At 38.4% G+C, this 144,179-nt stretch overlaps 1 pseudogene; it reads left to right on the plus strand.

Annotated features, from left to right (window-relative positions):
- The first annotated feature begins 16,060 nt into the window (after nt 1-16,060).
- LOC122755144 lies at nt 16,061-80,570 on the plus strand (annotated as a pseudogene).
- Nucleotides 80,571-144,179: the final 63,609 nt, after the last annotated feature.

Consider the following 144,179-nt stretch of genomic DNA (forward strand, 5'->3'; position numbering starts at 1 on the left):
ATTGGTCTACCTGAAAACCATCATCAAGGAAATAGCTTAGACACCATCTTCCAAGATATTCTCAGGGAAAATTGCCCTGAAATTCTAGAAGAAGCAGCTAAAATAGAAATTGAAAGAATCCACCTATCACCTCCAGAAAGAGATCCCAAAAGGAAAACTCCTAGGAATATTATAGCCAAATTCCAGAGCTCTCAGGTCAAGGAGAAAATATTGCAAGCTACCAAAAAGAAATAATTCAAGTACTGTGGAGCCCCAGTCAGAATAGCACAAGATCTAGCAGCTTCTACATTAAAGGGCCAGAGGGCATGGAATATGATATTCCAAAGGGCAAAGGAAATGGGATAACAACCAAGAATCACCTACCCAGTGAAACTCAGCATAATCTTTCAGTGGAAAAAATGGGACTTTAATGAAAAAGAAGACTTTCAGATATTTGTGATGAAAAGACCTGAACTGAATGGCAAATTTGACTTTCAAATACAAGACCCTAGAGAACCATAAAAAATTGGAGCTGGGGGACATACCTGGGGTCATACAGTGAGTGACTGTCTTGTGTCTGAGGCCAGGTTTTGGCTGGGATCCCCCTGGGTCCAGGGGTGATGTTTTTTCCACTGTGTCACTTAGCTAGGTGATGACATCTTTAGGGTTAAATTGAGGGGTGAAGGGAATTCATTGGGGGAGGGGGAAGGGCAGAAATGAAATCCTACATGAAAGTAACAGCAAAAGGCTTATGGAGGGGGGAAAAGATGGGAGAGGATCAGGGCAGTAAATGAATTTTACACTCATCAGAAAAGGCTCAAAGACCTTAAACTCATCAGAGCTGCCTCAAAGAGGGACTAACAGACACACCCAACTGGGTGGAGTAATCTATTTACTCTGGGCAGTAAATGAGCCTAACACTCATCAGAATTGGCTCAAAGACCTCAATCTCATTAGAATTGGCTCAAGGAGGGAATAATGTACACACTCAATTGGGTGGAGTAATCTCTCTAACCCTGCAGGAAAATAGGAGGGGAAGGGGATAAAGAGAGAGGGGCAAAAGAAGGAAGGGCAGAGTGGGGGAGGGGACAGACAGAAGCAAATCCCTTTTGAAGAGTGATAGGATGAAAGAAGATAGATAATAGAATAAATATCATGGGGAAGGGAATAGGATGGAAGGGAAACAGTTAACAATAGTAATCATGAAATAGAGAAAATGGGGAAAAATTGTACAAAAATATTTATAGCAGCTCTTGGTGGAGGATAAGATTTGAGAATCAAAGGAATGTCCATCAGTTGAGGAATGATGGAAAAAACTGTGTTATATGATTGTAGTGGAATGGTCTTATGCTACAGGAAATGACAAACAGGATGATCCCTGAAAAACCTGGAAAGACTAATGAACATTGATGTATGGTGAAGTGAGCAGAGCTGGGAGGACATTGTGCATAGTGACAGCAGTATTGCTCAATGAGCAATTATGAATGACTTAACTACTCTCAGCAGTGCAATGATCCAAGACAATCCCAAGTACCTAATGAGGAAGCTTACTATGCACTCCTATAGAAAGAACTGATAAAAAGAACACTTGTGGATTGTACATATATAACCTGATTGCAATCTTGTGGAGGGGGGAAGAAAGGGAGGGAGGGAGGGAGAAAAATTTTTTTTTAATTTTAAATAAATAAATAAGCACTGTCCTCAAGGAAAAAAAAAGAAAACCCAAACATTATAATAAAATGCTATGTCTTACTCCATGAAATAGCACCAAAGAAGGAAAATAATAGCAACATATGGACCAGACAAAGTGTATGTAGTATGTAGTGATACAATTTTTGAAGGTATCAAGAAATTCTCCAAAGATCTGAAGGTAGGGTAAAATATCAAACCATTTTTAGAAATCATGATGCTGTTAGATGATAAATTAAGAATTACAAAAGACCTTATAGGTCAAATTTCCTTATTTCATCGATTAGAAATGGAGACATAGAGAAATCAAATTATTTGCCCAAATTGGAATCATACAGAATTCCAATTCAGTTGCTCTGACACCAAATCCAGTTCTATTTCTACTTGATTCTACCGACTCTCTTGTTGGAAAAAAAGGCAATGGAGAGGACATGAAATAATTAACCAATTCATATTCTACTTTTCCGTTTCCATGAAATATTTATGAAAATGATTCATACTTTTTTATTATTTATTTAAAATATTCTTTTCTTTTTAGATTTTTGAGTTTTAAATTCTCTCCCTCCCTTCTAGCCATCCCCAACCTGCTGAGAAGGCAAGCAAAATTATATCAATTAATTATATATATGAAACCACACAAAATATATTCCCATATTAGCCATATCACAAAGAAACCATATAGTTAAGAAATATGAGAAAAACTTGCCATAAAATTTTTTTATATTACTTCATTGTCTATGGGACCTTTTAGTAAAATGTAGTTTCCCTGATCATCTCTTTCAGTTAGTTTTATGTTTGGTTTTCCTGTGTCTGTGATCATGATTGCTACTCCTGCCTTTAAAAAACAAAACAAAAACCAAAAACCAAAAAAACCCAACTTCAGTTGAAGCATAATAGATTCTGTTCTAGTACTTTATTTTAATAATGTGTGTGTGTTTCTGTTTCAAGTGAGTTTCCTGTAAACAACATATTGTTGGATATTGGTTTCTAATCCATTCTGTTATTCATTTCCATTTTATGGATGAGCTCATTCCCTTCACAGTTATGGTTAATGTGTATTTCCCTCCATCCTATTCTGTTTATCCTTCTCTCTTTTATCCTGTCCCTCCTGAAAAGTATGTTTTGCTTCTGACCACTGTCTCCCTTAATTCACTGTCCCTTTTGTCATCCCCATCCCATAGCTCTTATCCCATTCCCCTTTTTATTTCCCTTTTGGTTAAGATAGACTTCTATACCCAACTGAGTGTGTATGTATATTCTTCACTCTTTCAACCAATTCCAATGAGTGAGGTTCAAGGATTGCCCACCAGTGCCCCACCTCATTTTACTTTCCACTTCCTTGTGCACCTTTTTTATGTGATAAATTTTCCCATTATACATTTCCCTTCTCCTTTCTCCCAATGCATCCCTCTATCTTACCCCTCCATTTTTTTGAGATCATCCTAACTTAATTGACTCACAGTCCTTCCCTCCGTCTATGAAGACACCTTCTAACAGCCCTTATAATCATGAATCTGAGAATTACATGTATTATTTTCCCATATAGGAATGTAAACAATTTCACTCAACTGAGTCCCTTATGGTTACTCTTTCATATTTATGCTTCTCTTGTGTCTTGTGTTTGAATATCAAATTTCTATTCAATTCTGGTCTTTTGATGAGGAATGCTTAGAAATCTGCTATTTCATTAAATGTCCATTTTTCTTCTGAAAGATTATGCTCAATTTTCTGGGTAGGTTATTCTTGGTTATAATCATAGCTCCTTTCCCTTTTGTAATATCATATTCTAAGCCTTCTACTCCTTTAATGAGGAAGCTTATAAATCTTGTGTGATCTGACTTTGTCTCCATGATATTTGAAGTGCTTCTTTTTGCTGCTTGCAACATTTTCTCCTTGACCTGGGAGCTCTGGAATTTGGCTATAATTTTCCTGGGAGTTTTCAGGAGGTGATTGGTTGATGCTTTCAATTTTCATGTTACTCTTTAGATCTCAGATATTGGGGTAGTTTTCCTTTATAATTACTTACAATATGTCTAAGCTCCTTCTTTATCATGACTTTCAGGTTTTCCAATAATTCTTAAATTATCTCTCCTTAAACTATATTCTAGGTCAGTTGTTTTTACAATGAGATATTTCACATTTTCTTCTTTTTTTCTTCTTTTAACTTCATTTTATTGTTTCTTGATGTCTCATGGAAGCATTAGCTTCCACTTGCCCAATTCTAATTTTTGAGTTCTTTTCTTCAGTGAATTTTTGTATCTCTTTTACTATTAGATCAATTCTATTTTTAAGGTATGTTTTTATGCCTCTTTTACCAAGCTGTTAATTATTTTTTCATAATTTTCTTGCATCACTCTTATTTCTTTTTCCCAATTTTTCCTCTACCACTCATCTCTTTCTTTGCCTCTTCTAGGAATTTTTGTTGGGTTTGGGTCCAAATAGCAATTTTCTTTGAAACTTTTTAGCTTTTTTCATGTTGTTGTCTTCCTCTGAGTTTATGTTTTGGTCTTTCCTGCCATTGCAGTAGCTTTTTATGGTCAAGTTCTTTTTTGTTTATTTACTCATTTTCCCAGCCTATTTCCTGACTTTAAAACTATGTTAAAGTTGGGCTCTGATCACCTGAGGGTGAGGAGATACTGTTGTCAAGCTTCAAGTTTTTTGTGCTGTGCTGCTGTTTTCAGAGCTAGTTCTGGAATTTTGCAAGTTTTCAGTGCTTCCAAGGTGGTATTATTCTGGCAGAAGTATGGTCACTGCTTCCTGTTCTGTACTCTGGTCTTTTACCCAGGAAGGGCCCCTTCTCCCCTGCAGCTGAAAGCACTAGCTCTCCTCTTGGCCTTCAAGTGCTTCAACCACAAGTGCTGGTGCTCCTAATAGTCCTAGACTGTGACCAAGTCCCCTACCCTCCTGAAGCCACAAGTACTTTCCTCTCTACCTTGGAACAGTGACCATGGCTCCTGCTCCCTTGTTACTGTTAAAGGCTAAAATTCTAGCTATATGGTCTAAAATATCTAATGAGTGGTCGCCAATAAATTATAAGCTTTAGCAAGAGTTAGACTTTTAAGCATTTATTAAGGAGAATAAGAATTTGGTAAAGAGAGAAGGAAAGGCCTACATTCATCTATTAAAGGGAGAGCACATTTCTAGCTCCCTTCTCTGCCAGAGTCCACAGGAAAGAGAGTGAGTCAGAGCACCAGGCTCCCCCTTCTTCCTCCCACAAGCAAACGTTACTTCCTGACGCCAAAGAAAAGACGCATGGTCTTACCCTCAAAGACCTTCAACTCTTGGTGGAGCTTTTCTACAGTAAGTCTTTAGCAGGTGGTGTCATTCCAATCGTTACATTACTATTCACAAGCACTTGTCTCCACCCTGGAACTGTGACCCAGAACCATTTGTGGGCAATAAAATTATCAATCACTGTCAGCAAAGGGTCCCCTGTAATCTTTTTCTGACCAGTTATCCAACTGCCTTACCCTTCTTCACATGAGAGCTCCTGAAGCTGTTGCTATCACAGCTGCCTCAAGGATCACTGCTGGTACTCTGTCCGAGCTCAGGTTGGCCCCACCCTGGTGTCACAGACCTCCCTTGGTGACATCCTAAGTTATCTTAGGCTGAAAAAAAGTCTTACTCTGACCTTTTGTTGGCTCTTTCACTCCAAAATTTAATTTGAGGAGTTATTTTAAAGTTATTTGGAGGGGAATGTTGGGAGAGTTCAACTGGGTTATTCTCTGTACTCTGCCATCTTGGCTCTGCCTCTTGATCCACACATTTATTGAAAGTGTCCTCAATAGGGGCAGCTAGGTGGCACAGTGGATAAAGCACCGGCCCTGGATTCAGGAGGACCTGAGTTCAAATCCAACCTCAGAAACTTGACATTTACTAGTTGTGTGACCCTGGGCAAGTCACTTAACCCTTATTACCCTGTGTGCACTCACACACACACACACACACACACACACACACACACACACACAAGGTATCCTCAACAAAAGCAAAAAGAAACTAGCAGATTTTTGCAAATTATTTTATAGCAGACTGCATCTTTACCATCATATTTTTAATGGAATGGTGCAATGAATACAATGTTCCATTGTGCTAATTGAGTATTTAAAAAGTTTGATTTATTCAAGAAAAACACCACCTTAAAGTTTATCTTCCAACAAGGGGCTTCCATGCATGGGATTGAAATTCCATGAAATATTAAACAAGAGAGAAAACATTGTTTAACTCTGGTTATTAATATCAAACAAGATATAAAACAAGGAGACATATGATTACCCAAAGGTGTTTGCTACCAACATTAAAGAGATAAAATGCATCCTTCAAATGTAAGAGGGATTTTGAAGCCTTTCAGATCCTTCTGGTTGCTGATGACATTGTGCTGATTTCATTAGCTTCCTATAGACTCCCTAAATGAGATCTATGACTATTCAAAAGAGATCTCACACAGAGTAAGCCAACTGGATAAAAAATGCTTTTCAATTTCATAATTATAGCAGCTGAGATAGGTGGTACAGTGGATAGAGCACCAGGCCTGGAATCAGGAAGCCCTGAATTCAAATCTAGCCTTAGACATTTACTATTTAAGCCAGGACAAATCACTTAACATCTGTATTAAATAAATCTGGAAAGGAAGGTAGAATTAGCTTATGGAAAGCCTTAAATGACAGGCTAAAGAATTTATAATTTCCCTCAGAGAAAATAGTTGCTATTGATCATGCATTAAAGTTCTTCATATGGAGGTACTTCAGGATGGTTAGAGGGCTAGATCTTAAGACAATGTCATAAATGTTTTTTTTTTTAAGTATAAAGTTCCAAACAAATGTCAAGGTATTAGAAATCATCAAATCTGAAATCCTAGATTTGAAGCAAGGGACATGGTCTGACTTGTTTCTTAGGAAGATTATTTGGCAATAATGAGAAAGATGGATTGAAATGCCAGTGGTTGGAAGCAGGGTGCTATATAGTAGTCTAGGGCAAAGTAATTAGAGTGTGAAGTAGGGTGGTAGCTCAGTGAGTGGAATGATGGGGAGGCAGAATCCACAAGATTTGCCATCTTATTGGATATGGGGGTTGATGAAGAGAGAAGGGTCAAGGATAACTCTAACAACATGAACTTGACTAACTGGAGGTTGTGACCTCAACAGAAAAAGAGGTTAGTCAACACTGTTTTGAGGGCAAGGCAACAATGGGAGTGTTATCTATGAATCTGTTGAAATACCAAAGCAATTGTCATTGATCATGCAGTAAAGTTCTTCATATGGAGGTACTTCAGGATGGTCAGAGGTCTAGATCTTAAGACAATGTCATAAATGTGTGTGTGTTTTTAAAGTATAAAGTTCCAGACAAATGCCAGGGTATTAGAGATCATCAAATCTGAAATCCTAGATTTGAATGCACCACTGCTAGCCACATATTATCCATGTGACCTGGGCACAAGTCATTTAACCTTTATTTTCTTTACCTGTAAAATGAGGCAGTTGGACAAAATGATCTTTGAGATCCCTCTCAGTTCTAACCTTGGGACCCTATCAGAGGCCAGTTCAGAGGTCTGAACTGGGGATCAGATAACCTAGGTTTCGAATTCTGGCTCTGTGGTGTGTTGCTTCAGTGGCCTTAGTCAAGTTACCCAGCCTTTCTGAGACTCAGTTTCCTTAGCTGTAAAATGAGAGGTTTAGACTTGTTTTTTAAGATCCCATTCATTTCAGTCATTTCTAACTCTTTTGCTGCAAAGCCACAAACTATCTCAAAAAAACCCCCAAACCCCAAAACAAAAAACAAACCACAGTTAATGTTTCTCCCTTCATAAAATAGCTAAATATGATTTCTGGCTTTTTACCTTCCAGGATGGGCATCACTCTTGCTCTATCAACCCTATGGTGTCGGGAACTCCTGCAGCTAGGATTTGAAGTTCTACTGCTTCTACCTCCTATACCCTGACAGTGCCCAGTGTTGTGTCCTCTGCCAGAAAATAAGCACTTAGACCTACTCCCATTCTCTTCCCCTCAGAGCTGAGGGATCTCCAGGGTAAAATTGGATTGGAGAATTCCAGTTTGGTCTTTTGAACTACAGGCTCCCGTCTCCACTGATGACCTCATTCTGGTAAACTGTTTGTTTTGCAGTCTTCAACAACCAGTGGAGGAATTATGATGTTAGAACAGGGTAAAGGATTAACAAACAACGGCAAAAACCCCTCAGCTCCACAGCCAACCATTCTGTGCACAGAAGAAATTGTACTGATCTTCCTTATAAATAAGAAGGGCTTGCAATGCAGAGTTCTTTTTCGGTATTTGCAGGGAGGTGGAGGCCAGCGGGGTTGGGGGGGTGTGGGGGGGGAGTTGCTTATTGATGCTGCATCTGTTTTGTCAGTGCGTCAGCTAATGGAGAAAGTTAATTGTGTTGGTTGTAAGGCCACCTGTCACACACATGCCTCATTTCCATACTAATGGTCCAACAGTGGCAGGCAGTGTACTCTTCTGCAGTAACAGCTCCTGCCTCTTTGGAAACCTGGGCCAAATGTGCCTATGCGGCAACTGTAGGCCTCTTATGTGAATGCCTCCAGTATTGTGGCAACCAAGGCTTGTATTAACCCCCTGCTGACAGCCCCTAACAGTATCAGAAGCGAGGCACCATGGGTGTTGCTCGTGGCCTGGGATTTCACATGGGGAGATGCTGCTAAGAAACCCAGGCCTGTGGATTCAGATTCTATCTCGGAGTTGAATATCATCTACCTTTGAATTCTTCTTCTTCTAACTCACCTACCTTTTCTCTGGACAAAAGCTCCTACAGGCCAAGTCGTGGCATGGGACAGGTTCCATTTATAACTTCTTTATATTCTGGCTTCTTAGCTACATTATTTGTGATGCCTTTCGGTTATCATTTTCACTCTGTTATACCGCTCCCTTTGACTTTTTGCATTACTGCGAATGCCCAGTAATATTGGCAGGCACTGACCTCATTTGCAAAGGAGAGGACCATTTTTCAAGCTCTCTGCTGAAAGATTACCTGTGAGGCACTGGTCACAGACCATAAATTACCAAAGGGAACATTGACTCTTGGCACCAAAAAGAACACTCCAGGTCACATCCAGGAGAACTTATATTTTTTTATTATAGTTTTACTCCAAAGCATAGATAAGGAATCAGTGCCTTTGGAGAGAGAGAGAGAGGAGTTGATGAATATTTTAGCATGGAAAATGATTAGATGCAATTTGAATGAGAGAGGTGGCTTTCGTGAGTCAGGCCAATAAAATCATGAGCCATTTTTCCACTGCAAAGGATGCTTCTTAACCCAGAGGATGCAGAAAATGCAGAGTCCAGTTTCTTTGGGACCCTTTTACTGTAGTTTACTGTGACCGGACACGTCCCTCATAAAGGGATTTGATGCCATACTGCCAAATGTTGCAGGGAGTTCTTCTTTGTGAGGGAGAGAACACATGGCTTGGAATGTGGAGGTTCTCAGTGGCCACTTTTACCTGAGTTGATCACTATTTTAAATGATGTTAGCCTTGTGGTATGAGTGGAAAGAGGGCTGAACTGGGGGTCAGATAACCTAGGTCTGAATTCTGGCTCTGTGGTGTGGTGCTTGAATGACCTTAGTCAAGTTACCCAACCTTTCTGAGACTCAATTTTCTTATCTGTAAAATGAGAGGATTGGACTTTTTTTTTTTTAAGATCCCTTTGTTATTCATTCATTTCAGTCACTTCTAATTCTGTGACCACTTTTGGGGTTTTCTTGGCAAAGCTATTGAAGTAATTTGCCATTTCCTTCTCTAGCTCATTTTATAGATGAGGAAAATTAGGCAAACATGGTTAAGTGACTTGCCCAGGGTCACAGAGCTAGCATGTGTCTGACATTAGATTTGAACTCAGGAAGATTCATCTTCTTGACTCCAGGCCCAGCCCTCCATCCTTTCCATCCCTAGTTCTATATCTAAGAGGCATTTGTCTCTATGGTGTGCATTTGAGAGCTAGCTTATTTCCTAGCCAAATCATCTTAAAATTTCAGAGTTGGGGGTACTTCTGGAAGGAGTGTATTTTGGGTATGCAGGACAGCCTACTTGTATAAATGCAAGGCCACCTCAGCAAGATGAGATCAGGGAATAAAGATCAGGAGAAGGGGAGAAGAGTTCAATAAGGTTAGGGAAGTAGCTTGGGGCAATTTAGTAGAAGACAACTGTCAGGCTAGATGGCAGCTAGGGGGCACCATAGTGCACAGAATGTAGGGCCTGGAGTCAGAATCCATCTTCTGGAGTTCAAATCTGACCTCAGCGGTGTGACCCTGGGCAAGTCACTTAACCCTGTTTGCTTCAGTTTCCATCATCTATAAAATGAGCTAAGAGAAAGAAATGGCAAATCATTCCAGTAACTTTACTAAGAAAACTCCAAAAAGGAGTCACAAAGAGTCAGACGCAATTGAACAACAGCAACAGAGAGCTTTTACTTTATCCTAAAGAAATCTTGAACATGTCTTTGGAAGATAGTTTTATCAGTTTTGCAAAGGCTGGCTTAGAGAAACAGAGAGACTAGAAGACCATTTATGAAAAAGGTTCTTAACCTGAGTGGAGTCCATGGGGAGATTTCAGGAGGTTCATGAATTTAAATGGGAAAAAACCCCACATTTTAATTTTCACAAACTTCTAACTAAAAGTTAGCATTTCCTTCAATTCCAATTAAAAAAAAATCTTATTCTGAGGAGGGGTTCATATATTTCACCAGACTACCCGAAGGGTCCATGGTATAGAAAACTTTAAGAACTACTAAATCACAGCTATGAAGGAAGAGCTTCTGAATAGCAAACTGATTGAGGAGAGGGAGTCTCTGTCTTTGTCTCTGTCTCTCTCGCCTTGTACACAGTAGGTGCTTAATGCTTGTTTGGTGAAATGAATTGCTGAAGGAGGGAAGGGAGAGAGTAAGGGAGGAAGGAAGGAAGGAAGGAAGGAAGGAAGGAAGGAAGGAAGGAAGGAAGGAAGGAAGGAAGGAAGGAAGGAAGGAAGGAAAGAAGGAAGGAAGGAAGGAAGGAAGGAAGGAAGGAAGGAAGGAAGGAAGGAATCAAGCACTTATTAGGCATCTATTGTGCCAAGCACTGTGCTAAGTACTTTACAAATATTATTTCATTTGATCCTCACAACAGCCCCTGAAGAAAGGTGATATTATTATTCCCATTTTACAGTGGAGGTAGCTGAGACTGAGATTTGTCCAGGGTGCCACAGCTAGTAAGTGTCTGGGAGCCAATTTGAGCTCAGGTCTTCCTGACTCCTGGCTCAGCACTCTATCCACTAGGCCATCTAGCTGTCTCTAGATCCCAGGAGAGTTGTTACATGAGGATTCCCAATTTTAAAAAGACTTGGAATGAAATTTTAAAACACAATATTAAAGATACAGCAACAAGTAGTGGAAAGAATCAGAAAGTTTGTTTGTGAGTTTTGCTACATCATTTACTAGTTCCGTGAAAGTACGTAATAAGAAAAACTGCTTTACGTTTTCCACAGATCTGTCTTAGGGATCAGATTAAGCAATATATGTGGAAAGCACCCTCAAAAATGATAAACTATAAATAGAAGACATTGTTATCATCACTATTATATGTCAATAGTTTGAAATATTTGTGATCTCACTGATGTATTTCTCTCAATGATAGTGTTCAAACACACATATGTGTGAATATAAACATAAACACACATATATATATGTGTGTGTATAGATAGATATTAATATTTTATAACTTCACAGTCCCCAGGTTAATAATGCCTTATAAAAGGGTCTTTATTGTTTTGCATAGAATCCCCATGGATGATTTAAGGGAGAATAAGTACAGGCATTATAGGCTGAAGAGGCATATATGACCTGTGAACACTATCATTGAGAGAAATACTCACATCAATGAGATCATAAATATATACACACATATTTATATCTATACCTATATCCATATAATCTCTATATAGATATATACACCTGTATTTCAATATACCCCTTCTGTATCACTGCCTTATCATGGTAGAGGGCTTGCATAGCTCAATGAAACTATGAGCTGTGTGGTTCAGCATCACCCAAGATGGATGGGTCCTAGTTCAGAGTTCTGACAAAAGGTGATCCACGCAAGAAGGAAATGGTAAACCACTATAGTATCTTTGCTAAGAAAACATGGACAGTATTAAACCAATAAAAGATATGATATTGGAAGATGAGCCCCCCCAAGGGTCAGAAGGGCCTTGTATATGATACGATCAGGTCACAAAGAGTCGGACATGATTCGATGACTGGACAATTTCAATATAATTGGTTTTCTGTGTTATTCTAGGAATTTTATTTTATGCATTTAAAAGTATTATTCTGAAAAAGGGTCCATAGTTTTTACCAGACCACCAAACAGCTCCAGGACACAAAAATGTCAAGAATACTTCTCTCCAACTCTTGACAACACCAATGTTGCTCACAGGCTATCTGTCATTTCCATTTATTCTCATAAATGAGTGGCCCATCTCTTTTTCTAACCACAAATCTCTTTGATATATTTTACAACACTTCTTTGCATAATTTCTTGTTAATAACATGCAATAATCAATTTACATACATTTCCATTGTTCTTTGGGTGTGGCAATGTCAATTTAGCCGAGAGCAAAAACAGGTACACAAGACCAAGTAGAGAGCAAGAGGTGCATGCTCTAGGTGCCATAATTTCATTGATGTTGAGGAATCAATTCTGAAGGTATTTGAAGGAAGAGAAGAAAACAAGTACATAGAAAAACTCTTAGACTTCATTATTAGAAAAAAAAAAGTGGTGCCTGAGTGAACAACAATAACTATCCACTCATGTCTATCTGGCTTAGTTGTATTTGTATCTCCTGTAAGGGTCTAAAATTCTAGCTGAACTATCTAAAATCTAATGAGTGGTCGCCAATAAATTATAAGCTTTAGCAAGAGTATTTAAATGTTTAAGTATTTATTAAAGAGCATTAGGATCAGAGCAAAAGGTAAAAAATCTAATTATTTCTAAGAGACCCTATTATCGGACCCACCATGACGAGGTCAGGAACCAAAAAGAGACAGAACCCCTCTGCCAGCGTCTGCTTCCTACTTTGTGTCCTCCCAGAAATGGGAGGCTCTTCATATTGATTGCCCAGTAGCCTTGATAGACAGTACCCACAAGCAAATGTCACTTCCTGACGCTAAGGACCTTGACCACATGGTTTGCCCTCAGAGGCCTTCTCCTCATGGTGGAGCTTTGCTACAGTAAGTCTCCAACAGGTGGCGTCATGCCAATCATTACACTCCCAGTGCTATAAGCTCATGCTAAATGCTCTCTCAGTCTCTGTCTCTCTCTGAGTGTATCTCTCTGTGTTACTCATTCTCTCTATCTCTGTCTCTCACCCAGAGGGTAAAGAATGGTTGGCCTAAGCTGGATACAACTCATTACAAAAGAGGAATTATAATGGCAAATCAATGTAAAAGATGTTATCAAAGAAATGTGATTGAAAAGGATGATAGGCTGGTCACATGACAAGAAGGGGGAATAATCAATTGATAGAGTAAAGCCTCTATGGTGCACTTATGGGAGGACATGAACCAGAATGGCAGAGAATGGGCAGGCAGGCATGGACTGCAATTCAAATTTTGAAAGAGAGTATCCACATTGACCACATTGCAGATCCATTGGAGTAGGCTTGGATGAAAAGACAAATTTCCTGTTTTTTTAAGCCTGTAGATGCCAGAATGCAGGGAGGGATAGGACAATAGATTATAGTCAGTGTACAAAAATATCTCAACAGGTTAGAATGATGTGCTGATTCTACACTGTAAATCCTCCAGTTGGGTTAAACAATATTCTACACATGTCCAAGACGGGAGAGACATGGCTAGCTTAATAAGGCAGTTTGTGCTCAGTTATGGATGCTACATTTTGAAAAGGTATTAACAAACTAATCACATTCAGAGGAAAGTGGCTAGCATAATGAGAGGATGACAAGTCATTCCTTGATCAATTGAAGGAATAAACATTGTTTACTCTGGATAAAAGTTTGGAGATATTTATAGTACTGATATGTATAAGAGATTAGATTTGTTCTTATGGGCCTCAGAGGTAAGAAGTAGAAGCAGTGGGTGGAAGAGGCAGAGAAGCAGATTTTGGCTCGGTATAAGGAAAAACTTCCTAACAATTTGAATAGTCCAAAAGAGTAGTAGGATGCCTCAGGAGGTAGTGAGTTCTCCATCACTGCAAATTTTCACAAGAAGAGTCTAGATAATTATTTTTGGAGGATGTTACAGAAAGGATTACTGTTCAATACAGACCAAATCAGATGACCTCTTAGTTCTATCCCATCTCAGAGTTTCTGTGATTCTTTAAAGTATAATCCATCTGCTATAATAAACCATGCATTTGCTAAATACCCTATGCTATGAATTCATATTAAATAGAGCCCACAACAAATAAGTTTTGGCTGACTGGCCACCGAAGCATTTGTTTGGTGATATGTAACTCTCACCCTAATCTTTTCCTGTGAAATCATAGTATAACATCAGCACCAGTTAAGAAGGACAGCAGCTTTTCTAGAATTTATGACCTGTTCTGAAATGCATTTTCATTTTGGAGTCCTTAGTTTGGCCCTAGTTTTGATGCAATTTCATTTGTATCACATGGAAACAGGACATTCTGACTTTTCAGTTCTTTGATTGGTCCAATCTGAAGCCCAAAGAGATAAAAATCAAAATCATCAAGCAAATGGAAAAAAGTAATCAGTGCCCCTAAATAAAAGGGCATACCATAAGGAAAGCTGAAAAGTGAAAATTGAAAAACTACTCATTGATTTCATTGGAAACTTTTCAAATCTCCATAAACATGAAAGTAAATTAGTTGAACTAAAGTGAATTAACTGTAAACTATGGAAATGAGATACCTACCTTTGGTCATTGTCAACAATTCCAACTTTTCCATTAAGCAAGGAAAGTCATTTAAATGAGGTAGAGATTTTTATAAAACCCCAATGTTAAAAAAAAAGCTAAAGGCTCAATGTAGTCACAAAGACCTGGAACCAAAGTGAGTCACCATTGATTGTCAAATAGGTAAACAGATTTTGGTTTAGGAATGCAATGGAATATTTTTATATCATAAGAATTGATGAATATGAAAAATTCACAGAAAATTGGGAAAGTTTATATGACTATCTTTTCAGGGAGTTTCATGTAAACAGAGAGAAGTCTGCAGGGCCTAACTCTGTAGTTGTGGTAGTGGTGGTGGTGGTGGTGGTAAGGAGGGGAAACTTCTGGGAGATGTAGTCCTAGAGAGATAACATTTTTCTTCTCACCCTGGGAGGGAATAAGACTGTCACTTTCTCCATGCTAGGCACTTCTATAGGAAGACAAACAGGCCATACATGGTGGTGGTGGTGGGGTCGTCTTTTGAATTGATCATTGCAGCATTGTCAAAGGAGGGACAGTGGCAACTCCATCAATGACCATAGCAAATGTTCTGGATTCAACAGAATGAGGAAAACATATTGAGGGAACTGGAGTAGGACTCTAGAGACTGGGAAAGCTGAACACTGAGGTGCCCCAGCTGCCTGGGATGGCTTGTCCGGGCCCTGGGTGCTATAGTTGCTACTGTTTTCAGGAGCCAGACTGTGATAGTGAGTTCCTGACTTTCCATTTGGGAGAACTGCTAAGAAGAGTGTGAAGTCCCTTCCCCTTCCCTTCCTCTCTGCTTGGTTTGGGCAGAAGCTAATTCTGTTTTCTTTTGTATTCTGTTTTGTAAAGTCACTTTTCTAATTTCTATTTAGCTAATCTGAATTTATTTTATCAGGTCAATAAGTCCAATCAATCTAATGGCTTTCCACAATAATAACTAACCTTTCTACATTGCATTAAGATTTGCAGAGTACTCCACATATATTATCTCATTTCATCCTCACAACAACCTGTAAGGCAAATGTTATTATCACCTCTATTTTTTTTGTAGGGCAATGTGGGTTAAGTGACTTGCCCGGGGTCACACAGCTAGTTAAATGTCAAGTGTCTGAAGCCAGATTTGAACTCAGGTACTCCTGAATCCAGGGCTGGTGCTTTATCCACTGTGCCACCTAGCAGCCCACTGTCACCTCCATTTTGCAGATGAATAAACTGAGAATGAAAGAGGTTAAGTGATTTGTTCAGGATTACACAACTAATAATTGACTGGGGCAGAGTTCAAATTCAGTTCTTCACTATACCACCCAGCTGCCATTGAAAGAAATGGTATTTGGGTGTTGATCTACAGAGATACATAAGGGATGAACCCCCTTATCCAAAAATGCCATGATTTCTCCTGGTTGAGGGGTTGAGCCATACTGAGACAGTTTTATGGATTTTCTTTGTAGACGTGCCAAAGTCAAATAGAGAGTGATTGCTGCTGACTGCACAAGATGCTGCTGAGCACCAAAACCAGAGAAGACTTTATGGTGAAGGTCTTGCATTTGCCCTTTTCCTGTTCAACAGATGAGATCCAAGGCCACTTCTTAGAACAAAAAATTCAAAATGGGGTAAAGAACATTTGTTTCAGCTATATACCAGAGCAGGTAAAGGAAATAAAGAAACATTTGTTATACTTGAGTGAGAAGATGAAGTCCATTTAGCGCTGAAAAAAGAGAGAGAACCGATTGGACAGATGTTGAAGCATTTAAGTCAGACCATGTTGAAATGATTTGGGTGTTGAAGGATACTGATTCAAATTATCTTGACACTGCTGGTCTCCGTCTTTGTGAGATTTTGAGGATTCTTATTTGACTATAGCAAGGAAGAAATTCTTCTTTCTTTTTCAAAGTTGGAAATTGTGCCCAATGGGATGACATTGCCAGTGGACTTCCAGAGGAGGAGTATGGAGGAAATCTTTGTGCAACCTGCTTCACAGGAAACAGCTGAGAAGGCTCTAAAGAAATACAAGTGGAAAACAGAGTTCAACTTCACTGAAATCTTCGAGAGCAGCCAGGTAGAAGTTCATACTTGTGATCCTCACTGAAATCTAGTAGTTACACAGTATCCAGCTCTTTAAGAGAGACCCACAGCTGGCAGAGGCTATAACAACATCGGTAGAGGAGCTGGATTAGAAAGAATGAAGTATTGGGGCAGCTAGGTGGTGCAGTGGATAGAGCACTGGACCTGGAGTCAGGAGGACCTGAGTTCAAATCAGGCTTCCGACAGTTGACACTTACTAGCTGTGTGACCCTGGGCAAGTCACTTAACCCCAATTGCCTCACCAGAAAACAAAAATAAAAGAGAGAGAGAGAGAGAGAAAGGAAGGAAGGAAGGAAGGAAGGAAGGAAGGAGGGAAAGAAAGAAAGAAAGAAAGAAAGAAAGAAAGAAAGAAAGAAAGAAAGAAAGAAAGAAAGAAAGAAAGAAAGAAAGAAAGAAAGGAGGTATGGCACTTATGGTGGAGAATATGGAAGCTATGATGAGTACAATGGATATAGTGATAGATATGACTTTGGGTGGGATAGATTTGAAAGAGGAATCACTGATCATGTGGATAGCAATATCAGATCTGCTTCCCAGAGTACAAGGGAAGTAACTTGCAAAGTTACTGAAATCTATCTATCTATCTATCTATCTATCTATCTATCTATCTATCTATCTATCTATCTATCTATCTTTCATTCTTTCTATCTACCTATCATCTATCTCTGTCTACCTACCTATCTTCCTCTATCTATTTATTTTTTTTCTTATTCAACTTGGTGCAAGTAAACATTGAAACTGGACCCAATAACAGAGTGATTGTATAAGAAGATATCAGATTTTCTATTAGTGAAGATGCTGCAGCAGCAATGTTAAAAGACAAAGTGAACATGTAACACAAATATATAGAACTCTTCCTGAATTCTACAGCTAAAACAAGCATTTATTGTCCTGTAAGGCAAGCCAGGTGTCTCACTTTGGGCTGAGAGTTCCAGAAGCTGCTGTTGCTGCTGCCCCAGTTGCCTCCATGACTCACCACTGGTGCACCTACCATGCTCTGGTCCTGCACTCACCCTGGTGTTACAGGCCTTTTAAGTTCTCTCCCTCTGAGCTTTTGTTTGCCTTGTCACTCCAAAATTTGGTTTGAGGAGTTATTTTAAAGTTGTTTGGAGGAGAGTTTTAGGAGAGTTCATCTGGGTCTTCTCATAAACTCCATCATCTTGGCTCTCTAATTGTCAGTTTTGAGGACTGAAGGTCAAGCCTATTTGTAGCCTTCTGGCATAGAGGGAGTGGACTATGGGTGCTGAATGTGGCATATTATTCCTAGACATGGGCAATGTGATGATTTATTTGTTGAACTGTACTGTTTTGTTATCTGTTATTTATTATCTATCCAAGGAAAATTCTATTGGGAATTGAGGGGGATCCTGGTGGTAAGAAATATTTGAGAAATGATTATAATATTTAAAATAAAGAGAAGCAGCAATACAATATTTCCAGAGATCAAGACAGAAAAACAGAGAGAGAGAGAGAGAGAGAGAGAGAGAGAGAGAGAGAGAGAGAGAGAGAGAGAGGTAGAGCTTAAACAAATGGAAGCTTATAATTTGGTTTTTTAGACAGATCAGCAAAATTTCTCAACCCATGAATGCATCAGACTCTTATCATAACACATCCTTAATGAAGCTGTGATGAGTGCTCAAAAGGAACCATTTTCTAAGTAGACAGTGGGGTGTGTTCGGGGACACACATTTCACTGAAGGTGACTATAGGCCAACATTCTTCTAACAACGTCAATACAATTTGGTGACTGCTTCCCCATTTATTTTCCAAGACAGTAATTGCAGACCTGTCCTGTTCTGCTTTCATGGTACTTGTTACCTTTTTTGATCAGAGCCAGCAAGAAGCCTCACCAAGTAATATCTTTCAGGGTTCTGTTGTCTTGAGTATGATCCTCAATTCCTGTCATATCTGGAGCAAATAAATACATGGGGTTGCCTAGGTTGCAAAGGACAATGGTTACTAATCAAATTAACATGAAAGGTTTGGTTTCTTTTACAAGGATATAAATCTATTTGTAATACCCTTTAGTGAAACAATGTATAGAGTAGAAAATACTGATTGCTATGCCTCAAATATTCAGATTTTCTAGGGAGAATATTGTATTGTTTGGTAGTAAGGTGCTTCTTTTAAAATTTTATTTATTTAATTTTTTTGTTTGTTTTTTGTTTTTTAGTAGGGTGCTTCTTAAAACCTAAATGAGTCACTGCTAGATAGAATTTTCAGTCATGACTATGTTTGATGTGTTGTTTTTTTATTCAGACCTATGATTTATTGGTGTAGAGAAATCCCAGTGAGGAAATTCTCCTCCCAATGCAAATCATCCATTTCTCTTGAGATTTACCTGAAGCACTAAGAGGGAAAGTGACTTGCCCAGGGTCACACAACTAGTAAGTGTCAGAGGCTGTATTTGAACATAGGTTTTGACTCCAGATTCAATTCTCTATGCACTGTGCCACCTCCTGCTTCCTATGTCTATAGATCATTTAAGGAAATACACTGTTAAAGTTTTGATTGTGTGTTATATTTCTGGACTTTGTAAAAGGCCCATCTTTTTTTTAAGTATTCAGTTCTCTAGTAATACATTTTCTGCTGCTGATTCTGTATCATTTATTCATAAAATGCAGTCACCTCTTTATGCCTCTCTTTCTCTGTATCTCCCCATTGTACTTTGGATGACCCAGAACATTTGGTTTTTCTGAGACTGGGATATTCTAGGCTTCAAAGTCAGGCAATAGCCCTTCATAAATATTTTAAGTATTAGATATTTTATCAATGTAGGGAACTCACAGCATGGGCATTCCTTCCACCAAGTGAGAGTGCCACTCAACTGTAACTTTAAAGATAAGTCCTAGGGAGTAGCCTAGGAGACATACACGTTAAATGACTTACCTAGGGTCACATAGCTAGAAAGTATCAGAGGTAGGATTTAAACACAGGTCTTACTGAATCTAAGCCTGGCACTCATAGACTTAAAGAATTTTAGAGTTGGAGAGGACTCACCCCCCACCTGTCACCTGGAAGTATCTCTTAAGGTACCAAGGAAATGGGTAGAAGGCACCTCAAGGATATGTTGCAGCCAGCTCAACCTGGAGGAGAGCTGAGTGTTAAATTTTCAGTGTATTTCCTTTGGAAATTGGCAAATGCTATGAATCAGGGACTTGACAACCCAGAGAACAGGACCAGACCCTAAGAATTCCTCTAATGTAATTTGTTTCTTCTATCCTAGCATACAGTCCTCCAAATTTTCTGATTTGTCTGTTCTATAATGGCCAATCCAGGCCCATTATGGAGCATCTGGGCCCCCGGATGGGTGATGTCCCTGACCCCTCTAGCTGGGACGCAAGGCCTTTTACTCAGGTCACCAGGGCGAGGGAAACCTTTTTAACTCTGATGCAGAAGTCATCCTGATCTTTGGGGATCCTTCCAAATTCAAGGGTTTGATTGTATGTTTTTAAATACACAGAAGGCAGACAGTCCTTAAGAAAAGAGCCAGATTCAGAATGATCATCTGTCTTCTTGTCTGATGTCCCTAACCTCTTGTCTCTTTGGGCCCTAAATGTTTCATTTACATGAATATCCTACACTGGGAAGTGTGGGAGGAAGGAAGAGATATTTTTTGTTTGTTCATTTGTTTATTTTTAACATCTCCCATCATTGTGGAGCCCATATAATGGGAACTCTTGGGGCTTTACTGACCATAACAGTTGGTCAGACAGCTGTACTACCACATGCTGTTTGGGGTCAAAGACATGTCTCAAAATATCAATGAGCTTAGGGAATGAGGAAACAGTATACCCACCATATTGTTATACAACTCCAAAGTTTGGCCAGTAAAGAAAATGACTGGAGTGCTAAAAGATCAATACTAGTGGCCTTCTACCCTATACCATCCTGGACCTGTCACCTTAGTAGAACAAGTGGACAATGCCCCCAGCAAAATGGTAAGTGGAAACCTTCTTTATTTCTAGCGATAAAGAACATTAGAATCAGTTCACTTTCACTTCAGCTAGCAAGGAGAGATAATTCTGTCCTATGGCTTCGTCATATTTCCATGTTTCTACTATGCCTCTTGAGAGGCTACATAGATAGTATCCCACCAAAAAGACTTTTGGAAGAGATGGTGGGTCTGGTATTCAGATTCCTAGTGGTTGGTCTGCCAGTGGTGGGAAAGTACAGAAGTACTTCTGGTCAGTTACAACTTTGAGCAGCCTTTGGAAAGGACCTATCTGTTATATTTCCAACTTCATAAAGTCATCCTCTTCCAACTAGTCTAGCTGCTCCAACAAAAGAATCCCAATGTTTAAAAGACCTCTTTGGCTTTTGGAGTCAGCAAGTTCCTCATTTTGTTACAAAGCTTCTCAGATCTTTAATGGACAAAAGCTAGTTGACACAATGGATAGGGCACTGAGCCTATAGTCAGGAAGACCTGAGTTGAAATCTGGTCTCAGATGCCTACTAGCTTTGTAACTCTAGGTAAGACACTTAAGTTTGCTTCAGTTTCCTCAGTTGTAAAATGGGAATAATAATAGTAGTTATACACAGGATTATTGTGTGATGATGAGATAATATTTGTAAAGAGCTTAACAGTGCCTAGCACATAGTAGGCTCATAACAATCCTCCTTCTATTGATGGAATCACATCTGTTGTAGTAGACACTGCCCTTGTCTCTGTCACATAACACTCTTTGTTCCAATAAGCTAAAGATTACTGGTCTCGAGGGGATAGACAAGATAATGGCAAAGGATCAGGGAAACTTCAATTCCATTCTTGGAACAATAACTGAGAGTATAGGTAATTGATCAATCAATGAAACAACAGGCATTTATTAACCACCTATTACCTGCTGGACACTAAGCTATGTTCTGGGGATACAAATAAAAAAAAAGAAAATGATTTTTGCATCCTAATCTTTCTTCATTTATGCTTTGTTAATTCCAAAACAAGATCTCCAGGCCCTTCCATTTTTACTGCTACTGTATGACATTTGGCAATTTGGCTCCATTGTCCTTATCTGCAAAATGAGAGATTTGTACTAGGTAACCTTTGAGACTTCTTCTAGTGCTAAAGCTATTCTCCTATAACACAATGACTAGGTGATCTCCAAAGAGGTAGGTGGTACAGCGGATAGAGTGCTGGGCCTGGTGTCAGAAGACCTAAGTTCCAATCTGGCCTCAGAAATGTACTAGCTGTGTGACCTTGGGCAATTCATTTGATCTCTTTTAGTCTTAGTTTTCCTCAACTGTAAAATGGGGATAATAATCACATTTACCTTTCAGGGTTGTTATGAAGATCAAATGAGATAACATTTGAAAGACGTTTGGCATAGTAACTGGCATAAAGTAAGCACTATAAAAATGCTTGTTCCTTTCTCTCCCTTCCAAGCCAAAATTCTATGACCCTATCAATCAAATGGCTAAAATGTCAAGCTCATATCATTGAATAAAATCCATCAAAGCATCAAGTTCAGCATTTGTGGACAGGTCAGGATTGGTCATAAATTAAGAGTGAAAAGGGTGAATGAGCTAGAGGTAAAAGAGTGATGAATCAAAATTGGTTATAATGAGAGAAGGCATTTAGCTATGCTTTGCTGTTCAGTTCATTTAAATCTTTCTGGAAATAGTATTTCAATGTGATATTAATATAGAAGTAGAGGCAATTCATATGTGTTAAATATTTATATCATCATTTTTTTAAATTATGTTTTATAGAAAAATCTGTAATTGGGGACTGATCTATGTTTTTATTTTAATTGTGCTCCATGTCATTAACTCCCCACAGCCACTGATTTGCAGAGTCCTATAACCTCTAATAGGCCAACTAGAGAGAATCAGAAAGTATTAGAAGAGAGTGTTGTCCACTCACCAACCTTTTGATGCAGTCATGACTGCCCAACCCTTAGGTAGATTTTGCCCCTATGACCTCAAGAAGTTCATAGCACAGACTAATGCACAAACAAGGGCACACTCAACATGGAATGGGGGTTGAGCAGTGCCCACAAACAGAAGATGAAGAGAAATTCACTCAGGTAACCACACTCCCCGCATGCTCTGTCACCAAAAGGTCTCACCTGGCTTCCACAAACCCAGCACTACTACCACAGTACAATGAGCCTACCAAATAGCAACCCCAAGCTTGGCTTTCCCTTCTTTTATCTAATCACAACTGACAGTGTCAGAATTTGAGAAGCTCTTAGTGATTGCTATCTTTAGTATCTTTGTTAGGGGTACTGGCAACAACTGAAGTCTTCTCCACAAACTTCCTGAATGTGGTAACACATGTCTCAAGAATATGGAGACCCAGAGATTCCCTGCTTTAAATTGGCATCACCCTGCCCCTGGTGACTGCTATGGAGTTACATGTATAGTGCCTAGGATGAGTTAACTCATCAGTAGAATAATTCAATGATCAGGACTATCACAGGATTCCTTCAACCACTGAACCAACATGCCTTGGACTGCTTGGACAAAAGCTGCACTGATAGGCTAACAGAGTTATCTGCTTTCAGGCAAAAGTCTTTCATGGAGAATGGCTGCTCTACAGATCAAGTGTTATATAGCCTGCTGATATAGTTCTTACAGGGGGCAATGAATAATTACAGTTTTATGTGGCTAGAAGAGTAACTCATTTATGCCAGAAGTGACTGAAAAAGTTGGTGTCACCTCTAATCTGCTTCTTCATTTCCTGTCTTTGGAGCCAAAAATAACATTTTACAGGTATCCACTTTCCTGCAGATGCTTAACCCTTAGGTCTTGTCACTGTTCTTTGTCAACTGGGCAAAGGAGGCATGGTACAAGTGACTGGAGTGCTAACATGGCTAAATGCTTGCCTAGAGGCACCTTAGATTTTTCTCCCACGTGCCCATCCTTCTCCCTTCATGCCCCCCTCCCCCATACCCTACATCTCTGGACCATTTTCCCAGGCTCCATGAGAAACAAAGAGTGGATGATTTTTTTTTCTGTGTATCTTCCCAGCTCCAGTATGCATCTTTTTGGGGGCACCCCCTGAAGGCAAACTGACATCTGCATTCCATACACTATAGAACCAACACACAATGCTTTAAAGCCTCTCAGAAAACCTACAGGACAGTTAATATGATTTAAGCCTATATTTAAATTTTATGAGACTCATTTTCAAGGCTAATAACCCAGTTTACTGTGCACAATATCAAATGCAAATTTTATTACTGACTTGGTAAAAACCAAGACGATAGTCATTAGCATATCTCCCTGCATCACCCTTTTTAGCCAAAAGGTGCACCAGGAGTAACAGTGGGGGTTTTTATATGTGTTGTAAATTACAGTTACTATCTCATTAGATAAACACATTTAAAATCAGGTTATCATTCACTTATATATCAGAAAGTTGTTTGTTCAATTGCAGCTAGTCTCATATTCCAACATATGGTGCATGAAATTCTTAGACTAATAAAATTTCAAGGTACAGGGAGCTGGTGTCTTGGAAAAAACTGTTTCTGCTCAACGAATGGCTCGATATAATCTGTAATTGCTTTGAAACAATTACGCAGCAGGCTGTTTTGTACTTAATAGTATTTACATCCTTGGTTTTATTAGCAACAAAATGTGAGTGGAACTTGTGAAAGAGAAATTAATTTTTCCACTAAAAGATGTAAACTTTTAAATGAAGGATCCAGCAGATTGAGGAAATGGAAAATGTGGTGTTAGAATCCCAGTTTCTTCCTATACTTTGGGATCTTTAGGATTGCTCAGTAATGGAGTCTGTATTCATTCAGTTTGCAATGTTTTGAAAATGAAGAACCACACTTGTTGTCCTAACTTGTTCTTATGAACAAGATACCTAGAATCCCAGATTATCAGAGTTGGAAGACACCAAAGAAGCCATCTATCAAATGACATCTGAAGAAGATACTTAGAATTGTTGCCTTTCTCCATTTTTAGTCTAGGTATTATGAACTGTAAGGGTCAGGGGACTAATAACTAATACTTAGGACTTTTTCCCCCATTAGACAGAATTGGGGAAAGACACATATGATAGCAAGACTCAACTCCACTCCCTTCAGCCCTGGGATGATATAGAAGAGCAACTCTTTTGATAGGGTACGGAAAAGAGAGTAGGCATAATCCCAAAGTCAGGCTAAATGAGTTATCAGAGTCCCTGCAGAATACCAACATCCAAAGGGTTGAGATAAACCAATGAACTGGTTGCTCATCAAAGAATTCAGAACCAAGGCAATTTGCCAGAGATTAAAGGGTTTGGGGGGGGGGTTGTGTTTTTTTTAAAGGAAAGTGCAAGGCACTCTGGTACAAGCTATTTCCCCAAAACTTAAATCTTTTAATCATGAAGGCCCACAAATGCCCCACTCTTAGTGTGGTTATCTTACACAAAACTAGCCAATTCTCTCCATGCCTCTTCCAGACTAAAACCCCTGCCTAATCATGGGGCTGTATACAATCCACATTAACAAAACAAAATTTGAGCAGGTGGATAATTCTTAAGATCATATAGTCAGAGCTCTAAAGAAACTTAAAAAAAAACCCAACAGATGTGATTTCATTGGTTTGGGGAATTCCCAGGTCAGGAAACTGCTTCTACCAAAGCTAGTCAGCATCTTCTCTCTAACTTACAGTTTTAGAGAGTTACCTAGTTGCACAAAGAGTTACCTAACAGCCTTAGAATGATATAGAAGAGCAACCCTTATTTGAAAATGAGGAGGTAGGGCCCAGAGAAGAGAGCAGGACAATCCACTCAGTGGAAGGGGTGAAGTTGACTTGTTCAAGGTCATACAGTCAACATGTGTTAAGGGCAAAATGTCTATAAACCAGTATAGAGTGAAGTGAGCATAACCCAGAGAATAATGTATATAATAACAACAGCATTATAAAGAAAAACAACTTTGAAAGATTTTAAAACTCTGATAAATGCAATGGCCAACCACAATAACATGGGATAAATGATGAAGCATTCTAACTACCTCCTGACAGAGAGTTGATGAACTCAAGGTGCAAAATGAGCCACAGATTTTTGGATATGGGTAATATGAAAATTTGTTTTTTCTTGACTATTCATATTTGTTGGTTTGGGGTTTGTCTTTTTTTTTAATTTAGAGGTGGGGTGGAAAGGAGGGGAGGACTAGCAATAAGTGTGCCAAAAAGAAAAGAAAGGAGAGTCATTGATATATTTTTTTTATCCTACAAAAGAGAATAAAAGGAAGGCCTGAAGGAAACATAGACAAGCAGGATAGCTTTGAAAGTCATGTGTTTATTATGTATTTAAAAGAAAAAGTAAGCTATCTGTAATATGAATTAATGGTTTCATGTACAATCTTCTTTTTAATTTTTTGCTTTGTATATGGAAATGCTCATTTTACTTCCTATCTGCTAATTAAAAAAACACAACAGAGACAGAAGACATTCTACCAAATTCCTTTTATGATGCAAATAAGTTCCTTATACAAAACCAGGAAGAAAAGAGAATGGGAACTATAGGCCATTTTCACTAATGATTATTGTTTCAAAAAATTTAATTCCTTGCAAGAAGATTAAAACAATACACTCAAAATTCAATTTATTATGGTCAAGTCAGACTTACATGAGGGGAGTTGGAGGATGAAGTATGGTTCAACATTAGGAAAACAATGAGCATGGTTAATCATATAAACAACATAAAAACCAAAAATAACATGCTATGGTTTTTTATAACTTAGAGATAAAATACTCATTTATTCTTTTGAAGCAAAATTAAGTAGCTTTGGCATGAACCTTTTTATTTGTGATCACAAACACATCTCTAAAATGAAAGACCAGTATTATTTAAATGGAAAAACTCTGAGAGCTTTCCCAATACATGCAAGAGGTAAAACAAGAACAATTCTTTTTCCACAATTCTAGAAATGTTTCCTATAGCAAAAAGACAATGGAATGAAATCGATGCTGTAAAACATTACTAAAGAATAAATGAAACTTTATTACCCCCATTTTCAGACAACCTGGTGAGACATCAGACTACTTAGAAAATACCAGGGAATCAATTTAAAAAACAATTAAGATTATTAATACCTTTAGTAAAGTAGCTATATTAATAAAAACAAATCCAGAAAATTGTCAGAATTTCCATAGAGTATTAAAAAAGAAAGCAATAAGACCCAATAATAAAAGAAATTTCATTTAAAATTGCTCCAAAAATATATAAAACATCTGAGACTTAAACTTCCAAGAGCTACAAAGGATTAATATCAACATAACTACAAAAAGGGGTGTGTGTGTGTGTGTGTGTGTGTGAAAATATGGGAAGGCAAATAAGAGAGATTCAGTGCTCATAATTGGGCCAGGACAATGCTACCCAAATTAATTTATAGTTTTAATGCTATACTAGTCAATTACCATGGGGACACTTTATAGAATTAGAGAAACTAATGACAAAACAAATTTGGAAGAATAAAAGGGCTATTTCAAGGGTAATATTAAGAGAACATTAGCAATGATAGGAGCATGGCATTGTCAGATAGACTATACTATAAAACAGGAATCATCAAAATTATTTGGTATTAGATTGAAAATGGAAAAAGGATATAAGTGAAATAGATTAAATAAGAATCAAAAGCAATAGAAAACAATGGCCCAGTGTTTGATAAACCTAAGAACAAAGAATGAACTAGAACACAGAAAGACCCAAGAATTGACAAGAACTGTTGTCAATACTAGAAGGAAATTTGACAGAAGATTTTGACCAGTTTAATATGCCATAATGAAGAATAAGCTCCAAATGGTTAAATGACCTGAATATAAAAGGCTCTATCATAAAAAATAGAAAACAAATGTAATTACCTTTCATAATGGTAGCTAGAGGGAAAGTTCCAGACCAGAGATAGAGGCAGTCATAAAAGATAAAATAGATAATTGTGAATATGTAAAATTAAGGAATGCTTTTGTACAAACAAAATCAGTGCACATAGAATAAGAGAAACAGTTAAATTGGGAAATTATTTCCATTATTACTAATAAAAGCCTGGTTTGTAAGATGTAAAGAAAATTGACATAACTATAAGGACTAAAGTAATTTCCCAATATTTGAGTGGCCAAAGGGCACTGTAAATGATCATTTAACATATGGAAACATATTCCAAGTCGTTAATCATAAGAGAAATACAAATGAATACAACTTGCAATTTTCACCAGAATATTGGCAAAAATGATCCCCCAAATGGAAATATCAGTGTTGGAGGGGCAGTTGGGAAGATGCGCACACTAATATACTATTGGTGAAATGGCAGATTGGTCTAACTCTTCTGAAAAACAATCTGTAATAATAAGAGAAAAATCACTAAATTGTGTATAATCTTTGGGCCACTGATTTTTATCCTGGAGTACATACCCAAAGAAAGTCAAAGTAATAGATGGCAGGGTAGTATCCTCAGTAGAAATAGAGAAGTTCAGAAGAGGAGTTGGTTTTAGGGAAAAACTCATGAATTTTATTTTTTACACTACTAGACATCCAGTTTGAATTGTCCAATTCAGACTTGCAAATGGCAATCATAAGAGCATAGATTTAGAGCTGAAAGGAACCTTAGAGCTATTGAGACTAATACCCACGATGCCCGGAGGTGGGATGCATCCAAAATGATTTGCTACTGAGTATGAAAAGCTGCCCATTCAATAGCTTTGAAAAGAGAGATAAACTTCCACTACCTTACTTCCTTCCTGTTTGTTAAATATGTTGGAACTCTATAAGCTCCTTTTTAGACTTCCAGCAAGGGATAAGGTAGAGGAGTTGTACTCCCTGCTCATCCTTTTCCTCCACTTCCCAGAAACTGTGCTAGCTGTTCACATGTGTCAGGGGAGCTTCTACTAAGTGATCTGGAGACTGGATGCCCATTTTCAGGTTGCTTCTTTTGATTTGTGTTTCATTCTGTAAGTACAGATAACCAAAAAGTGAACCTGATGTTAAGATTTTACTGTTTGGTTGGCAAACTCATGAGCTGGAGAGACCTGGTTCCAATTTGGGGGTAACCAGCAGGAAGAAGTCTCCAAACAATTTCTCATAGGAAGCTACCAGTGTTTGGGCAGAGATGGAGACCTTAATGAGTTGATCAGATGGTTTGGTGATTGTTCAAACAGTGTGATGATACTGAAATGACAATTTTGCAATTCCATAAATTTTGTTTCCTATTTTAATGTTTTAAGCATTAACCTCCCAGGAGAGCATAAGAGAAGGGGCAGGTTATATGTAATGCTTTAAGTACTTTTCAATGTATGCCTACACGTCTTTTGCATTTTAAAGATTTCTTTTGTGATTGAGGAAATAAATGCCTGTCCTATATTCCATCTATTTCATATATTGCATTTCCTTTTACAAAGGAACATATTAATCCCTTTTGGGGAGACACTAGATGTGAGCCAAACCCAAGCTTTAAGAGATTTTCCTAGAGGCACCTGGGGAGGGGTCCCAAGGACCCAGAACATGTGAGAAGAGCCTGACTCTTCTTTTTGGGGGTCAGCTTCCCCAGGGCATAAATAAAGTCTGTGAGTCCAGAACTAGGGCCCTTTAATAGAAGAGGATACCCCAGATCCCTGGGCCATAGGCTTTTGAACATTTAACCATTTGCCAAGTCTTGCTAATTTTTACATCCACAGCCTCTCCTACATCTGTCCCTTTCTCTATACTCACACAGCTCTCATCACCTTTCACCTAGACTATTGTAATAGCCTCCTAATTAGTCTCCATGCTCCAAGTTTCTTCCTTCTCTAATCCATTTTCCACACAGCTGCCAAATTGGTATTCCTAAACCACAGGTCTCACCATGCCAATCCCCGTTTAAAGAGTTCCAGTGGCACCCTCTTGCTGCTAGGATGAAATACAATTCCTCTGTTTGGTTTTGAAAGCCCTTCCCAATCTAACTCCAGCCTCCCTTTCCAGGTTAACTGCACACTATTCCCCTTCCCACACTTTACATTTTAGCCAAATTGGCCTGATTGCTCTTCTCCATTCTTAGGATTCCATCTCCCATCTCTTTATTTTGCACAGGCTGTCCCCCCATTCCTGGAATGCACTTTTTCTTTTATTTCTACCTTTGTAGAATTTCTAAATTCTATCAAAGCTCAGGTCCAGTGTTATTTCCCATAGGATGAGGCATTGTGGAGGAACTACAATTGCTGTCAGAGGTCCTTGGTTTAAATGCTGACTTTGGTCAAGTCATAACTTTCTGGGCCTCTATGGAATTAGGGGGTTGGGCTAAATGACCTTTAGGGTCTCTCCCAACTCTAAATCATTGGCCCTTAATCCCTTCAGTTGCTGGTGCCTTTCTCCTGGAAATTACTTTGGACAGATTTTATATTTCATCATCTCTGTGCATGTTATATTACCTGGAAAAAAATGAAAGCTCTTTTAGGGCAGGAACTGTTTGATTTTTAAGTTTGCATTGTCAGCTCTAAGCACAGTGCCTTGCATAGAATAGACCCTTCATAAATATTTGCTGAACAGAGGAATGAATAAAATCATCTACTTTTGAACCACTACAGGGTGGGCCAAAAGTTATGAAGGGGTTTCAATATTGAATAACTCCTTTATTTTTTGTTTTTAATTCATAATACCACAGCATCATATACAGTATATATATGAAATTAATTTATATTATGTGTGAAAAATCTAACCTTGTAAATGACAAAAAATAAAGAAAAAATAATTTTCAAAAAGTTATTAAAACATAGTGACTTTTGGTCCACCCTGTAGAAAGGTTTTAAAAAAAAATATATATATATATATATATATTAAGCAGAAACAGACTCCCTTATAATTTCCATCAATCAGTGGCTTTCTGGGTCCAAACAAAATAGGATTTCTATTTGTCAACATCCTATTTCTCAACCCTTCAAAGATTTGACTATCTCCCAACAAAATTATCTTTTCTCCAGAAAAAAAAAACAAAACAAAAAACCTGTTAATTTCCTTTAACTTTTCCATATATAATGTAATTTCCAATCCCCTTTTGATTTTGGTTCCCTATAAACATACTCCAATTTACTAGCTTATCTCCAAAAATGTGATGCCACAAATGGAACACAAGAGTATTCCAGATGTGACCTCCCAAGATAGAGAACTATCATCTCCCTCATTCAGGATTAGTATACTTCTTTTAATGAAACTTGAGATTTAATTAGTTTTCTTTGTTTTTTTGGGGTGGTGGCAATGAGGGTTAAGTGACTTGCCCAAGGTCACACAGCTAGTAAATGTCAAGTGTCTGAGGCTGGATTTGAACTCAAGTCCTCCTGAATCTAGGACCAGTGCTTTATCCACTGTGCCACCTAGCTGTTCCCAATTTCATTAGTTTTGAGGTTGGTTGCATAACATAATAATAGAATTTTATTGTCATTATTATTAATGCAATTTAAGATTACATTAGGGTTCATCATTGTTGTTGCATCACCCCCACTTGTTCCAGAATGTCCTAAAATTCCTGTTAGGTATCAATCAAGAAACATTTATAAAGTACCTACTATATGCCAGACACCCCACTAAGCAGGAGACAAAAGGGAGTTCCTGATCTCAACAAGCTTACAGTTTAACGGAGGAGACAACAAATATAGACCAAACAAGTTAAACAGAAGATGAATAGGAAATAACAACAGGAAGGTACTAGAATTTAGAGGGGTCATGGAAAGTTTCCTGTAGAAAATGGAATTTTAATATGTTTGTGAACTTGTTATTGCCATATCTGATGATAGTCACAAATCATCCCATATGCAGTAGGCCACTTGACTGGATAATTTACCACTTTCCTATTCTGTCAATGACAAGCAATTACAATCTTTACAATTCAGTCCTACGGATCTGCCCATTATCCAGATAAGAATTTAAATGGACAAAAAAGAAAGGAGAGATACTGTGGTACCATGAATGCTAAATCTGTAATATATCCCAAATACCCCTCTGCACCCCTACACCTCTGATCCATTAGGCACAACGGAAGAGGAATGAATAAGGAAAGGGCTCCATCTTTTGGGTTGGCCCTACCCATAAAGCTTTGAAAGACAGGTTCAAGAACCAAAGAGCAGGGAAAGCCAGGATGGGCCCATCATGGGCAAAACAGGTAGAGGGGTAACCAGCATATGATCTTTGCGGAAGGGAAACAAAGGTGAGGTAGGACTCCATAGGCAAGGAGAGAGTTGGCTTCCAGTCTTAGTCATTTTTTTATGATGGAACCATAATAGGGAAGTTGTACCTCTAGGCAAGAGCAGGCTATTGAGGTGAGCATCTAAGCAGGGAGATTTGAAGGCAGGACCAGAGCAGAACAGTGAGCAGGGAAGAAGAGTGGCCTAAGGAGGAATCTTCCTAAGGAGGAATGCCGATTGCTGTTGGTTGTGCTTGAGGAGGAACTGGAGCTCAACAAGTTTAATCCAATCACTAGTTCTCTCAAACAAGGAAACATTGAACCACCTGGAGATTGTGATTAGATCAGCTTCAATGAATCATAGTGGGAGTATCCAATGGGAAGACTGACTATAAGCACCTAAACTCCTGGGTTTGGGGCATGTCTATAGATTTGTTAAGGGCTGCCTAGGTTTAGAAGGAACCTTTGACAAGTAAGCTACAAAGTAGTTCTTCTGTTTTTGTTTTTGTTTTTTGTTTTGGGGTTGTTGGTTTTTTGCAGGGCAATGGAGGTTAAGTGACTTGCCCAGGATCACACAGCTAGTAAGTGTCAAGTGTCTGAGGCTGGATTTGAACTCAGGTCCTCCTGAATCCAGGGACGGTGCTTTATCCACTGCACCACACCTAGCTGCGCCACCTAGCTGCACCCCCCACAAGTAGTTCTTCTAATATATATTGACTTGTTCCTCTTCGCTAGCTTCTTCAGTAGAAATCAAGCCATGTTTCTGTGGTTGACTCCATTATATGCTTTTATGTAATCAGGGTATATTAAAAGGAAATGAAGCATTAAGATGAAGAAGATGGAGTTTTCCTAGTGGATGGGAGTTTTAATTAAGAGTTTAATTGGATAAAAGCCATCTACACCATATCCTGAGTCTAAAGAAAGAACCACTTCCATCCGTAAGAGACTTTGACCTAGACAATATAGGTTAGCTGTTTCCTTATAACCATAGAAAAATTAGCATTTTTATAAGCACCTTCTAGTGTTGCATGTATCCGGGTATGGTGGGAATGTATAAATAGTATCTGGTTCTTATTGTAAGCAGACTTATGCTAATAGTCAGCAGTACTTCTTGATGGGTTAAACGTTTATTATAGAAAACATGTCACTTGGACTCATAAAGGCATACAATTTTAGAACAGGAGAAGACTTTCAAGGTCACCCAGTCAAACTCTATTTTCATACAACTGAAGAAACTGAAAACCCAAAAGGCTAATTGCTAAAACACAAACACACACACACACAATGTCAATGAACCAGTTTGTGGTAAAGATAGCACCAGAAGCCAGGTCTCTTCAGATTAGTTCAGTGCCCTTCCTAGGATTCTAAAATAAAATCCTAGAATTTAGTGCTGAAAGGAAGACTTTTGAGATCATTTTTACTGATAAGGAAATAGGCCCAGGGACATTTAGTGACTTGTCAGAGTTCACACAAATCACAGTCATAATTGCTATTTATTTTAAAGAGAGCTTTAAAGTTTGCAAAGTGTTTTAGATAATGTGTCATTTGAGTCTCACAACAACCTGGTGAGGTAGGTGCTGTAGGTATGATCATTGTTATTTCCCAGGCAAGAAACTGAGGCATAGAGATGTTAACTGACTTTCTTAGAGTCTCCCCAGTTTGTAAGGCTCAGGGGTGGGATTTGAACTCTGGTCTTCATCACTGAAAATCCAGTTCCCTTTCCCTCCATCTCTTTCTCCTTTTTCTGTGTCAGTAACTTGTTTTTAACAGATTAGTTTAGTTATTTTCATTGCACAATATATTTTTTCCTCATTTTATTCTTTCTTCTAATTTTCTATTAATTTTGATCTTTAATTTGCCAATTCAGTGATCTAACACACAGCTGATTTGGAAGTAACTCCCACACTAGTAAAAAGGAATTTCCTTTCTGTTAAAATATAACTGATATCCTTGGGGGGCAGGGAGGATGTAATTTAGTGTTTGCTATATTCATCACCTTCTGATTCTTTTGAAAAAGTATTAAAGATTTACAGGCACGAGGCATTTGTGTAGGCTTCAAAGTTTTGGTCTCCCCTATTATTTTCAGGAGTGTACTGGAGTGAGCTCTAAATGGCAGTCAATTGTTAAAATTTCAGTGTGGGCAGAAAATGCTACAAATCATGACTTGATTTATTGTTTTGCTGATTGTCTAGTCTTAAGAAAGTGTTAATGATGTGCCTTTTACTTAAAAATGCATCATGGGGGCAGCTAGATGGCTCAGTGGATAGAGCACCGGCCCCGGAGTCAGGAGTACCTGAGTTCAAATCCAGCCTCAGACACTTAACACTTACTAGCTGTGTGACCCTGGGCAAGTCACTTAACCCCAATTGCCTCACTAAAAAAAAAATGCATCATGAATACACTTCTCTTGAGGGGGTTGTTAAACATTTACCTTCACACCCTAGCTTATTTTCCCACATTTCCCCCACTCTCCTCACCTATGCATTGAAGTATCAAAATTTGTGTTGATTTAAGTTAGAGGGTCTTCCTGAGTTTTTTAAAATAGAATTTCTCTACCTCTTCATAATCTGTAAAAGATATTGCTGTATAAATTGCAATTATTGCAACTTATTATGGTCTTTTTGAAAATATTTATCATGAGTCGTCATTTATTAAGCATTTACTATGTGCTACATCTTACGAAGAGCTGAAGATACAGATACAAGAAGAGTGAAAGGAAGTATCTGCCCACAGGTGGCTTTCATTTCAAAGGTTACAATATTTATATATCTATGTCTAATCTATCTGTATCTCGATATTTATATCTATCCACATAGACATAGTTTGATAACAGTTGATATATCTATTTCTACCTCTATACATCTATCTATATCTATAGATAGGTAACTTTCTATAAATGTCTTTATCTACATCTCTATCTACATCTATCTCTCTATGTATATATCTATCAACATTTATCTATGGCTATATATCTGCCTCTATCTCTCTCTAAATATATCCATTTATATCTAACTATATCTCTATATATTATCTCTATAGACATATCTATTTACATCCCTATTTACATATCTATCTATATTTATTTTTTAACAGTTTGAAGAGAGTTTTATTATATTTGAGTAAGTGTGACTTCTTGTGTCTAAACATATGTTAATAAAATGTGAATATATTTCCCCAAATACAGAAAAGGATGATCTGGTTTTTGTGCTCCAAATGAACATTTTTCTGGCAACGAGGAAAGGTTGTGAGCTTCTTTTCGCAGCTGTGAGCTGTTTAGAATAGCAAAAGCCTATCTTTTTTTGAGATGTTACAGCTTTAAAGCCTGGGAACGTGAATTCTTTTAGGCAAAATGGATTTAGAGAAAAAAGTGAAGCACATTCAAATGATGCACCAAAAACATGGAATTTATAGAATGCAAAAATACTTATGGTGGTTATAATTTAAGATAGTGGCAACTAATATGCTATGTTAACAATTTCCAAAAGTTACAAAAACATATTTATAAAACATCATCTCAGATGATCATGGGTGTTTAAAATAATTTACTCTAATTCAGAATCTACATCTCTCTCTCTCTCTCCATGTATCTATCTGTTTCTATATCTATACAGATGGATATCGGTAGATGTCTATCTGTATCTATATATTTAGATCTATCTGTCTCTATATCTATATATAGATATCTATATTATCAATTGAACTATATCTACATCTATATGTATATATCTGTCTCTATATCTCTCTATATAAATATCTATCCATATCTATATCTCTCTATATCTACATATCTATTATTTTTATCTCTATTTATCTATACTATATGTAGATATTTGTCTCTATCTAAATCTATACATCGATACCTATCTCTATATTTTGCTATTATTTCTATCTGTCTCTACATCTCTACATAGATACCTATGTATCCATTATCTATCTACATCTATTCATCTACATCTTATACATATGTATATATATATATATTAAAAATATAGCTCTCTCTTGCTCTCTTGCTCTCTTGCTCTCTTTCTCTCTCTCTCTCTCTCTCTCCCTCCCTCTCTCCCTCCCTCCCATTTACCCATCTATCTATAAAAGAGCAGTGGGGAGGACCAGAAAGCAAAGCATGTCAGGTCTCGGTTTTTCCTCAAAATGGTGTTTCTGGGAAAAACTCTAACCAATGAGAGAAGGAGGCCACTGGGGATTGAGGCTAGGAAAGACATAGTGGCCACCCATTGTGGTGGGAGCCTAGGGTCCTCCTGATGGTGCCGCATGTACAAAAAGGCTCCTGGTGAGAATGGTGGGAAAGTCGTACCATGAAATGACTAAATGTTTGATGAAATACTATTTCTTGTGATAAATGGGTACACAATAAAACCAACTCTCTTGTTTGCCTTTCCAAGGGGAAACTTTGAGCTATCCTTCCATTTAGATACAATTTCCTTTTGCTCTCTGGTCAGTCAGTTAACAAGCATTTATTATCCAGTCCAATCCCCATGGTGATACTTCTAACAATTTCCAGAGCTGGGATATGAGCCTTAGTCTCCTGGGTCCACATTGAGGTCTCTTTCCATAACATCATACTTCCATCCAAAAAAAGCATGGGACTTTCTAATTCCACAAATTGTATATATTCCTTAATATGTGTGTATATTTATCTTTTTGTATGTGTACATATATATGTATATAATATATGTGTGTATATACATTTATTTAAACCTTTTCTTTAAATAAATATTAAACTTATCATTCAATATCACTTTCTCTTTTAGCATCAGCTGACCCTTGGTTTTGATTAAGGCTCTTAATGATCTAAAAATATTAGTCACTTGGTTTTGTTTCTCTTTATAACAGTCAGAGTAACTTGGGTCTTAGGAGAATCTTCAATACATAAAGGAACAGATAACAATAACAAGTAAGTATTTATATAATACTTTAAGGTTTACAAAGTGCTTTAAATTTCATCTCATTCAATCCATATAGCAATCCTGTGAAATAGGTTCTATTATTGCCATTTTGAAGATGAAAAAGATGAGGTGCTCATAATCACACACCTAGGAAGTGTTGAAGGAAAGATTCAAACTCAGCCCAGGCATAATCTTGGCTACTGGGAGACACTGAGGCTGGTGGATCATTTGAGTTTGGTAGTTATGAGCTTCATTAGTGCTAAAGTCAATTGAGCATTGTTGGCACCTATATGGCAAACCCAAGGAGATGGTGGCCACCAAGTACCAAAGGAAGGGCAAACTTGTCCAGGTTGGAAACTGAGTCAATCAGCAGCAGTGGAGTCACCTCTGAGTGGCTGCTGTACTACAAGCCCAGGGAAGATGGGGAGAGCCAGTTTCTCTGTCTCTGTCTCTCTCTGTCTCTCTCTGTCTCTCTCTCTCCCTGTTTCTCTTTCCATGGGTGCATATAGTGCATATATAACAATACATATTACATAATATGTATTATATATTATATGTATTCTATAATGTGCATATCACAGCCATACTATTCATTCTATTAATTTGTATTATATATTCACATATGTGTATTATATGTGTATTCTATATTGACATAATATTATATTAATGCATAAACACACATATATGCATTGTGCACACACCTATATGTGTTTTGTGTGTATGCATATATGTGCATATATGTATACACACACATATATACATACATACACACACATTCCTTTGCAGGCATGGAAAACTATCAACATGGGATGCTATATGAGAAGCAATAGGATTGTACTTTAGGAGTTAAATGGCAGGAACCAGCAACATCATTACTGAAATTCAAAGATTTTTCCAAATCTCTTGGCTTCATAATCGAAATCCCTGATTATATCCCAGGCCTGCATTTTTAAAGGGGATGTGATTGTAACTAGAATTACAAAATTCCCCTCCCTCTTCCCCACCCCTGATCATCACCAAGGGCTTTTGTTTTAAAATGCAGCCTCTATTTGGAGAACTCCACAAAGGACATCCATAGCTGACAAGTGGAGAAAAACTGAGACTTTAAAGACAACTAACTGTGGCATAAAAGAATGAAATTGAAAGAAAAAATGGAACCTAGCTATTATTACTAGTTTTATGCTGTGGAGACACTTTCTCATAGAAACACTAACAAGCCTGCAGTTGCTGGGTGGGGGAGGGGAAAGATGAGAGGGAGAGAGAGAGAGATTCAACCACATGAATGAACAAATGAATGAATGCAAAAAAAAAAAATCTAAACCAAAAATTGTTTAAGGTGACTAATTAAGACCCCCTCACAGAAAAGCTGTTGCTAGGTAAACAAAACTGTTTAAAACATGTTCATCATTAAAGTGTCCCCTGACAGAAGGAGTAGGCGGCAGACTTGGTGACAGAAGGGAAAAGAAGAGAGGCATATGGCCCCCAGTCCTGTCCCCTGCTGACAAGCTGCCTAGTTGCAAGCCCCCTTTTCTGTCTTCCTTGCACACAGCAGATTGCAATGCCCCAACTTTCCCATCTGTATCCCAGGCTCGTGCCCCAACAATGTGGCAGCCATGCAGTTTTCATCGGTGCACGCAAGAAAGGAGGAGGGAGCTGAAAGGGGGAAAGGGGAGGGAAGGGAGATTAACAACCGATAATCACAATGCTATCCATAATGCATTGTCTCTACAAGATTACATGGTATATTTCCAGTGGGGATTAGCCCATCCATCAGAAGCCTTTATTGGCCCCCTTCTTTTTTTTTTTTTTCCTTCAGTGGTATAAAGCCCAAACACTGCCGTAAAATTCTAAACTGCTTAATTGCTGTGCTGTAAAAATTTGCATATCAGAGATATGTCATTCCATCATTAAATGGCACTAGGCATTTGTTACAAGGTCCCAACAATCCTGCTGATGCACCCCTGAAGAAAGGTCACCTATTGGCATTATGCAAAGTTCGCTGCTGAATTCTAATCAGCAGCAATTATGGGCTTAAATACTATTGGACTCAATGTAGTTTGATTTCCCCAGCCGTTACAAGCATAGGGCAGACTGACCCCAGGCCTACATGATCAGACTATATAAGTGATACCCTCTGCCAGTTTCCTCTCTCTAGCTTTTAGGCCTTGTCAACTTTCCCCTCTCACTATTTGCCAGTGTTCTGGGTAAATCCATACATTTCTTCAGCCCAGCAGGTTCTCCAGTAACCAAACCTCTTCATTTCTATTAAATGCTACATCCCTGACCTGGTCATTCTTTCACAACTTTACATCCATTGTCTCCCACCCTTGAGAGAAAAAAGGATGAGAAGACTTCAAAGTATTTTGGGTGAGGAGTCTCTGAAAATTAATGAGGTCTTTCTATATATAGAGAGACAAAAGTCCTAAGTTTTGAAATGAATACATATGGTAGAGGTCCTGTACATTAAAAACAAACAAACAAACACCAAATCAAACAAGCAAACAAAAACAACAACCTCTTTCGAATGTTTCTGACAACTCTACAGTCTGGTTAGCTGTATGATTGAGCTTCACAAAAGCAGATTGTCACAAGAGGTCGCACCTCCCTTACCTGGATCATTTGATCCTGTCAAAACATTACCTTGGAATGATTTGCAGGAAGGATTCTATGGGATCACCTTGCATAACCAGTCATCCCCGAATCATTAGCATGAGTAAGCCCTTTACAACAATTCAGGACAAGAAGTGGAGAATACTAATCCAACTGAATCTGCAGCTGTAAAAAAGAGGAGCATCAGAATGTCATTTCTTGAGATTAGATTTTTCCAGGAATACACCAGAAAATGCTGCATTCCCTGCAGATCACAAAATCCTAAATTCAGTGAGTGGGTAGGTAACACTGTCAGATGAATGAATTAGGTCACCTGTCCAGCTCAGGTCTGAAGGGCTCTCAACCGAAGGAACTCACTGGGCTAACTGGCATGCTTAAACTATGTGAGGAGATGCTTTGGGGTCTAAACTTTGTTTTGTGCTGACCAGCCCTACCAACTTGATGGAAAGAAACTTCAACAAGCTTTGGGTCCCTCACATTTCAGTTGGGTGTTGCTTCAGTGCTGACTCAGATTGATGCATGATTTCTAAGCTAGTAACACTACTTTTCATAGCTGTTCTATTCCCTCTTCCCCCCTCCTACCCCACCTCCAAACCCTCCCACCATGATTCATCACTGTGAGAAACTACTTCCTTCCAACATTGCAGATTGGCAAATTGTTTGTAACCAATAGTCTTTTTTTTTTTAGTGAGGCAATTGGGGTTAAAGGACTTGCCCAGGGTCACACAGCTAGTAAGTGTTAAGTGTCTGAGGCCGGATTTGAACTCAGGTACTCCTGACTCCAGGGCCAGTGCTCTATCCACTGTGCCACCTAGCTGCCCCTGTAACCAATAGTCTTAAAGAGGTACTCAGAGAGGTTAAGTAATTTGCCCAGGTTCACAAAGCCAATATGTATTAGAGACTTGAACCCTGTTTTTCTTGACTCCAAGGCTAAGCCTCTCTATATCTCTTGCCCATTAGCCCATCTCTTGAAGGCTTATTTATTTATTATCTTTTCAACTATTTTTATTTATTTATTTTTAGGAAGTCTCTTTGCATTGCTCCTTGAAAAGTCTTAGGGGAGGGTGAAACACAAAATGATAAGTATAATAAATTACATTGAGTTATAACACTTTGTACACATTTCATTTGAGCCTCTGGTATGAATCATGACTCTGAGGGATATGAGGATGCTGTTGTTCAGTCATCTTCAGTTATGTCTGACTCTTTATGATCCCATTTGGGGTTTTCTTTTTTTTTCTTTCTTTTTTTTTTTTTAGTGAGGCAATTGGGGTTAAGTGACTTGCCCAGGGTCACACAGCTAGTAAGTGTTAAGTGTCTGAGGCAGGATTTTAACTCAGGTCCTCCTGACTCCAGAGCTGGTGCTCTATCCACTGCGCCACCTAGCTGCCCCCCATTTGGGGTTTTCTTAACAAAGATAATGGAATTGTTTGCCATTTCCTTCTCCAGCCCATTTTACAGATGAGGACACTGAGTCAAACAGGGTTAAATGATTTGCTCAGGGTCACACAGTGTCTGAGGCCAGTGTTGAACTTAGGTCTTCCTGACTCCAGGCCCAGAATTCTCTTCACTGTACCACCTAGATATCCCAAATGAGGATGAGGAAACTGGGATTCTTGGGTAAGGTCTTAGAGCTGGTAATTGGAACATCTTGGACTCTACCCTTTATCTTCAAATTCCTAGTCTAGGATTCTTTCCATTATGCCATTCAGCTTCTGACTTTATTAGAAGGGAGTGAGACAATTAGAAGACCAGTGAGACAATTCCATAGAGGCATAGAGTGTTGGAACTCAAGAGCATCCTAAAGATCTACTAGTCCAGTAAGTACCTGATTGTCGATGTCCTCTAAAGCATCTCTAATATACTGGCATCCAAGCTTTGCCTGAGCACTTCCAATGATGGGGAACGCATGTCCTAATGGGGACTATGCGGTGAGAGAAAATGCTTTCATCAGATTTTTTTGTTGGATTATTTGTTCTGTTAAATATCTTATTTCAAGTGAAACAAAATTACTGTGATGATAGTAAATCATGACTTTAAATGAAAATATGAGCAGTCAATTCCAAAATCATTTAGTGGTACTGCTTTTGGCAAACCCAACCAGTTGTAGTGTCAAGCAAATCCAATAAACCAATTAACAAGTATTTATTGAGTGCTTACTATGTGCCAGATTTTTTTTTATAAGAACTAACTGCACTGCAGTTGTAAGATAGTTAAATCACGTGTCACATAAATGTCCAAAAATTATCATTTAACTAAAAAGTTAAATGATGGACTAATGGTAAATAAACTAAGATGGTTAGGAAGTAAACTAAGAAGTTTACTTGACATCACTTTATCACTTAACTTTTTAGCTAAGTGATAATTTAACTAAATAACTAAGAAATTAACTTGACATTATGGTTATTGATGATACATGCAACTGAATATTTACGAAGAACCTTCAAGTTTGCATTACATATGTTCAAGTCATTTAAAATTCATGGCAATCTAGGTGAGAGGTAAGGCAGGTGTTATCATTGTAAAGATGGGGAAATTGATGCTGATAGAGGATAGGAGACTTGTCCATGGTTCTACAGCTAATGAGCTCATCAGACATCTGCCTGACTATTCCTTTTCTGTGATATCTCAGGTGCAAGTTTTCATGGGCTACATTGGGTATAGTCTGTTTTTCCAACTTATATTCTATGATATGACCATATAGAATCCCAGAAAGGACACTGAGGTTAAAATGGTGGCTTTGGGGGAAGCTAGGTACAGCAGTGGATAAAACACCGCCCCTGGATTCAGGAGGACCTGAGTTCAAATCCAGCCTCAGACACTTGACACTTATTAGCTGTGTGACCCTGGGCAAGTCACTTAACCCTCATCACTCCACAAAAAAAAAAATTGGTGGCTTTTGTTTCAAGGAAAACCTATAGTCATCCAAAAGGAACCCATCTCACTCTTCTATTTGGTTGAATTCTGGATTCAGATCATCATCCACTTGTAGCATAATGATAGATAATTTCTATAGGTTGCACATTGAACTGTATGCCACAGTCTAAATTGTTGATATTTGTCATCCACTTGATTTTTTCCCATTTAGATGGTTGGGCTGAACTCCCTTAGGAGATTATGCCTTTCATTTAGGAGGCTTTTCATGGTCTAGGATTTGTTGCAATCAATACAATGTCATACGCAAACTAGAGTATCTGGAGGATTTTGCCAGCCATTAATTTAGTCAATATGCATTTATTAAGCTTATACTATGTGCCACGCACTGTGCTAAGTGCTGGGTATGCAAATGTTCTATAGGGATTATTTCTTCCATTAGGACTCAATGCTAAGACAAATAAATAAACATACAAAAATAAGGAATAAAATCTTACACAAATGCTTATCACTTAATAAAATAGAAGCAAATAGATAAACACAGAACAAACAGAAGCCTCAGAGACCCATCCACTCAGGCTGTAACACATCAGGGGAGTGGGAGGAGGAGGCCTGATCAGTCTGTGATAAATTATTATAGTAAAATATTTTATCTGTCCCTAGTATACTTTATGTCAAATAATAGCAGCCTAGAGGGAAAATTTACTAATTAATATGTATATTTTAAAATAAAGCTGGTTACAGATATCAGAATATTTTATTTTAGAAGAAAAAAGAAGGTGGAGGAATTGCTTGAGATCATGCCATATGAAGGAGCTGGAATTATTCAGTCTGAAGAAGACATGGGGCAGAGAAGTCCCATGAAGAGAGCAGTTTTTTGACTACTTGAAAGGTATTATGTGAAATATTAGACTTGTTCTCCTGCATCCCATAGGGCAGAACTGGAATCTATGGTTCAGAGTTGTGAAGAGGCACATGGAAACTTGATTCAGTGGCAAAACTCTTTTACTAGTAGAGCCATTCAAAACAAAACAGACAGTCTCAGAAATTGTGAGTTCCCACTTCCTGAGGATCTTTAAGCAAAGGCTGAATAATCACTTGTCAGGTATATTGTAGAGGGGATTCCTGCTTAGGTACTGGTTGGATTTGACTTCTGAGATTGCTTCCAATTCTAAGAATTATTCCTTCTACTAATAATTATAGCTGATATTTATACAGTGCTTTGTGTTGTTCAGTTGTGTCTGATTCTTCATGATCTCCTTTGGGGTTTTCTTGGCAAAGATACTGCAATGGTTTGCCATTTCCTTCTCCAGCTCATTTTATAGATAAGGAAACTGAGGCAAACAAGGTTAAGTGACTTGACCAAGGTCACACAACTAGTAAATGTTTGAGAATCGATTTGAACTCATAAAGAGGATTCCTCCTGACTCCAAGCCTTGTACTCTATCCACTGAACCACCCAGCAGCCACTTAGCACCTTACATTTTACAAAATGCATAACTTGCAATTTCTTTTCTGAACCCTACAACAACCTGTTGAGAAGTACTAGATATATTTTTTAAACTCTCTGTTTTACAGATGAGGATACCAAAATTTCCAAAAGATGAGTGACTTGCCCATGGTCACTTAGTTTATCAGCATCAGAGGCAAGGTTTGGACCCAAGTCTTCTACATCAAAATCTAGGACTTAATCCATTCTGCCAAGAAGATACTAGCCAATTGTCTCCATATAGGAAACAATGAAAGGACATGTCAGGGCCTTAGGCAAACATCCCATTAAAGGATCCTAACCATTGATCTTAGGAGAAGATTTTGACCATGACAATGTTGAGAACTTGGAGTAAGTTGGTTCACCCAAATCCTAGTGGAGGCTCCAGTCCACCTCAAGAATATATGTCACCCAGGGGCAGCTAGGTGGCGCAGTGGATAGAGCACCGGCCCTGGAGTCAGGAGTACCTGAGTTCAAATCCGGCCTCAAACACTTAACACACACTTACTAGCTGTGTGACCCCAGGCAAGTCACTTAACCCCAATTGCCTCACTAAAAAAAAAAGAATATATGTCACCCATATCAGATTCGTGCTGAGGAAGGTAAAGCTACTCCCCTAGCTGGTCCAGACACTCAACCTCTGACACCTCTCACCACTATTCCCTTATAGCAACAGACATCTGCTCCGTAGTAAGGTCATCTTGAAGCTGGAAAGGGCTGCCATACCCAAGGGTTGAATTATCCAAAAAGCACGGTTCGCCTCTTTTTTTGACCTCTGCCTTGACTAGGACAGTGAAAAGTACATTGGCTCTGGAGTCAGAGCACCTATGTTTAAATCCAAATCACTTAATTTTACCAGGTCTCAGTTTCCTCATCTGTAAAATGGGGAGATTGGACTAGATGGCCTCTGAGGCCACCTCCTGTTCTAGATTTCTGATATTCTCATAGCTCAGTGTCTTTAGTGCTTAACTCATCTTTGAACACACATCTGTTTCAACACCTGCCAGGGTTAGTCCCTTCCTGCAACATCCCTCTGCCCTGCCCTGCTCAAGGTTGACTGCTCTAGCATGGAGTTTCTACTTTCATTCCCAAGTAAGTCCAGTTGCCACCCCCCTGACCTAGCCTTGTCTAGTTCTCCACTGGGATTTCCAAATATCAATCCTAGTTCACCAAATCAAACGCTTATACAGACTTCACCTGGATAGTCTGGTTTAACACTCATGAGAAGCATCTCTCCACCTTTCCACATATCCATTCCTAGCACCTGCTAGTTCCCTTCCCACCCCAATACTGTGAGTTCCCCTGGACATGTTCCATTAATACCAGCCAATCTTAGCCCATCCTAGATTGGAAATAATATTAAATTACAGCCACCTTATTAATGGTATAAAGAAAGATTCCATTCTATTAAATGTAACAATAGTGAAATAATAAAGCAAGCCACCTAAAGAATTTGTGGCAACTATTTGCAGAAGAACTTCAGGATTAGAAAGGACAAGTATCTTTCTTTGGATAGATTAAATATGATCCTATAAAATAATAATAATAGATTACATTTCTCAGGTGTTGCAAGGTTTACAAAAAACTATGCATACATTATTTTATTTGATCCTCACAGCAACCCCTAGTTAAGGAGGTTCTATTATTATTTTCATTAAGATAGGGAAACTGAGGCTCAGACAGGTTAAGTGTTTTGTTGAGGGTCACTAAGCTAATATTTGTTAAAGAGGGGATGAAAAACCTAGATCTTTCCAGATCCAAGACTGAACCTTAATTATTCCTTGTTGCATCTCTGAAAAGAGGCTAGACATGGGGGTTTCCTGACTATGGAAGGAGGTTCCTCTGTGATAGGAAATGGAAGGATCTGAATGTCCCCAAACAGGAATAATGGTGTCTGAAAAATGGAAGGCAGTTTAAGATGTCTGTGTGGTGGCTGGTGGAGCCAGGGGAAAGGTAATGGACAAACAACTCAAAGAGGTTACTGTGGACAATTTGGGAGGAGATAAAAGAAGGCAGGACCCACCCTGATACTGAGGGGAGACAGAAAAACTCCAACTCTGGGAAGGAAGACAAAGAAAAAAAAGGGGTTAATCCATAAAATAAGACTGCAATACAGGCAGAAGTTGGGTTCCAGGCAAACTCACTGGCTTGAGCAACAAATAACGGGTGGAGAGAAGTTACTGAGACATAACCAGTGGTGTTCTGGTAAATTAACAATTAGCTCTACAGGAAAAAAAATGAACACACTACATGCTTTTACATTTAATCTGCATTATTAATTTTCTCCATCGCTTTTTAAAGTCTACAAATTCACAAAAAATAAATCAATCCCTGATTTGTAGCAGTTTGCCTATTTCTGTGGTTAATTAATTCTTGAGCCTCCATTTGTGTTGGCTGTAGCACATCTCTGATTAACTATCAGAACTGATGATTTGGAATCCCTTTCACCTTGCTTATGTTATCAGTCAATCAATAAACACTTATTAAGTGCTAAACTATATTGCAGGCACCATGCTAAGTGCTGGGGATGCAAAAGAAATAAAAAGGCAAAAGACAGTTCCTGTCCTCGAGGAGTTTACAGTCTAACTGGGGGAGGGGTACAATATGCAAACCAAAATATATAGAGGATAAAGAGGAAGTAATTAACAGAGGAAAGACACTAGAAATAAGAAGTGCTGGGGAAGGTTTACTGTAAGAAGATAGGATTTAATATTTCTAGCAGCTCTCTTTGTGGTGGTAAAGAATTGGAAATCGAGGGGATGCTAATCAATTGGGGAATGGCTGACCAAGTTGTGATATATGAATGTAATGAAATACTATTGTGCTATAAAAAATGATGAGCAGAGAGATTTCAGAAAAACCTGGAAAGACTTAAGTGGACTGAAGCTGAATGAAGTGAGCAGAACCAGGAGAATATTGTACACAATAACAACGACATTGTATGATGCTCAACTGTAATAGATTTAGCTCTTCTCAGCAATACAATGATCCAAGACAGCTCCAAAGAACTCAGGATAGAAAATGTTCTCCATGGCCAGAGAAAAGAACTGTGATTTCTGAATGCAGATTGAACCATACCATTTTTTGGAGGTTTTTCTCTTTTGTTCTGATTATTTTTTCACATGCCTAATGCAGAAACATGTTTAATGTGATTGTACATATATAACCTATAACAGATTGCTTTCTGTCTTGGGGAGGGGGGAGGAAAGGGAGGGAGAGAGAAAAAATTGGAACTTAAAATCTTATAAAAACAAATGTTGAGTGGATAGAGCACCAGTCCTGGAGTCAGGAGGACCTAAGTTCAAATCTGGCCTCAGACACTTGATGCTTACTGGCTGTGTGACCCTGGGCAAGTCACTTAACCCCAACTGCCTCAGCAAAAAAAAAAAAAAAACAACCCAAAAACCAAAAACCAAAAAAAAAACACAACAAAATGTTAAAAATTATCTTTACATGTAACTAGAAAAAAATTAAATACTATTAAGATTGGGTGGGGAAAAAAGGTAGGATTTTAGTTGGAACTTAAAGGAAGCCCTGGAGGTTAGTAGTCAGAGCAGAGGAGGGAGAGCCTTCCAAACATGGGGGATATCCAGAGAGAAGTCCTGGAGCCCAGAGGTGATATGTCTTGTTTGTGGAACAGCCAGAAGGTCAGGGTCACTGGATCAAACAGTAGATGTGAGGAAAGAAGGTGTAAGAAAACTGGAAAGGCAGGCACCTAGGTGGTGCAGTGGATAGAGCACCAGCCCTGGATTCAGGAGGACCTGAGTTCAAATCTGATCTCAGACACTTGACACTTACTCGCTATGTGACCCTGGGCAAGTCACTTAACCCCAATTGCCTCACTAAAAAACAAACAAAACAAAAAAAAAAGGAAAAAAGAAAACTGGAAAGATCAGAATGTTGGAATTCTAGAACACAAGACTACCTCCTTGTGTGTGAGAAGACTACCAAGCCTGATCAGAATTGTGAATCTTTTTTATCCTGATAATTCAGCAGTGAATTTTCAGGATAAAAGCCAAGAAGTTCCAAAGGAAAAAAAAATCACATATAAGGATAAGAGGAATGATCTCATGTTATATACTAAATTATGTAATGATAGTAGTAACAATAGCTCTCTTCTCCCCAAGGCAGCCATAGCTTCTGAAAAGAACCTTGCTTTCCTAACTTATCTGCCCAGACTTGTCTACTCTCCTTCTTAAATGAATGTTTTAAGAAATAACAACTCTAGTTAAATTATACATCCAGTGTTAGACTTGTTTGCTTTTCAAATATGAAAATGGCAGAGAAGTGCTCCAAATCATAAGCATCTCTTTAACTCGTATAAAAGTGAGCCATTTAAATAATTTAGTTTTCCCCTCATTGTGGGAGAATATTATCAAAACATGGACAGTGGGGCAGCTAGATGGCACAGCGGATAGAGCACCAGCCCTGGATTCAGGAGGACCTGAGTTCAAATCCAGCCTCAGACATTGAACACTTACTAGCTGTGTGACCCTGGACAAGTCACTTAACCCCAGTTGCCTCACCAAAAAAACCCCACAAAACAACAAAACATGGACAGCTAGATGGCACACCTGGAGTCAGGAAGACTCATTTTTCTAAGTTTAAATCACCCTAGGCAAGTCACTTAACCCTATTTCCTTTAATTTTCTCATCTGTAAAATCAACACCCAAGTGAGGTCACAAAGAGTCAGACACGACCAAAATGACCGAACAACAAAAATAAGTTATCAGAAAGTAAAATGAGGTAGATAGAGCAGTGGTCTTGGAATCAGAGGCAGAATGGTGTAGATGAGGCTGTGGGGTTTATTAGAAAGATGCTGGGGCAGCTGGGTGGCACAGTGGATAGAGCACCAGCCCTGGATTCAGGAGCACCTGAGTTCAAATCTGGCCTCAGACACTTTGTACTTACTAGCTGTGTGACCCTAGGCAAGTCACTTAACCCCAATTGCCTCACCAAAAAACAAAAAACAAAAAAAGAAAGAAAGAAAGATGCTGGGTGTGGAGTCAGTGGACCTTAGTTCAAATATTAGCTCTGCCACTTTTCTGTCCTGGAATTTGGGTTAGTCACTTAAGCAATCTGGTCCTTCGATGCCTCATCTGTTTAAAACAAAAACAAAAACAAAAGTACATAAAATAGAGTAGATAATCTCTAAGATCCCTCCCAGGTCTAGAGATATGATCTTCTAACCTGGATTCGAGTCCTGGAATTAATCCTGACCAAAGAGGAAGAAAAGGCCAGTGAAGTAGAAGTGATGGGAATTTGAGGAGAGAGTGACCATGTTAGTATTCACACTAGTAAAAGAAAACATTAAACAAGGTGGGACCTGCTAATTCTAAGGGAATATGATTCAATCTGGATGGACAGGCCAATACTTTGAAAGGTGCAGAGGGGCTGTTGGAATTGTTTCTCTTCCCTGCCATTAGCTTGTGCCCCCACTGATTGAGTTCATCCTCTTCTCAAGGTCTCAGTGACCATCAGCTCATCTTCATTTAACCGTTTGTCATTCAACTGGCTTTTACAGAAGGATATTCACTTCAAAGATATAACAAAAACAAACATACAAGCATTTCCCCCTCTATGCCTCAGGAGCATTATCTCCCCTGGACCATCTAAGGGAGAGAGTTAGGCTCACAATTTAGCTCAGTTCCTCCATGGCATGACTCACACCGAGCTTCTGTCCAAAGCCAGCAGCATCTTCCCCACCCTTGTTCCTCTAGCTGGCTGCAACACCTGGCCTGGATTCCTAGACTCCCAGATCCCCAGTGCTTTAGTTCTTGGGCCAAAGAGGAGACTCCATTCCCTGTTATCTAGAATGGGGGGGGGAAGGACAAAAAAGCCAAAGACCCAGGCCCAATTCTGGAGGCCATATGGTAGGATGAGGAGAAAGAGGCCCTCCTCTGCCCTCCTTTACCACAGTGTGAGTGAATAAGTCACCTCTTGCCTCAGACACAAATGTCACAAAAGTCATGGTCATTGCTGAATCAAGCCATTTCCAAAACTGACAGTTCTAGCTATGTAGCCAATAGAAAAAGATTGCTCCCAAGCATATGGCAGGCCAATTTAGAATGGTTAACTGGAGTTTTGGTTAATTGAGGTCTTGCCATCCACTGATAGTGTTTGATGTAGACGAATAGTATTCCATTTGGTTGATACTTCTGAAGTTCTATGTAGAGCCAGATTGTCCCGGGATATAAACCGTTAGGCACTTTGTGAAAATGCACCAGCTAAACTTTAGGGCACTAGAGCATCACTTATTAAATTACATGCTTCAGTGCCCCTTCCACTAAAGCATCTCCAGACCCTAACAAAGAAAATGAGTTAATGCTATAATCCCGGGTGAAGATTGTTACACACATGGTATCCTGTCTATGTCTCACTAACAGGATCCTTCCAGGTGTTTTCAGGACTGAGCACCAATGGTGTACAAAGCCCTGTAGAAAGTTCTATGTAGGAACTGAAAAGGAAAGTAGAAAATGTGGCATTTACAAGAGAGAAGTTCACATTTTAATAGGGACAAAGGGGACAAACAAAAATGCAGATATGATTCACATTTTTTGCAATTGGTTATTGAAAAGTTGCATGGAAATCAGTTCTTATTTTAGATTCGCCTTGGTTTTTCAGTGGTAAAACTTCACCATGATGGATGCTTTTACAAAGTGAAAAAAAAATTGCTGTTCCCCAATCAATGGGCATCTATTTTGTTTCTAATTCTTTTCTACCACACACACAAAAAAAATGCTGCTGTAGACATTCTGGTGTATACAGGGACTTTCTTATTAATCGGGGATTTGTCTAGTAGGGGAATCTCTGGGGCAAAGGGTATGGACACTTTAGTAATTTCATTTTCATAATTCCAAATTGCTTTTCAAAATGGTTTATTGATTACACTCCACCAAATATGGAATAGCATACCTATACTTCCTTCTAACACTGACTATTTCCACTTTTCACCAACTTTGCCAATTTGCTGGATGAGAAGTGAAACCTCAGGCTTGTTTTGATTCTCATTTATTTAAGTGATTTAGAGTATTCTTTCACATTGTTGTTAATAGCTTATATTTCTACTTTTGAGAATTGTGTGTTCATATACTTTGACTTACTATTGAAGAATGGCTTTTGGTTATCTGTAATATATGTGTACAAATGTGTATTGTATGTGTATGTATGTGTGTATATATATATATATATATATATATATATATATATATAAATACCATTGCATATACATGTATACATACATTGTTTATATGGCTTGGCCCCAGCTTCCTTATAGAAGAAAGAGTTATGGAATATAAAAGTAGGCCGGAGAAATTCTTCTTTCATAGGTGACACAGCACCTTTCCCTTCTTATCCTAGGTCTATTTCTTATGTATATTCAGAAATAATTCAGTTTCCTGTAACAACAGTTATCTATTTTATCTTTTGTAATTTCTTCCATCTCTTGTTTGGTTAGGAATACATCTCCTACTCATAGCTACTAGAGGTATACAATCTTATTTCTCTGCTCACTTTAATGCTACGATCTTTAATAGTAAAGACATATGAAATGGGCCTTACTCATTAATTGTAGTAGGATGTATTAGGTTTTTATGCACAGAAGAAAATAGAAGGAATCAGGCAAGCAGAACAGCTTTGAAAGTTACATGTCGAATTTATCATACACTTTTTTTTTTGGTGGGGCAGTGAGGGTTAAGTGACTTGCCCAGGGTCACACAGCTAGTACATGTCAAGTGTCTGAGGCTGGATTTGAACTCAGGTCCTCCTGAATCCAGGGCCAGTGCTCTATCCACTGTGCCACCTAGTTGCCCCTATCATACACTTTTAAGAAAAACAAGCTGTACTTAATAGAGATTCATAGTTTTATGTATAATCCTCTTTTCCTGTTTTACTGTGTGTACAGAAATTTTCATTTCATCTGGGGTTTGTTAAATTCAGAATAAAATAAAACATTTTTAAGAAGATTATAGGTTCCAGAGAAGGTGCTAACTTGTACTTGTGGATGGAATTTCTATACCTGTAAATCCCCTATACCAATGAAATCAAAGGTCAAACCCCTATCTTTTGTCACTTTCATTTATTTAAGAATGTTGGTGATGTGGGAAGTACACAGTTTAATTTGTCCCTGACTACATGTTCCTGTTCTTTGGCTGGGGGTGGGGAGATGCATTTTTATTTCAAGGAAAACAATGTCAAGACCCAGGCTTTTCCTCTTTTCCTAGATGTCCTTCCTCTGTTACAAAAAAATAACTACAAAGCACATACTCAGTCTCTCATTCCAAATGTGAAGCTACTTATCCACAGCAAGAGGAAAGTTGAGGGTACAAGCTACATACAGGCTGGCAACGGTGCAGACACTGACTCTAGCTTGACTCAGTTTGAGCAAAAAAATCAATATTACCAGAAGCTGTTCTCCATTTCATACCCAGTTTGGCCAGTTCACTATTGACCCTGATGGAAGAGGGCAAATTTTTCTTTTCTTTTTTTTACTTTCATTTACTTTCTTTCTAAACTCAGTTTAGGTGGTTAAAATTAGTTTCACTTTAGTGAAGTTATGCTAAAATTAGAATTTCATGCATTTCACTTGTTTTACTTTGGATTTCACCCAATGCTCCTTTAACAAAAATTCCTTCCCTAGAGCCTTTCTCTCTGCCTTGGACATATTTCCTCCAGTTACTCCTTCCTACTTACAAGTGTCATTTTAGTTAATATATCCTTTTCTTGCTACCCTCTGAAGTCAATCTTTGAGCCTTTGATCAACCCTCTTTCTGATTCCTTTTTCCTCTCTCCCTATTCCTATTGATGGTCACCAGCTCCATTTAGGTGCTATGTCACCTATGAAAGAATAATTTCTCCGGCTTACTTTTATATTCCATAACTTTTTTTTCTATAAGGAAGCTGGGGCAACAACTCAACATATAATCTGGAGATAAAAGTATTTCTTTACTGCTAATGGCAACCCTTAAGAGTTGGAAAATAACTGACAAAAATACCTTCAACAACAACCTGATGTACTTTCCTTGGGTTTGTGATTGCCACTACCATGAACAAAGGCAGAAATTCCTTTGGGACTGTCTCAAAGGCTCTTTGTCTATTTGAAGCCTTTAGTCATTGATAGTCAATTGATAACATTTATTAAGTGCCTACAATGAGCCAGGGACTGCAGATATAAAAAGAGGCAAAAAAAAAAAATCCCTGGCCTCAAGGAACACACAGTCTAATGGGGGAGATAACAAACAAACAAATATGTACAAACAAGCTATCTACAGGACAGATATTAAACAACAAAAGAGAAGGCACTGGAATTAAGATATCAATAAAACAATGACCATGGATTAGAGATATTTTAGGTCAAGTAAGAGCTTTGCCACTGAGCTCTATGATACAAAAAGCTAAGGCTGAATATTTTGTCTGTTTTGGAGATTAAACTAGATTAACTACATGCCAAATACCTGGTTCTTTAGAAATCAGTCATTCAGACAGTTGAAAAAAATTGACTGTATCTTGGCAGATTCAGTTGACCATGAACAAGAGAAACTTCATTCAAATCTTGACTATAACTGTATTACCTTGAGCAAGTCCCTTACCTCTCTGGACCTCAATTTCCTCATCCACAAAAACAGGGAGCATCCTATATGACCTTTCAGGTGTCATCCAGATTTAACTCTATGATCCCATGATAAAGATACAGACTGTTTTGGGCCTCAATTTCCCACACCAGTTCAATGGTTCAAGCTATCCCTTCTTGCTAAGAAATATTTGGGTAGTGCTGGATAAAAATCAAAATGAATCAGCGTAAAAAATAGTTGGGGGTATTTCATCTTAATAAAGTAAATCTGGCCATGTTAGATTTTTAAAATTCATAATTGCTGGGCTTTAAATAAAATGCTGTTTGAGGTTATAAAACATGTTTCTGGAATCTCAAAACCATAACGAGAGGTTTGTACCAAAATCTACATATTCATTACCTTGTCATTATTCTCAATAATTACCTTACACATGTAGGCATTGGCGTAAGATAATCTCTTATTAAATAGAGATGAAATGACAATTAATCTAAGACATTATCAAAGATGGGGATGATGATTTGTACGTTTTCTTCATTTCTGTTTACAAACATCAATGACCCCCTAATGTCCCTAGTCTTTAGGATCAGTACATGATAAAAAGGATTTGTGGGCACCTAGCTCATTTGGGACTAGTATATTCGTGTTGTCAGTTCAGCAATTAAAAAAGGCTAGGAAAAAAAAAAGCTAATTGCAGGCTTTTCCTCTAGTTCATCAGTTTGCCATGTATTCCTCTGAGCTCACTCAGTGAATTTTCAACCATTAGGAGTGATGAGGAGTAAATTATTTGCTTTGAAAGTAACTCTCCCCCACCCACCCAATGAATACAGGGACCATGATAGGAGGGAGCTCTCTAGCATTTTTGGTCAATATTATTGAAAGGAATGAAAAGAAAAAGAAAAAAAACACTCAATGGTAGGAAAGACAAATGAGGATTTTCATGCTATATTAAAATCTATGACAGATACCAATGCTGAGGAGGTATTGAGTTTTCTTGTATGGCAAAACTCATGGTTATGTGGGTTCCTATTAGTCAAATCATGTCCCTTAAAATACAACTTCACTGGATAAGAAGCTAGCACAATATGATGATCCCATAACTTATTGATAATCCTATCCTTTGACTTCAATATTGCCAAAGGTTCCTCTGGAATTTCTTGTTTGACCCATTTAGCTGCATTTTCTCCACATCCCATCATGTTCAGCACCTTCAGCTTGAGATGCTTGATTAAACAGTCAATTTCCCTGAAAATCAGGTCCCAGTCACGAATAAATGAAGAGAGATATTGAGTAAAATATAGGAGAGCAGTAGCCAGAGACTCTAGAACCTTTGGCTTGGGGGTGGGGGGTGGGGGAAGTCCAAAGAGAATCTCTAGCCTGAATAAGTGTTAGAAAAGTGAACAGCCCATGCCTTAGAGCAGCTACCAAGGTGTAAGGGAAAAAAAGTTCAACAACTGTCCTATTAACATACCAGATTTGATTCGACTCCATTATATTTCATCAAATAGTTTAGAAAGCACCCAGCATAAAACATCACCATAATTGTTATCATATATTTGGCGTTTTAACGTGCCCACCATAATGTACCATTAGTTACACAAATAACTAATAATTTGCTAATGACAATATTATGTTAAGTCAGTTTAGGGGCAATTAAAGTGAGTGATATTTACATATGCCTAATGAATCACAGTCGATGGCAGATTAAGAGATTCTAATGAATATTCATCCAGACATTCGCAACCAGCTTCACAGTTTATAAACTGAATTATGGTTGATTTGCCCTTTTAAAAATGAATATGTGAGTATCTTCTGCATGGCGAGAATGAACAATTGGGCCTGATTGTAAAATTTTTTTTAAAGCAATGTACTGGTCAGAACACAAAACATTTTTATGCACTCTCATACCCTTGGCTTCACAGCTCTTTTTATATCCCGGATCAGTGTTGATGAACTATCTCCATTTTCATTCTAACTCACGACATGAAATATAGAAATTGTTTTGTGTAGAATTAAATGCAATACAAGTTTTATGCAGTCCCACTAACGAAATAATTACAGGTAGTTTTCTCTATCTAAACAGTGAATACAAACTCTTCCTCTGCTGCAGCTTTTCATGCTTCCTTCTGAATGCTGTTTTTTTTTTTACTACTTGCCACATTGGTATGATAAAATTGAGGCAGTTTTACTATGTCTTCTACTGGGCCTTTTTTTTCTTCTTTAAACCACAGCTTGTCTCCTATGAATATGTAGTAAGACTACACAGAGTTATCTACATTTTTGGAATATTCTTTTGTTTTTGTTTTTGTTTGAATATTTTTTAAGCCATGGCTTTTATTGGTTGCTCCTCAGGAACACTCTATGAAATAGGCCACAAGTTTTCTCCCCATTTCAGAGATGAAGATACTGAGGTACTAAGCAGATTAATGATTTACTCAAGATCCAACTTCTCTAGCCTGTGGCAAAGCTGGAAGTACTCACCACGATCCTTATTTATATCTTGCTCATTGATTTGAATACTGCTGTCTAGGCTTACTTGTCCCCTTGCCAATTTGCTGATGATTTCAAGAACAGGCAAAGAATGAGCAGTCCTTTAAAATGACTCAACTTGGTTGCTGACAAAATACTCTAAAGTATGACCATGGGAACACAGCACTATTGCTGCAAGGCCACTCCCTCATTTGATGGGTGATAAACCAGAGGTTCAGTGAGTTTAAATGATTTGTCCAAGTGCATATAGGTAGAAAGCCCCATAAGCAAGATCCAAATCTATACTTGAACTGATTACAGAGCCACTGCTGTATCATGAGGCCCCAGTATGCAGCTGTTGCTGTTTGTCCTTCATTCTCAAAGAGGATCATGACATCAGGTGATGTCATGATTTCAGTAAATTGGATTTAAGTGAGGGAGGGCGGTGCAAGGTCACCAACCTCACTCTCTCCTCCAGAACCATCTGGGTCCAGTGGCAAAATATACATCAGGAAAACTGGTTATGGCCCTGGATGTTTAAGGCAACTGGGGTTACACGACGTCCCTAGGGTCACACAGCTAGTAAGTTGTCTGAGGTGAGATTTGAACTTAGATTCTTCCAACTTGAGAGCCAATTCTCTATCCACTGTACCAAAGAGTTAGAACTCAAAAGGGACAAAACACCAAGGAAAATTGTGTTCTAAAATAGCATCTCTTAGCCTACGCCTAGAGCTTACTAACCCTTGTAATTTTTTCTTTTTAAAATTTTTTGGGGTCCAGACCTCTGATTTCATGGCATCACTAGTAAGGTAATGCAGATGAAGAACTTAACCGTAAATTATAGTCTTAGAACGGGACTTCTTAAAGTGTGTGTGTGTGCACACTTGTGTACATGCATGCATGTGTGTGTATTGTGGACCCCTTTGGCAATCTGGCTAAGCCTATGGAACTCTTTTCAAAATAATGTTTTTAAGTGCATAAAATAAAAGGAGACCAATTATGTGGAAATAAAGATGTGCTTTTTTCCCCATTCAAGTCAACAGACCCCCTTAAATCCCCAGATTAAGAACTCCTGTTTTAGAGAGTTGCTTGAGTCATTGAGATGTTCACTTACTTATTCATGGTTATACAACTATGATGTTTCATTAGAACTAGGACATGCATTGAAGTCCTCTGGATTTTAAGGTCAGCTGTCTGCTCACCATGCCATTATGTTTCTCTATAACAGTTTAAAGCTATTAATAATTATATGAGATTATGCTATATTTCTTTTTTTCCAAGGGAAGTTGTATGTAACATTTAATTGGAGACAAAACTAGAGAGTCCTAGAAACATAGGTAGGTTATTAAAATTATGAGAATCAACATCTGTATAATCCTTTGAGATTCCCAGGAATAGAGTACTTTGTAGAGGCTTTTACAACCAGAGGGCTCAAGAAGCCATGATCTCTGGACTGGTGGATTTCAGAAGAGACAGGGGTAAGGCACTCCTGTACTTATAACATAGGAAGTAGTGAGGAAACAGACTCCATACCTCTGCAATCCAGAGATTTGACACTAGAGGCCTGCAAGATTGTGCTTGTAATATAAGATACCTCCATATTAATTCTAGTTCACTTTTTGAGAGAGCTATCAAGGGCAGCTTCCAAAAATAGACCAACATCAAGGCAAGGAAATAAGTGACTAAATTGGCATTTTATCTTACACATTTATATATCTTGCATTCATAATTAAATTTCATATCTGTGAAATGCTCAAAAGTCATCAAGTTTGTCACTTAACAGAATAAATGTAATTTAAATCTTCTTAAATAACATCAACAAAACATGTCACTATTAGATGTCAAATAAAAGGAGTCTAAGTTTAGATTTAAACTCTAATTTCATATAAATAAGGAATTATAGGAGAAAGTGTCCTACTGATTTACCTGCAAATTGTGATGCAAGGTCAATTTGGATTTCTAGTGTTTAAGCAAGTTTATATTATCATTCTTCTTCAATCATTTGTAAGTTTCAAAGAAATTGGGCTATCCTAATTGTTCCCATCGTGTGTGTGTGTGTGTGTGTGTGTGTGTGTGTGTGAAAGAGGGAGAGAGAGAGAGAGAGAGAGAGAGAGAGAGAGAGAGAGAGAGAGACTGAGAACTTCATGGAGCTGTCCAAAGCTGAAATTCATTCAAAAGATGGAGCCAACATGGGGGGAAGGGAGTTGGGAAGGAGAAATAGTATAAAATAGCTTAAAAACTAGAGCTCAAAAAGATATCTTTTATGAACTAAAACCTATTCAGGCATAATTTCTTGGGTACTTTCATGATGTAACACTGTATTTTCTTGCTTTGCTCTTTAGATTCTCACACTTCTTTGCTGACCAATATGCCAAGATTTTGGATCCATCTGCCAACCCTGACTCCTACTAACTTGTACCCCTTTACCTTAAATGCCCATCACTTATTTCTAGGCCCTTGCTTCTGAAACTATTTCATAGTTATTTGCAAAAACTGAGCTGTCCTATTAACATTGTGATCCACTCTATGGAAAGCTCTAAGCTGCAGTCTGTGGCTGCCCCAAAATAGGACCAGAGTATGCTACATACAGCTGACTGATAAAGTTTTATGGGGGAGGGGTGTGTAGGGTGGAGAAGATATCAGGGAGAAACAGAAGACTCACAGTTTCAACATTTTGAAGCTGACAGTCACCTTCTTGATTAGAGATTCTTAACTTGGGATCTTTGGATAGATTTCAGTTGGTCTGAAAAAAGGGGGCAGCTAGGCAGTATAATAAATAGAGCATCAGGCCTGAAGTCAAGAGGACCTAAGTTCAAATCCAGCCTCAGACACTTACTAGCTGTGTGACCCTGCTTGCCTCAGTTTCTTCATCTGTAAAATGAACTGGAGAAGGAAATCATTCCGATATCTTTGCCAAAAAAACTGCACATGGAACCACAAAGAGGCAGACCTGATTGAAATGACTGAACAGCAAGAAAAAAAAGTCACATCTTTATTTTCACTGACCTCAGGTTTTGTACTTACCACATATTTTTGAATGAAGTCAACAATCATTTTTCTCAGAAGAGATCAATGGCACAAAAAGTTTAAGAACCCCTATTCTAGATTATCAGATCCATTCAGCTCATTTTATACATGGCAAAACTGAGGCTCAAAGAGATCAATTGACTTTCCTAAGGTTTTACAGCTATCCATTGATAAAGGAAGGATGATATCCCAGGTCTCTTGAGAAGAGAAGACCATGGGGAAGGTTATGTTCTCCTGAGTAGGTGGCAATTACTGAAAAAGGGGGACCTTGGGCTTCAGAATGACATCACGAACTTGGACAATGGATATTGAAGGGAGTAGAGATGTATCAAAAAAGTAGGGGTGGACGATGCTGAAGTCAAATTATTTAATTCAACCCAGAGGAGGTAGATCAACTCTGTTAGTGTATTGCTAGGCACTGTAGCAAGATCTCATTTCATCTTCTGTCTCTTTAAGAGAATTCTAGTATTCCTGCTGCCATCACGTCTTCTTCCACTTCCCTGCCTCCTTGTTTCTGCTTCACAGAATTACACAGGCCACCCATATGAGGTATAAATTTTATTGCCCCCTCATTGTAATGATTAGTCCCACCCGGGTTTTATAGCTCCAGTGCATATCAGTACTTTACTGCACCATCCTTCCTTACAATTCATTAACATATTGTATAAAATGGGATAAAATCCTAACTTCCAAATATCTCCCCATCTGGGATTTGACTAGCATCATTCTTCATTTCACCTTCCCAAAGAATTCTTACTCACAGCCCATTCCATTAAATGACATGCTCCTCCCAATCTTGGAAAGGCTGGTAGTAAAAAACAGGTGCTTGCCAATTCACTGAATCCCTCAGTGTGTGAACATTAGGGTCTCACCTGTGAATTTAATGAAAATCAGAAAGAAGATAACAGAGGGCATTTTAAAATTTTATTTATTTTTATTCTGAATTTAACAAGGACCAAATAGGATTGACATTTCCATGTACATAATTGACCAGAAAGAGGATTGTAAATGAAACTGATTTATTTTTGCTTTTCTTTTTAAATCAAATACTAAATTTGACGCATATCTTTCTAAGCTGTAATACTTGTCTGGCTTTTTCTGACTTTCCTATTGTTCGCTTCTGAGTCTTTAAAAAAGAAGCCTTCAATGATCCTTTTTTCTCCTCCCCTGCTCTCTCCCATTCTATTCTACTCTGAATGAAGAACTAAAAAACAAAACAAAAACCTTTTGTAACAAATATTCATAGTTAAACAAAACAAATTCTCACATTGAATGTATCTGAAAAATATGTCTCATTCTGCATCTTGAATCCATCTTCTCTCTCTATAAGAACATAGGTAGCATTCTTCATGATCAGTCTGAGAGAGGGCATTTTAAAGCATGTGAACAACTGTGAACTGCCTATTCAATGGTGAAATTAATATATGTGAATTGCACTTCAATATGTGTAATTGCAGTGCCCCTGTGCTAATATGGGGTGCCTCTGCTTAATGCTACAGGGGACCTGGCACTGCATAAAAGCATCATCTACTTTGCCATATTGAAAAAGCTGTCCATTTATACTACAATAAAACCAGAAGACCCTGCAGTTTACAATTAATGGATCAGGTACTGGCTCTAGAGTCTATAGTCCTATCCTTAGGGAAAGTATCTCTCCCTAAATTCTTGTAGTTTTCACTTCGGTGGTTGTTTGCTCATTCTACACCCCCATTTCAGCATTAGAGAACCAATTAACAATATTAGACTAGTCCAACTCCTTATTTTTACAGATGAAGAAACTCGGGCCCAGTTAAGTTGAATGACTTGTCCAGGGTCATATATTTGGAGATTTGATCTCTTTTGCCTTCAAGTCAAGTGCATTTTCCACTACAGCATGAATGAAATCAGGACAAGACAAATGGAGACAAGCGCCACTTAGGATGGAATATGAGAAAAGATGGAAGGGATCACCACAGGAAACTTTCTAATTATTTTTTCACAAAGGGGAATCAATCAAAAAGTATTTATTAAGCACTTAGCAAAATCTGTGCCAAGCACTGTGCTAAGCACTAGGATTGGGGGGGTGGGGGGTGGGAATGAAATAATGCCTTGCCTTCAAGGAGCTTATGTGCAATTAAGAGAAACAACATCTATACAGACAAGTAAATATAAAATTTGTGCAAAAATAAATGAAATAATTTCAGGCTGAGGAAAGCACTAATAACTAGGGAGATCTAGAAGAGCCTAATAGAGGTGGATGGGGCAGCTAGGTGATAGAGCACTAGCCCTGAAGTTGGGAGAACCTGAGTTTAAATCTCACCTCAGACACTTAGTAGGTGTGTGACCTTGGGCAAGTCACTTAACCCACCCTCATTGCCTTAAACATCCAGGGACCACCTCCAAGTAGTCCTGATGTATATCTTGCCACTGGATCCAGATGGTTCTGAATGAGAGAATGAGGTTGGTGACCTTGCACAGCCCTTCCTCACTTAAATCCAATTTACTGCAAGTCATAACATCACCCTGATGTCATGGTCCTCTTTGAGAATGGAGGACAAACAACAACAACAATGGAGGTGGCAACTAAGCTGAATTTGGATGGAAGCAAGAGTCTAAGCTATGGAAATGAGAAGGAATGGGGGAAATTCTGTACAAAGCCACAGAGGTAGGAGATGAATATGTGTGAGGGACAGCAAGTAGGACAGTTTGGTTAGACTGCCAAGTGTGTGAATAGGAAATCGTGTGCAATATATCTGGAAAGGTAGGCTGGAGCCAAACTGTAAAAATCTGTAAAGGCTCCAAAGAGGAATTTGTATTTTATGTTACAGGGAATGATAAGTCACTGGAGCCTTTAGAACAAGAGAGTGGTACATGGAAGATGTATTGGAGAGAAGAGAAGCTGCATTCAGGGAGACCTATTAGGAAATTTGGAATGAAAGGTAGTAATGGTTTGACCTTACTTAGGTAGAGGCTGTTTGAATGGAGAGAAGTTCCCTCACCAGCTCATTCCTTCTCCCTTTGGATTGCCTTTTTATCTCCTTGAATTTTAAGCTTCATAGTAATTTTATATCTTGGATGTACGTAGTTATTTTACATGTTATCTCTTCCATTAGAATGCATACACCTTGAGAGCAGGCATTATTTTTGCCTCAGTCTTAGCACAGTGCCTGGCACAAAATAAGAATTGAATGAATGTTCATTGATTGAAAGAGGGGGATTGATGTAGCGGATATCATACATATATGATGCAAAATGAAGTGAACACAACTAGAAGAACATTATACATAGTAACAGCAATATTGTACGATGAAGAACTGTGAACGACTTAGTTATTCGCAGGATTACAATGATCCAAGACAATCCCAAAGGACTAATAATGAAACATACTATCTGCCTCCAGAGAAAGAACTGATATTATTTGAATAACAGACTGACGCATGCTATTTTTCATTTTCTTTCATTCTTTTTCTTTTGTTCAAGTCTTCTCGTACAAAAGGATTAATATGGAAATGTTTTATATGATTGCACATGTATAACCTATATCTGAATGCTTACTGTCTCAGGGAGGGGGGGAGGCCCAGAGGAAGGTAGGAATAGAATTTGGAACTCAAAAGTGCAAAAACAAAACCAAACCCAAATCTACAAATTTTTTAAAAATTGTTTTAACAGGTAATTGAGGAAAAAATAAAATATTAGAAAAAAAATCTTACCTAGAGCACACAAAAGCTCTGACACTGATTCCTAGAATACTTCTGGATGAAATATACATTCTGCCATTATGTCTAGCTTAAAATATCTTTTTTCACTTCTAAAACTTGATTATTTGGGAAATAATGCAACTTTTTTCTTTTTCCTTTCTTTTCTTTTCTTTTCTTTTCTTTCTTTCTTTCTTTCTTTTTTTTTTTTTTGTGGTATATCCTCAAGAACACACCCAGAAAAAGTGGCTAACTATTCTTTGGTTTGATCTGCACCAATGATTTCACTGGTACAGGGAATTCTGGATAAGGAAATCTCTTCTACTCATACATCCCAGCAACTTCCCTGCAACTTTAGAGTGTTCGAAAAATGCTTGAGGCAGTGAATGGTTAAATGACTTACTCAGGGCACATGACCAGTGTGTATGTATCAGGCAGGGTTTAAACCCAGATCTGCCTGACTGAAATCAACTCTCCATCCACTAAGCTATCGCTGTCTTTATTAATATGTCATATGCTGGAATAACATCACAGAAGCCCCAACCTGGACATTTCCCCAGCAACCCCAATGCAGATTACACTGTGGGGGGGAAACGGGATTGATAATGATGACCAACCCCTACTCTGAGGACAATTCCAAATTTGCTGCTGGAGTTTTACAGTTTACTACCCACGTTGACTGGCACACATCTCCAAGATAATGTCTAGTCAATCTTTATGACTAAGCATGGACCACATTTCCCATATGCTCAGTTTTCAGATTATGTCTTTAAAGGAATCATGGCAACACAAGAGCTCTTCTTACATGCCTGATTCCAATTGGGTGAAATCCTAAACCCATGACCTTTACTTAGCTGCAAAAAGAACAAAAAATTTATTAAAAACAATTTTACAAAGCAGAAAAAAGAAACAAAAAGCAAAACAACAAATATGTTTTTAAAAATAAGCAAACCTTCCTTTCCCTCCTTTAATCTGCCTTGCATAGCACTGTCACTTCCTAATTTAGCATGCATTATGAAATCTTCATCATGGAGACAGTATGTTCTGGTCTCATTAGTTCAGAGGTAGGCTGTTATATCAACCTTTTGGGGTTCTATATCAACCCCTATTGAGTTGAGGTGCCTTTTCTCCAATACTTTTGGCTTGAGCCCCTATCCTAGGAAGGTTCCCTCCCTGCTTAGGTGGCAGTAACTAACCTCCTAGTTCCATTTAGCCACTCAACATCAATTAGCTTTTATAGAGAGATATTTACTTCAAGGATATAGCAAGAACATGAGTACAAACATCACCCCCCCCAACATCTCAGAGTCACACACTCCTCTATACCAATATGGTTCCCAACTGCTCTCTCACACCAATCCTCTACTACTCAGATAAACCATAGGATTCCCCATACCCATAAGTCCCCAGCATTCCCTTTGGTCTTGGCAGGATGACCTCTTCACTGTTCCCTTTTTCTGGAATGCTCTCCTCTCCTTTTCTCTCTACTCTCCTAAATCCCACTTATCCCAAGAGTCTTTTCATGCCCCAGTTCATCTTGTATCTCCTCCATAGAGTCTTCTCTGATCATTCTGACTTTAAAAGTCAGGCATCAACCAGCACGTCCCATAAGGTATCTCAAATTTAATGTGGTCAAAAAGTCTCTCATCTTTCTCCATAAGTTCATCCCTATTTCTAACTTAACTGTTTCTATTGAGGATATTGCCATTCTTCCAGTCAAGCCAATTTATAACACAAGCCATTCTTAACTCTTCACCCTCCCTCACCCAACATGTCCATTCAGTTGCCAAGTCTCATCAATTCTACCTCCATAATATCTCTAGCATCTAATCTCTTTTTTCCATTGACATGTCCACCCCCCTAGTTCAGACCCTTATTAGCTCTTACTTGAACTATCATGATAGTATATGTCTAACCATGTCAATCCCTTATCAAGAAGTTTCAGAGGCTGCTTATTACCTCATTATCAAAATGCAAACTACACTGTTAAATTTAAAACCCTGCACATCTGAGTCCAACTTATCTTTCCAGATTGGCATCACATTATTCCCTCTCACTGAAGCTATGCTCTTTTTTCTTTTCTTTTCTTTTTAGGGGCAGCGAGAGTTAAGTGACTTGCCCAAGGTCATACAGCTAGTAAGTGTCAAGTGTCTGAGGTCATATTTGAACTCAAGTCCTCCTGAATTCAGGCCCAGTGCTTTATCCATCGCACCACTTAGCTGCCCCCCCCCACCAAGCTATGTTCTAGTCAAAATGGTCTACCTGTTGTTCCCCCTACATGATATCATACCTCTTGCCTTCATGTCTTTGAACACACTGTCCCTCTTACATGAAATATTCTCCCTCTTCTCCCACATCTCTTGAAATCCAGCTTTGATGCTGACTCTGGCCTTTGGTAGCCTCTCCAGTTCTTACTTCTCTTACCCCACCTTGAGTAAGAACTACTTTGTATTTTGCTTTCTGTATATTTGGGATTACTTCCATGGGTCTATGTTGGCTTCCCCTCAACAGTATGTAAGCTACTTGAGGATAGGGACACCCTTATTTTTCTCATTGTATCTCCCATGCTTATTATAGTATCTGACACATAATAGATACTTTAAAATGTTTTTGAGGTTGGAATGAAGTGGAATTAATTTCACCCCCTTTCCTCTGAATTCTTTCAGTCATCCGTGCTCAATTAACTCATAGGATCCCATGATATTCACCTCTTCCTCCCCAAACCCTCTATGAATATCATCAGGATACTCCTATTATTGTGCCATGAGCTGATCATGTTCATCCAAGCTTCCACACAAATTAGCACTATAATACACAAGCCTTGTACCAGAATAGCCTGGGTGCTACAATGTATAGCTGTAGAGTGCATGTGTGTTTGTTAAATTGCTTGAAGAAGATTAGAGGATTCTGAAGGTTATGTCTACTTCTTCTGTATCCCCTACATTGCCCAACATAGTATTGAGAACTTTGAAAACTCTCAGCTAAGGTTTGTGTTTGTGTTTTGTCTGGAACTGTGATTTTAGTGATGTGGGAATGTAAAGACTCAAAACTTTTAAACACAGATTACTGAAAGCAATCACTCGTAACCAGGGTTTAGCTCACACTTGGTCTTCTAGTAATAACAGGCAGAAAACCCAGATAAGGGACCTTATAAATATAAGGACTAAACTCTTCAAAGTGGTTTAGCTCCATCCCTGAGTCCCAGCCCAATGGGACTTCTTAAAAAGTGAAATTAAACTTTATTGTTACTATTGATTAGCCATACAACTCATTCATGACAAATAACCAAACAACAAAGTATACTCTGTAGTTACTCTTCAAGCTTAGGGTTTAGATGTCTCTTCAAATTTGAGGTATTCGAATATGAGTGTTGGGAATGTATTAATGTCTGCTTTACCATATATCTGCTTAAGCTTGAATAGTTCCCTGTCTAGTTCTTACTGATATTGGGAACTATATAAACAGGTCCTCCAGTTACCAGTCTCTTGGATTTATATTCTCTAATCTTGTCTATGGGGTAGCTAAGTGTTGGGGTGGATAGAGTGTTGGGCATAAATCAGGAAGATCTGAGTTCAAATCTGACATCAAACACTTACTAGCTATGTGACCCTAGGCAAGTCACTTAACCTGTTTGCTTCAGTTTCCTCATTAGTAACATGATTTGGAAAAGGAAATGGCAAACTTTATCTTTGTTAAGAAAACCTAAAATGGGGTGACAAAGAGTTGGACATGACTGAAATGAATCAACAACAATAAAACTTATTGACAAAGAGTATTTTTTTTAAACAAGATCAAATTTCTTGTTAGATGCAATAGCTGTAACAGTAATATTCCTTTGCAAATACACTGAAGTTGCCAACTGAACAAGAGATGAAAACCTGGAGTGACAGTTATGGGAAGAAGAAAAAGAATAAGGAGGAAGAGGAAGAAGAAAAAAATGGAGGCCCCATGAACCCCAGCAGGTGCGAGTATCCACCATACCACCCCCTCCCCCAATAAATCTTGCTTGTTCACATTGCTTTGGGATTATATTTCCTGTATTCATCCTTAGTGAATCTGCCAAACCCATTTCAAAACAAGGAACTCCTCTGTAAGGCAATTCCTTCCATTAAGCAATTATTCTATAACTTAGATAATTTTCAAGAGCTGCTTGGAACCCTGGGAAGTTAAGTGACTTTCTTAGGGTCATGCAGCTGATAAGACAGTCAGTTAATTTAAAACTCCCAATAAGCATATGATTGATTTAATTTTTTGCTGATGCGGAAAAAGGGGGGGTGGGATAAAACTCTGGTACTTTTCTTCCCTTATTATCATAAGAACCTAATCTTGACTTCCCCTCAGTCATCCTTTTATTTCCCCCTCTTTTGTGATCCATATGCAGATAATTAATACTATCTATAGGGACAATTCACAGGTATCTCCTTTTATAAAAAGAAATATTGCATTTTTTTTTTTACAAAACAAACATCTGTTTTGTTTATTTCTTCTATAACACCTACCTCCCAGTGTCATTATGAAGATAAAATGAAATCATATTTGTTAGGCACGTAGTACAGTTTCTGAAACAGAGTAAGTGGGACATAAGTGCTAATTACCATTTTAACTGTTGTTGAGTCATTTTTCAGTTGCATCTGAGTCTTTGTGACCCCATTTGGGGTTTTCTTGGCAAAAATTGGAGTTGTTTGCCATTTCCTTTTCCAGCAGATAAGAAAACTGAGGCAAACAGGATTAAGTAACTTGCCCAGGGTCACACAGCTAGTAAGTATCAGAGGTCAAATTTGAACTCAGAAAGATGAGTCTTCCTCACTCCAGATTTGGTACTCTATCCACTGTGCCAGCTAGCTGTCCTAGTTACTGTTGCTGCTACTACTACTACTATTGCTGCTGTTGCAGCTTCTGCTGCTTCTACTACTACTACTGCTGCTACCACCACCAACACTATGTTTTGCTTTGCATCTTTCCTCACCCCCATCTCCTCATTCCAACATCATTTACCTCTCCATGTACATTAACAATTCCCTAGGGCCTCCCCATCTTTCCTCACTGACCTTTTGCCCTGTGTTGGCTTGAACATTTTCTTCGTGTTTGATCCCTTGTGTCTATCATTCTCTATCTTACAAGATACTTACCTTCTTAATTTAATTCTACAACCTTTCCAAGACTCCTTTGGACCAGATGGTTTATACCTTGCATGTGCCTTTTTCTCCCCATGATTATTTTTTTGCATTTTTTGTTTATCCACATTTGGCATTTTTACTCTTCCAATATTTATGGCCAGATGGTAAGCATAATCTTAGGTTGTAGAGCCCTAGCCCTTCCTCCTTTCTTTCTATAGCTTATTTGTTTTCGACCAATTCTTCTGGAATCGTGTATCTATTTTTCCTACTATGGGAGTTCCCCATTTCCTTTCTCCCTTTCTGGACCCTGATTTGCCCTTAATTATGGAGGACCATGGCTATTATGTAGAAAACCTGCTTCCGACTTGGGAGGCAGTATTGAAAGCACCTGGAATGGGGACCAAGACAACCTGGTTTTATTGTCACTTTTGCTGCTGATACTCTGTGTGACCCTGGGCTGAAAAGGTTAGCCTTGGGGCTCCAGAGTGGTTCTCTGGGTAAAGTGCCATGGGCAGTAAAAGCATTCTTTTCAGCCAACCATGGCCATTTGTGTTTTATGGAAGGGGCTTGACCAAACAAAGGTGGTTTTTAAAGAAAATGCAACCAACTGAGAGGGGAAGTCTGCAAAGAACGACAGAGAAAACAGAAGAGAAAGAAAAGGAAAAATTACACGTGCCTCCTGCCACACATATGTCTGTCCTTTCAAACTGCTCACATAGTAGAGTTTTCCGACCCTGGGAGAGAGCCTTAATTTCACTGGGCCTCAATTTCCTCAGCTGTAAAATGGGAATAATTTGGACATTCACAACACTTAATTCACAGGGAGGGTTTGAGGAAAGTGTTTTACAAAAACTGCAAAAATTATATGTGTGTATATATTTTATAAATGGAGACATCTTTGAGTTGTCCCTATTGATAATATTAATTATCTGCATATTGGTCAAAGTCAGTTTCTTCAGCAGTTTTGTCATTTTCACCAGTAAAACACATTCAGCATCTAATGGGAAATTAGGATTGGTCTCTGTTCCTAGTCACCCTGATTCCCTACATCCTAGACACCTAGATCACCAGCTATTTTGACTGAAATATGTTTAATTGGCTATGTGCTGAGGGCATATGACAATGGAATACATCAGCTAGGTGACACAGTGGATAAAGTCCTGGAATGAGAGTCAGGAAGATCTGAGTATAAATCCAGACTCACACTTGGCTGTGTGACCCTGGGAAATTCATTTAACCTGTCAGTTTCCTTATCGGTAAAATGAGAATAATAATAGCACTAGCCTTGCAGGATTATTGTGGGGATAAAATGAGATAAGATTTGTAAAATTCTTTGCAAACCTAAAAGAGTTAGGTAAATGAAAGTGCTTTGTAAACCTTAACATGTTATAGGAATACTAGCTGTTGTTGTTATTAATTACCCAATTAACCGAGTGAATAGACTAAGAAAAATAGCATTATATGTTTTTGAGGAGTTGGGGAGGTGCAAAGAGAAGATGCCAACATCAGCAAGAGTGCCCTATAAAACAGAATCCATGACTGGTGATAGAGCCTGTTAACTGAGCATAGGCTATACACAGCCCAGGGAGAGAAGAATCCCTTCTGTGAGTGGTCATCCCAACCTCAAATCCACATACTGATCATTGTATTATTATCTCTGGCAAGTGTGATTTAAAGGAGAGGCAGTAGAGTCTAATGGGAAGGGAGCTAGATTTGGGGTAAAAGGAGATTGATACAGCCAGCTCAATGTCATTCATAAGCATGATCATCAGAAGAACTTAACCCGCCCCCCCAATTTTTAAAAATAACTTAACCAGCTATAGGGAATTCTTTTCTGATATGGGATCATGTCTCACCCAATACTAATAATTAGGCATGTCAAGTAAAGTTCTAGCTTTTATGTCTTTCAAGGCATGTTGCATCATTTTGATGTATGCATGAGAGACATACTGGTGACACATTTCTTGCAAGTAGGAACATTTGGAGAACTTTGCCATCAATAGGGAATACTGTAGCTTTGAGTAGGGCTTGTTCCATGACACTGGTGAATCAATTTGTCAGTTGACAAACATTAATTAATTAATCAATTAATTAAGTGCTTCCTATGTTCTAGGAGCTGTGCTGAGCACTCAGTATACAAATCAAAGCAAACTAGACAGCTCATGCCCTCAAGGAGCTTACATTCTAATGGGTTAAACAACATGTACATAAATAGATACATGCAAGCTACCTGGTTGGTTGTTGTCCTTCATTCTTTTGTTTTTTTGGATTTTGTGAGGCAATTGGGGTTAAGTGACTTGCCCAGGGTCACACAGCTAGTAAGTGTTAAGTGTCTGAGGCCAGATTTGAACTCAGGTCCTCCTGATTCCAGGGCCAGTACTCTATTCACTGCGCCACCTAGCTGCCCCCTGTCCTTCATTCTTGAAGAGAACCAAAACAACATCACCATGTTGGGGTCAAGGTAGTATGTCTGACTATGGCTGATTGGACCAATGTGTCCTGAGAAGGCTCTCCCACAGGTCAGGAACAAATAGTTTGTATGAACATTTGGAATGGAGATGTCTCTAAATTTGTTCATCTCACATTTCTTTTGAGCTACTGAAATTCTGCTTTGCTCATAAGGCAAAGAGCCTTCATTGATACAGGCACACCAAGTCGGCTGGTCTTTTGCCAGCAAAACCCATGTCTCACAATCAATTCCAAAGTTCTCCAGAGAGACCTTGGGAGTGTCATTGTATCGCTTCTTTTGATCACCATGTGAGCACCTGCCTTATGTGAATTCTCCATAAAATTGTCTTTTAGGCAAACATAAATTTGGCATATGAACAATGTGGCAAGCCCATCCAAGTTACACTCTCTGCAGTAGAGCTTGAATGCTTGCCAGTTCAGCTTGAGAATGGACCTGTTTCTGGTACCTTATCTTTCCAGGTGATCTTCATCAGTATTCTGGCATGGTGCTGGTATACTGTCCAGGTTTCACAGGCATACAACAATGAGGTCAGCAGAATGACTCTGTAGGCCTTCAGTTGGTAGGCAGTCTAATACCTCTTCTCTTACATACTTTCCTTTGGAGCCTCCGAAACACTGAGTTGGCTCTGGCAATGTATTTGTCAACCTCATCATATTTTTGTACATCCCTAGAAAGCATACTGCCAAGGTAAGCATAGTTATATACAACATTCAAAATTTCACCATTTGCTGTAACTGTTGGCTTCATGTATGGTATAGTGTGGTGCTGGGCTGGTGGAGAACCTCTGTTTTCTTGGTATTAATTGTAAGGCCAAAATTAGCACAAGCAGCAGAGAAGATATCCACACTTTGTTGCATCTCAGTCTCAGAGGATGCCTTGAGTATACAATCATGTACAAACAAAAAGGCGGACACCAACTTTCCCTCCACTTTAGTCTTGGCTTGTAGCCTTTTCAAGTTAAACAATTTACCATCTGTGCAGCAGCTGACTTTAATGCCATTTTTGTCCCTTGTTGAAGGCATCCAACAACATTGTTGAAAGCATCATGCTAAAAATAAAAAGCATGGGAATAAGCACAAAGCCCTGCTTTACTCCATCGGTGACTAGGAAAGTGTGAGAGCATCATCCACTATCCAGAACCCATGCAAGCATGTCATCATGAAATTGACCTGCAATGTAGATGAACTTATCCAGGCAACCAAATTTTGCCATAATTTTCCCAAAGCCCTCATATCTGACAGCATTAAAGGCCTTGGACAGATCAATGAACGTTGCAAACAGACCTCTGTACAAGATACCTAAATAATAGATAAAAGATAACCTTAGGATGATAGTGGAAGTGAATATAGTGCTGGCCTGGATTTAGGAAAACTCCTCTTCCTGAGTTCAAATCTGGCCTCAGACACTTAATACCTATATGGCCCTGGGAAGGTCACTTTACCCTGTTTGCCTCAGTTTCTTCATCTGTTAAATGATCTGGAGAAGGAAATGGCAAACCACTCCAGTCTCTTGGTAAGAAAACCTCAAATGGGGTCACAAAGAGTCAGGCATGACTGGAACAACTGAACAGTAACAAATCGTAGAATACAAGGCATAAGTTAAGTTAGCTGAATGTGGTCCATATCCTTTGTATATCTACCCATTGTATCTTGCTTGATAGTAAAAGGCAAAATTGAATAGATTATAAAGAATCCACCACTCCTCCCTCACAAACCACCATCACCAAGTGAGAAGGACCTAGATTTAAATCGTGGCTCTCATATACATGGGCTGTATGACCCTGGGCAAGTCACTTAACCTCAGTGCTTTTGGAAACTCTCTAAGACTGTAAGTTGTAGAGAAGGTGGCAGTTTACATTTGTATAGTTGCCTATATAAATGAAATCATAGATTCCTTCACATGGATACTCAGAAGATTCTTAAGGGAAGTAATTTCTATGGTTGTCTCTGTCATGATTTGTATGATTTAACTTCTGTGAAACTCCTTGCTGAAGAGATTCTTGAGTCTTCATTTTGTTTGCCCAATTCAAATAAAATGAAAATCAAACTATAAAAACAATAAGTGTATATTTTCTACACCTCTCAGTCAGTTGTGTGATTGAAATGTGATCTAGTATAGAAAATTGTTTGCGAAAATCTCCCTATCTCTTTCTCATGTTCTTATCCTGAACGCATGCATAAAGATAAACCATTCTCATAAAGACTTTATAGAGATGGGACAGTACATGCATACATTGATAGTTGGTAATGTCTTCTTGCTTACCTCTTTCCCTATAAAAGTACCATCTGTGATGTTTGCCTTGTAATTATTTTATATGACATATATACATGTATATATGCATATATGTACATGCATAGACACACAATTGCATACATGTGTTTATACCTGCATGTATATCTGCATGTTATAAATACACATGCAGATACATATATATGTATTGTGTGTGTGTATGTATGTATATATGCACACCCATTTATATATTGACTCCTATGATAGAATGTAAGGACTAAGAAGGAAAGAACTCTTTCATTTTTGACTTTCTGTCCCCAGGCACAGTGTTTGGCACATACTAAGTGTTTAATAAATGCTTGTTGACTGATTAACCTTAGTCCAGGCCCCTATCACCTCTTACTGGGCTATTGCAATGCCTCATTAATTGATCTCCCTGTCTCAAGTCTCTTCTTCACTCCAACTCGTCATCTGTATGGCTGCCAAAATGATTTTCCTTAAGTACATGTCTGATTATGTAGCTCCTCTGCTCAAAAGACTCTAGTGGCTTCCTATTACCTCTAGGATAAAATATAAATCCCTCTTTATCTTTTAAAGCCTTCCATAGCCTCTCCCCAACCAACTTATCCAGCATATTACTCCCCTTCCCACACTCGGGGATCCAGTTGAACTGTGTCTCTGTTCCTCACACAAGCTCCTTCTTCATGCCTTTTCACTGGCCATCCCTCATGCCTACAAGACACTCCCTCTTCACCTCCATCTCTCAGGCTCCTTCACTTCCTTCAAGTTGCAGCTCAAGCTCCAGTGTCAACACAAAACCTTTCTTGATTCTTCCCCTCTGAAGTCCCTTCCTTCTCTACCCCGTAGCTTGTATTTATCCTGCGCATACACACATATATGCTCTTCTCCAATAAAATGAAAGAAGAGATTGTCTCATTGTTTTTGTCTTTGCAGGCATAGTGCCTAGGACAGTTCCTGGGGTACATAACAATATTAAACACTTCATAAATGATCGTCTTCTTTGAACGCACAGTGGATAGATCACTGAAACTAGAGTAAGGAAGCCCACAGTTCAGTTAGTTCTAATCCTGCTTTAATTTCCTACTAGATCTGAGCAAGTAATGTGCTGTCTGCCTCAGTTTCCTCATCAGAAAAATGAAGATAATAACACCTACCTCTCAGGGTTGTCTTGAGGATCAAATGAGACAATTTTTTTCTTTTAATTTATTTTATTTTTAATTGATGGAATAAAACAAGCATTTCCATAACATAGCCCCCCAAAAAAGATTATTGCACCTGAAACTACACATCTATTATGTACAACTTGCTATTCCTTTCAAACATACAACAAAATTATCATGTACATTTCTTTTTTTCTTCTTTCCCACGCCCCCAGAGATGACTACCATTAGACACAAGTAGGCACATATATATATATATATATGTGTGTGTGTGTGTGTACATATATAAATATGTATATGTATATAAACACCCACAAATAGGCATATATAAAATTATTTGATACTTCTATTTATCAGTTCTTTCTCTGGATGTCTTTCTTTTTTATGTTCTTTGTAGGTAATTTGAGTATTTATAATAGACAAAATAACTTATTTACTCAAAGTCATTATTAAAACAATATTGCTGTTGCTGAATACAATGTTCTCTTGGTTCTGTTAATTTTGCTCTTCATTATTTTATGCAAGTCTTTGCATGTTTTTCTAAAAATCATTGAGCTCATCACTTCTTATAGCACAATAGTATTCCATCACAATCATATACCACAACTTGTTCAGCCATTCCGTAATAAATGGGCATCCCTGAAATTTCCAGTTCTTTGCCACCACAATGAGGGCTGCTATAAACATTTTGGAACATATAGGTTCTTTCTTTTTCCCCTAGTCATCTTTGGAAATAGACCAAGTAGTGCTTTGAGATAACATTTGTAAAGCATCTTACAAACTTTAAATGCTACATAGATGCAAAATATTAATATTAGTAATATTTTCTAAATGATTTTGAACTCTTAATTGATATAAATTATGGCTGCCATATCTCCCCACTTGGAAAGTAAATCATGTTGATTGGCTGAGGCAGCTTGGTTTCTTTTGGTCTTCTCATGGTAACTGTTTTGCACTGAATAAACTTCTCCAGGAAATGGCAATAGCCAGGGACAGTGCCTTCACTCTTGTTCATTTCCCATTTGGGGGGGGGTTGACAGCATCTTTAAATTAGCTGGACTGGAGCTGCTATAATTGCAAACACTGTCTTCTTGTCTTTATCACTTCTAATTTGCTGTTTACTTTTACTTTTGCTCTAATTTGTTCATCTGCTGCAGATAGACAGATGATTGTGAATTAGAACTTGTCAATAGCCATCCATTTAATGATATATATTGTGTGTGTGTGTATGAGAGAGACAGAGACAGAGACAGAGAGACAGAGAGACAAAGAGAGACAGAGAGACAGAGAATGTGTTGCTCACCATGGCCAGTGGCTTCTAAGTCTTTCTTGAAGAAAGTCTATATCATATATAGATATGAGATTTCTGGTTAGCCTTATAAGATTCTGATTCCTTGATTTTTGGACCCTGAACTGAATTTCTTTCCTTCATTCCTTGTGTTGTTCTTTGCATCAAAGTTGCCAAGTATAAAGGTTATATCTTAATTTTTAGGAGTTTGTCAAATGCTTCATTGAATTTCTCTACAGTAGTAGAGAAGTATATCTTCTATATACTTCATAAAATAATAGATTCAGAATGATCGTAAAAGACAACCAGTCTAAAAGGTCCAGAGAGATGAGATAACCAGCCCCACGGTGATACAGTTAGTGAACAGACTAACTGTAGTTCGCTCCTACCTTCATATAAGAACCACACCCTGTTTTTAGGTCCCATGCTTTAAGTCTTTCCAGTGCGATAGATCCTGCTGATGTTTTCACTTTGTTGGAATGACCCAGGGTCACCTCCATGCCCCAATGAAACCTCTGAGAAGGATTCTTGTGGACTCTTTGGGCTTCCAAGTAACCATGGGAAAAAGGCATTATTTCCAGAAGACACAGTTCCTTTCTTTTCCTGGGTTTGGAATTTCTTGAGTGGAATTTATGCCTATGTATCGCTCCCTTCACCCAAAGAGGAACGGCAGCTACATTTAAATCTCTTGTTTGCACTTTACTAGCTGTGCATTATAAATGTTTTATGAGTGGCTGAGCTTGCAGCATTACTATTTTATTAGAAGGTTAGGTATCTTGTGTTCACAACTGAATTACTAAAAGTCATCCTTTCTTTTTTAAAAAAAAGTTAGCTTGATGCTTGTTGGGAAGGGACAGATTGACAAAATCTTAATGGTAACTGTTCCAGGGAGTATTGAATCTATCTGAGTTGTGGGAAATAGTCACATGGATATCCTGGGTATCCTTGGCACTGTTTGACTTGAAAATACTTATCAGAGGGGCTAGAGGATAATTTTTTTTTTAATATTACATTCATTTGGTTCATTGTACTTCCTAGAGTTGCAGCTAGTTCAGTACTTTTTGATATCTGATGGAAAATTCATAAATATTATACGAAAAAAGCTTTTAAAAATAAATTTCAATAAACATTAGGGTTCAATCTTCCATTAGTATTTAAATTTACACTTTGATGTCTTTTTTTCTCACACCTAAATTGGATTTAAGTGAGGCAGAGTTGCACAAAGCTGTCAGCCTCATTCTCCCTTCCAGAGTCTTTGGAATCAAGTAGTAAGACAAAAGTCAAGATAACTGGTGATAGCTTGGGATGCAGTGAATGACCTTGGCATATTTAATGTCTAACTAAACTCTCAGAGCTCCACAGTGCCTGTTTCAACTGCCTTCATGGCCATTGGAATAAATTGTTCTCATCCACCCTTTTTACCAGGAGAAGCCTTCACATGGTTGGGGTAGACACTCCCATAACTCACCAGTGGGTTACCCTCCATCTGGTTTAACTCATCCACTGAAATGGTTTACTAGGGTGTGGCTACTGTGTATGCTACAGTTTCTTGGAGCCACAGGTGAGAGTTGAGTGACAAACTTCCAGAGCTTATTGTCTTCTAGCATAGACTTTGAGAGCCCAGGGCCACCTCTTTGCCAAAATGGACCAACAAAAAAGGAATTTATTACAGGTTGTACAAAATTTTTTTCTGTGTGGGGATAAAACCCAGAAATTAAGGTTTATTGGTTGCTGACTTAGTAGAATCAGGAAGACAACTCAGACCATCTGTTCAAAACTGAGACCTGAATGAACTATAGAACCAAGAAGAATACAAATGCATCTTCTTTTAATAGTATTTTATATTTTTTCCAATTACATGTAAAATAGTTTTCAGCGTTCATTTCTGTAAGATTTTTGAGTTCCAAATTTTTCTTCCTCCTTTTCCCTCCCTCCTCCCCAAGACAGGAAGCAATCTGATATAGGCTATGTATATGTACAATCATGTTAATCATATTTCCACATTAGTCATGTTGTGGAAGAGGAATCAAAACAAAAGGAAAAAATCACAAGAAAGAAAAAACAAGTGAAAATAGTATGCTTCTATCTGCATTCAGACTCCATATTTTGGGTTTTTTTTTTCCAGATGTGGACAACATTTTCCACCATGAGTCCTTTGGAATTGTCTTGGATCATTGTGTTGCTGGGAGGACCTAAATCTATCACACGTGCTGTTACTAAGTACAATGTTCTCCTGGTTATGCTCACTTCACTCAGCATCAGTCTTTCCAGGTTTTTTTCTGAAATCTTCCTGTTTATTATTTCTTATAGCCTAATAGTATTCCATTACATTCACATACCACAACTTGTTCAGCCATTCCCCAATTGACGGGCATCCCCTTGATTTCCAATTTTTTGCCACCATAAAAAGAGCTGTTATAAATACCAAATGCATCTTCTTAACATTATGGAGAGATAACCAGAATAGAGGATCAAACACAAGTTTAGTGGAATGATGCTAGAGAAGGAAGTAAAGCAGTGCCTTTCTCCAGTCACTTGTTATGGATGTATATTTGGTTCTTGTATATTTCTGCCAAATATAGCTTGAAAACAGAGATCTCATAAGCATTGCCTCCCCAAATTGGTTGATAACATTGAAAAAATTCATTCATTTCTCATTTTGTATTTAATTTTAAAATGAATAAAAAATGTACCAAAAAAAATCCATTCAGCATTCATCAGAAAACTATAGATGAGATGACCTCTAATACTACCAAGTCATACAAGTCCATGGTCCCTGTGTGACTTCATAAAACTGTCACATAATACATTTATATTAACTTAGGGAGTTTAAAATGCATTAGGGTAATATGGGAAAAATGTAATTTTCATGTACTTTCTTGAAAATATTAGAAAAGAACTGATCAGAGGTGAATAAGCAACAGACTATTGGCCTTGAAACCAGGAAGTCTTGGTTCTAAATTCCACTTCTGACATATGCTGGCTGTGTGGTCCTGGGCAAGTCACCTAAATTCTCAGTGTTCTAGGCAATTCTCTGTAAGTTACAAATGAGGCATTAACCTTCATTGTGGAGGGAGTTTCCTCACCCAGGAGTTCCCTATTCCAATGAAATTATAGCTAAAGTCTCTATCCCTGTCTCTATAACTGAATACCTGACATATGTATAGTTTACTCTCAATGGAATCCTTACCTGGTCACACTTAATCCAATCTTATCCAACAGATACTTATTAAGTATTTACTATGTCAAAGTTACTGTGCTGGTCTTTAAAGATACAAAGGGGGGGGCAGAAACAAAATAGTTTCTATGCTCAAAAAACTGAGAAAACATGGCAAGTACAGAGATTAATATAACTCAAGGTAGTGTGTGATGAGAAACAAAGATCAAAGGGCTCTAATGATATTTTGGAAGAAGGGAAAATTATCATCCCTGGGGATCAGAGAAAGCTTTGTGAACAGGGCCAGCAAATGTATTGAGCCATTAAGAAACACAGAGATTCTGAAAGGCATAGATGAGAGAGCATATGAGAGATGGCTCATGCAAAAGCAGAGGCAGCATTTAGAATGCTAAGGAAAGAGCTAATGGCCGAGTTTGGCTGGAACATAAGAATATATGAGGGAAAATAATGTGAAATAAAGCTGGAAAGGTAGGTTAAAGGCAGATTTTGGAGGACTTTTGACATAAGAAGTTTTGTATTCTATCTCAGAGACAATAGGGAATCGTGGAAGAGTTCTGCGTAAGGAAGTAGTGTGCTCAGATTTATGCTTTGGGAAGATTATTTTTGTGGTAAGTTGGAGGATGGATTTGAGAGAGAAGAGGCTGGATATAGAGAAACCACTTAAGGAGAGACTATTAGCGGAGCCCCACTGGGTAGTAATGGGAACCTGATAACAATGAGTGGAGAGAAGATTCTAGTTAGAGTAAAAAAGAATGAGGAACTGATTGATTAATCCATCAAAAAGATTTTTTTTTTTTGGTGAGCCAATTGGGGTTAAGTGACTTGCCTAGGGTCACACAGCTAGTAAGTGTCAAGTGTCTGAGGCCGGATTTGAACTCAGGTCCTCCTGACTTCAGGGCCAGTGCTCTATCCACTGCGCCACCTAGCTGCCCCAAAAAGATTTTATTATTTATTAAGTACATGCTATATCCCAGGTACTGTGCTAAACACTGTTGATACAAAGAAAAACTTTTTTTTAAAAGCACCTGTCCTCAAGGAGTTCCCATCCTAACAGGGATTACAACATGTAAATAATTAGGTACATACAAAGTAGATGTGAAATCATCTCTGAAGAGAAGTAACTAATAGCCAGAAAGACTGGGAAAGGTCTTGTGATAAAAGGATTTAAACCAAGATTTAAGCAAGCCAATAAAACTAAGAAGTGGAGAGGAGGAGGGGGAACATGGCAAGCTTGGGGTCAGTCAGTGCAAAAGCATGGAGATGGGAGATGGATGTTGTGTATGAGGGACAGTAATTAAGCCAGTGCAACTGGACCATAAAAGGATAGAATGTAAGAAGATAGGAAAGGTAAAATAAGACAAGATTGTAGAGAGCATCAAACAGTCTTTATATTTGTCCCTGGAGGTAATAGGGAATCGCTGTTATTAACTGAGAGGGACAGGGTAGAGAGTGGCATAATCACTGGGTTTTAGGATGATCACTGTGGCAGCCATTGGCTGGTTAAAGATTAAACCTTGCCCCTGATGGCCTTTAGAAAAAGAAACTTGCCAGCTCTGAAATCAGCTAAGAAAGGAGGCACTGTGTCTGTCAAAAAACTCACTTCTGGCCCTCGAGAACCAAGCCTGCTGTATAGGAAGAACCCCAGATATTGGGAGGGAATTGTTCTTTGCCTCTTTTCTTGGGTCTCTTCCAGAGTGCAGCAAGGATGTGGGTTTAGGGGTCTTAAGAGCTTTATTCCCCACTGCCTCCCCTATTGCCAATGATAATTTGCAGCTGAGCAACTTTGCCAATAGGAGACTTCGTAGGTAACTGAGAACGGTCTCTGAGAGTCCAGTTGCAAGGCAAATGCCAAATGAGGAGTTGGCTCATAGAGTCCGGTGGGGCAGTGCACTGAGCAAAGAAACTACAACACTATGGAGATAGAAGGGGCATCAGTACCCTGTAGTGCTACAGATGGGAATTGCCTTAGCCAGGTATATCTCTCCACTTGTAAACTCTATTCTTGTGCCCACACTAATCAATTATGCTGTGTTTATTTAGGGGAGGTTCTACCCCAGACTTATGAAGGAGATGTATTGCGGCTACTTTTCGTACTGTGCCATTTCTGTAAATACCTTTATTTGTATACACTGGATGACTATTAAAGGTAAAGACATTGCTAAGTGCTTAAAAGCCATAGTTTTGAGAGTGAAGAGCACCTTCCACTTGGAATAATAAATAGTAATGGTTTGGGGAACCCAAACCAGGAGAGAAAGTTGGGGTAGGTAGCCCAAGGTAGCACTACATATGAATATTGTTTATGGGGTAGTACTTTTAGTTCTGGACATCTGAGACAGAACTCTATTTACCACTCCTGTGAAAGGTTGTCTCACAACCCCTAGCACTGAGGCCCAGGTACTATTCAGTTCCGGTGGATCATTAGAGAAACTTCCTCTGTAAAATATGATTAAGTCACGATTTTTAGAAAAGAAATGGGCTCCGACAGTGAGAGAGTATTCTGAAGGTCACATAACCCCAAATCCATTTTTCATGGAGCACTTGAAGTAAAGGCCATCTCTGAGTCTCTTGTTAATGAGGCCTTGCATAGCCCCTGAGGATGTGCACCTGATCTAATGTCTCCAAAGCTATCCTGTTTTATAGAAAGCTAAGCATACGACAGATGGACAAGCGGCCCATTATGGGCTCTGGACTGAAAGCACACCCTTCACACGGCAGCAATCTGACTTGCTCCTGCAGTGCATCCCAGGCCCTCGGTGGTCAATAATGCACTCGGCTGGTACATGAAAGGTTATGTGAGGGCAGTGTTAATACTCTACTTGCTGCAGTCCTGTCTGCAGACACAAGGTCTGTGTCATAGTCCTCCTAGAAGCCAATGATAATAACCAGGGGACCCAAATGCAACCAAAAGGAGGCTAACTTTATCAAGCTGCTCAGCACTGGTTTGTTTGTGGATTCATTTTGGAGCTAGCCTTAGGATAATTTGAAATCGTCCCTAGCACATGATAAACATTCAATAGATCAGAAGTGCTTTACCTGAGCTTTAAAAAATGTTGATATCTGTATCTCATTAGAGCTGTTTTCCTTTGTAATCACATGTATTTTATCTTATGCATTTGAGAAACATTATTCTGAGAAAGGGTCCATAGCCTGCCAAAAGATCCATGACACAAAAAGGGGTAAAAACCCCTGCAACAGATACTTGTTGATGGATTAATCCTTCTATTCAGATGATCTGTCCCAAATGAAGCAATATCAATGCAATCAAAACACCAATTTTCCTTGAGTCAGAGGACCCAAGTTTTAACCTTTACCTGGTCACCTTGGGGAAATAATACTTTTTTTTTATTCCTCAGTTTCCTCATCTGTTAAATACCTTGTCTCCTTGGGGAAATCATAACTTTTTATGCCTCAGTTTCCTCATCTGTAAAATGAGGGGAATCTCTGAGGTCTCTTTTACTTCTAAAGTGATAATCCAAACAATATTTACTGAGAAGCAATGTGGAGAGGTAGGAGAAAAATACTGAAGGAACACAGTTCACAACCTAGCTCTTCCATCTACTACAAATGTGACCTTAGGTAAGTCACCTAACTTTCCTGTGCCTTAGTCTCCTAATTTGTAAAATGAAGGGATGTCTGAGGTCTCTGAGCTCTAAATATATGATCATCTTTGAAAATAAAGGCACAGAAGCATTCTATACATAGTAAAGAACCTAACTTTCATGGACAATCCTCTTTCTGTTCAACTATTTAGATGGAAATGTCCCTTTTTATGTTAAGTTCAAAATAAAAATAAATTTAAAAAATCAGAGCATGAAATGAGTTATTTTTCATATTCCTAGTATTTATATGGAATGCAAATTTAAATAGAATTTGTTGTAAAGAAAATTCTTTTTTCCTCCCTGGAAGGAAAACATGTCTCCTTTACTAGAAATGAAATTAGTCTACAGACTGCTCACCAATGTGTCTTTTACCTTATCTTTTGTTTGCCTATGTTTAGTATAGAAAGATATGGCTTATTAATTCTAAATTAATTAATTCTAAACTATTTTAGTTTAGGAAGGGGTGGCTTATTAATAATAAAATCAGTTACTGCAAATCAAAGAGCTGGTAAATGCTTAATAGCTGGCTCTTATGGGGGGAAATGTACCCATGACACACTTTTAAGTTTAATGTGCATTTAATATTTTCTCCAGCACTTTCTTTTCTTTCTTTTGAGGCAATTGGGGTTAAGTGACTTGCCCAGGATCACATTGCTAGTAAATGTCTGATGTCACATTTGAACTCAGGTCTGCCTGACTCCAGAGCTGATGCTCTATTCATTGCACCACCTAGCTGCCCCTCTCCATCACTTTCTTAAGAAACGATCAACAAAACAATAAATCAAGCCCCAATTTGTAACACTAGTCCGTTTCTAAAATATAAATCTCACAGTGAAAATTTAACACTTGGCTCCCAAGATGGTTCAAGCTGCCTCCAGAACAACCCTGGCTATGAAGATCTAGAAAAGAGAAAACAATCAGATTCTGCTCCAACGAGGACTTACTTATATGTCAATGTTCTGGATCCAAGAGCAGAACTCTAGAAGTCTAGTCTTTAACCTGAGCCACTCCTTAGTCTCTCTGGAGCCCATTCTCTAAGTCCCAACTTGACCAACCTCTGCATGACTCCATCCCACTCATCCCCCAGGTTCTGGGATCTCTTTGTCTCTTTTTCTTCCAGTCCCAAGTCCTCAGTGTTGGATAAAGGGAGCACTCAGAATGATCCTACCTTTGTCTCTAGAATGGCAGATTAGCTTCCTGCAGTCTGCTGGGTATTAATTAAAAGGGGCAGCTACACCACAAATACACAGTCCAAACCATAAGGAATACCCTAGGCGAATACCCACAAGTCATCATCTAATCTTTGCTTGAAGACCTCTGAGTAGGCAGCCTTTCCACATTGGGATGACTTTTCATTGTTACCAAGTTTTTCCTTCTATATAATCGAAGTATATGACTCTGCAAATCCCATGCATTGTTCTTTAGTTCTGACTTTAGAGGTTCAAATAGAACAAGTTTAATCTATTTTCCTCCTGACAGCCTTTCAAATACTTGATGACAGCCATCACACACCCTTTAATTCTTCTCTTCCCCAAGTAAAACATCACTGGACCTTTTAACTGAGCCTCATATGACATGACCACTTGATCTTTTTTGGACTGACAGTTATGTCCTCCCTTTATTATTATTATTATTATTATTATTATTATTATTATTATTATTATTATTATTATTATTATTATTATTATGGCAATGAGGGTTAAGTAACTTGCCCAGAGTCACACAGCTAGTAAGTGTCAAGTGTCTGAGGCCAGATTTGAACTAAGGTCCTCCTGAATTCAGGGCTGGTGCTTTATCCTCTGTGCTACCTAACTGTACCACCTATCTGCCCCCCCATTACTTTTTTTTTGGGGGAGGCAATTGGGGTTAAGTGACTTGCCCAGGGTCACACAGCTAGTAAGTGTTAAGTGTCTGAGGCTGGATTTGAACTCAAGTCCTCCTGACTCCAGGGCCGGTGCTCTATCCACTGTGCCACCTAGCTGTCCCCTGCCTATTACTTTTTAATTCACTTTGGGCCTGGAGTCAGGAAGGCCTGAGTTTAAATCTGGCCTCAGACCCTAGCTGTATGACCCCAGGCAAGTCACTTAACTCTATTTGTCTCAGTTTCCTCATCTGTTAAAGGAGTTGGAGAAGGAAATGGCAAACCAATCCAATATCTTTGCCGTGAAAACCCCAAATGGGGTCATGAACAGTAAGACATGACTGAAAAAATGACTCAACAACAATATATTGAATATTGATTAATGTGTTGAACTCACCACTTCTGTTGCCTCCCATTCCCAGAAAAAATGAGAGATCCTTGAGGGTGGGAACTAGTTGGAGTTTTCTTTTTATCTTTGTATTCCCAGTACTTTGCATACAGGTATTTGTGAATTTCCTGCTTTATGCAAGGTGCCATAGGCATATTTAGAGTATGAGTGGGGTGTGCCTTACATGCCTATGCAAAGTACTGGGAGCACAAAAAAGGAAATGGAAAAGCTAGAGAACTGGGAGGAAGGCAACCTGCAAGACCTCCTCTTCAAGGAGATCCTTCTTTGAGGAAGGACTTGGAGACCAGTCTCCTTTTCTTTTCTTTCTTTCCTTTTCTTTTCTTTTCTTCTCTTTTTTCTTTTCTTTTCTTTTCTTTTTTTTTTATGTGGCAATGAGGGTTAAGTGACTTGCCCAGGGTTCCATTTCCTTTTTAAAACATGTCACTCATACCTGAACATAAAACTCCAGATGTAGTCCGAGCAAGGACAAACTAACCACTTTCAAAATGTGACAAGTGTGGAATACAGTGTGAGATATTGTCATGAAGATGCAATATGTATAAAAATGGAAATCATTATCATTCACAAGCAAAAGGTCTCAGCAAAGGAAAAAGTGAAAGCCAACACTTTTTGGAAAACTTTCACACTCTTCAGAACTTCCTGTGTTTTTAAAAAATTATTATTATTCCATCCAAAAGTGCTAGAAGAATGACTGTTCTTTTGGGAAGCAGGATATTTCGTAAATTGCCTGGGGGTAATTAGACTGATCTTTCTGAATCACCAGTATGCTACAGAAGACAACAGCTTATAGAGAGATATCCTTTTGCATCCTCATTTGACCCAAACCTCTGAGGCATTTCAGGTTTAAGCTACTGCAAATAGAAAAACAACAAGGTCCACAGATCAGTTAAACACTACCATTTCTCACTCTGTTGATCTGCAAAGCCATATAATTTACAGAAAAACCCCTGCAGTGTCACCTCATTTTTCAAAGAAAACAAAACAAAACTTTAGCAAGCTAAAATCTTGGTGACTTCATTAGATTAAAATAAATGCACATATTAAATATAGTCTATAACTAATTTCATTCCACATATTTACTATGCTAGCATATGTTTTATATTTATATACATAGCATATACATATATGGTATAACTACCAAACCAGTATGTATAAGCATCATAATAATTTTCTTTCACTTAATAGCTAGTTCATAGCATTCAGTAATATGAGCAACTAGTACTATGGTGACAGAAATGAAGGTAGATGGATGATAGATATAGGAAGACAATGAGTCTCCTATCTCTGATGTTAATTAGTAAGCCTACTCCATATATTCCATCTGTTCACAAACTGTGACCCCAACATGCATGCTGCTTGGGAAAAAAAAGAGAACAAAATATATAAACTAAATAATAAGTGTCCAGGTTCAGGAATACTTTTTGAATGTTGGTAGAAGAGCCTAACTTTAGTACAAAGTTCATTTATCTCTGAAACTAACATTTTTATAAAGAGGGAATATATGACATTATTAACCATGGACATGTTTCTGGTGGGTTTTTTAAAGTCTTATCTTCCACCCACATTAAACATCAGTTGTATTTCTAGGCAGGGCAGTTTCAAGCAACTACTTCTCTGGTTTTTTTAGACAGTCAAAATGTGCATGTACATTACCGTCCTTGACTCATGAAGAGTATTCAAAGTAAGTGGCTCATGGATTGAGTATTTTAAAACTCAAAAATATTCTTGATATTTTCAATGATAATCAGAATTTGCTATAGCCATTGCAATTGAAGCATCTTAATGTACATCTCCAACTCATTTAACATTGGTAGGTATGGTTTGGCTTTCAAGAATACCTGGTATGACCACAGAATGAAGGTTTCTGGGAAAGTCCTATATGGAAAGATGCCTACTTTGTAGTAACTTTCACCCAAGCTGAGGTTCTAATAAGCTCACTCTCTAAAGACAGAAAGGATTTCAGAGGTTGGTAAATGTGCTTTTATTTTTCAAAAAGTGACAGAAATTGGCCAATGGCAAAGGAAAAGTAGAGATAATAAAATAGGCAACATGGAAACATTTTTTAGTAAGAAACCATAAAGAGACTTTTACTGTTGCTATTAGTAAACCAAAAGTATCTATGTAGTATACTGGTTATGGAGTATTTATCTACCCCAAAGCGATAGACTAAGTTGTCTGTCATTAAAAAATAATAATAATGACAAAAGACTAAATGGGTTGGCTATTTCACACTCCATAGCAAAATGGAAAAAGCCGTGTGTGGCAGGCAGGGGTGAGTGTCATGCTTCTTTAAGAGGTCTTCCACTGGACCTGAAGGCTAGGCCTAATTGGACAAGCCTACAGCTGAGCCACATTTGGTTGGCTCCCCACCCCCAACCCTTATGATTAAGTGGAAAAAAGCCAGCTGGGTTTGCAGGGTGTCAGTGTGGAAGAAGCTGCCTCAGCTGGGAGGAATTGAGCTGATGATCTATAGTGCTGGGGAAAACCTGCAGTGGCCCTCCTTATCTTTGACCCAAAAGGGGAAAAAAGTTATCAGGAAGGGAGGAGACTTTTCACTCTAGTCCCTTAAAGAAAGGGTGATTCTTTGACTCAAATCCTTTCATTCCTTGACACTTTCATTGCTCCCAGACTAGTCTGGAGCTCCATTAGCACTCACTTATTAGAACAGTCTCCACATTATTAGTCTCTATTGATCAATCAATTAATCAAAAAGTATTTATTAAGTGCCTATTATGTGCCAAGCACTGTGCTAAGCACAGGGGATATAAAAACAAAAATATTCCTCAAGGAATAGGAATTCTGGGACCTGTGACATATTCATTTGACTAGGTGTACAGTAAGATAGAAGGGGCAGCTAGGTGGCATAGGATAGAGTACTAGGCCATGAGTTCAAATCTGGCCTCAGACACTTACTGCTCATGAATTAAGAATTTAAAAACTCAGGGGCAGCTAGATGGCGCAGTGGTTAAAGCACTGGCCCTGGATTCAGGAGTACCTGAGTTCAAATCCGGCCTCAGACACTTGACACTTACTAGCTGTGTGACCCTGGGCAAGTCACTTAACCCCCATTGCCCCGCCAAAAAAAAACCAAAAAACAAACAAAAAAAACAAAACAAGAATTTAAAGACTCAAAAATATTCTTGATATTTTCTATGACAATCAGAATTTACTGTAGCCATTGCAATCAAAGTATGTTAACTGGGTAAGTTGCTTCCCCCATTTGCCTCAGTTTCCTCATCTGTAAAAATGGACTGGAGAAGGAAGCAGCAAACCACCCCAGTATCTTTGCCAAGAAAACCTCAAATGGAATCCTGAAGAGTCAGGCATGACTGAAAAACAACTCAACAACAAACAAAAAGAGAGAAAGAGACCCCATGACAGCCTAAGGTTGTTGCTAGAAAGGTTGGTTAGTTCATACCACCATCACCACTTAGTCCAACAGGCTAGGGGGCATATTGTTAGTTGTGAAGTTAGGAGTCATGATGGAAACCTGAGATGGGGTGGGGGAGACATGAGACCGGGTGAAAAACTAGGAAGAATCCATGCCAAATAACTATGTGGTCTGCTATGGAGAGGAAGTATTGCCCCCATTCCATGTCAGTACCCTGGGGCAGAGCCCCAGTCAACTCACATTAGTAACTCTCTATATCTCCTCATTCCAGAATGGAAACCATTTAAGGAAACATTATTAGTATGGTAATGGAGGTTGAGAAAGAAACTCAAGTCTGGTTGTTTTGAAATCATTCTTAAAAGAATAATTGATTAGCCATCTTGACCTCATCTTAAATTCTAAGAAACATGGATTTCATTCCTGAAACTTAAACAAAATTAATATTTGAATGGGCCGTTCTAGTCTTTTTTTTTTTTTAGTGAGGCCATTGGAGTTAAGTGACTTGCCCAGGGTCACACAGCTAGTAAGTGTTAATTGTCTGAGGCCGGATTTGAACTCAGAGGGTGTTGAAAGTAGAGGAAACCCATGGGAAAAGGGTTGGGAGTAGACTGGATTTATAATTTTGCCAGCTGTGTTTTAAAGTATCATAGATGAAAAGTGCTTCTAAAGAACAAAAATATTACAATCAACTTCTGGTTTGACTTATTTTAATTGTTGTGATTTTTTTGTGTGGGGGGCAATGGGTGTTAAGTGACTTGCCCAGGGTCACACAGCTAGTAAGTGTTAAGTGTCTGAGGCTGGATTTGAACTCAGGTACTCCTGAATCCAGGGCGGGTGCTTTATCCACTGCGCCACCTAGCTGCCCCAATTGTAGTGATTTTTAATGGATCCAAACCTAGTTGTAATATTATAAGTAAATAATGTTTCATGTAAAATAATAATAATTTTAAAAAACCTGATGGGCTGAGTCAAGTAGATGACTTCCAAATCTAAAACTTTGATCCTTTCATTCATGCAATTTTATATGTATGCATATGTGTATATGTATGTGTGTATACATACATGTATGAACACACATGGAGTACTACCTTCCAATAGCCTACTAGGTTAACACATTGAGCAGAGTGAACACAGAATATTTCCATCCTGCTCTCTTCTACTTGTGCTCTTTTTTATATTGTATGATGGCCCACGAATAACAATACTTTGCCTAGACTCATAAAGATAGCTAGGTAGTGTGCTGGATAAAGCACTGTGCCTAGAGTCAGGAAGAACTGAGTTCAAATCCAACCTCTGGCACTTACTAGCTGTGGGACCCCGAGCAAGTCATTTAACCTTGCCTTGGTTTCCTAATTATAAAATGGGGATAATAATAGCACCTGCTTCTTAAGGTTGTTGTGAGGATCAAATGAGATAACATTTGTATACTGCTTAGCACAGTGCCTAGCACTACTTATCCCTCATAGAATTTTTTTTTTTTTTGGTGAGGCAATTGGGGTTAAGTGACTTGCCCAGGGTCACACAGCTAGTAAGTGTTAAGTGTCTGAGGCCGGATCTGAACTCAGGTACTCCTGACTCCAGGGCCGGTGCTCTATCCACTGCGCCACCTAGCTGCCCCCCCCCATAGAATTTTATAAGCAGAAGAGATTTAATCTAGTCCACTCATTTTTCCCTAGGTGAAGAACTAAAGCACAAAGAAGTTATGACCTTCTAAGAGTCACATGGTTATGTAGCAAAGCCAGGACTAAAGCATGAGTGTACCTATTTCTGCTCTAAAACCCTTCTCCTCTCATTGCTTTGCCTTCATTCAATAGTCAACTCATACACATTTTCTCCTGAAACGAGATGAGTCACTGGGATTCTTGTTCTTGCTTTTTGTTGGATGTTTTTGTAGCAGTATTTGGGATTTACTGATGAGTGACTTTTCACAATAATGTTTTTGAAGCAAAAGCTGATATATCAGATAATCCACAAAAACCTGAGATCTAGTGATATTAATACAATACATGCAAGACTCTTCCTCAAGAGATATAATGATGTAGTATGAAGCACATTACCCTTAGAGTAAGAAAACCAACCCTTACCATCTTCTTGATTGTTGACTAGTCATTTAGCATTTCTGTGCCTTAATTTCGAATAATATTCTCTGAATATACAATTATAGAAGTAGGACTAGAAAGAATGTTGAATACCAGCTAGAAGCTAGATTCTAGTCCACTTCCTTAATTTTACAGACAAGGACACTGACAGCCAGGAAAGTCAAGTGACTTTCCCAAGGTCACTGCCCCAGTTAGCATCAGAAGGGTTAAACCCAGGTCCTATAATTGCAGACCCATCTCTACAATACATTGTCCCATTGGTTATGAGAAAAGTACTTTGTAAACCTTAGAGTTATATAAATATATTATTTATTTTTCTGAATTCCACATAAAAATAATGTTGATAATCTAAAAATAATTTCTGAAATCAATTCCAGTTCTCGAAATCTGAGATTTGATGAACCCATATCTGGCATCTGGTAGCACAGATTTGTTGTTTCACTAGCTTGTACTGCCCTCTTCTGGATGGTTTCTGTCATACATGAGGAGTTATCTATCAAGATACCTCTTAGAAAGTGACAAGGAATATATAATGTACCTACAGCAGCAAGTGATACAGTGGTAAGTGGAGAAACAGTATTGATAATACTCTGGCTTGCAATCTTCCTTTGATTTTTTTGTTCAGTGCTATTTTTATGTGGTTTATAATTACACAGGAATTCCTCTTTTATTCCTCCTTTGTGGATTTTTTTAAAGTTTATGAGGATTGTTTCAAAAGTTGTAGCAAAACAAAAGTTGTGGGTAGAATTAAAACCCCATGATTATCTAAAACATTGTGGTTAAAAACACAGAAAGTGAGGGGATTTAGGAGCTCCTAGATTTTTGTATGATTTCCTTACTTTAGACCCATTTCACAAAGTAACCATGAATATCTTCATGGTAGTCTCTTGATCTGTTGTACCTTTCTGTTATGCTCCTGTTTATTGCTACAGTGCCAAACACAAAGGCCTTTGGAGAGGGTGATAGAACTATTTTGAGTCTTATTCTTAATAAATCTTGATTTAAAATGTAAATTAATCGCTGAGTGTGAATCTTATTTGTTTATTTAGGATCTGTGAAATCACCAGCATATGAAACTTTTGGGGAAGAAATTCCTGTCAGTGCAGAACTTTATTTCACAATTTATAGTCTTACAAAGTTGCTTAGAGCAATGATAGGTTAAGTGACTTGTCCAAGGACACAGAGCCAATATGTCAGGAGTGGAACTAAAAACAGCAACAATAATAGCTAGAAAGCACTTGACTTATATTATCTTAGTTGATTCTTAGATCAGCACTGGGAGCTAGGTGCTATTATTGGGCTGACTTTACAGATGGAGAAACTGAGGCAAAGAGAAGATAAGTGACTTGCCCAGGATCACACCAATAAAAAGTCTGAGACATGATTCAAACTTGGATCTTCTTAACTAAGTGCTACTCTTTATCTATGTACCTTATTACCTAGCTACCTTATATCATACTGTAGCTTAAGTGTGAATTGGGAATTGTAAAAAGAAGGAACATTACTTGACTTGAGGCTACAGCCAAGAGTTGAGTTAAACTCAAAGAAAATTTTGGCAATTCTCTCTCTCTCTCTTTTTTTTTTTTTTGCCGGGGCATTGAGGGTTAAGTGACTTGCCCAGGGTCACTCAGATAGTAAGTGTCTGAGGTAAACTTCACCACCTAACTTCCCCGAAGTGATATGGCAATGAGAGGAGAAACAGAGACAGAGAGACACAGAAAGACAGAAACAGAGAGAGACAGAGACACAGAGACAAAGACAGACACAGAGACACCAAGAAACAAAGAGACAGAGATGAATAAATAAGGGAATTGATGAATAGTAAATAAATAAATGGATGAATAAATAAATAAGTCAATAAGATCATATGTTAGGTCAGTACTTATTTCTAACCAGGCTATCATCTGGACTCTTTTGTCATGTCCCAGAGAATTCTTTACCTTGCAAAATCACTTCACCCTGAAATTCACACCTCAGCAGAACTGTCACACTGTCTTCTCCTGATTGGATGGCTACTCCCAGAACCTTCTTTTAAAGAGTACCCAGTACCCATTTCTCTTCATTTCTCACCAGGCTGCCATTCTGGACTTCTTCTATCATGAACCCATACCTGGTTTCTTCCCTTCCCCCATCCCTTTTTAGCTTCTTTTTATGTGTTGTCTCCTTCCATTAGAATGGAAATTCCTTGAGGGGAATGCCTGTCTTTCTTTTTTATTATATTTGTATCCCCAGTCCTTAGCACAATTTTTGGCCTAACATAAGTACTTAATAAGTGCTTCTTAACTTGACTTGGGGAGTTGATAGTCCTGTTTTCTATTCAGCTCAAACCACACCTGGAATATTGTGTTCAATTCTGGATTCCATATTATAAGAACAATGTGGACAAGTTGGGAACACATCCAAAGATGCCTGGGCAGGATGGTGAAGGAATTAGAAATCAGGCCTTGCTGGATGTGGAACAGATTGAAAGAATTGGGGTTTTTTAAAATTTCATTTAGAAAAAAATTGGGTTAAAGAGAATATGATAGCTATGCTCAGGTGTTTGATTACTATCACATGCTTATTTTCATTCTGCTTGGACCTAGAAGGCAAAGCCTGGAACAAGGAGAGGAAGTTACAGAGAGGAAGCTCAAAAGTGTGTTGGGCAGCTTCAGAAAGTACTGGGCTCCCCCACAAGTAGACGTCTTCAGGTGGAGGCTGGATGATCACTTACTGGAATGTTGATGATTGATAGCTGCTCAGGTATGGGTTAAATTATCTGGCCTCCCCAGAAGCCTCTAAAAAAAAATACACTCTGGCAAGTGAACAGGCAGATCAGACAGTCACACTACTTTCTGGAAATCTGTTAAGTGATAACCCTGCCCATGGGGAGAAGACTGACTTCATAAGTTCTTGAGATTCTAAATAGGTAAGTTCCTCTTTTCAGCCCAGTAGCTCTGTGATTGCTGAATGTTATCCTGTTGTCCTTAGCCAGTCATCAATCAATCAGCAAGCATTTATTAAGTGCTTGCTATGTGCCAGACACAGTGTTAAGTGCTAGGAATGCAAAGAAAAACAAAAATCACAGAAGTAGAATCTTCTTCAAGAAGCCTATTAAAAATGAGTAATAACCAATTTGGACTCAGATCCATGACCAGATTTTCACTGGAAAAATAGAGCGTGGATAATGAGTTAAATCCAACAACTACCTACTTTTACTTAAACTATATAATTGCTGGAAATCTGTTTCATTATCCTAATGTAGACCTGGTTCTGGGATCTTAGATGTCGAACTGGAAAGGAATCATCTAGTCTAACCCTCTTATTTGACAAATGAGAGAACAGGACCAAGTTCTGGTAGTTGAGACAGTTCCAGTGGGGTGAAGTCAGACAAATGTATATCAAGTAACCACTGTGTTCAAGGCACTGAGGAGAGGGAGTCTTATAACTTCCTCAATTCCCCGTCCCCACCCTATTAAAGTGATGCTTCATTTATTTATCCATTCATTAATGTTTCAGCCATTCAACAAATATTTACTGACTTCACTCATTCTAGATTATAGTAGGGTGGGGATATAGGGTGTCCCACAAGTAAATAAAATGAGTTGATCTGGAGCATTTCAACAAAAAGTAATTTCTTTACTCTCACTTCTGATCTTTTATCCTCTGCTTAATAATGAAGGGTTCTTAACCTCTCTGTGTGTGAGTGTGTGTGTGTGTGTGTGTGTGTGTGTGTGTGAGAGAGAGAGAGAGACAGAGAGAGAGAGACAGAGACAGAGACAGAGACAGAGACAGAGACAGAGACAGAGAGAAGCCTCTGCACTCCTCAGAATAATGCTCTGAAGTGCATGGAATAAAATTCATAGGATTACAAAGGAAACATTATTTTGAAATACATCTATCAAAATAATTTTCTAAAGACCTGGATTCCAGATTAAGAACCTCTCTCTTAAACTAGTGACATCTGCCATTTCTGGAGCACCTCAGGATTTCAAATGGTATACATCACCTTATTTGAACCTCACAACAACCCTGTAAGGTAGCCCAGTAGGTTTACTTATCCTCATTTTATAGATAAGGGGAAAGCTCCTCTTGAGGACATGAGTGTTATTGGATTATATATATCAGTATAACTACTGATGTCACACAGCTATGAGCTAATAAGATTGCATCTTAGGCTGAATTTACAGGAGCATAAGTGTTTCTTTCTTTTATTTTTGTGGGGCAATGAGGGTTAAGTGACTTGCCTAGGGTCACACAGCTAGTAAGTGTCAAGTGTCTAAGGTCGGATTTGAACTCAGGTCCTCCTGAATCCAGGGCCAGTACTTTATCCACTGCGCCACCTAGCTGCCCCTATTAGTATTTATTTCTAACCAGCCTGCAACTAGGACTCCATCATCATGCCCCAGAGAACTCTATATCTTGCAAAATCACTTCAGGTGGCAGAATTCAAACTTAACTCCAAGTAGAACATCCTTTCTATTAGTGCTAAGCCACCTTTCCTAGTGGTAGTGATGATAATTTCTCATTTTTTTTAGGGTTTATAAAACACTTTCCTCACAATAAGCCTTTAAAGGAGAAGGAGGAATAAATAATTCAGGTATTATTGTTCCCATTTTACAGATAAGGAAACTGAGACTCAGAGGTTTAAATGAGTTATACAGCTAATATCTTAGCCAAGGCTCACACCTAGGTCTTCTGATGCCAAGTCTGGTGCTCTTTCCACTTTATTACACAGGTCAAATTCTGTAACAAACAATTTCACTGTTTCCACAATCATTACATTAGAGTTCCATAACATACAAAATACTTCTTTTTAAAAGGTGATTTATCTTCAGTGCGATCAGTGCCTTGCACATGGTAGACAATTTACAACCTTCATCTCTCCTCTCTATTTGGGTGCCATTAACATATTAACTCATTGGGAAATGTAGTATAGTGGAAAGAGCACTGTCTTTGGAGTCAAGGGAGCTGGATTTGAATCTCAAGTCTGCCACTTAATACTCTTCTGACTTAAAGAAATCATCTCACCTCTCAGGTTTCCAGTTTCCTCAACTATAAAATAAGAGATTCCTAAGGTCACTTCTAGATATGATCTATAGGAATGTTTGCTCAATATCAGTTATGTTTTTCAATGTATGAGTGAGTAAGATGTTCAAGAGAATGGCTAACATGGAGGTTTTGAGAATGTTGTTTTGTTACCTTCTCTTTTTTTTTTTGAAAGTCTATCATCCTTGTGATATCTTCAAACAGAGCAAATCAAGTAAGATTTATATATCTTGATGCCAAGATACAGTCAAGCTGAGGTTATCACAGACTTGGTCCCAAATTGAGCATTTTCAATCAGCTTTTCTTTAATTTAAGATAGTAGAGTTCTTTACTCATTGAACTCATTGACTTTGGTGGGAGGAGGGAATATGTAGGTATACTTATGCCAAATACAATGAGAACCAGTGGCTCAGCTAAAGAGGTGGATATGTAGGTATAAATTAAATCTGAAACTCTGCAACCTAGTCCAATGTTGGATTCCACACTTGTTGGCTGTGTAGGGAATATAAGCACCTTGGACAATCCAAAGTCCCTCTTCTAGTACCAACCCCCCCCCCCCCAGCATGTCAAGGTTCACCACAGATTGTCTATGACCATCTTTGGCTCACAATTCTTCCATATTTTGGAAGAGCCGAGATTTCACTCCCGTGGGTACTTTCTCTATTGGTTCAGATTGTAACCCTATAAATCACAAAATTCAAAAGTTGAAAGGGACTTCAGTGGGCATCTAGTAATGTAGTTTCATGCATGAAAGCAATCCCCACTGTAACATAGCCAGTAAATGTTTGTCCAGCATCTGCTTGAAGACCTTCAAGGAGCAAGGAACCACCACTTTCTCAAGCCTTCCCTTTCCATTTTTAGGGAGTTCTGACTATTAGGAAGTCTTTTCTTGACATCAAGACTAAAGTTGCCTCTTTAACACTTTACTCATTTCTCCTGGTTTTTCCCATGGGGAAAAATAAGACTTATCTTTCTTCCACATGACTACCTTTGGAGACAATTGTCATGTCATCCCAAGACTTCTCTAGACTAAAGAATCCCTCTGTTCCTTCAATCAACCTTCACATAACATTAACTCAAGGTTCTAGTTACCCTCCCTCTGGACACTTTCCTTGGTTCCCAGAACTGAACAAAATACTCCAGATGAAGTCTGATGACGACAGAGCCCAAAGGGATGATCACCTCCCTATTTTGGAAGTCATACCCCTCTTATTGCAGCCCAAGATTGCCTTAGCTTTTGAAGCCCCTATATCATTATATTGCATTCATGAGCCACTAAAACCCTCAAACCTTTTTCAGAACAAATACTATCTACCATGCCTCCCCTCATCATATAGGTCATGAAGTTGTTTTTTTGTGCCCAAGTGGAGGACTTTAAAGTTCTGTCTTAATTTAATTTCATCTTACTGGATTCAGTCTAATTTTCTAGCCCATCAGTATTTTTGAATCCTCATTGCCATCCAGTATATTATCTGTCTCTATCGGCTTCATTCCACTTGTAAATTTGATGCATATATTTATATCTATGTTTTTTCATGTAATTCATTAATTAAAATGTTAAAAAGCACAGGTATAGTATTCCACTGGAGACTACCTACCATAGTGACATTTAACCATTAACAACTATTCTTTGAGTCCAGCTATCCAACTAGTTTTGAATCTACTTGAATATATCATCATCTAATCTGTATATTTCCATTTTCTCCACAAGAAAAGTATGAGACTTTATCAAAAGATTTGCCAAAATCTAGGTAAACTACATTCACAACATTCTCCTCTACAAGTTTATTAATCCTGTCCAAAAAGGAAATAAGGTTAGTCTGGTATGACCTGTTCTTGATGAAGTCATGCTGACTCTTTATAATTACTGCTTCCCTTTCTAGATGTTCCCCAACCATTTCTTTAATGATGCATTCTAGAATTTTCCCAGAAATTGAAATCAAACTCATTAGACTCACTAGGCAGTTTGTAGACTATCCCCTTCCCTTTCTTGAAAATTGGGAATTAATCCTCTAATTTTGTGATACCTCTTCTATTTTTCATAATCTTTCAAAAATACCTGAAGATGGCTTAGTAATCACATCTTCCAGTTCTTCCAGGTTTAGAGAATATAGTTTATCTGGGTCAGGTGACTTGAATTCATTAAGGCCAGCTGGATGCAGTCTTGTAATTTCCTTCCTTACCTTGGGCATTAAATCCTTGTTAGTCATTTTTGTTCTGTCATTTCCAATGTAAAGGCCATTTTCCTTGGCAGGGGAAAATAGAAAGAAAATCAGAATCAAACCATTCTGTCACATGTCTCTTGTCAATTATCATTGTCCCACCCACTGTAAGAAAAGCTTCTATCCTTTTCTAGATCCTCTTTTGTTCTCCCAATATAGCTTAAGACTCTTGTAATTGTTTCACTTCCCAGCCTAATTCATTCTGAACTTTAGTATTACTGATCCATTTCAGAAGAGGATACCAGAAGAGCATTAAATCTGTTACCTGACTTTGCTTCCTTCTTCTGAATGTCTTTCAAAAAATACAGTTCTAGAATGTTTACGGCAGCTCTCTTTGTAGTGGCAAAGAACTGGAAATTTCAGGGCTAAGCAAGTTGTGGTATGTGATTGTGATAGAATCTACTGTGATAGAAGAAATGATGAGCTCATTGATTTTAGAAAAAATATGGAAAGACTTGCAAGAAATAATGAAGAGTGAAATGAGCAGAACCAGAAAAACACTGTACACAATAACAGCAATATTGTTTTGAGAATGACTTTGAACAAATAAGTTATTTTGACTATTGTAAATTCCCAAATTAACTATAAAGGACATAGGAAGAAAGACACTATCTGAATCCAGAAAAAGAACTGATAAACCGAAGTATGTTTAGGACAATTTTACATATACATATGTGTAAAATTATTCCAAATTAGACTCAAATATATGTGCGTATATACCTATTTGTGTGTGTATATATGGCATATATATAAAACTATTGAGTGTGTATATATATATAAAGGTATAGATATGGATACATATGTCTATATGTGTATATATACATATATACAAATAAAAGCATGTGTGTATATGTATATATGTTTGTGTGTGTATGTATACACACACATATATTTCTGTCTAATAGTAGCCATCTCTAGAGCAGTGGAGGGGAGGGGAGAGAAGAAAAAAAGAAATTTACATAATTGTTTGTATATTTTAAAGGAATAGTAAGTTGTGCATAGTAGAGTTGCACTTTCACATACGATCATTTTTTTTATTGGACTATGTTATGGAAATATTTGTTTTGTTCCATAAATTACAAATAAAAAAATAAATGAAAAAATATAGGTTAATCGATGAGTTCTTTGTACATCTATTTTGGTGTCCTCAGACAAATCCCATTTTTACCTCCTCATTGAAATTGTTTCCCTTTGTGTCTTCAGGATTTCATTCTTAATCATCTCTTATCCCTCCTGGCTCGCTTCCCCTGAGACATTTTAGTTCATGATATCATGCCTCTCTTTCCCTGAAACCTTAAGAATCTACTTTCCTACCATCTAGGATGTGTGTCAGACTATACCCAGATTTTCTTTCTTCTATCAACTACTCTAGTATGGAATAGTCACTTTCTCCCAGGGTTCTCATCATTTCCACCCCAGTAACCAGTTCCTCTCTGTTAGTGAGAATCAGATCTAGAACAGAATTTTCCTTTGTTAGTTCCTCTGCTTTGAAGGATGAAATTATCACCAAGGCAAGTCAAGAAGTTATTAATGCTCTGTTTGGGAGCAATTAATAATTGGGGAGAGGGGAGGGGGGAGGGAGGGGGAGAGAGAGAGAGAGAGAGAGAGAGAGAGAGAGAGAGAGAGAGAGAGAAGGAGAGAGAGAAAGCGCTCTTATTCAATGCATCTAACATCTTACTGTCCAATTTTGTTCAATGTCTTTCCATAAATCATCTACAAATGATCTATATAATGAGCTGGAGGCCTTTATCTATTTCTTTTAATATGGCAGAAGTAGCAGGTAACACTCAGAATGTTTATCTATAGCTTTTAATTCTTGCTTCCCAATTAATTCACCTTTTTCTTCAGTCATACATGTCCTTGACAACATAATAAGTCATGAGTAGGTGCTTCTTGTGTCAAGTTTTCCAGGTATGAGGGTGAGTCATGGCATCCATAGAAATAACATTGTCATGAAACCCTTAGGAACTAGTTCAATTGAAACTCACTCTACTACAAGATGTGCTCCCACACTCCCCTCATGTTTGACTTTGATCCTACACTTTTCTGTGCTTATCTCTTATCAAGAGCTTGGGAAGTACATGCTATTAAAAGTAGTTTACACATAGTAAAATATTCCCCAGGGAAAGGTGTGATTTGATAAGAACAGGCACTCCCTCTCCCTGCAAAGGTCACAAGTCCTCTATGACTGTGGTCAAACAAACTTTACACCTGGCAGTATCTTCCACAACAGCAGAAAAGGTATTGGGTTTGGAGTCAGAAAAGCTAGATTCAAATCCCACCTAAGACATTTAATAGCTGTATGACCCTGGGCTGTGTGACTTAACTTCTCTGTGCCTGGGTTTCTTCATAATTAAAATAAGAGAGTTAGGTTCTCAAGCTTCTACAATCCCTTCACATTCTTATATGTGTGTGTGTGTGTGTGTGTGTGTGTGTGTGTGTGTGTGTATGCATGGATGGATAGATAGATAGATAGATAGATGATTGATAGATAGATAGATAGATAGATAGATAGATAGATAGATAGATAGATAGATAGATAGATAGATAGATAGATAGATAGATAGAGATAACTACAAATTTACTGAGAACTGACTGATCTCCACCCACTCCCCCTTCCCAGGCAAATGAGTTGCCTGGGACTAACCAGTCTTTGTCAATCCCAGACTCTTGATTGACTTATGGACCTCCCCCACCTCCCCCCAAGCAAACTATCCCCTCCCAATGGTTTCCTACCTTACTCCCAGGACTTTATGTTATTGTGTAAAAGGGTCCACCTACATTAAGTAGTTTCTATTTAGAGTTAAATAGCATCTATACTTAACTTCAGAGCAGTTCTATGGTTTCTTTTGTTAAAGGTTCATTTGTAAAGGTTCATTTACAGTAAGTTCCCTTTTGTTCTCTTACCCCATTAAAACCCTGTTCTCAGTTCCCATCTTTGGGTATTCCTAGCTTCTTGCTTTGCCATACTGGGAGCTATAGTTTTCTCTGCCCAGATTAAAGACCTTATTTTCTCCTATATTGATTGTTTCCTTAATTTACAGGTTAACTATATATATGTGTGTGTGTATGCACATATATTTATGTATGTGTATATGCATATATTTATGTATATGTACATATGTGTGTACATACACATACACATATATGTATAGATACCTATATGTACCTATACATGTGTATATGTATATATGTATGTGTATTTATATATCATATAAGAATATATTAATAAATATGAATGTGAATATATAAGAATATGTTAGATAAAGTTATGAAGAAAAATAATTATGAAAATTAAAATAAATATTCATTAATATTCTTATATAATTGAAATATATTAAAGCAAAATATAAAAATTGAAATTGAGATTAAAATATAAAAATAATGTTACATTTAAAAACTAAATCCACTGGGTCCATTTTGTATGGATTAGTGGATTTTGTCTCTATTTTGAGTTTGACAACATTGCTCTAGACCATAGTCATAGGGTTATAGGTGGAGAGATAGAAGGCCCTTAGAATCCCAAAAGTCCAAACCCCTCACTTGACAGAGGAGGAGACAGAGGTTCATAAAGGTTAAGTAACTTGGCCTGTGTCACATAGCTCCAAGTACATGAGAAGGAACTGAGCCCATGTCTTCCAGACTCCAAATCCGGCTCTCTTATCTGGTTTCTTCCTTCAGATTCTTACTATCAGTTACTGCGATCCTGTGATCCTACAAAATGGTACAAAATGGTAAGGCTGGATCATTTAGCTGTCCTCTAAGATCTTTTCCAGCTCTGAGTCTATGATCCTACAAAAAGCATAGCTGGCTCTCAGAAAACAGGCCTTCAGGCCTTTTCTAGTTAACATAAAATACATCATGGTATTTACAATTCATTTCTGAATTCACAACATAAATAGCATAAAAGAATGAGTCTAATAGTAGTTTTACAAGCAAAAATAATAAGAACAGACATTGCTGCACTACTGATTTTTTTTTTGGCTTCCAGGAGCTTTTGTCTGCATAAGACACCCCAGGCTATATCACAATCTAGGCACTAATTTTTTTTTTTCCAAGGAAAGTAATGCATTCCAACATAAAATCCCCACAAGAGAAAAATTAGACCGAAATTATGGTTCTTTGGTTCATATTTACGTGTCATAGAAATAAAAATGTATCATGAAATTTAAGGTTTCTAGTTCAGCAGTCAGTCAAACAACAACTATTTATTAAGCACCTGCTGTATGCCATGATCTATGCTAAGTGCTAGGGATATAAGCAGTCTCTGCTTCCAAAGAGCTCAAAGATTAATGGATGAGGAAATAGCAAATACCCAATTACAAACAAACAATATGCAAGGTAAATGCAAAATAATCAACAGAGGCAAATCACTTTGGAGATATGTACATTAACTCTTTTGGGCTTAGCAGAAACAAACATTGAGAGCACTTGATACTTCTCATTACAAAATTCTCCTTTTCCTTAGTAGTTAACTAGGAATGAGGTGCTCTGTTGTCAATTGCAGCTCTGGTGGTGAATGGTAGAGGTTAAACTATTCATTGGCCAGGCCCATTTGCTAAACTGGTGGCTCCTCAAGGAGGTTTCTCTTTATTAAATTGCGTTTTCATTCAAGGGGTGACAGTAGACTCTATTTCTACTTTACCCACTGGTTCTAAAAGATTTGAATAGTTTTCTTTTATAATCTCTTGAAAGATGCTGTCTAGGCTCTTGTTTTGGTCATAGCTTTCATGTAGTCTAATGATTCTTAAATTTCTCACTTTGACACGTTTTCCAGACCCATTGCTTTTTGTTATGATACCTCCCAGCTTCTTCTTCTTCTTCTTCTTCTCCTTCTCCTTCTTCTTCTTCTTCTTCTTCTTCTTCTTCTTCTTCTTCTTCTTCTTCTTCTTCTTCTTCTTCTTCTTCTTCTTCTTCTTCTCTTCCTCTTCCTTTTCTTCTCCTTCTACTCTTCTTCTCTTTTCTTCTTTTCCTCCTCTTCTTTCTCTTCTTCTTCCTCCTTCCTCTCCTTCTTCTTCCTCTTTTTTTCAGTCTCTTGATTTTGCTTTAATATTTCTTGTCTTACTGTCTTGTCTTCTCTTTGGCTCATTCTAGTTTTCAGGGAATTTGTTGCTGGGTAAAGTTTTGCAACTTCTAATTGTTTTTTTTTTTCTCCATAGCTCTTATTTTTTTCCTCTAGTGTTTTCATTTAATTTATTTTAAAAAGTTAATCTTTTAAAAAAATTCTTGCTTCATCTCTTCTGTGACTTCTATCTGAATTTGTGCCCAAGTTATGTTTTTCTTTGAAGCTTTGCTTGTAAATATTTTGGAATCACTCTCTTCTTGGTTTGTGTCTTGATCATCCCTCTTAGCATAATGGAACAGGTAGGTGGTAGAGTGGATAGAGTTCTGGACCTAGAGTCAGGAAGACCTGAATTCAAATTCAGCCTCAGACACTTATCAGCTATATGATCCTAGGCTAGTCACTTAAGCACATTGGTTTCAGTTTCCTCATCTGGAAATAGCAAACCACTCCAATATCTTTGCCAAGAAAATCCCAAATGGGGTCACAAAGAATTGGGCATGACTCAATAACAACAACTTAGCATAATGGCTTTTTTTAAAGTGAGGCAATTGGGGTTAAGTGACTTGCCCAGGGTCACACAGCTAGTAAGTGTTAAGTGTCTGAGGCCAGATTTGAACTCAGGTACTCTTGACTCCAGGGCCGGTGCTCTATCCACTAGCATAATGGCTTTTTATGGTAGGATTGTTTGTTTGTTTGTTGATTTATTCCTCCAGCTTTCTTACTGACTTTGGAGTTTATGTGAGTGCCAGATTCTGCATACTTCTAGAGAGAATGTCTGGGCTGGTTCTGCATCTGCCTTGTTGGGGTATTGAGTGCTGAGTTAATCCAGGCTCTGAGGGACACCTCAGACTAGGAATGTGCAAGTTTTCAATGCCTCTAAAGTGTCTCATCCATGAAAGAGTTTGATTTCCATCCTTCTGCTCTAAGCTCTGCAATTTTCTGACCTGGATTTGGGTCTGAAAACTAGTAGACTGCTGCTAGTCTCAGTCACTTTCAGCCAGTTGGAAAGCTCTGTTGGTTCAGACTGACAAAACTACAGATTTCCCTTTGGTCTGGGATTCCTGACAGTTATTCTACTCGCAGGCTTTAGACTGGCCTGAAAGCTGAAACTGAGACCCTGAGCCTCTGCTGGGGTACAAGCTGCAAAATAGTTGCTTGCTTCTACAGTTGTTCCTTGCATAGTACAGAGCCTAGGGCCACTCTACTCCCCTCTGCTCTGGAATGTCACCCCTATGCACCCAGTGCTAGCATGCTCCCTATGACTATTTCTGACTTGACCTCATACCACTTTCCATATACTATTAATCAACAAATAAATACTTATTAAGTACCATGTGCCAGGCACCATGCTATGAGTTGGGGGATAAAAAAAAAAGGCAAAGGACAGTCCCTGCCCTCAAGGACCTTACAATCTCATATCTCTCTTTCTCCTTATATAATCTACACTGGAAAAAAAAATTATTCCCTGTGACTTTTTCTTTTATTTTCATGAATTCATATCTGGCCTCAGAAACTTATTAGCTGTGTGACCCTGGGCAAGTCACTTAACTTCTGTTGGATTCAGTTTCCTTTTATGTAAAGTATTGATTATAAAAGGACTTACTTCACAATGGGTGGTGGGTCAAATGAGATAATTATAAAGCACAAAGTACAGTGCCTGACACATATTAATAGCCTAGCACCTATTTATATAGGTACTATGTAAATATTATTAATTATTATTATCATTTGATGAGGATTCAGTCTGGTGCATTTTCTAGATCCATTTGGAGGAAACCTCACTGTAATTCATCCTGCCACCCCTTCATTGGGCTCTAATCTCTGGGACTGAATTTTCCAGGAGATATTATTTTCTGGGAGTTATTTTCCTAGTTTTCTCATTAGAGTCCCACTGACTTTTGAAATCTTCCACTTGCCATTCTACATTCTTTTAAAAGCATTTCTTTTAGTTCATGCCTAGTATCATCCCCATTCTAAGGTGACACATAATCTCCCCAAGGCATAGATTGTGGCTTTCTGCCCCTCTCCTTCATGTCTTTTTCCCTCTGTACCTGGCTCAGGTGGTCTTTCATCTAGAAGGTCACCCGTGATCTTACCAGCTAGAAATGGTTCGCTTTTCATTCCTGAATCTCTTGTGTCACCCTTGGTGGGCCTATCCTGTTTTTAGCTCATTCTTACTTTTCCCAAGGTTATTTATATACATGACTCATCTCTCTATTGAACGATAAGCATCTTGAGGTCAGAGGCCTTTGCCTTTTTTTGTCTTTATACTCTTTGCTCCCACCACAATGACTTGACCAGAGTAGGTACTTAAAAATTGAGCATAGATTAGGCACTTAATAAATGTTGCTTGTGTAATTGAACTAGTACAGTCACTGGCTCTAGCTCCAGAGGCAGAGTCCCTGGATTTATAACCAACTTCTGTAGATTCTGATGTGAGCAACCTTGGGCAAGCAAACCTACCTGAGCCTCAGTTTCCTTATCTGTACAGTAATGAGATTGAGAGATGAGAGAAAGAGGAGGAGGGAAAGAAGCAGTGTTATTCATGACAGCAGGTTAAAAGCCTAAAATGCAAATTAGAATATGACAAACAAACTTTAAAAGTGCCATCAGTGTGAAAAGACATCTTTGTTCCCAGTACTAAGAACCAGGCCCTTTTCATCTAGCTCCCTTTCCTCTGGGTCCCAGGTTACTCTATCAGCAACTTCCCCTGTCTTTGGAACCTTCCAGTTCATCATTCTTTTTTGTTTGTTTGTTTTTGTTTTTGTTTTGTTTTTTGGTGAGGCAATTGGGGTTAAGTGACTTGCACAGGGTCACACAGCTAGTAAGTGTTAAGTGTCTGAGGCTGGATTTGAACTCAGTTTCTTCCGAATCCAGGCCCGGTGCTCTATCCACTGCCCCACCTAGCTGCCCCAGTTCATCATTCTTAATAATAGCAGCAGAATTATATTTATGTAAATTTATATATTTACATATATATTATCTCAATCATCATAATAATCACAATAGCCAAAGTTTATATAACACTTTAAGGCTTGCAAAGTGTTTTACATTTATTATCTTATTTGAGCCTTACATATAATCAGTCCCCAAGTGTTGTGGCATATATCTGTCAAATCTTTTCCTTCTTTATCATTACCATTATTACTTGTTTAGGCTCTTGTTCATTTTTGCTTGGCATAACTATTTTCTGCCCTTTCCTTCCCCTTCAAATCCACCCTTCACACAGCTGCTAGATATAATTTTCCTAATGCACAACTATGATCGTGTTACTTTCCTGCCCCCAAACCATCAGTGGTTACCAGTTACCTATTGCCTATTGATGATGTAAATTTTCTCCTTAGACTAACATCTAAGGTTCCCCCACAATCCAGTTCTTATTTTTTCTTTTCTTTTCTTTTTTTTCTTTCCTTTTTTTTTTTTTTTTTTGCGGGGCAATGAGGGTTAAGTGACTTGCCCAGGGCCACACAGCTAGTAAGTGTCAAGTATCTGAGGTTGGATTTGAACTCAGGTCCTCCTGAATCCAGGGCCGGTGCCCTATCCACTGTGCCACCTAGCTGCCCCCCATAATCCAGTTCTAACTGACCTTATTCTAAATGGCTATTTTTTCCCACGGGCTTTCAATTTATACCCAAATTGAACCATGTACTGTCTCCAAAATATGTCTCACATTTTCCCATCAATGTGCCACTGTTCAGGCCATTTTCCACACCTGACGTATCTTTCTTCCCCATCTCTGCCAGTTAAAGTCCTGTTCATTCCTCAAGGCCCCTCCCCCTTATTATGGGAAACTTGGGATTTAGAGTTGTAGATGACTTCAGGTGTCATCTAATCAACACTTTCATTTTATAGATGAGGAAACTGAACCCTAGAAAGGTGGTGTGACTTGGGATCAAAGAGCCAGAGCTATTGTTCTTGTTGTTCAGTCATGTCCAATTCTTCATGACCCCATTTGGGGTTTTCTTAGCAAAGATACTGGAGTGGTTTGCCATTTCCTTCTCCAGCTCATTTTGCAGATGAGGAACTGAGACAAACAGGGTTAAGTGACTTGCCCAGGGTCACACAGCTAGTAAGTATCTCAGGTCCAATTTGAACTCAGAGAGATGAGTCTTCCTGACTTCAGAGCCAGCACTCTACCCACTGTACGACCTAGCTGCCCAAGATCTAGAGCTAGAAGGGGCCTTAGATCCCATCTAGATCAGCCCCCTCATATCTTATAGATGAAGAAACTGAGGCTTTAGGAGGTTAAGTGATTTATCCCAAATTACCCAGGAAATAAGCATCAGGGCCAAAGAGAAACACAAAAGTAGGACTTCATTCTTCAAAGCCAGGGCTCTTCCCACTCTTTCATGATTGCCTTTCTCTTTGAATGTCTCTTCCTTTATGATCAGAAGTCTACCTGTTCTGGCCCATCTTAGGGTTAAGAATAGCAAAGCCTTTCTTTTAATTTCCTTTCATTTTAATTCATTTAATTTCAATTTCCCTTTCATTTTAATTAATTTAATTGAGCTTCTGGATCAAATGCCATCTCCCTATCTTATTCTTATACCTGACTCAGGGCTGGACATCGTTGTTCTCAGTGCTCAGAACTAGGCACTTTTTATCCATCTCTCACCTCTGGGACTCTTGCTATTCCATCATCAACTCCCCTTGTTTGTCGAACCCTTCCAGTTTAGCATTCCCAATAATAACCACAATTACATGGTACTTTAAGGTCTGTAAATCCCTTTACATACATTATCTCATTTGCTCTTCTGACCTAGCCAGTGAGGTAGGTCCCATTATTATCTACATTTTATAGATAAGGATACTGATGCTTAGAGTGATTAAGTGACTTGACCAGGGTCACACAGCTAATTTCTGAGGCAAGAGGCAGACCCAAGTCTCCCTGATCCCAAGGCTAAATCTCCACCTTCCTTGCTAAGCTGCCTCTCAAACTTCTAGATTTTAAGCACCAGGAGGAGAAGGATGCTGCAAGGCAGCATGACATCTTGGACAAGGCAGTGGGATTTGGAGACAGAGGGCCTGGGTCTAGATCCCTGCTCTGTCACCTGTCCTCTTACTACCGGTGAGACCTTGGACAAGTCCCTTCTCTGGGTATCAGTTTCCTAGTCTATGAAAGGAGGGAGTTGGACTCCATGACCTCCTGATGCCTTCCAGATCTAAATCTATGATTCTAAATTCCCTATTCATCTGTATGTCTCCCTTGGGACCCACCACAGAAATTTGAATGTAATAGGCCCTTAGAACTGATGACTAAATGAATGATCAATTACCTGAAATCAATCACAATCTCATGATCTTAGCATAAAACCATTAAAGTGTGTGGTTGCTTTCTTTGGACTCCTTAGGAGTTTATGCAAATAATGTAACAATCCTATAGTACTCATTAGGGGTGGGTAGGGGAGAAGGAGGAGGGGATAAAAGGAAATGACTGTTCTTTTTCCCCTCAAGGTACTGAAACTACATTTTGTTCTCTTTCATCATCCCTGTAGTTCAGCTTCAAACTGACGCAGTGTAAAAAACAACAAAAAAACCCCACAACACAATTGTGATGACCACTGCCCTCTGCTGCCTACAACCGGAATTTCAGATGTTATTTTTGTATCTCTCAAACACAAATTCCTTGAACACTGAACAGTTGTGTTGTGCCTGTTCCCAGTCTTTTCTATTGCAAAGCTAAGTACTTGAGTTCCATGCCTTTGTCCCTGATAAATGTAGTTGGCAATAATTGAATCTGATGCTTGCTCTGGAACAGATGCACCTCATTTTACACAATAGATTTGTTTCCCCAGAGCCGGGAGCATATAAAATATTTACAGTTTTTGTCACTATTAATGCCTTAGGTGATATCCCTTTGTGGGAGAAGTCTGTTGTGAATTTTTTTATGAGCCAATGAATCAAACTTTCATCAATCATTTCTACATATCTAAATATTGACATATACACGTAGATTTACATCTATAACACAAACGTATGCATACATACCACACTAGGCACTATACATAAATGTATACATCAATATCTGTACCTATGTGTTCATGTATGCCTATATGTGTATATGCATATGTATATATTTAGATATACAAACGTAATTAAAGAAGTTTTGCTTTACCACAGATATCCCTCACAAAGGAATAATCACCTAAGACAACAAGAATTGTAATTGTAAGTATTTGATTTGCTCCCATTTGGGGATGGGGGGTTGGTAGGACAAATCTATTATGTAAAATGAGGCATACATTTGTAATTGCATCATATTACATTCTTGCCAACTAAATTTATGTGGGACAAAGGCATGCAACTCAAGAATTTAGTCATGCAATAGAAAAGAATGGGGACATATATGGATATAAATGTGTGTATAAGTATATATATATATCTTTGCAAAAAGTGGTAACCATTCATTCAAACCAATTCAATACATATTAATTAAACAATAAATACAGGCAAGCAATTCTGCTAGGTTCCAGTAACATGAGGACAAAGATGTTTTGTTTTGTTTTTTAAAAAACTTTTGCTGCCATGTATAACATACATCAGATTGCTTACCATCTCAGGGAGTGGGAAGAGAGGAATAGAATTTGGAACTCAAAACTTAAAAAACAAAACAAAAAATTATGTTAAGAAAAAAACAATTGCTGCCCTCTAGGAATTGATATTCTGCTTGCAAGAGGTGGGGGTAGGATAAGGAATAAATATAACATGTAAAAAGAAAACAAAGAAATATAAGGTAATTTGAGGAGGGAAAGAGTATTAAGGCAGGGACTCAAACTTTTTTTGTCATAGACCCATTTGGCATTCTGGTAGAGTCTGAAGACCTCTTTTAAGAATAATGTTTGGGGGGCAGCTAGGTGGCGCAGTGGATAAAGCACTGGCCCTGGGTTTAGGAGGACCTGAGTTCAAATCCAGCCTCAGACACCTGACACTTAACTAGCTGTGTGACCCTGGGCAAGTCACTTAACCCTCATTGCCCTGAAAAAAACCATAATATTTGTTGTCTACTTCATAGTTGAAGGAAATGCTCAATTTCAATTAGAGGTTAGTGAAAATACAACAATTTGCCCCCATCCAAGTTCATGGGCTCCCTGAAATCTTTCCATGGCCTCGCAAGGGGACCCCAAGTTAAGAGCCCCTGAAGTAGGAAGGTCAGGACAGGCATCCCAAGGAAGAAACCATCTGAGTTAAGCCTTAATGGAGCATAAGTGAAGAGAGACTGCCTTCCACACAGTCCAAACAGCTCATATAAAAGTACAGAGGAAGGAGGCAAAGTAGGTAAATTGCCTGGAACATAGAAAGCATAAGGAAAAGTAAAAAGTCTGGAAAGATAGACTGGAGTCAGACTGTGAAGAGTTTGTATTTTATCCTAGAGGCCACAGAGAACCATTGAAGATTCTTGAGCAAAGGACTGACATGGTAATACCTGTGATTTAGGAAGATTATTTTGGCAGGTATGTGATAGCTACATTGAGGAGAGGGAGAGATTGAGTCCAGGAAAACCCACTAGACTGCTGAAATAGTCTAGCTGAATAGCAAGAAGAGCTTGTACTCGGGTGGTGATGATATATGAGAGAGAACAAATTTGAGATAGATTGAAGAGGAAGATTCAATAAAACTTGACAATTGTTTGGAAATACAGGGGGTGGGAGGCAGGATGAGGGAGAAGGAAGATTCCAGGAGTCCTGATAATACAAAAGTTATGATCCTGGGTGAAGGATGATATGCTACAATGGAAATCCGAGAAAGTTTGGAGAAAGACTAGGTTTGGAGGAGAGATAATAAGTTCACAAGTTCCATGTTGCCTTTGAGGAGAGAGATTATGCCTAAACATGTAATTCTTGTTAACTCTACGGTATTAACTGACAAGGACTGTCTACTTTCACTTTTGCCGATAGAAGCAATGGACTTGTCTACAGATAAATATAGCGAATTCAAATGTTTCATTGGTTTGTCGCCAACTAGGTATTTCCCCTGGCCACTGATCCCCATTGAAAGCACCACTAATTTCTAAATAAATCTCATTTAATTTCTGCTTACTTAGTAGTATACCCTTTTGTTTATTGTGGTTTGTTGTTTGCCAAGCCAAGCAGAAATAAATTAGATGCTGTCTAAAAGCTTGGTTTCCATGGGAATGTTTGTACACACATCTTTCTTAAAAAAAAAAGATAGGAAAATTAATAAGTCACTCATTATCTTTCATATCAAATGGGTTTTTATGATGTGATTTTTACATAATTCCACTAAATTTTCCAAATGAGATAGAGCTGAAATCCCCGGGGGAACTTTCTGCAATCTAGCCTCTGGAAAACCTGGATCACTCTGGACTTCCCAAATGATGTCAAAATGAGAAATAGTCAACATTTCTAGACCAAAATTTCTAGCGCAGTCCAGCCTTTTTAAGAGGCCTTCTAAGAAAGAAAATTACTCCTAGTGGGCCATCAAAATGCCATTCTTTGCCCATTAAGAGAAGGCTTATACTTTTTGGTTTGTTTTATTTTTAATATAGGAATCAGTTGTCTAGGGGTGAAGTACATATATTTAAATATTGAAAATGAGGGCCAGCTAGGTGTTACAGTGGATAGAACACTGGCCCTGGAGTCAGGAGGACGTGAGTTCAAATATAGCTTCAGACACTTACTCTGGACATAGCTCCTATTGGAAAAAAAGAAAGGAAGGAGGAAGGGAGGGAGGGAAGGAAGGAAGGAGGAGCAGAGGGAGGGAGAAAGAAAGAAAATTAATTTCTAAGAAGACTTGGATTCAAATTCTGTCTCACACTAGATGACCCCTGGGAAAGTCTACTGGTCTCACTAAATCTTTGTTTTCTCATCTATAAAATGAGAACCTTTTAGGGTTGTTGTGAAGCTCAAATAGGATATATATAAAGTAATCTGCAAACTTTAAAGCACAATAGAAATAAGTTATTATTAACTAAGTGTTTTTTCCTCTACTTGTTAATGTTGCTGTTTCCAAAGTTCTGTTTTTCAATGAAAAAATGATTTTTGCTTATGGTTTCCTGGATAAGACATTGGGGAAGTCTTTTAAACTGTGGCCCATATGAGACATTTATTTTGTCTCACTTTATACATTTATATATCTCATATGTTTGAGTTCAGAATTGTGGAAAACTTCAAATCACCATGAATATATGCTAGTCCCAGTCCAGATTTGTATACGAGAACATCACTAGACAATTGAAGGAAAACAGATCAACAATAACACAAGCTAGGCAAAGCAAAGAATAAATGCAAATTAGCAACAGACTTGGAATATTTATTTGAAAGGTTTGGGAAGCAGAGTTTATTGCCTCATAGGGTTACCTAGTGTGTTCATGCACCAAAAGACATGAGTCAACATATGCATGCATAAGGATCCCAATTAATTGATGATGTTTCATGTATTTACAGTTACCCTCAGTGAACTGATATATGTGTTATATATATAAAATATGCATTGTTTATAGTATATTACTATACGTCATATATAATACATGTTATATATCATATATTTACTGTGTGTATATAGACATATATATGGTAAATGAGGGTTATTGAATGTTCAATGGTATTCTTTTTCTCCCCAAGAGACTCCTTCCCATTGCATTCTTTTACATACAATATCCCAATAAGTGTTGCTCAATAATTTGGTGTTACTCTGCTATTTATCATCAAAACCTATGTCCTCAAAAGTTCCTAGGATGATCTTTAAGTGCAATGTCCTTTTCCTTATTCATTAAGCCTTTTAGCCCTTACTACTTCTGGGTGTTCATTCTTAGCCTCACTAGTCTTGAGGTGTATTAAAATATCCTTAAGTTCTTTATCTATTTCCTGATCACTTGATAAATTGATAATTTCCACAAATAGCTTTCCCATGGACTAATAATAGAGATACATAATACATTCACACAATTGTTAACTTTAATTGGGATTAAATCAAACAATCTTTCTGTTCCTGTCAATAATACATCAGTCACAGAGATATCACCTACCATATGCTACCTAGACCAGCTAGGATCCAGACAGTCTGTCAAAGTCTCAATTGAGCCAAGTCAGCAGAAGTACTGAGAAGAATTGGACTTAAATCACACAACCTTATGTTAACTGCTATGGGTGCCCATTATAGTGGCCAATCTGTAATAGGCACTCAAGATACTTCTTGATTAATTAACAAAACCAAGAGCCCCTCTCTGCATCTGTAGGAATTTTTTGTTCTCTATATTAACTTTCATATGTGCTCAAAGAAACTTATTATTTGAATAAGAGGCATAGCAACTAATGACTCAGACCATGAACATTGTTTAGATAAGCTGACACAAGAATTTTGAAAAGCATTCTGGGAAGAAAAAAATAAAACAGGGAAGTAGTAGAATAATGGCGTAACCCACCACATCCTACTGGGAGAATGGGGAAGTAAGGGTTAAGATTTCCCTTCCTGTTTTGCCCAAGTCAGATACTGGGTACTGATGCAGTATATTGATGTGTGCTGAAAGTTTTTTTTTTTTTAATTTTAATCACTTCTATCAATGCCTGGCTTGGCACTCTTCTAGATCCTAGACAGAAGTCAGCCTCTCACAAGGGGCCACAGCAGTGACTTTCAGATCCTCAACTTTCAGATCCTCAAGTGTTTCTGTGGTGATGAGAAAGTTGTTATCCAAATCTTTCAGGCTTCCTTAGATTGGGGATTCAGGGAAACCATGTTGTCAAGACTGGGTTAGACTCACAACCTCCCAGCCCTGTGGAGCCAAGATGAGATAAATAAGTTGGTTTACTTAAAGTCACAGGTGTTGAGAATGCTTGCTGATGATGTATTCTCCTTTATCTCATGATGCTCGGTACTGTGGCATGTGCCATCGAGGATGAAAGGGCATTCTTGTGTATATACCCTGTGCCTGTCTGGGCCCCTTAGAGAAGTTGACTGTCATTCACCCCATGACCCCTGTCCTTTATGTGTGGGACCAACATTCTGGGAGTTGCTTTCACATCTTCCTACCAAATTTTGAAGCTCAGTTGTCTCCATCCCTCTGGCTTCTACAATTCTTTACATACCTAATTAGGCTTCATTGACTTACCTTTCCCTAAATAAATTAATAAAATATTGATAAGACTAATAAAAATGAAAATTAAAAAAATTATTCACATATAACATTGTCAGAGACTGTAATTCTGTTAAATTGCCATACCAAGCCCATGTCACTCCTTGCTTCCTGTCCAGAGATCAGAGCTAGCACGTAAGTTCAGTGATTAATAACTCCCAGTCAAAGGCTAGAAAAAAAAATACCAGGAAAATACATTTAAATGTAAAAAAAATAAAATAAGGGGGAAATACCACAACACCAGTTTTAGTAATCATTCTAAGACCCATTGCTGGAAACCAGCTCCTTTTTAGCCCGGCTCCATACCGCTTGCTCAGGATGAAAAGCTTCTCTAGGTTTTGGTAAATCTCTGCTGCCCACTTCCACACCTGCCCTTTCCCCCAAGCAATGAAAAAAGTGCTGACAAATACATACTGTAGGATTTGTGTCTGTTCATCAAAATCACCAGTCTTATATCAGCAGTCAAAGAGGGACAAGAATGGGTTGGGGTGTCTTCCTTTCTCTCTAGAAATTATCACCACTTCCATATCATGATGCTCCACAAATAAATCAGCTTGGCCATACCTGTTGGGATATTTTAAATAAATTATTTTTTTTTTTTGCTAGGATGTGAGGTCAAAGTGTTTGGGGTTTTAGTGGCAGGATCTAAAACAGAGGAATGTCCAGTGGCTGAGGGCAGAGCCAAGAATCTTGAACCTGAGGCCCAAGTTGATTTTCTGGGAATAACAGGAAGGCACTGCTGCCAAGGCTGCCCCTACACGTTGCCTGTTATATTAGCATTGTAAGAAATGGACATGAGAGGAACAGCTTAAGTAGGGAAAGTCTCTGTATCTCTCTGTCTCTGTGTCTTTTTCCCTCCCTCTCTCCCTCCATCTCTGTCTGTTTCTCTTTTTCTCCCTCCCCCCCTTCTCCTTCCCTCTGCCTTGTCTCTGTCTCTCTTATCTCTATCTCTCTTCTCCCTCTCTGTTACTCTCTCTATTCCTCTCTGTCTCTGTCTGTCTCCCCCTTTCTTGGATTGCACCTGTGATTTCATTGTTGTAAGGAATTCCAAGTTGGGAAAACTCCCTTTCCCGATGCACGTCAACACTTGTTCTGCAACTTACAGTCTCATGTTGTTCCTTGGGCAACTCTCTCAAGGTCACATAGCCAGTAATGTCACAAGCAAAGTTTGAGCCGAGGTCTTTGTGACTCCAAGATTTCTGTCTCTCTACCATGTAACACTGCCTCTCAGATTATTCTAGGTGAAGTATGAAGCCACTTTATTATCTCTTTGCTGATGCTCTGAGGCTAAAATAAAGGGGCCTTGGCGTCATTCTTTCATCTTTTCCTTTGTTTCCTAGGGTGACAATGTAGTAACATTGGACAAGCAGTCACCTGCTCTTCTGAAAAATGTTTATGGTTGTACACTAAGGACAAATAGTGATGTGGGTGTATTTTTTTTTTGGTGAGGCAATTGGGGTTAAGTGACTTGCCCAGGGTCACACAGCTAGTAAGCCTCAAGTGTCTGAGGCCGGATTTGAACTCAGGTACTCCTGAATCCAGGGCCGGTGCTTTATCCACCAAACCATCTAGCTGCCCCCAAGTGTTTTCCTTTTTATCAATCACTAAGTCTCCAAAAGGATCATATCTTGCCAGAGGTCCTCACATTTTCATTTGGCCAATGAGTTTCTCCTTGCAGGTTAAGATTGAGTCCAGAGCGGTGCACATCTCCCTAGTCCAAGACTGTGACTATTTAGCGACCCAAAGGAGAGACAGGCAGCCGCTCCAGCCCCCTGGACTCTGGACTCTGGGCTCTGTCGCAGGTCGTGTGATTGCCGCCCCCGCCTCTTCCTTGTTTTTTCCTCTAAAGTCCCTCCAAGTCAGGACTCCGGCAAAGTTCCTCTATCTCGTCTTAATCATTAGAGGCCATATTTCCCTTTCTCCTCTGCTTCCTGGGAAGTAGCAGAAAGCCAGCATTGAATCATGGTTGGATTTAAGCCTACAGAGGTGCCCCTAACAGTCACTGTCAAGTTCCTTGGGGCTGACACTGCTGTCTGCATCACTGACCTCATCACCTTCCCCCTGGACACAGCCAAAGTCTGGCTGAAGATTCAAGGAGAGAGCGGGGGGAGCCATCTGAGTTTCCTCTGCCAATGCCCAGTATTGGAGTATTATGGGCACCATTCTGACCATGGTGAAGACTGAGGGTGCTAGCAGCCTGTGCAATGGGCCTGTGGCTGGGTTGCAGTGCCAGATGAGTTTTGCCTCTGTCCGCATTGGCCTCTATGACTCTGTCAAGCAGTTTTCTACACCAAGGGATCTGAGTGTGTAGGTATTGGGAGCTGCCTCCTGGCAGGTTGTACCACAGGGGCACTTGCAGTGGCTGTAGCCCAACCCACAGATGTGGAAAAGGTAGGTGGTGCCATGAATAGAGCACTAGCCCTGGAGTTATGAGGATCTGAGTTCAAATCCAGCCTCAGACACTTACTAGCTGAGTGACCCTGGGCAAGTCACTTAACCCCGATTGCCTCCCCAAAACTCCCCATAAAATAAAGATAACAATAATATGATGGTGGTGGTAATGATGATGATGATAATATATCTACCTCCCAGCACTGTCGAGAGAATCAAATGAGATAATATTTGTAAGGTACCCAGCACATAGTTGGAACTTAACAAGTGCTTATTTGCTTGCTTCTCACATGGCAAGGCTTATTCCAATGTTGATTTTTTTTCCCAGTCAAGTGGATAGAGCACTGGGCCTAGAGTCAGGAAGACATGAATTCAAATCCATCCTCAGACACTAGTTGCATGACCCTATGCAAGTCACTTAACCCTGTTTCCCTTAGTTTCCTCATCTGTAAACTAAGCTAGAGAAGGAAATACCAAACCAATGTAATATCTTGTCCAAAAAGACCCCAAAAGGGGTCATAAAGAAATGAACATGACTGAAATTGACTAAACAACAAGTGGGAGAAAGATGCTCTGACACCCTGGGTTGAGGGTGAGAAGGGTAATTTCTTATGTTAATTTGGTTTGGTGAGATGTTAGCTTTAGGAATCTTGTGTTCCTCCTTGTTTAAAGTCTTTTTTAGATGTCTTTTGATTCCTTGAAACTCATTTTTATTTTTTGTGAAGAGATTCTTTCCCTTGTAAATAAATGGCCTAGGAAAGACATACCTGTGGTCCTTGTGGTCTTAAGTGCATGACTGGGGACAAAGGAGGTATGGGGAAGATAAATGTCAGAGCCAGAAGACTCACTATTATTGGCAATGAGGACTATTAGGAGATTCGTGATTATGATCATAAAAGGACAGGATATTGAGCTGTCATGGGCTCAGCCATATCAATCCAGAGCTGGTGATTTAGAATGGAAGAAAACCTCAAACCACCAGGGCAGGATTTCCCAGGTTAATGCCCAGTAAATGCTTGTTCCTAAGAAGACTTTGAAGGTCTATGGCTTAGGGCATGACAAGCCCACAGCTTCTGCTCTCCAATAGATATAATTATCAACTGGGCAAGCCAAGAATTTATGATGTGCACTACTATTAACAGAAAGGAGGGGCAACAGATGTCTGAATAATTGAAGTCCCCCATCACACTCATCCCCTGTCTTTATGCCAACAAGTGAAATACAGAAACTCAGATTAATGTTAATTCCTGTCATGGCAAAATGGGTCTAAGATTATAATAGCAATGACCTAGAAATGACCTCATGGGGAAAAGACAGTCAAGTCAGCATGATCATTTCCAGGATGTTTAACAAAGTGGACTCTGCTCTGAAAGACCCTGATCTGACAATATACACAAACTTAAGTCACCACATTTCCTTGAGTCTCTCTCAGACATAGGATTTTTCTCCTGACTCATTCTTAGCCAACATCAGGATGTACAAACTGAAAATGTTCTTTCAAGGAAGTTTAGTTCTGAAAGGCAAATAATTTACTAAATATATGGGGAATACATGTAACACTTATTTTTAATTTACATACAACTTTCCCAGTAAATATTGAACTTATCATAAAATTCAATAACAACATCAACTACCAGTGCAATAAAGCAAGGTCTGATGTCAAAGACTATTTAACAGAAGAACCATTAAATTAAATAACTCACATTAGGAAAATATTATATTTACTTTAAAAAAAGCCTTAGCGTTCAATTAGTCTAATAAGAATGATTGTCTGGGGGCAGCTAGGTGGCACAGTGGATTAAGCCCTGGATTAAGGAGGACCTGAGTTCAAATCTGGCCTCAGACACTTGGCACTTACTAGCTGTGTGACCCTGGGCAAGTCACTTAACCCCCATTGCCCTGCAAAATAAAATTTAAAAATAATGTTACTAAAAAAAAAAAAAAGAATGATTGTTCACCCTGGGATTTTTTTTAAAGTAATGACATGGGGGAAAGACAATATGAAAAAAGAATCTTTTCCATGCTTGTGAAATTCTTCTAGTCTAGTGGTACTCATGGCCATTCAAAAGATACAGACTCATAGAATCATAGAGTAAGAAGAGATGTTAGGGGCTGCTTATTTCAACCTTCCACCCAATACAGCAATTCCAGGCACAACATTTCTGACAGATAATTATCTGTCCTTTGTTTAAATATTTCCAGTGATGAGGAAATAACTAAATGTTTAGGCCAGTCATTTTATTTTCAAAAAGTTCTGATTATAAACATCCTGTTTATATTAAGTTAAATATAATATCCATTAACCCTAATCCTACCCTCTGGACTAACATAGATTAAATCTCCTTTCTGACCTCCAACTATTTGGAAACTGATGTCATTTCTCTCTGGCTTTCTCTTCTCTGGGAGACAGTTTCTCTTTTCCTTTTATTATTCCTTATATTATATGGTTTCTAGATATTTACATTCAATATCCCCTTTGGTGTGTGGTTCCCAGAATTAAACACATTATTCTAGATGTTGTCATACCCAAGCTATTTCTTCCCTTGACCTGGACTCTATAATGCTATTAATGAAAATAGGCAAATGCCCTAATTATAAAAAAGAGACAAAAGATGAATTCTGAAAACTATGTATCAGTAAGCCAGATATTTATTTCCAGCAAAATTCTTAAAGCAAACACTGAACAGATGGTTGATGAGTTCTTAGAAAGGAAATGGGTGAAAACTAAGAGGAAACAGGGGTTCACTAGAAATAAATTATGCTAAATTAATTTAACTTCCCTGTTTTCATAACATTTCTAGATCAGGAAAATAAGATAAATAGGATATTTTTTATTTTAGCAAGACATTCTCAATGCAGTGGTGAAACATGGCAGCAGAAATTCAAGAGTAGGAAGTAACAAGGACTATTCACAACAACAACAATAGTTCATATTTATATAGGACTTGAATGTTTCCAAAGCATTTTCTGTACAACAATCCTTTTGTGTTTAAAATTTCCCAAGTACTTCCATTTTAAGTAGGATCTATAGTCAGCCCATATATTTATCCCACAAAGATTAATGAAAAGTGTTGGTGTTTTAATGTTTTTCTACAAATTACTGTCATGATTCTGCTCTTTTTTCAAATGAACAATTGCTTGAGAGCAAGAAAAGGATTTAATGATAAAAAGTCATTCCAAGGACTTAAGGATCAAAATGAAAGGAGGACAACAAGCAGGAAAAAAAATGGAAGAGATCTGCAAAGATTTGTATAATTTTTTTTTTTACCCACAAGGACAATGGAGCCACCACCACACTGCAGCTCTAACACCAGAGTCCTTGTCGTGCTTATTAAAGAATACAAAAATGGGGGCAGCTAGGTGGCACAGTGGATAGAACACCTGCCCTGGATTCAGGAGGACTTGAGTTCAAATCTGGCCTCAGACACTTGACACTTACTAGCTGTGTGACCCTGGGCAAGTCACTTAACCCCAATTGCCTCACCAAAAAAAAAAAAAAAAGTATACGCAAATGAAGAATTTCAAATAACAGGAGTAAAGAATGTGGTCAGGGAAATGTATAATCAAAACAAAGGAAGATAGGCTGGACACAGAGTGAGAGCAAGGGACAACTGATGGATGGTCTATGTGTTCCACTGTTATCCTTTCAAATATCAAAAGAAAGTAAAATCCCTGTAATGAATGAATGGGAAAACTTGAACTACAATTACAAAGGATGGACAGCCATGAATTAGTTACAATCTGCACTATTGGAGAGGACATTCAATTTGATGAGATTCGAAATCCATGTGTTGGAAAATTAATAATAGTTCTAATAACCAACATAGTAGTGTTTTATAGTTTACAAAATGTTTTATGTATACTAATTTCACAGAATCACAGAAAATCAGAATTAGAAGAGATCTCATACCATCCAGTCTTATATATACCTGAATAAGACTCCACCTGAACAGAATCTATTCAAGTAAATATTAAACCTAATCAAATGGTATCCTCTTCTCTTTCCAGTATCTTGATACTTGGTCTCTCAATGGTAGTATAGTGAATACCACTGGACCTAGAGTCAGGAAGACCTGAGTTCAAATTTGACTTCACATGCTTACAACTGCATGACCCTTGGGGCAGCTAGGTGGCACAGTGGATAAAGCACCGGCCCTGGATACAGAAAGACCTGAGTTCAAATCTGGCCTCAGACACTTGACACTTACTAGCTGTGTGACACTGGGCAAGTCACTTAACCCCCTGTTGCCCCACCAAAAACAAAACAAAACAAAACAAAACAAACAACTGCATGACCCTGAGCAACTGGCTTAACCTCTCTCATACTCTGTTTGCTCATTTGTAAAAGGGGATAATATAGAACTTCCCAGTTGGGGTTGTTGTGAAGACAAAATGAGATAATATTTTAAGACACTTTGCAAATCTTAAAGAGCTATATACATGCTAGCTATGTATTGTTATCATTGTCATTATTGCTAACATAAAAATCCTCTGTATATACATGTTCTAGTCCATATGCTCTTCCCATCTTCATTGTCTTTAATACTATTTCTGTCTCCTCATGAAGCAAATCAGAAACTGTGGCCCTAAGAAATGTGTTGGCACTATTGCTATTGATAAATAAAAAATACTCCAAACAATCCGGTTTTGTGGAGAATGAAGATTTTTCCAGATTCTAATCTGTAATTGAATGGACAACCTATGGAGCTAACTCAGTAGTACAAATATATTGGACAGACACTGTGGATGACCATTGTGGAATTGACCAGGAGGAAGAGAGAGAGCTAGATGGCCCTTTGAGAAACTTTTAATGACCTCAAGTCTCCCCCTGAAAAATTAAAAGCATTGTTCTGGTGATTCTATAAGATGTTATATGACTGAGTTGTGAAATAATATAGTTTCCAAAGAATTGAATTTTTGAATCATTCAAAGGAAAAGTGTGGGGTAGATATGAGTAGACTAAAAAGTATTAACAACAAAGATTTTCATGGGAGAATGAGTGAATGAAAAAAATTGTCAACCGTCTACCGAGTTCAAAGCATTGTAGTAAGTGCTGGCCATCACAGATGGAGAAGCACGACAGTTCCTATTCTCAAGGAGCTCATACTCTAAAGGCAGAGTCAACACATATGGAAAACTTCAATGGCAAATCAGATGGTCTTTAGGGGGTACAATGGCATAGAAAATGGTATCATTTTTAACATCTTTTCTCCTGATACAATAGTCTCTGCTTCTGATGTCGAACCATTTGACAATGCCAAAGATTATCATGGTGAGCCCTTTCTTTTCAGCAGCTGTGGCTTATGAGAAATCATGAGCTGTAGCACCCAGAGATATAGTTTCCAGGTCACGTTTTCATAGGGGCTGATTTCTGGAGGAAAAGGAATAAAGAATCAAGATAAAGGATGACATCAGGGATAAATATGACTAGAAACTGACATAGGCTGGTTATGTAGTTAGAGTGAAGAATTTATGGATAGTCCACATGGTCCAATGGTATTGAAGGAATGTTAAGAGACCTGGAGGAAGGATACCAATATATTGACTAAACTGCCTATGAAAGATACATGGGATAACTTGGACCAGAATTGTGTAGTTTGGAGAAAGCATGTATAGATTATGGTCTGTACCATTAGAAGTAGTCCCCTTTCCCCCATTGATGAGGTTGCACATACATGGAAGTATGAAAATAAATTCTATTTATCTACCACATGCTTTTCACTCAATAAACACATTAAGCATGTATTATGTGCTCTATACTGGAGAAGAAAATGGCAAACCACAGTATCTTTGCCAAGAAAACCCCATGGACAAGTCCATGGGGTCACAAAGAGTCAGACACAACTGAACGACTGAACAACAACAAAAACAACAAATGAACTCCATTATAGACACTGGGGAGATTAAAACAGTTCTTGCCCTCATGAAGTTTACAGTCTAATAGTGGGGTAGGTAACAAGTAAAGGATGGCCTATATAAGAAAATTTGGAAGGAAAAAAAGAAAAAAACAGTACTTTCAGATATGTCCTCTTGACAGATTCAGCCTACAAAATTTTAGCAATGGATGAAAAGATGGGGAGTGGGAAGATAGATGGAATGAAGCACTGAAGATGAACTCCAGCAGACTAAAACTTGAATTAAAAGGAGAAAAATTTAATTTAAGGTCAATACTAGAAAATATAATCAGTGTATAAGCGTCAAAAGAGCCAATCTGTGTGTGTGTGTGTGTGTGTGTGTGTGTGTGTGTGTGCTTGTGCACATGCCCACACAAGTCTGGACTCAAAAGACTCAGAGGAATTGTCTATATGCTTATTCATGGTGTTATATCAGATTTCCCTCTGTTTTATAGGTAGTATCTGAGACAGGTGATCATGAGTTCCTATCTATGTCCCCTAAGTTTTTCTGTGTTGATCTATGGTTAGCTCCTGTAGTACCAAAGAACCAAAAGAGTTCCTCAAAAGTAATTATGATGCACATTATAAATTTATTCTAGGAAGTGGATGTATGCCTTTCATTAGCTAAGGTCAGTCCATAATCCTTAGAGAAGTGATGTGGCACAGCTGCTGAAATTAAGATCCTCCAGATAACAATTCTGACTTCATGGACAGGCCAACTGACTCTACTCATTCCTCTGGATTCCCTTTTTCAGACTCTGCCTCAATCCATAGCTTGACATACATTCTCCACCTGTCATGTCCTTTCCTCTAGGTCATTCTCATGGGTTGGATTTGTTACCTAGTTACTTACTCCTATTTCTAATTTCTTATGGTAGCTCATCAAAAAGGTTGGGTAGGTCTTCAAGGATTGTCATGCAATTTTTCAGGTCACAGATTTTATATTTAAAAATGTTTAAAGCTACTACTCTCATCCTAACTCAATTTCCTTTTGCTTTCATTGAGGACCAGAGAACTGCCAAACTTCTTAGGTTAACTGATCTACCAATGGCGCCAAATTCTATTACAATATTCACCTAAACTTTCAGTGGCAGTTCAAGCACTGAAACACAGCTTTCATCTGAGGATGTCTGAATGATTTCAAAACATAGAGGCAATTTATTCTAAAACATTAAAAGGGGGATCACAGAGGGAGATCAAAGGGCAGATCAGGGTAGCTTCTTGATTCACAAACTACGTAGAGAGAAGACCACAACTTACAGCTTCAAGGAAACGGGCATGGAACTCCCCACCACTACATGCCAAGCAGTGAACATCACAGATGGGAATGGAGTGTGGAATACAAGTAAAGTTTCCCATTCTGGTGGAAATAGGGAAGCAGACTTGGAAATGGCCCAAATTCAAAGGTCAAGAAAAACATTCACATCTCTCTGTGGTTGAAAGTATGCCTGGGAGCCTTGCTTTCAGAAATAGGAAGGCAAATAAACCACCTTGGAATAAAGACAGAGGAATTTGAAATGCCTTTCTTCCATTTATATGACTACCTACAGACTCTGGGAGCCTAACCCTTGTCCTTTAGCCTCTTTGGGTCCCTTTTTGCTCAGCAGGGCTGACATTTGGCATAGCGCAATTCTCTCAGCTGCATTCTGGCTTCAAACATGTGGCTGCTTCTGGGGGAAAATCCCTTGGCAATGAAAAACATGGGAAACTTTTATTTTTAAGTTCCAATTTATCCCACTTCTGGGTATATGCTCCAAGAAGGCTAAAGGCAGAAAGAAAGGTCCAGAGTATGCTAAGATATTCATAGCATCACTTTTGTAGTAGCAAATAGCTAGAGACAAAGTGGGGACCAACCATTTGAGAAAGGAATAAATAAATTATGGCATATAAATATGATGAAACATAACTTCAGTGAAGAACTTGAGGAATTCAGAGAAACACAGGAAGACATATGAACTGATGAAGGATGAAATAAGAAGAACTAGGAGAACTGTATATACAATGATTATAATGAGCTAAATGAAAATCGCACAAGTACATAGAAAAAAATTGAGGCTATAGACCATAAGTTCCCTCTTTTCTCTCCTTTCTCATCTCTGCTTCCACATACCTCTTAGGCTTCAACATAAGGTGGTTATGGAAAAGATAGAACTAATTCCTCCATTTTAATCACCCTGATAGGGACACTTTTGCAGTTGATCCACAAGGTCCATTTACACTTTGAACCTTGTATGCTAAAGTTTGCACAACTTCAATTAACAACTTCAATTCAAGGGTTCTACTATTGTTCCCAGCATAGACTAACTTTTGTAAAATAAATGACTAAAGAACAAGAACAGATGGAACAATATTCAAAATGCATTCTTCTTAGCCTTGTGAGTTCAGCCTTGCATGTGGTATATGTTTAATAGACATTGATTTGAATATTTATTGAAAGCTTCAGTTAAGTTTGGATGGAGATAGTCAATGCAGATCTGGAAATGTTTCCCATACCCTCCCCCCAATTAATAATTCAGTAAAATCAACCCTTATTTTTTGACATGGAGCAACATGTCAAGCAATAAAAAAACCTAGCAAGTCCCATTGGCCAGTCTCCTCCAAAGATCCCCTCCAGGGAATCTATCCATAGTAGTTGGTACCATCTTTCAGCTTGCCTACCCACTTAAGGGTAATATGGCACTATTGTGATGGCTTGGATGTCATTCTCTCCACAAATTCCTTAAATTCAACTGAGATAAATATATGTATTCATTCTCAGGAGTGATGGTATCTGATAATATACTTGTGTAGATATTTGTCATGGAGCTGTGATTGTTTCAGGAGAGATTGAAACTGGAACATGGAACATTTCAATCTATTTTGAGAAGGAGCTTACTACCAGAGAAGTCCTAAGTTTCCCTCTGAAATTTTCCAGCAAAATCAATATGAATTCTCGATGAAGTCTCCTTACAGAAAGGTTAAGTGCTTTTGGTGTGTCACACCAAGTATCCTGTCATGTGCCATGCTTTTTTTAAAAAAAATACCATTTAAATATCAGAGTTAATTCCAGGTCACCAGATATAGCTTCTCGTCGTGCCTTTCATGAAAATAATCTCCAGATGTGCTGCACAAGACAATATGATGGCTCCCTTATGAAAATGACCATATGGTTCCCCAATAAAAGGCATTCTCTATGGACAGATACCTCACGCTGCTTGTGAAGAGTACTTTGCATCAGGCACTCCATCTACTGATTCAATGGTTAGCACTATGCCTAGTATGTAATAGGTGCTTAAATATTGAGTGATTGATCACCTTCTCAACACCTAGGTTAAGATCAGGATTGATCTGGGAGCCTACATAGATAGAGGTATAGCAGAAAATATTGGACATGGAGTCAGATGACATTTATTAGCTCTGTGGCTATGAATGAGTCACTTGACATCCTTGTTTCTCAGTCTTATTATCTGCAAAATGGGAATAATAATACCAGTAACGTGTTCCTCACAGCGTTGCATTTATTAAGTAGGCACTTAATAAATGTTCATCGAATTGGCTGGCAGGAATCAGTAAGGAAGGAAATGGGGCTAAAAACTGGCCCAAATACCAAATAAAAGGACCAATTTAAACACTTCTTCAAAACGCTTTGTTTCAGAAACATGATCAAAGAAAATGACAAATTTATAGTGCAAAAATGATGCATGCCACATATCAAATGAAATAACTGATGTAAATTCTCTTATGTATTTGTGTATTTATTTTTGGTGAGGCAATTGGGATTAAGTGACTTGCCCAGGGTCACACAGCTAGTAAGTGTCAAGTGTCTGAGGCCAGATTTGAACTCAAGTCCTCCTGACTCCAGGGCCGGTGCTCTATCCACTGCGCCACCTAGCTGCCCCTGTATATTCTCTTACAAACCTTAGCAGGGGTTTTAACGGTTTTTGTGTAATGGATCCCTTCCACTCCTCTGAATTATTTTATAAATGTATAAAATAAAAATTCGTAGAAGTACAAAGGAAATCAATTATAATAGAATACAGTTATCAAAATTTTTAAAAAGCAAAACAAGCTCACAGGCCCAAGTTTAAGAAGCCCTGCAGCTTCTTTACATGGTGGCAAGGAATTGGAAGTTGAGGGGGTGCCCATCAATTGGGGAATGGCTGGACAAGTTATGGTATATGAATACAATGGAATACTATTGTGCTGTAAGAAACGATGAGCGGGAGGAGTTCAGAGAAACCTGGAGGGTCTTAAGTGAGCTGATGATGAGTGAGATGAGCAGAACCAGAAGAACATTGTACACAGTATCATCAACATTGAGTGTTGACCTGCTGTGATGGACTATATTCTTCTCACCAATGCAATGGTACAGAAGAGTTCCAGGGAACTCATGATAGAAGAGGATCTCCAAATCCAAGAAAAAAAAAACCTGCAGAGTATAGATGCTGAATGAACCATACTATTTCTTTTGGTTTTGGTGCTGTTGTTTTTTTCTATTTTGAGGTTTTTCATTATTGCTCTGATTTTTTCTCTTATAACATGACTAATGCAGAAATAGGATTAATATTATTATGTGTATATATATATATATGTATATATGTGTGTATATATATATATAGATAGATAGATAGATATAACCTATATCAGATTACCTGCTGTCTAGGGGAGGAAGGAAGGGGAGGAAGGGGAGGGAGGGAGAAAAATCTGAAATTGTAAAGCTCGTATAAACAAAAATTGAGAGCTGTCTTTACATGTAATGGAAAAAAATAAAACACTTTATTAATTTAAAAAAAAAAAGAAGCCCTGCAGCTTATAAATGCTCGCTTTTATAATTAATCATATGATTTGATTAGAACACAAGGGAGGGAGTTACCTAATAGCTAGAGTTCCCATGGAGTTGCCTTAGAATAATAAGGATTCTTTAGTGGCTGGTGGCTTAGGATAATGTTTTCAGCTATTGATCTTTTATAATTCTAGACAAATTTGTTGTCCTAAGCACTGAACAAGAAGATTTCAATACCTCATCCAGTGACAGTGACAACTGCAGGATTGTCAAAAAAAAAAAGTGTTCTTCAAGAAGTTGTTATCTGTTATCTACAAATCTAATTGATTTGTAAAGGCATCTTTCATGGAGGTAGTTGTAAATGATGATTCCTATAGATAAGTGAGTACTTCTTTGCATAGCTGTCTTAATTTAGTTCTGATTTAGTTTAACTAATTCTTAAGAAGAAACCAATTGTTGTCTCAGTGCCTTTGGGCATTTAGCTGCCAAGGAGAGTTTTAACACATTGAGGTGAAACATCTCTAACAATAAACAGTGGTTTGGGTGCTTCCTGAAGTACTTTTGAATTCCTCCTTCCCACTGTCAAAGATCCAAGTTAGTAGGATGGCATCAATGGAAGGCGCCTACCAATTCCAAGGTGTGCTCTTTAAACACTGGCATCCATATTGTTTTCTGAGGGTACATGCCATTTTAATTAAGCAATAAATATTTATTAATTGCCTACTATGTGCCAGGCACTATACTAAGTACTAACACTGTGCTAATGGTCCATTAGGTACCAGATATACCCCTCTCACCTCTATGAGTCAAGGATCTCCTGAGCAAGGTATTTTTCATTCCTATCCATAAATGTCAGAGGAAGGCACTCAATCACTGAATCAACAAGCATTTATTAAGCATTTACCATGTGCCAGGTACTATGCAAGAACTTACGTGGTGTAATTTAGAGTCAAGTTGAGACTACTATAACAAAGATTGATGAAACTTAGGGTGGATTTGGAAGGTGAGTAACTTCAGCCATTAGATCACAGTATTTTACCACAGGAGTAGTGGGGAATGAGCCTATCACCATTTCTGCCAGTTTCTGGAAACTTCACCGATAGAGATGCTAGTCATACCTATCTAAGAAACTTTTAGCCCATATAAGTAGATAAGGCAGTAGATTTGGGCTCAGGTCTTGACTCTGCCACATGGTATCCTGGGCAAATCACCTAACATCTCTGGTTCTTTCTTTATTTCCTCATCTGTAAAATTAGGGGGTTACATTAAATGATCTTTAAAGTCCTTTTCAGCTCTAAAAAACTCTTATATGACTAAGTTTGGCATTATATAGTAAAAAAAAAAAGTAAAAAAAACCCCTAAAAACCATATAAAATATAAAAACAATTCTTATTCCAGGTGTCCACATTTCTGGGGGTAGCTAGGTGGCACAGTGGATAAAGCACCAGCTCTGGATTCAGAAGGACCTGAGTTCAAATCCAGCCTCAGACACTTGACACTAGCTTTGTGACCCTGGGCAAGTCACTTAACTCTCATTGCTCAGTAATACCACTTTGGGATCTTTTTCCCAAAGAGATCATAAAAAAGGAGAAAGGACCCACATGTATAAAAATATTTATAGCTGCTCTTTTTGTGGTGGCAAGGAATTGGAAATTGAGGGGCTGCCCATTGATTGGGGAATGGCTGAACAAGTTGTGGTATATGAATGTAATGGAATTCTATTGTGCTGTAAGAAACAGTGAGCAGGAGGAGTTCAGAGAAACCTGGAAGGACTTGCATGAACTGATGATGAGTGAGATGAGCAGAACCAGAAGAACACTGTACATAGTATCACCAACATTATGTGTTGATCAGCTGTGATAGACTTGGCTCTTCTCAGCAGTGCAACAGTACAAGAAAGTTCCAAAGGACTCATGATGGAAAAGGCTCTCCAAATCCAGAAAAAAAAAAAAGAACTGTGGAATATGGATGCTGATTGAACCATGCTATTTCTTTTGTTTTCGGTGCTGTTGTTTTTCTTTTTTGAGGTTTTTCCTTTTTGCTCTTATTCTTCTCTTATAACATGACTAATGCAGAAATGTGTTTAATGTTACTGTACATATATAACCTATATCAGATTACCTGCTGTCTTGGGGAGCAGGGGAGAGAGGGGAGGGAGAGAGAAAAATTTGAAATTACAAATCTTATAAAAACAAAAGTTGAAAACTATCTCTACATGTACCTGGAAAATAATAAAATACTTTTATAATTAAATAAGCAACAACAACAAAAACAAACAAAACAAAACAAAACAAAAACAGGTAACCACATTTATAACCAACTAATTAGAGGTAGAACCAAGGAAATATTTGGAGCAGGTGGGAGAAAAACAAGAAAAACTAGATATTACCCCTTGAGTTGGGGGAGGGAAGATGGTGAGGGGATCACTGATGAAGCCAGGTCATGATTGGAATAGGATGTCTCCTTTCTTTTCAGCACAGCCTGGGGGTGAGAAGTGAGAGGGAACACTGCTGTTTAGCCAGGGAAGTCATTTACTTAACTTTAATTATTTTTCTGCTCTGAAGCAGATGGACTAGAAAGTTTGTCAAATTTATTAGAAATTACCAAGTTGAATGTGGAAATGGTAATTCACAGAACCATGCATTGCTCTTTACAGTGTTCCAATAACTATATGCTAGTTCCTCTTGGTCCCAGAGAAGAACCTCTCTCTCCCTGTGACTGTTGTCCTCAGAAAACAGGGGTATGTTAAGCAGCTAGGTGGCGCAGTGGATAAAGCACTGGCCCTGGATTCAGGAGGACCTGAGTTCAAATTCAGCCTCAGACACTTGACACTAGCTGTGTGACCCTGGGCAAGTCACTTAACCCTCATTGCCCCGCAAAACAAAACAAAACAAAACAGGGGTATGTGTCAAAACTGGAGAATCTAATCCTGTGGTATGGTAATCTAATTCCTACGGTATTTTACAGCTAAATACATTCAAAGGACATCTCCCAGGGGACAATAAAGCAACAGGAACCTCTTTCTTCCTCATATAAATGACCCCTACCTCCACCTACCTACCCCAATCCTTTGGGAATATATAAAGAAGACTATCTAATTTCCCATTTCGGCTATAGGTCCTTAAGAAGACATATTAGCTAGTAGGAAATCACTTAAGACCTTGAAACAGTATTGTGCTTGATGATGGAGTAACAAAAACTGAAGGGGATATCAGATCACCTGTTCCAGTAATTCCTCCTCCCCTTCATACAGTAAGCATGTAAGGCATCTAATCCCTCCTTGAAGGTGGGATTGATAGCAGAAAGAACCAGGAACTAGCAGAGGCTGTATTCTCACTCCATCTCTACCACTAATGAATTGTGTAACCTGGGACACATTGCTTAACCTTTCTGGGCTTTGACTTCCTCGTCTGCAAAATGAGAGAACTGGACCATGTGATCTCAAGGTCCCGTCTAACTTCTAACCTTCTACCTCTCTAACTCCCTGAAGACCTGAAAGCATCAATGCACCTCTTAGCACCTGATTTGCCTCTAAGGAGAGTGCCTTGGAATTAAAACATAGCTTGGATTTTTAGGTTGAGAACATAACATGATACAGTTGAGAACCCATCAGATTTGGAGTCAGGACAACTGTGCTCCAATTCCATTATTGACTATCTGTGGGACCATGAGCAAATCACTCTCCCTTCTTCCCTACTAAGCCATAAGACTAGATTAAGCTTTTTTTTTTTTAATTTAAAATTTAAAATTTTTTTCAGGTCAATGAGGGGTAAGTGATGTGCCCAGAGTCACACAGCTAGTAAGTGTCAAGTATCTGAGGTCAAATTTGAACTCAGGTCCTCCTGAATCTAGGGCCAGTGCTTTATCCATTGCACCACCTAGCTGCCCTAGATTAAGCCTTTAAGAGCCCTCCCAACTCCTCTAACTTGAACTTTGGAGATAGTATGTTCTCTGGGAGTCAAAGGGAACAACTAAATAAAAGACATTCACAGGCAATAGCTATCATCTTCCAAACATAGCCATCTCCAATGCCATTCCACAGGACGGTGCCTGCAACTCTGTTTTATTTTGAGTGAAAGAGAACAAGCTAGAGAGCATTCCTATGTCAAGTTTGCCCCAGCACAGCTTGCCCCACAAGGACATTCAGGACTTCCCTCTTCTCTGATTACAGCAGCCCTGTGTTTATCTGTGAAGTGATTGTTTTCAGAAGACTGAGAATTCTGGACTTTCCCAGGAATTCCATTGGAATGTAAACAATCTTCAGATCTTAGGCAGGAGTCAACATATTTCTTCAGTTAACTGAGATAGAATTGTACGTGGTGGGTCTCAATAATTTGCTCAGAATATTGGTTAAAAAAAATAATAATATGAAAAAGCATAATTGGTATCAAATAAACAGAACAGTGAATTATCTGGCTCAAAAGAGCAAGGGTACCAATTAAAGCACCACCATGGCACTGATACCTGGTTTGTCTTTTTCCAGCCTCTAGAAATGTTCCAAAGTCAAATATCCATAAATTATCCACCCCCTTTTAATAAGAATGAAGCATCACAGAGGTAAAATGACTCTGAAGAGTAATTTTGCCATAGTACAGAATTTATCTTGTGTACAGGGAATAGATATTATTGGGTTGGGGGTTTTTGGTGCCAGTGGGTAAGATGTAGCATTACTATGAGCTCCTATGTGTGATGTATATTAAACTTCCCAGTTGTAGCATAACAAAGAAAAAATGTAAATATAGCAAAGTTGAATGGATAAGTAAAGCCAGAGCTTCAGTACCCAGCTGGGAAAACCCTGAGTTTAGGGCCAACAATGGCAAACTGTAGCCACACTGTCTCAGGGTCAAATAAAGCTCAAAGCATCTGCCAGTCTCATGGCTCTAATACCCTAGAATTTCTCAGCTTCATACCATTGAGGATAATTCTCTCCTACATGGGTTAGCATGCATAAGTCTATGGGATGGATTATTATGGTCCTTTCTCTTGCTCCTGATAATATTGCTCAGTCATTCCCTCCTTCCCTCAACCCCAACTCATGCTCAAAGAGCAATAATGTCCCCCATGTGCAGAAAAGGTCCAAATCTACTTCCGAAGTATCTATCTTCTCTAGCATTTATCACACAGCAAAGGTTTAGGTGGCCACCAGGTTTTACATTTTTCATATCATATAGACATACAAAAGAATGCAAAAAGTATACAGTGTAAGCCTTGGCCTCATTGGACTTTCAGCCATAAGGGACAGATTCCATCTCTCTCTCTCTCTCTCTCTCTCTCTCTCTCTCTCTCTCTCTCTCTCTCTCTCTCTCTCTTTCCCCCTCCCTCCCTCCCCCCTCTCTCCCTCTCTCCCCCCATCTCTCTCTATCCCTCCCTCCCCCCATCTTTTTCTGTCTCCCTCCCTCCCCCCCCGTCTTTTCCTTCCCAAATTGAACTGGAAAGAGGGTGAGGTTGGTAGCAAATGCGTTTCAGAGTCCAGCTGGAAAATTAGAAGGCTTAGAATTATTGGACAATAAGAAGCACAGCTAGCACTCAAGTCGTCCCAATAATTCAAACCTCACCAACACACCAGTCAGCAGCTCCTGGTAGTCTATGGTTAACTTTTAGGTCTTATTACCACTGTCCTACCATAGCAGCCCTTTAATATTGGAGGAAAGGCGCCTGTTGCCAGGCCCTCTTATCACTGCAACTGGGCTTCATGCATCAACGCTGATCTCAAGATAGAGTCTTCTCTCATACTTCTTTGCGATCAGGCTTGTTCCTTATAATTTTACAACATTCATTTTTGAGTGTTTTGTGGATGTTCTTTCCAATTATATTGTAGTCATTGGGTATATTGTTTTTGGTTTGGGGTTTTGTTTTGTTTTTTGGCTCTGGTTCCATTTTTTTGTTTGATGTTAAAAAAAAAAGGTTGGCAACTACTAATCTATATCAACCCTCTTATTTTACCGAGGAATAAACTAAAGTTTTTCAAGGTCACTTAGACAATAAAGAGTAGATCCGGGATTTAAAGCCATGCATTCCCACTCCAAAGTCACTGCTCTTCCTACCATAGTACCACATCACCTCCTATCACCCAAACCAATGTAGCTGCATAATGCTGCCATTTATACATTTTACCCAAACCCCACTGGAAGAATCTAATAAACCTTTGGATGGTGTTTAGGCAATCTGTCATTTATGCCACCATGTTCTCCTGGAACTAGCTGACTCTTCCTATAAAGTCATTTCAACTAAAGTCACGCTCTCAGTGAAGCCAATGAAATCAGTTGGCATGTAGGCCTATACTAGCCAAAGATGATTACCAGAATGAATAGGTAATCAATGATGCTTTGTACTCTAAAAATAACCAAATACCGCCCTTTGCTTTGTGGTTGTAACACCAGTGTTTTTCTAACCTGGCTTATCAGAAACAATCTGGCTGATGCCCACCCTTCCAAATACCTTCCTTCCCATCATGCTGACTTTGGTCTGGCAAGTTAGTTATCTGCTATTGTTTCTCAGAAGTCACAAAATTTTGAGGAAGTTCCCTTTCAGTGCGAGCTCAAGTGGAACTAATTTCAAGTAGAATGGGTTGATGAAATATTTGTAGTCAATATCAGTTCTGCTTTGAAATTACTCAGATTTCTAGTATTTTATTGGATTCTGCAACATGTATGTATTGTATATATTGTATGTATATGTGCATATCATGTATATTGCATATATATGCATATTGTGCTTTATAATTATAAAGATCTATACAAATACAATTTTTAAAAAAAAATCTCTATAGTTTTTGGCTCTTAAAAATCCTGGTCTTGGGGCAGCTAGGTGGCGCAGTGGATAAAGCATCGGCCTTGGATTCAGGAGTACCTGAGTTCAAATCCAGCCTCAGACACTTGACACTTACTAGCTGTGTGACCCTGGGCAAGTCACTTAACCCCCATTGCCCCGCAAAAAAAAAAAAAAAAATCCTGGTCTTATACTGAATGGACAGTCACTTAAGCAATATGTCTTGGAAAGTAGCAAAAGGTTTAGCAAGCCCCCAATATCTTCTTCTTTCCTTATGTAATCTGTCACTGTGCCTGAAGTTTTCAGTCATTCTTTTTTTGTTTTTTTTTAGTGAGGCAATTGGGGTTAAGTGACTTGCCCAGGGTCACACAGCTTTCAGTCATTCTTTCTGAGTTATGTCCAGAAAACTTCTGTTTAAAAATGTGGATATTACTTTAGAAACTTTAAAATCTTTCAAAAATGTAAATTATTATTTTTTGTTGTTGTTGTTAACCATTACCTGGATGAGGCCAGATTTTCATTAATAAGCATCTTATTTCTTCTTAAGAGAGGTCACAGGACAGATAAGTTTTGCTCAGGAAAATATAGAGAGCTTCAGAATATGATTTGAAGCACCACAGGAGGGACCCTGGGGAACAACATAGGAAGGTGCTCATTTGCCTTGTTGGTGGAGTTGGTAAGGAAATATGGAAAAGAATGACGCAGAAACAAAAAGTGCAAAGGTGCTAGAAATGACACCAGTCCTTGTCATTCCAAATGATCCACATCATTAATAATTAGAGAAATGCAAATCAAAACAACTCTATTAACAAGATGACAAAAAATGCCATAGGGTTTGAAGGACTAGAGGAACTCTAGTACATTATTGGTGGAGTTGTACAGTATAACCATTTTGAAAAAAAATTGGAATTATGCAGATTGGAATTATGTAAGTGAATAAAATGTCCATATTATTGAGCCAAAGATTTTACTACTAGGCATATATGCCAAGGAGGTCATTGATAAGAAAGTCCCCATATACAAAATATATCATTACTTTTCGTAGTAGCAAGAATTTGAACCAAAGTAGATATCCACTGATTAGGGAAAGGCTCTTATGGGCCATGAATATAATGGAATATTACTGTTCTATAAGAAATAATATCAATTTTTAAAAAATTATCAAATGTCTACTGTATTTCTGGAACTGTGCTAAGTGCTACAGATATAAAGAGGCAAAAGAAAGTTCCTGCCCTCAAGGAGCTTACAATCTAATAGAAAGAAGCTGGAGAAGATTTGCATGAACTAATGCAGAGAAAGTTAAGTAAAGCCAAGAAAACAATATACACCATGACTTACAATCATGTAAATGGAAAGAACAACAACCACAAAATAATCAAAAGTGAATGTGACAAAATTACAAGGAACAATGACTGAACCAAAGAAGAGATTTGAGAAAGACAATCCCTCTCTCCAGTCATTTGGAGAAGTGAGAAGTCCATGAGCGTGGAATGCTGCACATATTTTCAGATTTTTTGAGATATTGATCAGTGTAATAATCTTTTTTCTTCTCCCACTTTTTCTTTCTTATATGTTTGTTTATCTTTAGATAGTGTATATTATATGGGTTGGCTCTCTGGGATGTCAAGATAATGGAATGTGATAGATGAGATTTGGCAGATATTCAGGAGCCCACCTAAGTCTATTACTGGCTGATTTGACTGGATTAGTAGTTGACTAGATTCTAAGCACATCTGGCTGGTACTTGAGAGTACTTAAGAAAGCATGGTTCTCAGAAACTAACAAACTTTAAACTTCTGGTGCAGTCAACCAACCAGCTTGAAGAAGCTCCAATTTCTGGGAGGGGACAGGAAGGAGGAAGGAGAGCCTGTGCAGGGAGCTCTGTCTCTTTTGGTTCCTGAAATTGTGGTGGCAGCAGGGGACTACACAGAGAAGTTGAGGAAAGATAGGATTGCCAGGTTGTAGGAATTCTGTTCTCAATCTTTCTCTTTCTTTTACTATCTTTCAATAAACCCTTAAAAAAAAAAACTTGTTTATCAGTGATTTTAGTCAGTTTCACCCTAAAACTGGGGGGACAGATTAGAACCTACATTTAGAAATTTAAATTACACAGGGATTGATAAATAAGAGAGACAATGGGAGAAATCTTGATAGTATAAAACAAAATATATCAATATATTTATTTTTAAAAAGGAAAGAAAATACAAGCTCCTGCCATTTATTAGTTATTTATTAGAAAAATGCATTAGACTTAGTAAAAGAAAATGCAGTTATTAAGGCTCTTTCCTGTAAAAGGAGTCTGCTGTTGAAAATTAATTATAGTTTTTATTTAATTTTTTTCCATACCTGTCCTCCTACCAAAACAAACAAGCAAACAAAAACCAGATCATAGAACATATGTAAAAACCAGATTAGAGACAGACAGGAAAAACATAGTACCAGTTTATTTGTCCCAAGAAGAAAGAAACATGATCATGTGGAGACTCCTTCCAAAAAGGGCTCTGGGACTCCCTCTTTCTAAGGGTATATAAGGTTTGTTGTTGTTGTTGTTGTTCACTGGCTACAGGGTATTGTCAGTTTCATTAGCATGATACAAATCAATGCAAAATCAATACTATAACAAGAATGGATGTAATGCAAAGTAGTTTTAACAATTTCAGTTATAACAAGTATGGAGGAAATATAGAAGCGCCATGATAAGATTAGAGGATTCCAAAAAGGAGTTTGGCAAGGATGAGGATGCTCAGATGTCCCCATAAGATAGGGACTTACTATCTTGAGGAAAGAAGTCATCAGGTAGGGACTTTTATCTGCTAGCTATCTGGGGTCAGTTTGGAGTTCAGTTAAAGGGCATTTTGCTCCTATTAACCCGGGGTTTCATAAAAAATACTTTGGATAATAAGGTACCTCCATCAAATCCAGGTGATCCATACATTCATATTAACACTACCCTCCCTGTAAAAGTAAAGGTGTATCAAGCTACCCTTCTATGGTCTCTTTCATAATCTCTATAAACATTGCAAACCAAATTACCCCTCGTTTGCTACCATTTCCCTACATGAGTTTTCTTCTCATATCCCAACTTTCCTCTTACTGCTGAGGGAGCCATCATTCTCCCCTTCTCTTAGGCTAGCAACCTTGGTATCTGTCACTTCTTACTTGGATTTGCCCCAAATATCCAATCCATTGTCAAGTCATATTTCTACATTCACAACTCTTCCTATATAGTCTGTCCCTCTTCTCTCTGGTCCAGATGCTACCCTGGTCCAAACCTTCATCACCTCTTGACATAACTATTGTAATAGCTTCCTAATTGGTCTCCTTCCTCAAGTATCTGCCTGCTCCAGTCCATTTGTCACTCAAATGACAGTGACTTTCCTGAAGTGTCATTCTAACTGTGTCACTCCCTGCTCCTACCCTCACCACCACACCTGCCCATCTTTCACCTACTCAAACTCCAATGGATCCCTATTACCTCTAGGATCAAATATAAAATGCTCTGTTTGAAATCTTTTCACAACCTGGGCTTCTCTAATGCTTCCAGTCTTCTTATTCCTCTCTCCTCTCCATGTCCCCTACAATTCAGATATAGTGAATCCAGGTATACTAACAAACTTGCTGTGTCTGACACAGGACTGACCCTCCATCTCTAGTTGTTGTGATTGTTATTTCATCTTTTCAGTTATGTCTGACTCTGTGACCTAATTTAGGGTTTTCTTGGCATAGTGGTTTGCCATTTTCTTCTCTAGCTCATTTTATAGAAGAGGAAACTGAGGCAAACAAGGTTAAGTAACTTGCCTGTGTCGCCTCCATTGATACACATCGGTAGCTGCGGCTCTCTTATGGGACTGCACAGCCACACTGTGGCCTGTGGTTCTTCAAGGTGCTGATCCATGGTAATCCGAGACTGGAGGAAGCCTGCTATAACATAGACACACCTTAGTGCCTTTCCTCTAAGCGTAGCTTCCATTTACACTGAGTAAGTCTTATATGTATATAGTTATTCTCATGTTGTTCCCCTCACTAAACTGTTAGATTTTGAGCTTCTTGAGGGTGGGGGCACTTTGATTTATTTGTTTGTTTTCCCTTTTATTTGTATTTCAAGTGCTTAACACAGCGCCTGAAAAGTTAGTGCTTAATAGTATTAATTTACAGACTAGAATGTAAGGCCCCTGAGGGCAGGGATTGTCCTCATTTTTGTTCTTATCTCCGGTGCTTAGTAAAGTGCTTGGCATATAGTGAGGGTCCTAGTAATAAATATTTTGTTTTGTTTTGTTTTCATTCATTCATTTATTTGTTCCTTCACTCATTCATTCAATAAAGTTATTTTATAGAAGCAACCTTGGAGGGAATATTTTTCAATCATCCTCTGATTATTAGAATAAAACATAAAACAGGAAGATATACACTTGCTAAAGGTGACCCTGAGGGGATATCCTGAGCAGAGTTCAAATGGAAAATAAATTGAGGTCCAGATGCTCCTGTTTGCAGATGACATTGTGCTGACTTCGTCAAAGCCAAAGCTACTCCAGGGTGAAAGAGATCCAAGGACCACTCAGAAGAGATAGGCTAACACTCTCAGTAAGAGTAGCTCACAAAAATAGAACCTTTCACCAACTGACCTCCAGGTTCTTTTGTGTTGTATTGCCACGCTTATGGACAACAAAGCATACCTGGGTTCCCATGGCTACCTCAGAAGAAAAGATTGAGATTAAGACTGGACTGGGTTTCCACAACCACCCTCGGGATCCAGTCAGGCCCCAAGCCCTTTATTATGCTATTGATTCTAAAAAGGTTCTGATTCACTGAGAGGTGGGAACAGGAAGGGGAAGGAAAAAGGGGGATTCCAGAGGATCCTAGTTCTCTTAGGATTGGTTTTGATTGCCCAGCTATTATTCATTGATGAGTCATCCAAAATTTTCTGTAATAGCTTACATAGCTGACCTTGGATCTCTCCAGGAAGTGTCTCATTTCTCTCCAGGAAAAATCGATTTTTTTTTTCTTATTCTTTGGCTGAAAACACATTTCACTCTAAAATAGATTCTTTTAGCCTAAGTATGGACACGAATTTAAGTCCATTGTGTCAAGAAAGTCTATTTTGTGTCATAGTTTATTTTGCATATGTGCATGCTACATATGTCATTAGCTCTATAAAGTCAGAGACGTCTTTTGATGATTTTTGTATCTCTAGCCCCTACCACACTTCTCTGCACATAGTAGGGACCCTATAAATGTTTGTTACATAGTGTAATGGCAGCAATTCTGCACATGAAGTTAGCAGAACTAGGTTTAAGTCTCTGCTACTTATCACAGTTTCTTTTACATGCTTCCCCACTCTTCTTTGTCTCTTGAAATGTTTGTGTTGCAGAAGAAAGTAGAAAGAAGTTCAGAAGAGGATGCAGACAAGCAGGGTGTTGTGAGTGAACTCAGAAGTTGATATCATTTTAGCAGTGGAAATGACATCAAAGACAAGTTTAGCCACTACACCCCAAGGGCCATGGGACTTTTCCATCTGACTTGTAACTAAAACCTCCCATATATGTTTTTCCCCCTTTAGAATGTGAACTTCTTCAGAGCCAAATGGTCTCATTCACATTCTCTCATATAGATAGATAGATGATAAACAGATAGATATAGATATAGATCTATATGTATATATGTGTATATGTGTATGTATAAATTTGTGTATATGTATACATGTACTCTTATTTTCTATATATGTGGTCTTATTTTCTATAGTCATTTTATATATATAATTTATTTTTATTACATATAAATATGATATATGTACTTATATATAATAATATAATATGTAAATATATATCCTTAGCATAGTGCTCTGCATAGTAAGCACTTGATAAATTCATTCATTCATTTATACCACCATGTTTAATATATATAAAGAAAACAAGCTAAACATTAATAGAAATTCAGGTTTTTTTGTTTTTTGGGGTTTTTTTGCAGGGGGGTTAAGTGACTTGCCCAGGGTCACACAGCTAGTAAGTGTCAAGTGTCTGAGGCCGGATCTGAACTCAGGTACTCCTGAATCCAGGGCCGGTACTCCATCCACTGCGCCACCTAGCTGCCCCAAATTCAGTTTTAAATATAATTCTTTTTTTTCTGTTCTTTGTAGGTGGAAATGTTTCTATTTGGTGATGTTTGTCAAGTCCAAAGAAAAAAGAGAAACATTTGTGTTTGCTGACAATTGTTAAGTTCACAGTAAAATAAAAAATGTAAAAAACCCCCAAATGGCTGCCCCTTATCTAGGTATGTGAACATTTTCGGGGTCTTAGGGTCTACATTTACAAGCTGTTTGGTGGGGGGAGGGTAAGAGGAAAGGCATAAGCATTTATAAGGCACTATACTAAGCTCTGTACAAATATTATCTCATTTGAGACTACATGTTATTATCTCCATTTTATAGTTGAGTCAGAGATTAAGTGACTTGCCCAGGATTACATAGCTAGAAAGTATCTGAGGCTGGATTTGAAATCAAGTTTTCCTGCCTGACTCTAGGCCCAGTGCTCTATCCATTGTACTACCCTGCTGCCTCTATAAAAGGAAGGTAATAATACTTGAACTCTCTGCCTCATAGGATCACCCCACAACCATATGGTAGCATTGGTGGGGGAAATGGAAATAGGGATAGAAAAATGTAGAAAGCAGGCCTTGGAGCCAGAAAGACTTAGATTCGAATCTCACCCCTGATTCCTACTAGCCAAATGATCCTGGGCAAGTCACTTAACTTCTCAGTACTCTAGGCAATTTCTCAGATTACAAATTGCAAAGAAAGCAATGGCCTGTACTGATAGAAGGATCACCCTCACCTGGGAGTTTCCTATACCAATGACATCTTAGGTCCCCCCATGCCCACCACATTGAATTGAAAAAAAAAATCACAATACCACTGCCTACGGAGCTTATAAGTTTAGGAATTGAAAAACTATGGTTATCTCTACTAATGGGAGACCATTATTCATTTCCTCACAAATTCAGAACTGGACAGGACCTTAAACATCATCAAAGATGAGTAAACTAAACCCAGAGTCACAGGACAAATGAGTGGCAGAGTCTGAACCAAAAGCTATATCCTCTTACTTCCAGGCCCAGTGCATTTCTACCATGTTGCTCTGTCTCTCAGTGTTTGCAACATTGGCCATTAACATTCTTATGTATAATTTTCCTTATCTGAAACCTAGGTCACTTTTAAGGGTCAATGAAAATCTACCAAGAACTGTAAAAATCCAATATCCTCCCCATTAGCTGAGGAGCTACCTAAGATTGGTTTTGTTTGGGACCAGGAACAATTTAGTCATATCTCCATCACTGACATCACCACCACCACTTACCAATAACAACAAAACGGACTAAATGAGCAAAGTTTCACCATCTATGGCCTGGACCATGTAGTAAAAATATTAAGCTAAAAGGAAAGTGAAAGAATTTATATCTTAAATAGACTTTGATGTTATGCTCCTTCCTTTATTTGTTTGTTTTATCTGTTTTTTTGTTTTTTTTTTGGTGAGGAATGGAAGAGGTTGCACAATTGGTTGCACAATTTTCTCATGTTATTTACTGTACATCAAGGTATTTTTCTTTTGTGAACCTGGGTTCTAGTGAACCATTTCCCTGGTGTAGGAGAGGATGTGGGTCATGACTCATCAAGATAAATACATGGAGGTTGATGGAGTATGTAGCCAGGCTAGGGAAAGCTGACTATTGCTTATTAGCCCCAAGTGTTATCTCAGCAGTGCCAATGAGCTCAGAGCCAGGGGAGTCCCAGAAAGAGAAAGTTGGTGGGAGGTCTACAAGAACATACAAGGCTAGAAAAGGAAACAAAGTTTAGTCTGGTAAAGGCCTGTGCTAGGAAGCCTCTGGGGCCATGTAAGGTCGGAAAAGAGATCATGGCAGCATGGAACATATGCTCCAGGTATAAAAGGCTTACGGAGAGAAGGATGGCTGTCCATTTTTTCTTTGTATCCCCAGCACTTACTACAGTGTCCTACACATAGTAGGAACTGAATAAATGCTTGCTGGATTAGATTGCATGCGGTAAGAAAGTGAACACACAGACTTCACTATAAGCTTAGAGCCATCTTACCACTATAACACCCCTTTTCTCTAAGTATGCTCACTGTGCTCTTTAATAGGCTAGCCAAGGCAAGCATGACAACAATAATAACTAGTATTTACATATTCACTTAGGCTTTCCAAAACATATAACATACATTATCTTACTTGATTCTTACATCAACCCTGTGGATTAATTGCTATTATTGTCTTTACCCTTCAGATAAGTAAACTGAGGCTAGGAGAGGTTACAAGATTTGGCCAGGGTAACACACTAAGGCAGAATTGAAACTCAAGTCTTCTTGACTCCAAGTGCAGGGCTCTCTATTCATTGTACCACTTATCCACCAGAAGCTGCCAGAGGTCTTAAACAACAACCAAAAAGCTAAGACCAGGAGGAGTACCAAACGTCCTAAGTTTCAGTTCACAGTAGATCCCAAGTACCATATACTTGTGCTGAGAATCCTACATCCAGCTTTGTAATGTCATTGATCCTTTTTGAGAATTAAGGATGAACAACAAAAACCAACATCTAGCATTTCTCTAAGGTTTTAGCCACTGTTTCTGATTATTGTTCCTACTGGAAATATAATGCTAACATTCTATGAATAGTGTATTGTTCATCCTATTTCACCTACTTGTATGGGGGAAATGGGGATGGGGAACTAAGGAATCTCAATTTGTATATGTTGTAGAATTCCTGGGTCTAGATCCTTATGTCTGAGGGAACTTCTTGTGTTGAAGAGAGAGTTTACGGCTGCTTGGCCAACACTGAATTATTATGAGGTGTCTATTACTAAGTACTGTTCTATGCTGGGGGGAAAAACATTAAAACGACTTATTCAGCTTACAGGTGTGTGCCAGCTAACTTAGAAAATCAACTCAATTATACCTGGGTCAAATACATAATTAAAACTTGAAAAAAAATACTGTTAGACCCAAAGGAAAGAGGCTGGAATTTTCCCAGTGGATTAGAATTCTGAGCTAAATTCTAAATAGGTAGATCCACCAATCTACACACCCAAAAATGAATCAGTGCTACCTGACAGCTATGGGAGAGTTCATCAACTTTTTCCATTCATGCATCTTAATAAATGTTAGGTAACAGTTGAAGCTGTTACAGTCTGCACTTACTCCTTTTCCATATCTCTAAGGTCTTTGTTAGGAAGGCCAGTATAAAGAATTTCCACCACACAACATTGCAATCATTAAATATTTATGGGGCGGCTAGGTGGCGCAGTGGATAGAGCACCGGCCCTGGAGTCAGGAGTACCTGAGTTCAAATCCGGCCTCAGACACTTAACACTTACTAGCTGTGTGACCCTGGGCAAGTCACTTAACCCCAATTGCCTCACTAAAATATATATATATATATATATATATATATATTTATTAAATGCTTACTGGGTGACAAGCACTTCGAAAAGTGCTGGGAATACAAAGGAAAAGAAAAAACAGTCCCTCCCCTCAGGGAGCTTACATGTTACCAGAAAGCAGAATATGGGAAGCAAGCAATGGTGATAGTTGGGGTTACATTCAGGTTCACACACCTATCTGAATTTTGCCAGCTAAGCTTGCTTCCACTTTCTTCTTTTTCATGGAGGAAGAAATTAAGGGCAATTAGAATAGGTAATGTTCAAAAGACCAAGACACACGGTGAACTGAATCTACATTAGTTAGATTTGATTTAACAACAAGTTCCAACTGAAATAGGTTGGTTAACCCCAAGAACAAGCTCAGGAAGAAGGGGTTGAGTTAGGCAAGAGAGGAGTGACTAAGATCCAAAGCTTAGTTCCCTGTACAATAGTAGAACCTGGATTAACTGTTGTACTTATCATAATCTTGTAAACTTTCCCTTCTTTTTTTTTCTTTTACTGTAAACGCTACCGCAAGTTTCCTTATAATGCCATTGTTAAACTTTTAAATGCAAATAAAAGAAAGATTGTGTGTTGTTTTCGGAAAGCAAGAAGCAGGCTGAAGGAGAAAGGGGGAAAGTGCGTGTCCTCTACTGAACCGGTGATAGGAATCCAAGTTGGGAGAGGAAAGGGGGTAGCAGCGAGAACTTGCTGAAGATACCAGCAAGCCAAGTCCTAGGGCTTACTGGGAAATGAAAAGTGAAATGACTTTGCTTTACTCTAGTGGTCAAGGATTGGAGTGGGGACAAAGATAGGGAAATCATTGGATGGAGAGAAGTAGAATTTCCTTAGTTGATATTGGTCTGAAAAAGCAAAGTGGCTACACTTAATGTGACCCATTTTCAGTCTTCTCATTTGTAAGAGAGGGATGATAATAGCATTTATTCACTGGGTTTTGTGAGGATTCAGTGAGCTAATGTAAAAATTTTGCAAACCTTAAAATGCCATATAAATGCTAGTTATTTAATTGTTATTGCCTTCCAAGTGTAAAAAAAGAAAAAGAAAACTTTAAATGGGAGCAAAGACTTTGGGACCTGCTTAAAAAATTGGAGGTGAGGGGAGAAGTTCAGAAGGCTAGAGAACAAAGGTCATTCTGGCAAAATGGTAGGGCTTTAGAAAAGATGCCTCCCTAAGGCTCTGTCCTTAGCCTCGCTGATCTTTTCATGGAGCTTTAGAATCACAGAATGTCAGGGCTAAAAGAGAATTGATTCTGTCTCTGTGTGTTCTCCCTCCCTCCCTCCTTCCCCCTTATCTTGACTGAAACCAGGTGTCCACATCACTTCCCGGTCATTTCCAAACTACCCTACCTATACTCTGGTATCCCCTTCCAACATAATCCTCCCCACTCTCCTCCCACCTGAATCTTGAACTCTGTCACTGGGTCTAGACTCTGATGAGTGAGTTTTTGCTTTGTCTCTCCTGGAACCTGGCCTCCACATTACTTTCCAGACATTTCCAAAACATGATGCATATATAGACACATTCCCCTGTTTAGCTCCCCTATACATGTTACCTTCCCTGATTAGGATACAAACTCCTTGAGGGCAGGAATTATCTTGTTTGCTTGAATTTGTATTACCTAGATCATAGTAAGCACTTAAGGAATGTTTTATCATTCATTCAGTCCCTCACTTATGATCTCATTCACTGCCATTGCTTTAATACCATTGCTATTGGAATCTGCATTTCCAGTCCTTACCTCTTTCCCATATTCCGGGTCTTCATTTTCAATTGTCTACTGGACATCTTTATCTGAATTTCCTACTGACTCCTTCAAGTCAGCATGTCCAAAAGTGAACTCATCCTTTTCCATCAAAAACTTCCTTATTTTTTTAATTTTTTTTTTGGTGAGGCAATTGGGGTTAAGTGACTTGCCCAGGGTCACACAGCTAGTAAGTGTTAAGTGTCTGAGGCTGGATTTGAACTCAGGTCCTCCTGACTCCAGGGCTGGTACTCTATCCACTGAGCCACCTAGCTGCCCCCTTCCTTCTTTTTCTAATTTCATTGTTACATTCAATGTCATGACCATTCTCTCTGTCAGCAATTCTAGAAACTTCAGAGGCATCTTTTATTCTTTTGTTTCCTTATTCCTCCCCTTCCTCAGCCTCCAATCTTGTCATTAAATCTCATGGATTCTCCCTTTTGCAAGGTTCCTCATTCCCATACTCTGGCAATATCACTTCTTAACTGGTCTCCCTTGTCTCTTGTCTCTCTACAATTGTCTAATCTACAATCAATCCTTAACCTTGCTAATAGATCAATCTTCCTAATTCCTGATTTTTTTAGTAACTTATTTGCTCAAAGGACTTC

This window comes from Dromiciops gliroides, chromosome 4, assembly GCF_019393635.1.
Source record: "Dromiciops gliroides isolate mDroGli1 chromosome 4, mDroGli1.pri, whole genome shotgun sequence".
Classification (NCBI taxonomy): Eukaryota; Metazoa; Chordata; class Mammalia; order Microbiotheria; family Microbiotheriidae; genus Dromiciops; species Dromiciops gliroides.